General features: G+C 45.7%; 2 protein-coding genes across 4 annotated transcripts; one reads left to right on the top strand and one right to left on the bottom strand.

The window, feature by feature from the left end:
* The first annotated feature begins 23,740 nt into the window (after window positions 1-23,740).
* DAAM2 (dishevelled associated activator of morphogenesis 2) lies at window positions 23,741-74,587 on the top strand. 2 transcript variants are annotated; one of them, XM_047102879.1, is made up of 24 exons: window positions 23,741-23,908; window positions 29,334-29,423; window positions 32,719-32,793; window positions 33,535-33,629; window positions 36,509-36,842; window positions 37,710-37,820; window positions 39,014-39,117; window positions 40,232-40,298; window positions 41,756-41,873; window positions 43,874-44,012; window positions 47,434-47,492; window positions 47,628-47,812; window positions 48,411-48,710; window positions 53,546-53,653; window positions 57,025-57,131; window positions 58,320-58,404; window positions 59,969-60,075; window positions 60,191-60,279; window positions 70,204-70,372; window positions 70,558-70,665; window positions 71,622-71,682; window positions 72,881-73,009; window positions 74,069-74,239; window positions 74,366-74,587. In XM_047102879.1, the coding sequence occupies exons 1-24, from the start codon at window positions 23,741-23,743 to the stop codon at window positions 74,585-74,587; spliced, it is 3,201 nt and encodes a 1,066-aa protein (XP_046958835.1). The 2 variants fall into 2 exon arrangements, with proteins under 2 accessions (XP_046958835.1, XP_046958834.1); XM_047102878.1 differs by having other exon boundaries at window positions 72,878-73,009.
* A 3,430-nt stretch (window positions 74,588-78,017) lies between these two features.
* Window positions 78,018-115,176, bottom strand: MOCS1 (molybdenum cofactor synthesis 1). Of its 2 annotated transcripts, XM_047103205.1 has the most exons (11): window positions 115,047-115,176; window positions 107,546-107,672; window positions 105,977-106,144; window positions 88,324-88,488; window positions 86,097-86,158; window positions 85,640-85,751; window positions 85,107-85,219; window positions 84,541-84,651; window positions 82,207-82,327; window positions 81,666-81,713; window positions 78,018-79,638 (listed from the first exon to the last, which is right to left on the bottom strand). In XM_047103205.1, the coding sequence occupies exons 1-11, from the start codon at window positions 115,167-115,169 to the stop codon at window positions 78,878-78,880; spliced, it is 1,911 nt and encodes a 636-aa protein (XP_046959161.1). In that variant the 5' UTR covers window positions 115,170-115,176; the 3' UTR covers window positions 78,018-78,877. The 2 variants fall into 2 exon arrangements, with proteins under 2 accessions (XP_046959161.1, XP_046959160.1); XM_047103204.1 differs by lacking the exon at window positions 81,666-81,713.
* Between the last annotated feature and the right edge of the window lie 29,003 nt (window positions 115,177-144,179).

Here is a 144,179-nt window from a genome sequence, read left to right as displayed (position 1 = left end):
TGTCTCCCTCCTCAGCCCCCAGGTGGGGAAGGGAGTGAAATCCTGGCCATTTACTTCATTTCCCTCCTAGTCCTAGAAAGGCTTTTTCTTTATTCCTGACTGGAGAAAACAGCGTTACCTCTTTGCGGCCGTTCCCAACTCTGTTGACCTTTGTGTTCCGGGGGTGGGGGTGGGGGGGTCCTCGGTGTTATTTGCCTGGGGAAAATAATGTCATGGCTTTGTTCTGATATTAGAAGGTTCGAGAGAAAGGAAAGGGAAAAAAAAATGAAGCACTTGGATTTCCCAGGGGCAAAATATATTACGAGATATTTTAAATATATTCCTTGTACAATACCCTGTTATCAGACATACGGTATTATTCCTGAATTATCACTTACTCCTCATGACTCCATGATGGGGTATGCCCTGTCATATTCTCTTTGTACAGACGAGAAAGGTGAGGTTCAAAGAAGGTAACTTTCCCAAGGTCCTATAGTGAGTCAGAGGCAGAGCCAAGTTCAGAAGCTAAACTTCTAGAGTCTCAACCCCATCCTCTCCCTGAGGTCTTTGCTTCTTCTCAGAAAGGAGTCTCGGGGCCAGGGTTCTTGAGCTAGCACTCAGCGAAATAAAATGTAGCCCCTTGAAGAATTCATCAAATCTCCAGAGAAAGCGGGGTTGGCTTCAGTTGGTTCAACCAGGCGTAAATATCAGGGCAGACTGCTCATGGCAGAGGAAATCTCAGGTCACATTAGCAAGGGCTGGTAGGGTTTCCAGCTCTCCCCAGCTCCTGTGCACGTGAAAACCTGCATCTTTCTCTTCGCCTTCAGTCTTGACCTGAACAATGATTTTCACGAGCTGTTTGGATGAGCGTGCCGGATGAAAGCATAGTGTGACAACCTCGTCCCCACCCTGCTTCCCGAGGCCCTTGACTCGCAGCTAGGTGCCTTCTTCCGCCTTCTTCGCAGAGCCCGGTGCAGCTCTGACTCTCTGCTCTCCAGTCTGCTGAAGCCCTGCCCTCTTTGGGGTGCCAGGAGCTATTTTTTCAGCTACCAAGGAGTGGTGGTGCTGCATTTGAAAACTCCACTCTGGCCTTCGTTTGTGGTGGAGTCGAAAGGCCAAGGCGGGTATCTGGGCACCAGCTAAAAATAGCCAGGGGAAATAGCTTCTCGCTTTATAAATTTAGCTTTTATTACATAAGTAGTTATTGGTATTATAACGTTAACTCTAAATAAAGGTAGGGGGAAAAATCCACCTACAGTCACACCACATGCACATGGATTCATTTTTCCAAAAGCCCCAATGTCCTGGGCATTCTGAGATGGAGGGGCAAGGGAGGGAAAGGAGCAAGTCAGCAGGAAGTGATTAAGGTGACCTGGAATGGTAGGCACTAAGCCAACGCACAGGCTCCACTTCAGACTTACTGCTTCTCTTCATTGCCTTCTCCAGGAAGCCTCCCCTGGTATCCTCCTTGTCAACGACTGGGACATATGAGATGCCGCTTTCTGCTCACATCACGATGTCTGGCTTGTGTGTCCCATATTGTATTATGATTACCTGGTTAAGTGCCTGGCTCTCCCACTAGACTCGGATCTCCAGGATTTAGCAGGAATATCTTATTCTTCTCTGTATCTCCAGTGCCTGGGAGATCCAAGCAAGTCAAAGTTAAGATGCCAAATAGAGAGGGGCTCCTGGGTGGCTCAGTTGGTTAAACTTCCGACCTCGGCTCAGGTCATGGTCTTGCAGTTTGTGGGTTCGGGTCCTGCATCGGGCTCTGTGCTGACAGCTCAGTGCCTGGAGCCTGCTTTGGATTCTGTGTGTCTCTCTCTCTCTGCCTCTCCCCTACTTGTGCTCTGTCTCTGTCTCTCAAAAATAAATGTAAAAAAAATTTTTTTAAAAAAGATGTCCGATAGAGGGGTCAAGACAGTCACTGAAGAAGACGTGCGTGCTGACACTCAAATTCTAAAATCTGGGGGCGCCTGGGTGGCGCAGTCGGTTAAGCATCCGACTTCAGCCAGGTCACGATCTCGCGGTCCGTGAGTTCGAGCCCCGCGTCGGGCTCTGGGGCTGATGGCTCGGAGCCTAGAGCCTGTTTCCGATTCTGTGTCTCCCTCTCCCTCTGCCCCTCCCCCGTTCATGCTCTGTCTCTCTCTCTGTCCCAAAAATAAATAAACGTTGAAAAAAAAATTAAAAAAAAATTCTAAAATCTGCAGAATGGCAAGCGACATGGAACCATGGAGTGTGTTACCTGCGTCTGATATGGACATGTTTTCTTTGGTGTGTTTTGTGCATGTGCGAGGGAGAGAGAGAAGGAAGATCTGGTGTATCCCACCAGTGGCTGTGAGGTCTCTTCTCACATTAGAAGAGGGGGTTAAAGAGCATGAGCCAGAACTTGAAGAGCATGACAAGGGGCCTCGTGTTCTCCTTTGCACAGTATGAGCTCCAGATCCTGTGCTTCTTCCTTAGCTCACAGGGGGGGTCAGGGGCTGTGCCTTCTTCATGCTGCAAACCCTGCTGTCTGGCACAGTGCCTAGGCACGGAGTAGGTATGTGGTGAAGGCTCGCGGGATGGATGGATGGATGGATGGATGGATGGATGGGTGTGCACATGGGGGGAGAAACTCTTGTAATCAAGGGAAGTTTAGTTCAGGGAGATGAGCACTGAGTCTAGTTAGGAAACAGGGAAGGGGCCTGGGTTGGCAGAGACAGCAGCTTTGTCGTTGGATGAGGGGAAGCGGGCTGTTGGTGTCCCTGTTGGTTTGGATACTTCTAACCAGATGCTGACTCGGAATGGCCATCTTGTGGGGGAGAGGAGGACCAGGGGGGCTGTGGGAAGTCATGCAAAGACACAGGCATAGAGAGAGCATTTTCCCCCTTTAATTTTGCTTCTTTTCCTCCAGCACAAGAATTGGACACATTGCTCAGATTCCTTGAGTCCCTAGGGCAGGGGTGGGGGTGCCTTGAGGGGGGGCAGTTCTAACAAATGAGCCCGGACAGAGGCATGTGGAATATGGCCCAGAGAGAAGGGGGGGCAGGCAGAGTGAGTTGTGAACTTGGGGAGGAGGAAGTTCTATTTTGGGTGCCTTTGAATCCCAGCCCCTCTCTCAGCCAGATCTGCAACAGACCCCCACCCTCTGCCACTTGTGTGCACTGGCTTATGCTCTGTTTCTGGCTCCCCTCCCTGCCTCCTTTAAGGCTTGGCTCATTCTCTCCTTGGTGTTCTGCCTCTGGGTATTCTTGCCTGAATCCAAAACCTCTTCCCAGTCTTTTCAAAGGAGCCATCCCTAGCTAGCAATATCTACAAATGATAATTAACATAGTTTATCCCCATTCCTCTTGTGTGCCACGCACCGCACTAGGAGCTTCGTGTGTCCCCGTCCAGGTCATCCGAAACACATGAGTCATTCCTCCTGTGATCTGGATTTGACAAACAAAGAAGCTGAGCCTCAGAGAGGGTGAGTGAGCCAGGCAAGGTTATCCTGCTAGTAGGTCGCAAAGCCGTGGCTAGAAACCAAATTGGCCTGTCTTCTCTTCCCATGGCTACCCAGCCCTCCCTCTGAATCAGAAACTCTGGGGGTGGGGCTCAGTGAGCCGCATTTCAACAAGCCCCCCGCCCAGGAGACTCTAGGACTGCTGCTTTCGCCGATCTGGCTCCAAGCTGGCTGACAACCCACAAGTCCACCAATATTTGGAGAGAGCTGGTCCATTCGCGGCCATTCCTCATCCTTACAAGTCTGTCTGCTGGCTCTGGCCCTGGGGCGAGGTGTTCCTGAGCGCTTGTTTCCCTGCTTGTGAGATAGGAACACTCCAACCCTTAGGGAGGACATCCCTGCCATCCCGTTTTCAGGAGAGGATCTCCCAAGGGTGGTTACTTGATACTGATGGCACCTTAGCATCACTTGGGGAACTTGGACAAAACATCAGTCAGTGTCTGGCTCCCTCCCCAGACCAGGCCAGTGTCGCTGGGGGTGGGGCGAGGCCATGAGTGGCTCTAACATGCGTGGGGAGAAGGTGGGGGACAGCCCAGGCTGTTCACTCTCAGGCCTCATCCTCTCCATCACTTCCTCAAGGGAAGAGGCGAGGCATCTCTAAGCAGTAATTCTAGGAGAAGTAATGAGCTGGGCCTGCCAATACTTCCTCCCCTTTCTGGGATCTGTTGCCTGCAGGGTGGCTGCTTCCGGCCAGTTCTGGGAGATGAGGTCAGGAGCCCACTCCTGTGGGAGGTCCACAGTCACCCTCCTAGGCTGGTGATTAGACACGTGGGCGGGCCTCACTGAATGGAATATGAAGCAGTCCGTTTGGCCAGAGACATAAAGCCACGCACTTGGACAGCTTTATCAGAGCGGGGCTGATATTGTGACCTCCATCTGTCAGCTTCATGCATCAGTTCCTCAAATGGTCCTGAGCTCGAGCAGGTCGAGGCAGGTTTTCCCCGACACCATGTGCTTGACAGAGTTAGTATTGAATTTAATGAGCTGGCATGAACAAGCCAGCTGGTTAGTTAGTGGTCAGTAAACATTTGTCGCATCTGCATGAACGCCAAGGCCCCCTCTGATCACCACTACACCTCCCTGGGGTCTGACCTCCCAGCCTCAAACCACCTCCACCACCAAGCCCTTGGTATCTGACAGTTAACTCCTTAAACCCTTCTTTACTGGAAACAGTGCCACTCGCTCTTAGTAGGGGTTTGCCAAGGATCTAGCTGTAGTTGAGAGAAGAGCAAATGATTTAGAATTGGCTCCGCCTTTTTATGAACAAGTTCCCAGGTAATGCTGATTGTGCTGGGCTAGGGACACTTTCTGAGATCACCTGACTTAAATGAAAACAAAAGGCAGGTGAACTCTGGCTTTAGGGATTGCCCCGGGGCAGTTGGCTGAAGTGGGAGAGAGAGTTCTTGACCTGGATGTGGTCCAGTGTTTTGCAAGTCTGGCTGCAAATTTGAATCACCTGAGACTATGAACTCCTGCTATTTGCAACAACGTGGATGGAACTAGAGGGTATTATGCTAAGCGAGATAAGTCAGAGAAAGAGATCATCTGATTTTACTCATGTGGAATTTGAGAAACTCAACAGATGAACATGGGGGAAGGGAAGAAAAATAATATCAAAGCAGAGAGAGAGGCAAACTCTTAAATACAGAGAACAAATTGAGGGTTGCTGGAGGGAGGTAAGTGGGGGGATGGGTTAAACGGGTGATGGGCAGTAAGGAGGGCACTTTTAGGGATGAGCACTGGGTGTTATATGTAAGAGATGAATCACTGGGTTCTACTCTTGAAGCCAAGACTGTATGTTATGTTATGTTAACTGTATATTAACTGTATGTTAACTAACTTGAACTAAAAACAAAAAAGAATCACCTGCTGAAACTTAACAACTACCAGAGCCCAACAGGCTCAATACTGGCCCAGGTTTCCCAGGACGGAGAGGTCCCCTGCGATGTGGGACTTTCAGTACTAAAACCAGGACAATCTCGGGCAAACCCGGAAGAGCAGCTCGCCCTGCTGTCTCCCCCACACTCACCCGGTGATTCTGGTTTCCTTGGTTCTCGCTGGGATTCAGGCATCGACATTTTCCACTGTGCCCTGCACTTCTGCTGTGCGGTGAGGTGTGAGATCCTGAAGGACTTGATCGGGAAAGATGGGGTGAATTGTGAAGAAGCATTTCACAGTGTTCTGTGAAATGAGGGAGCACTGGTTAAAGGCAGAGGGGACAGGATGGAAGGAGGGGATACCCAGAAAGTGCAGTTCCAGGGGGAGGTGGATAATGGGCCTCCATTACTGGGCCCTGAGGGACGGACGAGGTGCCCTGCTGGGTCGGTAAAGCCGCTTTGGTGGAGAGAATTGGGGCAGAGTTTGCAGGGATGTCGGAGTCAAAGAAAGGTGGTTTAGCAATGGAGAGTCCACACAGAGACTGCTCCCAGGGCTTGTAGCTGGTGGCAGCACGGCCTGGCTTCTGTAGCCTGAAGTCCTGGAGCCAGGGCCTGGACTCCCTTGGAGGAAACATCCCCTTTCTCGAAGCGCAGAGAGGAAAGCTGTCTCTTACACGGTTTATGCGAGATGCCTTTCGCTTGCAGGAAAGAGGGGAGAAAATAGACCCAAACAGAGATGGAGATGTCCTGTGTTTTGTCTGGGAATGCCGCGATCTGACTGAACTGTGCAGGTTTATAAAGGAGCATGCCTTTCTTTGCCTCTCGCTGAATGTCACTTGAGACACCTCTTGAGGGTGTCTGGCCAAGGTCTGGATGCCTTTGACCTCCAGTGGATTCCAGAAGAGAAAAGGTCTAAGTACTTACGTTTTTTGGGTTTGCCATGAAGATTTACTTCTGGGCGATTAATAACTTTCTCCTCTTTTTCTACCCCACCTCCACCCACTGCCATGAGATGTCTTTCGATCGGGAAGTGAGCTTGCAGTATGCGAGGCACTGTGCCATGAACCACTCCTCTGGGGCTCAGAGTCTAGAGAAAGAAAAAAGTGCATTGGTGTGAAAAATATAAATTAATGCAAGAAATGAAATAGCATGGGGTGCCACAAAGTGGTCTCTGATGAAGTGTCCTGTAGACAGAGCGGACAGAGTGCTCGGAGTGTATTTTGGAGAATTCAGGTGGGTTGGGATGGTCAGGAAGGCTGCCCGGGGAAGGTAGGATCTGCGGAGGGGTAGAGGGAGGGAGAGGAGGCAGAGGTGGGCATGGGGGAAATAATGTGAGCCCAAAGGTGGAACAAGCAGAGTGGGTCTTCACTGTATTTCAAAGATAACACAGTGTCTCGAGTTTGGTACTTATCCAGTCGCAGGATCAACCGTCTTTGCGTACGTGTAATGTAATAGCACACTGATATGTTTTATGATAGGGCCAAGAATTCAGGAAATACTACAATGTATTTAAATTCTGCTGCTCTTAGCAAGTTCCTGCTGTGCGTGCTGAAGGAGCCCCATGAGGGGACTTGGGGGTACAAGCGGAAATGTCCGTGTCCTCTGGGAATTTCAATCCCACGAGTGATGTGCATTTAGGGAGGAGGAAGACAATGAGGTTGGAAACCAGGGGACGTGGTGGAGTGGAGGGGTGAGGTGGGATACAGAGGAGAGACGGGGCGGAGAGCAGTCTAGCAGTTACTGAGTTGCCCATCAAGGCCATTTGGGCAGGAAGCCACCCCAGATTAAAGTAACTTGTCTCTGTTCCGTCCTGACCATTCAGGGACTGTGGGTAACATTTTTGGAAACATGCAGGGAGTGGCTGGCTGGGCTGCTCTTCCTGGGAAAGACTCCCTGAGCTGGCTGCCCTAGAAGACGGGCAGGACCAGCTGCATGATTTGCGGGACCCTGTGCAAAATGGAAAAGCAAGGCTCCTTGTTCAAAAATTAGGAAAGATTCAGGACAACGACAGGAGAGCCTTAAGGCAAGCAGAGCTGAGAGTGCCCAGCTCACATGCCCAAGAGGCTGGTCCAGAGGAGGGAACAGCCCGGACCTCTCTGTGACTCTGTGTGTGTGGTAAGATGATGGGCTGGGTTGCTGTCTGTGGTTGGGGTCAAGGTTTCTCTGTACTAGTGCTGGGTTCTCCCCTAAGAGTGGCATGGGTGATGGGGGAAGGGACGGGGTACCACAGGAGGCTGCTGTGGCTGTGGGGCACTGACCGTTTTACACGATGCTGCCGTTGACACCCTGCCATCTCTATGCAGCGGGAAGGCTACGTCTGAGCTTTAGAATTGGCCAAACTGAGACTCACATGTTTTATGAACACGGTATTAACTTGGGCAACTTGCTTACATTCTCTAAGCCTTAACTTCCCTATATATAAAAATTCAGATCATAAAATCACAAATGGATGTTAAAGTTTGAGCCCAGCCCAGTTTATAGTAAACGTTAGTATCCTTTCTAGAAATGTATTGAGTATCTATCTTGTAAAAGTGTGGAGCACGCAGAGGTTTAGGGACACATTTCAGATAGCAGAGGGAGAGGGAGTGTATGCCCTATTATAATATATCCCCAGAGGAAACCCAGTTATATCTGCTGGGCATGCATGTATACACAGAGGAACACACACACACACGTACACGTGTACACACACATCTGGGGCTGAATTGAAACTGGGTTGGAATGAGGTGGTTTGTATAATAGGAAAGAGCCCCCGTTTGGGTATCCTCCCCTCTTGGCTTTGAACCTCGGCATCCTCCTCAGTCAAAAATCGTGATCTCACTGAGTTGTCTTGAGATTAAATGAGATGATGAATGGGAATGTCCCGTCTCTGGTCCATGGCAGGTGCGAGCATCTTTTGAATGGGTCTCTCCTGCTGGGCCATAAGGTGGTGCTGAAGACAAGACACAGAATTCCCCACAGTAACATTTCCTGACTATTAAGCTCAGGTAGCTCCTTACAAACTAAGGGGGCTGATTTTCAGTGACATTCCTGTTTCCTCTGCTTATGTACTTTGGGAGGCGAACTGGGTCTTCTCTCTGCTAAGACTTGAAAGTCAGTAGAATCCTGTGTATTTGCCGACACATATACACACACCAGAAATACACATACACAGATAAAGACACACTATACATATCACACATAACCATCCCACACATCTACCTCTGCATCACAGAGTCAAACCCTCTCACGCATTCATTTCTTCTCTTTCTTCTTCGGTCAGTTCTGAGCCTTTCCTATACTTGTTTGTGTAGTGTACAAGGTCAGGTACCCCCCCCCCCCCGCCCAACTTCCTATCCTGCCCAATTCACATCCCTCCTTATGCCTTGTCCTGAAAACTCCTTGTCATAGCCACTGTTCTCAGCCCCCCTCCCCATCTCTTCTGCCTCTGACAAATTCCAGGACTGTAACCCAGGCTTAGAGAGCCCTATTTTTATCTACCCAGAAGCCCTGGGCTGCTGTCACCCCGGCCCTACCCCCAGAGACTTCCAGATGGAACCAGGTTTGTGACTGTTTATGTTTCACTGGGCTTCCAACCCCCTCCTTACTCTGCTCCTGGCAGCCTCTTAGCTTCTCCCACTTTCGTGGGCTGAGCTCTGAACCTTAGCCACCACTATGAGGAGTCTGGAGCCTGGAGAGGAGGAGGGAATGGAGTTTGAGGGCCTGTGATGTGCTCAGTGCTGTGCTGGCCACCTGATAATGTGCTCACAGTAGCCCTGGGAGGTGGGCTTGGTCATCTGTGTGTCCACAAAGGAAATGAGGCTCTTAGATACTAAATAACCTAGCCACAGGCTAATAAAAACATGTATTCTTTCAGTGTACCAGGAACCTGCCTCCTGGAAGATGAGGCCAGATCAGCTGATTCTTGCCAGGTTTGGGCCCTGGGCCCAGGTAGGAGGGGTAATTCCTTATTCCCATTCCCTACTTCTCAGGTTTTTCCTGGAATCTCTATAGTATTATAATATAATGTAATGTAGGTAATATTATTTATAATAATTGGTAACCTTCTAGAGAGTAACCAGCTGCAGTGGCCAGAGTGGCCACTCTCTAATGGCCTTGACGGTTTGATAGTGTGAGGCTATAAATAGACCTGTTTTGTTTTTTTGCTACATTATTGAAGTATAATTGATGTGCAATAAACCATATGTAATTAAGGTACTTGGCTTGATACATTTTAACATAGGTATACACCTCTGAATCCCTACCCCAATCAAGATTGTGAACATGTCCATTATCCCCAAAGTTCCCTTATGTCCTTTCAAAATCCACCCCCTCCCTGCCTACCCTCCCCTGCCTCCACAGGCAACCACCCACCTGGTTTTAATCACTATAGGTTAGTTTCATTTTCTCAAGCTTCAGATAAACAGAATTGTACCATACTAATCATTTTTGCCTCTGGAGTTTTTTTTTCTTTAGCATAATCATTTTGAGCTCTGTCCACATGTAGCATGTATTGATAGATAGTTCATTCCTTTTTATTGCTGAATAGTATTCTACTCTGTGGATAACTATACAATTAGATTATTGATTCACCTGTTGATGGGCGTTTGGGTTGCCTCTAGTTTGGAGCTACTCCAGATCAAGCTTCTGTGAACATTCAGGAATAGGACTCTGTATGGGCATGTGCTGGCATTTCTCTTGGATAAATACCTAGGATTGGAACAACCGGATCATACGGAGGTGTGTGTTTAACTTTCTAAGCAATGGCCAAACTGTTTTCCATATTGGAGATGCCATTTTGTGTTCCCAGGAGTGCCATTTCTTCCAGGTCCTCACTGGCGTGTAGGATGTAGATCTGATTTCAAGGCTTGGCTGGTATGGAATTTGCGAGCTCCACCAAATGGCCAAACCGAACAATTAAAGCAGGTGGCTCTCCATTGGGACTGGGGACTCTGAGGGATGCAGAACTGAGGGATGCAGAATCACGTGCTCCTAGAGAAATGAGTCAAAAACTGCAGGATGCTGAGAACAGGGAGAAATGAGGGGTCAGCGCTGGTCCCATCATGAGACTGTGTGGGGTTGGACCAGGTCTGGAGCATGGGGTTTGGGAATGAAACCCACACACCCGAGGCATTTTGGAAAAGTGGTGGCAAGAATTGGTAACAGGATAGGGCATTCGGAATGGAAGAAAAAAGAGCAGTGGAAAGAGACCCTGAGCTTTGGGGACCTAGCTGTGTGAGGGCAGGAGCTGCGCCTGTTCAGTTAGTTGCCTCTATGTTCCCAGCACCAAGAGCAGTGCCAGGCACAGAGGGAGTGCTAACAACAGTGGTGGTTGAATGAATGAGCAAATGAGTGAATGATGAACTAATGGGAGCCCAGGGGATAGGATCCAGTCAACCCGCATCATTTAGCACTTCATGTAGTCTGGCACAGAGCCTAGTGTCAGGGGCGGGAGAAGCTCTGGAGAGCCTGTGGTTCGCCCTGCTCATTTACCGACAAGGTTCAAAGAAATTATCCTCTCTTGTCCCAGGTAGCCTGCAAAGGTAGAGATGGGATTCAATCCTAAGCATCCTCATTTGTAGCCTAAAGTTCATCTTCTTTTAAAAATAACATTGGGGCTCCTGCATAGCTCAGTCGGTTAAGTGTTTGACTCTTGGTTTTGGCTCAGGTCATGATCTCACAGTTCGTGGGTTTGAGCCCCGGGCTCTGCACTGACAGCTGAAAACCTGCTTAGGATTCTTCTCTCCCTCTCTCTCTGCCCCTCCCCTGCGTGTGTTTTCTCCACACCCCCCCCAAATAAATAAACTTTAAAAACAACCTTATTTTTTTCTGATGAAAATAATAAATGCTTGTAATGGGAAATTTGGAAAAATCTAGAAAAGTAAGAAAAATAACCCCAAACTCCAACACAAATAAAATTACTTTAGCCTGCCGTGTGTGTGTGTGTGTGTGTGTGTGTGTGTGTGTGTATGTGTGTGCGCGTGCGTGCTCTTGTGTTTATATATGTTTAATCAATACCTTACATTTTAGTATTTTGGGTGTTTTGGGTCTTTTATTATATCGTGAACCCTGGGATGGACGTCTGGTCCTGGATCTTGGATGGCTGATTATTCCCAGTGCTTATTGTAATATATAGGATGTGCCCACTAGACCATGTGTATGAACAGGGTGGAAGAGGACCCCCATTGGGATGGAGCTCCACAAACGTTCCTCACACCCAAACATTTGTACTTCCGTCCTAACTATGTCCACACTTCATTATGTTTATTGGCTTGATTCTTTCCCTTCCGCCACCAAACCGAGCTCTTGTTTTCTATGGTATTTTTCCAGCCCTTAGTGTGGTACCTAGGTGCGCCATAAGCATCTGTTAGAATGAAGGAACAGTGAAGAGTGAGGGGCAGGTGAGGGGTCACCTGGGCCTACGTTTCAACCACATTTGCCATCGAGGGGTCTGCTCAGTTCCCCTTCTCCCCTCCCCCAGTCGGTGTCCCCCTGCCACCTGCCCTGGAGAGACGGAATGTGCCTGTGGTCCAGGATTTATGTCCAGCGAAGAAGCCCTGAGGCACAGGCAGGGCCTTTCCTGGTGTGAATGCAGGAGTCCGAGAGGGCCTAGCAGGATGGGAAGGAGGGCACCGCGTCTGAGGAAGGCTCTGCCCGGGGTCCAGAGTGTGACCGTGTGCCCAGCCCAGCTGGGGCTCCAGGGCTGGTGGCCCCTACGGCACCCGGGGTTCTGCCCTCATGAGTGACAGAATGCTTTTGTCCTGGGGACCCAGGAGAAGAGGAGCAGGAGGAGTGGTCAGCAAGGGCGCTTCCCCCCAGCCCTGGGCTGCCCAGAAGGGTGTGTGCTCTTAGCACGTTGGGCTGCTCTGGAGCGCACGGGAAGAAGCCATAGGCCGTTTTCCGGGCACCCTTTCAGTAAAGACAGCGTCATCTGTGTTCTGTGTGACCTGGGGGAGGGGCTTGGCTTCCCGGAAGCGGGAGGGGGTGAGGCGCCCCATGTCACGTGTAGGGTGGTTTCCCTTTGGCGCGGAGCCCCAGACCTCTGGCTCTAATGGGTAGCAGAGACTTGGGTGTTGAAATTCCTTCTTCTCTTTTACTTCACAGCTGTTGCCCAAAGAGCTCCCCGCCACTCCCACTCGATCTCTGCCCAAGCCCTTGTTTTCTGTGCCCAGTACATGTGTTGCCAAAGCCCCCTTGCCGGCTCACACACGTGCTGGCGTGCACACCCCTCCGTGACATCTCTGGCATCCATCTCCCTCGTCTCCATTCTTGGGAGTTCAGGGCCTCATTAACTCTTACTCGGAGAGCTGCTGCCTAGATCTTCCCTCTTCTTTCCCTGTCCCCTGTCATTCCCTCCACCATCAGGGCCACCAGAATTGCCTGTCTAAATCCCAGCTCCGATCCAAATCTCATCTCAGACTCTCCTCACTATAAGCCAGCCACCTATCCTTCAGCAGATTCCTCTTCTTTAACCTGGCATTCAAAACCTTCCTTTATCTGGCCCCAATCTTGTTTCCCACTGCACCTCTTTAAGTCCTATATTTCGGCCTGGTAATTATAGTTAACCTTGAAACAACATGCGTCAGAACAGTTCAGGTCTGTTTATAGGTGGATGTTTTTCAATAAATATGTTGGAGGGGCACCTGGGTGGCTCAGTCGGTGAAGTGAGGGACTTCCACTCAGGTCATGATCTCGCAGTTAGTGAGTTCGAGCCCTGCGTAGGGCTCTGTGCTGACAGCTCAGGGCCTGGAGCCTGCTTCAGATTCTGTGTTGCCCTCTCTCTCTGCCCCTCCCCCGCTCACACTCTGTCTCTCTCTCTCAAAAATAAATAACATATATATACGTACATATACGTATGTATATGTATATACACATATATATGTATGTACATTTATGTATATATATGTATGTACATTTATGTATGTATGTGTATATATGTATATATACATATATAAGTATATACATATGTGTATATACATATATACATATATATGTACATGTACATATGTATATATACATGTATATATGTATGTATGTATACATGGAAATGTTTTGGAGATTTGCAGCAATTTGAAAATAAACGCACATGAACTACATAGTTCACGTATGGAAGTATTGAAAAAATTAAAAAGGTATGTCACAAAGGCACAAAAGTTTTGTAGACGCTAGTCTATTTTATCATACGCTACCATGAAATGTAGCAAATGTATCATAAAAAGTTAAAATTTCTCAAAGCTTGCACCAGCACAGATCATACATTGTGCCATTCGCAATTGAGAGAGAAGTAAACAAACATAAAGATGCCGTATTAAATCACAAGTGCCTCACATTCACTGTAGCATGTGTTGTGCTGCTGTGATCATTTCCGAGCCATCTCTTGTTGCTGTTGGGGTGAGCTCCAGTGTTGTATCCGCTTCAAACACCCTGTGACACTAATCATCTCCGCGTGAACAGTTTGCCTCTTCAGTAAATTGTGAACAGCAGGAAAAAGTGATCTTGTGGTTCTCACTATTAGTGATTAGGTTCTGGGGAGCCAAAAGTTCTACGTGGATTTTCTACTGGTGGGGGGGGTGGTCTGTGTCCCTAACACCTGTGTTGTTCAAAGGTCTGCTTCTCCAAGGTACTTCTCTTCGCCTCTTGCTCACCTTGGGGTGTTTCTGGACACCAGGTCCTCACTCTGGTACACCTTTCGTTGTGAAGGATTTCTTGGACGCCCGTGACATGTGCCAAGCAACATCTTTCCTCCCTCCAAGACTCAGCTTCAGTGCTACTTCCTGTGGTGAATATTGCAGATTACCCCAGCTGCAAGTCACTTTTCCCTCCCTCCTGTCCCAGGGCCGGCACCTTCTCCCCTCCCGTGTATCCTGGGTGCTTAAGCACGAGCCTGTTTATGCCTGTACCTTCCCAGCAAGACTGTAAGTGCTGTGAGGCTAGGATTTGATGCTTGGTTCATCTTAAACACCCAGAAAATTGCTTTATCCGTGACAGTTGCTCAGGGCATAGATGGACGAATAAATGAATGCATGCTTGACTATGATGTTAGGAGAGCTATTATCTCCTTGGTTTCTACCCCCAGGGACACAAAGAAACCTATGTTCTCTTTATCATTTCTCAAAATGAGAAAAAGCTGATTGGAAATTCCGCAACTGCCCCACAACACCCCCAAGTCAGAGAAATGTCCCTTTGGGGAATTTTCAGTTTCACTTTCCCAGAAAGACCCCTCTTTCTCCCCTTCCCCTTTTCCCCTGTGTCTGTATCTCCCACCCCTCAGCCTGGGGCTAAGACAATTTACTTTTGCTTTCTTTGCCTTTCCCAGAGCAGAGGGGGAAACCGTAATTTAGGAGGCTGCTAAAAATAGCTCCCCCAGTCCTGGAAAGAGAGCTTGCTTATTTTTGAAAGTGCTCCCCGCCCCCTCCCCAGCCTTGCCTGAGGCTCACACTATAAGTCAGACTGTTCTGTGGGCTGTCCTGAGGCTGGCAGGAAAGTCGCAGGACTGGGGCCCCTTCAGTCCTATAGCCCCGAGCACTGTCTGAGAGATGGACCAGCAGAGGAGTGGGGAGATGAGGGGTCTTCATGTTCTCCATTTTCTGTCCTAATCAGATGGGTCTCACTCCCAGCAGCCTCTCAGGGAGCACCATGCGGGGACATTGTACCAGAAGCGGGGTCTGGAGACCTGGGCTTGGTGTTTTTCATCAAGTCCTAGGCTTGGTGCTTTTCATCTTTCCAAGCCTCAGATTTCCTCATCTATATGGGAGGTGGTGGTGGTGGTGGTCATATTTACCTTGCAGGGGTGTGGTGAAAATCCGAGGTAAACCTTGAACATGGTAGGTCCTCAATAGATGATGACTCTAACTTTGTCATGATTAGAATCACTGGATTTAGAGCGCAGCCCTCTGTGTTAATGGGCAAGGCAGCAGGACATGTGATAAGCCTGTACCATCCACTAACTTGAACCGTGTGAAATTGATGATTTTGTAGATGACATAATTGAATGCTGTCACTTGTACACGATTCAGCCTAATAACACAGAAATCAAATTTTCTGTCAAGGACCAGGTGGTAAATATTTTTGGCTTTGTGGGTCACAGGGTCTCAGTTTCGTACACAACATTTAAATGAATGGGTGTAGCTGTGTTCCAATAAAACCATTATTTACAAAAAATGGGCGAATTTGGCCCCTGTAATATTTGCCAACTCCTGTATTAATGTGTCAGACTCATTCTTACACAGAGTGAACTTTTTTGATTCATGCAATCAGTATTCAGCCATCTTCCTAATTATAGCAGCAACTTATCTGTAGAGTTATTGATGGTGGTTATTATTACTAGACCCTGTTCTTTTTTTTAAAAGTTTGTTTGTTTGTTTAGAGAGAAAGAGAGGCAAGGGGCAGAGAGAGAGGGAGAGAGAAGAATCCTAAGCAGGTTCCACGCTCCACGCTGGGCCTGATGTGGGGCTTGATCTCACTATTGTGAGATCATGACCTGAGCCAAAATCAAGAGTCAGACACTTAACTGACTGAGCCACCCAGGCACCCCTACTAGACCCTGTTCTAAAATTTTAGAAATTTTACTAATTTAATCCTTGTGACAGCCCTCTGCTGTTACTGTTGCCTCATTTTATGGATGAGGAAACTGAGGCTCAGAGAGCGTAAGTAACTTGTGTGAAGTCCCAGAATTAGAGTAGATAGTAACTGAACAAACCCAACTGAGTGTGTAGGGTCAAGTCCGGTGTCAGTAGTTCAGGCGGCTTCAGGTTGGAAGCGGGTGTAGATAGGGTTATCAGGGACTCCAAGCCTGTTTGCTGCCCACAGAGTATGAGGGGATGGTCTTCAGAGCCTTAAAGTGGCAGCAGGCATGCTAGAGGTGGGCATTGAGGAGATGGGTGGGCAGAGGGCCTGAGATGGAAAAGCACAGACTCTTCTTTGGGGAGCGAGGCCCTGGGTCATGGCCCTGTGTCTGGGGCCGTTTCCTAGGTGACCCCTAGTGACACGTGAAGGGTCAGTATATAGGGAGGAATCTCTGGCCGCGGAGCAGGAAATTGTTTACATTCCTTATGTTCCATGCAGCATCTCTGGGGAGTTCTGGGCCCCATTCCCAGACCTGGGCCCCAGGGGACTTGGTAGAGAAAGGAGGGCAAAGGGGCCGGCTCCCCAGGATGCCTGAGCTCTGCCATCAGACCAAGGTCATTGTATACCTTGTTGATTCCCTTTGCCTGTTAATTTAGCCACTAATTAATATACCACTGGTCAGGACTCTGGCCTCATGCACACCAGGTTTTCTCCTTATGCTGATCCCCTTGCCTGGATAGCCTTTCCTGACCTCTTGTACCTTTCCTTACTTCTCTCACCTCCTTCAATACTGGCTCAGTGTCACCTCCTGGAAGCCTTTTCTGACTTTCATTTCACACCTCAGGCTATGCTAGGTCCCCCTTCCTAGAGCTGCCAAAGTACCTGTCTCCCTAACCCTTCTGGCTTCCCCACCAAAAGGGCACCTCCTCAAGGGAAGGGACCATGCCTTGTTTGCTCTTGTGTCCTCACCACCAAGGTGACCCCCAGTGTCCAGCATGGCTTCCAGGGGCTAGAAAGTGGTTAAAAGCATGTTGTTTGACTGTGACATCGCTGTCCTCAAAGGCATGCCTCTTCCTCTACAAGACGTGACCCTTGGGCAAGTTGCCTGTATTTTGGGAGTCTTAATGTGATCATCAGTAAGAAGGGACAGTGATGTGATTGGAGGGGTAGGGCAAATAAATGAGCTAAAGCAGAAAGTTGCCAGCAGAGTGACTGGCTCTTAGGAAGCACTTTGGAAGTGGCCATACCATATCCTTGCCCTGTGCCCCCCATGCGGAGAGGGAAGGGAAAGGGATAGGAGAAGGCAGTTTGAACATTCCAAAGCCACAGCATTGGCCCCAAGGGCTAAAGGTGGGGTTTATGACTCAGCTTTGCTTCTGCAACAAGAGAACTGAGCTTGGGGTCCGTATTTAGTTGTGAGTTCCAGCTCTGCCTCTTAGCAGCAAGGGGCATCATTGACAAACCATGTAACAGCTGTTAAGATTGTTATAAACCTCAATGTTATTATCTGTAAAGGGGATAATAATAATGACCTCACAAAGTCCTTGTGAGGCTGACATGAGATTGCAGAGCTATGAAAACACTTGGCTCAGCTCCCAGGGAATGCTTGATCATGAATTATGGAGTCTGAATCTATAGAACGCTTGAGAAAGCTCTGAGCAGGGCTCAACTTAGGGTGTTCCTTGGGCATACAGTGTATGGCTCAGTGGTTTACAGCTTTTGAGTCACGCAGTCATGGGTTTGAATCCTAGCTATGCTACTAACCAGCTGTGTGTCCATAGGCAAGTTACTTAACCTTTCTGAACCACAGTTTGTTTTTTTTAGTAACTTCTTTAAAATGATGCTGCCTCTGGGGGGCGCCTGGGTGGCTCAGTCGGTTAAGCGTCCGACCTCGGCTCAGGTCATGATCTCATGGTCCGTGAGTTCGAGCCCCGCGTCGGGCTCTGTGCTGACAGCTCAGAGCCTGGAGCCTGCTTCAGATTCTGTGTCTCCCTCTCTCTCTGACCCTCCCCCGTTCATGCTCTGTCTCAAAAATAAATAAACATTAAAAAAAATTAAAATGATGCCGCCTATCTCAGAGAGTTGTTATGGGGATGAAATGTGGCTAGAGCTTGGTCTCTCAAGTATTAATATTATTCTGCCTTTACTTATGACTTAGGAACAAGCACTGTTTGATGTAGGGCTTTTGAAGTCCTAGTTAGTATAAAAACTGGTGTATATAGAGGGCCATGGTTTGGGGCTAAGGACTAGGGTTTCCATCTTTGCAAACCAAAGGGGAGTGCTGCACTCAAGTGATAGGAAGTACTTCTTGGCTTGGGGTGAAATGTGGGAGGAAAACTGAGCACAGATGAGGAGAGTCCTTGGAAAATCTTTGGGAACAGGATGGAGCTAAATAGTATGGCTGACCAGGCCCTTGGATTTTCAGTCAGATCCTGCCATCGCACAGAGAGGAAATCAAGTCTCAGAGATGCTAATACCATGGCCTTTTGACCCATACCTGCAGAGCTGTGATTAGTCTCCTGAGTTAGTTATGTTTTCTCCACTATGTGGAAGGATAGGACAATAAGGAGGAGGCAGAGAATGGGAACCAGGAGCCAGAGGGCTGTAAGAGACCCATGAGGGGTGCCTTACAGGAGGGCTAGTTCATCATGCTCTGATGGTTTGCTCTTTTAGGCCAGTCGGTCTGTGTTTAGGGACCCAGAGGCATGGGAAGACCTTGACTCCACAGGGAGTAGAGGAGGGGGCAAGGAGACAGGATGTGGAGGGTGTGGAGGTGTTGGTGTTGGACGAATTTCCATGGAGAGAAAGGTGGGTAGTGGTAGGGCAGGTTAAATCCCTCTGCCAGAGTTCAAGTCCATTGGGTTCTGTTCTGTTCTTGTTTCTCCTTTTTCCATATTGTTCTTCAATTTGTCCTCTGAGATGGGCACCTCCATTGCTCTTTGTGAAGTGGTCTTGCGGAAAAGAACACTCTGGCCCCCCTCACCTTTCCATTCCCTGCCCAGGCTCAGGGATGAGAGTTTTCCTGTCCAACTAGAGCTATTTTAGAGTATGGAAAAGCCCAGCTCCTCTGGTCCAGACTTCCTAGTGGCCAAAGGCAGTGCTAGGTGGGTTCTTAAATCAGGCTGGGCAGATTCCTACAATGCCAGGCGTTGGTGGTCCTGGCTGTGGCTGAATAGGGCTTGTGGTTGCAGGCTCTGGGCAGGGCAAGTGTTGCCTTGCTGGCAACAATGATAACGAAGCCACAGCAGCAGTGCTGGCCTTCTTAGAGAGTGCCCAGTGTGGTCCAGGCATTGTATCTACATCACTGCATTGTGTCTTCACCAAAACCCATTGAGGAAGGTGCTGTGATTATCTTGGTGTTACAGAACCTGAGCTCTGAGAGAGTAAGACCTTATGAAACATGCTTAGGATCATCCAGCTGGGAAGGCAAAGCCAAGAGTCAAATCCCAGTCATGTCACTTGGAAGATTGCTGGAGTGAAGGAAACCTTAGAGTGGGGGAGGGGGGCAAGATGGGGGCAGTGGGAGGTGGGGGATCAGATGGAAGCCTCAGGACTTCTTGTAACCCTCTTCTGGCAAAGACATCTTCGGGGCTGGAGCTACTTCTAAATGCAGCTGCAGACATTGGTCTTCTCTGGTGGAGAGAAGTTATCTGGGAGCTGGGGCAAGATGGGGAAAGGGGCCACTGAGGTGGGAAGATGAGCTCTGTAGACCGCAGCTTGACCGCTGGTATCTTGGGTTTCAGTCTGAGTTCTGTCTCTAGCTGTGTGACCTCAGATAAGACATTTCCTCTTTTTTTTTCTTTTTTTAAATTAATGTTTATTTACTTTTGAGAGAGAGAAAGAGAGACAGAGTGTGAACAGGGGAGGGGCAGAGAGAGGGAGACACAGAATCCAAAGCAGGCTCCAGGCTCTGAGCTGTCAGCACAGAGCCCGATGTGGGGCTCGAACTCATGAATCATGAGATCGTGACCTGAGCCAAAGCCAGATGCTTAACCAACTGAGCCACCCAGGCAACCTAAGACATTTACTTTTTTGACCTCAGTTTTCTGATCTGTACTGGAAAGCTACATGCATTTCAGCTGAGAGCCTCTGGTTTTAGTCTTGGATGTTCAAGTGGGGACCTGACAGACCTAAGGGGGGGTCATTGGGAGGGGGGCATCCTCAGGAGTATCAGCATAGTATCAAACAGGCTGCCCCTTAAAAGGGCAAATATGTAGGACTCCCTGGTGCTCACCCCCTTCTCTGTGGGGACAGTACTTCCTGTTTGGAAGGTCATTGTCTCCATCTCCCATCTTCCTCCTGAGGCCATGCTACCTCACTCTCCATACTCAGGGAAACTGTTAAAATATGTATAATGACAAGTATGGCATGACACTGACCAATCAGAGCAGTCATGGCTGTAGATAGCTGGTGTGAGACTATAAAGGGTGTGCCAACTGTATGCCAATCCTGCCCCTACTCCTGATTGTTTCTGTGAAAGTCTGGCTCAGGAGCTGAAGAGCAAAGATAGATAAAGAGGGAGACTCAGGAGCAAACAGTTGAGGCGGTGAAGTCAGGAAGCGAGTTCACAGGTTTCCTAAACATCACCCTATCCCTCCCTCAAACCCCATCATGCCATCCCCTCAGCCTCACTGTGGCCTCTGGGAATGTCCTTCTCATGCTTTGTGCCCTGAAAGAACAGCTTTCCACCACCTGCAGCTGCATATTGGAGGCTGATGAAACAAAGGGGCCCTGGTCTGTATTCTGCAGCATTATATCAAGCTTGACAGTGGTCAGGTGATCCCCCGGGTGGTTGACCCCAATCTGCCTGCAGAATTGGTGCTTTACTAAGCCTGACAGAGATCAGGACTTGGTCTTACCCAGTCTTGAGTACTGTCTGCCAAGTCCCATGGAAAACCCCAAAGCCTCCTTTCCTCTTCTGTTTTTCTCAGATGCCAGCTGATTTTGGGTCTTTGCCATCATGTACTATTATTGCTGAGTTATCCCACTGGCTTATTCCCCTATCCCTAGCCTCAGGATTGTCCCCTTATTCCCTATAAGGTTCCTGATTGCTTATCAACTGCTAGGAGTCAGAGATTTCAATTTATAGTTCTTGGCTATTGATGAGGTCCTGTCTTTTCTATGAGGATAGGCCATTTCCCAACTGACCAAGAAATATTTATTGAGCACCACCGAGTGCAAGGCATTTTATTAGCTATAGAAATGGGGTTATCAAAAGGCAGGAAGCGTGTCTCCTGCCCTTAAGGAGTCTTCACTATAACTGTGGAGAGCCAGTATGTAAACACAGAAAAGATAACCAGTAATACAAGGTAACCTCAGTGTGTTATTTGAGGCTCTCCTGGGTCTGTTGAAAAGCCTGTCACAAAGTTTACAAAGAAAGATAAAACAGCTGGTAAAAAGTTCTAGAATGACAATTAAAATACATCATGATTTACAGGCGAGGCTTGATCAGATTAGGCTGTTACTAGCTAGATTGTTAGGGTTTAGAAAATAAAGCAATGTTCTCCAGAATTTACCTTGGATTCACTACAAACAAGTTATGACACATTTATCTTTTTTCTGATAAGGTTCTAGAACTTCATTCTAAGGAATGCCTTAGATTTGGCATATCTTGAGTTCCACAAGACCTTAGGAAAAATCTCGTATGGTATCTTTATAGAAAAGAGGGCTAGATAAGATATGGGTTCATGGATTCCGAGCTGGTTGAAGGACTGTCCTCTAAGAGTGTTGATGACTAGTTCTTTGGCATTCCCAGCTGATGTAGGTCTGTCTACATATTTGTTGTGATCAACATTTTTAGCAGTGGTATGGGTAAAGACCATGAGGATATTCTGATCATTCTGTTGATGACCAAATTGAGGAGAAACAGCTTAATGTCAAGACCCAAAACTATCTTGACCTCTTGTAGGTATGTACTCCAAAGCACTGAAAGCAGGGACATAAACAGATATTTGTACACTCATGTTCACGGTGGCATTGTTCATAATAACCCAGAGGGGTAAGCAACCCACATGTCCATTGACAGGTAAATAAATCAAATGTGGTCTATACATACAGAGGAATGATATTCAGCCTTAAAAAGAAAGCACATTCTGACACATGCTATAGCATGTATGTACCTTGAAGCCATTATTCTAAGTGAAATAAGCCAGTCACAAAAGGACAAATTCTGCATGATTCTACTACTATGGTTCTACTCATACTGCTACTTAGAGTAGTCACATTCATAGAGACAGAAAGTAAAGTGGTGGTCGCAAGGGTCTTGGGGGAGAGGGAAATGAGAAGTTCATGGGGTACAAACTTTCTGTTTTGCAAGATGAAAAATGCGTGGAGATGGTTGCACAACAATGTGAATGAATGCATTTAATACCACTGAATTGTACACATAAAAATGGTTAAAATGATAAACTTTGTGTTATGTATATTTTGTAAACAAATCCTGCCCCCAGACCTGTAATAACAATAGGAAAAAAGGCAGACACCTTTTTATATTAAAAAAAAAAGATATACAAATATTGGATGAGAACATGGCTGGACAGCAGTGTGGTGGGTAAGCTCTCCTGAACCCATCCACGTTATCTGAAAGCGTGTTGAGGAACCAGTAGTGGTCAAGGGTGGTTTTAACCCTTTTGGGAACCCTACATGCAGCTAGTTGGGCTTAATCTATCTGGAAGCTGTATGGCATCAATGACTAGGGCCAGTGTTTCTCCTCAAGCTGGGGTGCCTATGAACTAGGCTTTCCCAGTGGCAGGGTAAAGACTTAACCCTTTCTGTTACAAACACCGCTCCACTGTTGGTTGTTTATAAGTTTGGGTTTCTGGCCAAAGTGGTGTCTTCTATTCTTGGTTGGTATGGAAAACAGATCTGGCCAGATTTCCTTCAGTATCGGCTGAACACCATTCTGATGATCAGCCCCGTTTCCTTACTCCCTGAGTCCCCCAGGTTACCTCTCCTTCTGGATAGATGGATGAACCCATGCCCTGTTGATATTTCACATTTATTAAAATTTTTTTTTTCAACTTTTATTTTTGGGACAGAGAGAGACAGAGCATGAACGGGGGAGGGGCAGAGAGAGAGGAAGACACAGAATCGGAAACAGGCTCCAGGCTCTGAGCCATCAGCCCAGAGCCCGACGCGGGGCTCGAACTCCCGGACCGCGAGATCGTGACCTGGCTGAAGTCGGACGCTTAACCGACTGCGCCACCCAGGCGCCCCGATATTTCACATTTATTAAAACATGACTGGGTACAACAGACTGGGCAGAAAACCCCACAAGTCTCTTAAGCCTTCTATCCCCTACTCCCCAGGGGCCATGCCATATAATTAGCTTTCTTTCTTCCTTGCCAGCCTTCTTGAACCTTTCCCTCCCCACTGGATGAAACCTTTAAACCAGGAATCTGAACACCTTAAAATGAATCTAGTGAGTGAATGAGCTCTGCTAAAAATGGCTCTGCCAAAGGACAGGGAATAGGATACCCATCTGCACAATCACATAGAGGGCAGAATTCGTGTTCTGTGACTACAGCCCTCCTCTGTTCTCTGGGGGCACGGAAGGAGAATCTGAAAGTGTTTGTGGCAGAAAACACTGGAGACCATGATGGGGAGGAAATGCCTCCAGGTGGAAGGAGCTGGAGGGAACAGAAAGAAGCTCTGAGAGAAGGGAGGAAGGCTTGGTTATTGGGTTGAGGGCTTCTAACAGTTGGGCAAAGAAGTTGTGGTGGCACAGCGATCACTGTCCCTGCCTACCTGGCTGCTGTTACCTGACCACTTTGTGGTGTCTGTTCTCCTACCCAGATCACGATGAGGACCTAGGGCATCTGCCTGCTGACTATACCCCCGGCCTGTAGTGACCATGGCCCCCCGCAAGAGGAGTCGCCATGGCCTGGGCTTCCTGTGCTGCTTTGGGGGCAGCGGCCTCCCTGAGATCAACCTCCGAGACAACCACCCTCTGCAGTACATGGAGTTCTCAAGTCCTATCCCGAACCCAGAGGAGCTTAACGTCCGCTTTGCAGAGCTGGTGGTCAGTGAGGGGACAGGGAAGGGAGGGTGTTTACAATGGAGAGGGGCACTCTGGAGCAGACAGAGGGTGGGGGCCCATGTGCTGGGATCTCTAACTATGAAACTCTGCTTGGGGTTGGGGTGGGCCCCCTAGGACACCTCAGCTAGGGAGAAACGAGTCACTGCCTAGTGTGGATACCGTGAACTATGTCCCTGGAAGAATGGACCTACCTCGTATCTCCAAGGGATTCTAGACCTCATGGTACAGCAGTTAGGCTACCATGAAAGGAGCAGGTCCAGGGTTTTGTGAAATAAGGCAGTGAGGAGCTTCAAAGAATACCAGAACACTTGACACCTTTCTTTCTCTTGGTCTCTGAAACTTCCCTGAGATCCTTTCAACTCAGATACAGGAACAAGGGACAGAGTGGGATAAAGCAGGGGATCCCCCTCAAAGCAGGGGATGGTTGACTAGAAATATGAAGTTAGTGATGCCTATCTTGCACCCGGTTCAGACCTGGTTCGGGGCTAGGTGATTCTAACCCATGTCTGGCCTATGGCAGGTGGAGGCTCTGGCTTTCACACTAGTGGTAGCTCTTTCTGACTCTGTGCTACCCGTTCAGACTAGAGCAGCAGTACACCTTTGGGTGAACCACTCACGAAGTGGGTTTGCGAAAATTTATATTCTGACCTCAAAGAGACAGAACAGGAAAAGAAGCATGATTCCTCTTCTTGGAGGTCCAGTGGTGAGATAAAGCCAAGGAGATGCCAAGATCAGGGATGCAGGAGCCATGTCCAAGACTCAGGCCTGAACCCTGTCAGAGAGCAATAAACACATGCTCATCTACCATTAGCTCTTGGTCATTCATTCTTGTGGTTGGCCAGTAGTCAAGCCAGTAGAGAAACAATGCTATGTTATTTGAAGTGGGATTTCATAATTGGATTTGATAATAGGTGTATCTGATTAAGGCAATCTAGGTCTTCAAATAACTGGACCACTATAAGATAAGAATATGCAGGTTACACGAAAAAGTTATCCACCCTCCTCATCAGATCAGAGTCAAGGAAACTCATTGTTGTCCTCATGTATGGCTTTCCTCAGGATGGAGCATAGATGGGAAAGAACAAAGCGTTTACTAGAATAGAATGACATTTGGAATCCGATCAGTGTTAGTACTACTAAGATCTGTTTTTGCTTTTGTTTTTGTTTTTTTAACTCAGAATACTGCTGACACCAAATGTGTGGGTTTTCCACACCAGGCAATTCCCTAACTCATTGTGGACACCAACTGGTGTCTACAACTTAACTCCATGCTGACACTAACTACCCAGAGTTAACACAGACCTCACAGATGAAGGGCTCAGATCCACCAGACAGCCCCCCACCCAGACACCAGTTACAATTAATAGATCCCCATGTTACCCACACTTCTGAGGGACTTGGCTATAAGTTGGAAGTTCCCATGATGCTCTCCTCAGGTTCTATAATTTGCTAGAAGGGCTCACAAAATGCAGGGAAACACTTCACTTACTACTACCAGTTGATTATAAAGGATATTATGAAGAATACAGATGAATAGCCAGATGGAGGGGGTATATCAGGTAAGGCCCAGAAGGGTAAGGAGGGTAAGGCTCCTGTCTGGAGCACAGGTGCATCTGTCTTTGTAGAGTTTGAGTGCACTATCCCTCCAGCATGCGAATGTGGTCACCAGCCCAGAGGCCCTCTGAGCCTCATCATTTAGAAGCTTTAATGGTGGTTTCGTCATGTAGGTCTGATAGGTTTCTAACTTTGCCTTCAGTCTCCCTTCTCTCTCCAGAGTTTGAGAAGTGGGCCGAAAATTATAGGTTTCTAATCAAGGCTTGATCTTTCTGGTGACCATCCCCTTGAAGGTCTTTAGGGTCCCATCAAGAGTTGCTCCACTAGAAAAACAGAGGTCCCTGCCACCCAGGAAATTCCAAGGGATTTAGGAGTTCTGTGTTAGGAACAAAAGATGCTCATATCAGTTGTATCACTCATAAAATTCCAAGGGGATTTGGGAACTTTATGCTATGAACTGGAACAAAGATAAATATATTTCTTACATTATCACAGCAGGGGCATTTTCCTGAACAGAGCACATGAATTTTGAAAGAAGGATGGGATGAGAGATGTTCATTTCTTTGGCCCTTTTATTCAGCAAGTATTTATTGAGCATCTTCAGCGGGCAGGACTCCTTACAAAGTACTTTGACAAAAGCAAGGATGAGTCATCCAAGTCTTGTCTGCAAGGAGGCTAGCATCAGCAACAAACTGAGCAAACTAGCGTTGAACCAGTTTTGAGTGCTGAGCTAGCATTGAGACTAGCATTGAGCAAACAAATGAAAAATGTTCCTTGAGAGCCTGCTGTGTGCTGGGCCCTATGAAGGCCCCAAGGATTTAGTGATGAACCAGCAGGTACAGTCCCTGCCTCCAAAAAAAATGGGGAAGACTGATCTTGAATAGTAATGGCAAGTGTGGTGAGTGTTTAGAAGGGGAATGTTCATGGGCCCACGGCAATGTCTAGTAGGGAGTTTAATTCTCAACAGGGGGTCACGATGGTCCCCTGAAGCAATGACAGTTACACTGAGATCTGAAAGCAGAGTGATGGCTAGAGAAGTGAATGGGGGTTGCAGAGCAATGACAGAGGGTCATCCCCAACAGAAGAAGCAGCATATGTGAGAATCTCCAGTCAGAAAGGAGCTTGGTCCTTATAACAGGATTCTGAATAACAGGATTTCAGATTCAATCCTAAAGGTGTTAGAAAGCCACTGAGGCAGGATGGCCTTCTAAAAGACCAGAGTACTCTGTTGAGGAAAGGTTATATGGGCAGACCATTAGGAGGGCATTGATGCAATTCAAGCTAGGGAGAATGGTGGTTTAGACTAAAGTGTCATCAGTGAGGATAAAGAGCTATTTCGGAGGAAATATAATAGCACTTGTTGGGCTTGGGGAGTGAGTAGGAATCAGGGAACACCCAAGTTTCTGACATGAGGAACTGGGTGGATGTTGGGGCCCTGTAAAGGACAGGAGATGCCAGAGGAAACTCAAGTTTAGGGGACTGGGATGATGAACTCTGTGCATCAATTTTCCACATCTGTAAAATGGGTTGGTGTAAGTTAATGAGTAAACATTAAGCACTTAGAACAGTGTGTGACATGTAGTGACACTACATAAATGCATGAGGTGCTTGAGGGACATCAAAATAGGCACAGGAGGCAGTTGGGTCCCAGGGGCTGGAGCTCAGGAGACTAGTGGACTGTTTAAGAGAGTTTAGGGTAGTAACAGTCCTTGGGAATGACTGAGAAGTCATCACCTGGGGAAGCATATAGGAAGGAGACCCCAGGATCCAGGATGGTACCCTGAGGGAATTCAACGTTTGATGGCAGGAGAGAAGACAAGTCATCAAGGGAGCCCAAGACGAACATAGAGCAAAGCAGGAGGGATTGCCAGAGAGTGTGGCTGTCATTGCAGAAACCAGGGGAGATTCAATAAGGAATGAATGGTCTGTAGTCAGTCATAGGTTATCTGGGCTGAGCCAGATCGCCAAGAAATATCCATTGATTTAATTACAGAGACCACTGGCGAAAGAAGACAGGTGTATAAATAACTAGAATCCAAGGCTGAATGTAACTGTTCTGAAGTTCAGGAAGGGAGAGGTGGTCTTACCTGGGAATGGCCATGAAAGGATTGCTGGAAGAGGCTGACCATGAGCCTGGGTAGATTAGACCAGGTCCATGGGGTGGGTGGTCACTGTGTAAGCAAAAGAAGAAATGCAGTTTACACTGGGACGTGTAAGGTGCACATATCTTTACTTTTTCTTTGATTTCTGATTCTGACCATGGAAAGGAAATTCACCAGAAACTTTAAGCAGGACTCTGGGAATCTTGACGGATGTTACTGGGATATGTTGAGAATAATTCTAGAGAAGAACCTTTGTTTAGCATTAGATCTGCCAGAGTCTTTAGTTCCAAAGGCAGGTGAACTGATGGACATTGTCTCAAATTATCTTTGCATGTGCTGCCCAAGATGGCAGCCACTGGTCACTTGGGGCTGCTACGTACTTGAGATGTGGCTGGTCTGAACTGAGAGGATCTAGAATAATGAAATACACACCAGATTTTGATAACTTAGATACTTTATGTTCTTTTTTTTTCAAACTCACTGATCATTTTCTATTAATTACATGTTGAAATGATTATATTTTAGATATTTTGGATTAAATGAATTATAATTAAAATTTAACTTCACCTTTTATTTCTTTATCTTTACTGTGACTAGAAAATTTAAAAAATACATGTGGCTCACATTATAATTCTATTGCACAGTTCTGATCTATAGAAAGGAAAGTCTTCAATTGTCTCCCTTGAATAAAAGTATAGGGAAAAGAGATTTTTGATATTTTAGACTTTCATACCTTCTTAGATATTACTTTCACTATTTATGATTTTTGAAAGTATAAAGATTATTAATAGTGTGCTTTATTGTCTTAATGCAAGAATTGCTTTTGATTAAAAAAAAAAACCTCACAATAATTGAGTTGAAAAGCACACTATGTTCCCCATGGACCATTAACTGTTTCTTTGATGAGCTTTGGCATAGCTCATGAATCACAGGAGAAAAATCTTCAATAAGAGAGCTTTTTAGAGGCCCTCTAGCACAACCAAATCTATGGTGTCCCTCTGAAGTACCTATAGAATTGGATGGCATCACCCAAATTTGATGACATCAGAAACTACCCAATTCTACTTCTCAAAAAGTGTGGGCTAGCCTGGCAGAGCTCCCAGCCTTATGTGGGTGGATGGGCTGCCTCTGATAAGCACATGTCCACAGGAAGCAGATCAGTGCCTCCCTGGCCATGGCAAAGTCTTACTGCCAGGAGAATTGGTCAGCTTCTTGTCGTCACCAGCTCTCCTCAGCCTGTGCTGGGACCATGCTGAAGTTTGGAGAGCCAGAGAATTTCTGGGGGAGAAACTCAAAGGCCTGAGAGACTTGCAGGATGGGGGCAAAACCCAGACATGTAGACTGACTGCTTTCTTTGTCAGGCTTTGACTTATGATGTTGACAAGTTTAAGAAGGACAAGAGAAGGAAGACCAGACACCTGGGGCAAGAGGGTCAGGAGCAAGCAGAGCAATGCAGAAAGGAGATGGCAGGGAGCAGGGGGCCTGGAGGAGGAGGACATATTTGTAGAGACAAGTGGGAGTGGACAGGAAGTAAGGGAAAAGTGGATAGCAGCAGCCCAGCCTTGGTTGGGTGCAAGGGAATGGGAATGGGGTAGGGCTACAATTCTAGCAGAAGAATTGCCCTATCATACTTTTGCTGTTCTCTGGAGGAAGGTAGTAGGCTGAGGGATAGGTTTGGGGGGAATTGCGATTTCCTGTAGCACTGCATATTCTAATGTCAGCCATCTCAGACCTCTCTCTTGTCTTTTCAGGATGAATTGGATCTCACAGACAAAAACCGGGAGGCTGTGTTCGCACTGCCTCCGGAGAAGAAATGGCAGATCTACTGCAGCAAGAAGAAGGTGCCATGGCTGACCCCTTCTGCTGCCACATCAGGGTCCCCAGCACGGGGCAGCTCTTGCCCCCATGCTTTGCTCGCTCATTCAACAGATATTATACCCCGGCACCATTCTAGGTGTTGGAGGAACAACCATGAATAAATCAGGATAAAAAATTCCCTGCTCTTATGGAGCTTATACTCAGGGAAATGGGATTCTGTTTTTCAAAAACCCTTGATGCAGGTGCCTACTGGGTTCCAGGAGTGGGGCTGGGTCAAGGAGATGACAGTCTCAGAGATGACAGTCTCACTCCCTTCCCACGCCCGCTTGGAGGGCGTGCTGCCTTGTGCCATACCCGAGGGACACTTTGTTGTAAGGACTGAGTTGGAGGTGAGGGTGGCCTCTTCTGGATCTTTGCCCCCCCACCCTGTCCCAGGCTCAGCCTCACAGGGTCACACATCAGTCCCCATTCTCCCCCACCCTCTCCTTGCTCTCTTCTCCTTCACTAAAAGGTGCCATTGGTCTCCTGAGTAAGGAGTGCCAGGCTCCAGTCTGGCTTCTTTAGCTCTTATCTCCTCCCCTCTGCTTCCCAGCAGTGGTGCTTTTTTCTCTCTTGGTCTTCCTCCATTTCTCTCTCTTGCTCATCTCTTTCTCTCTCTATCCCTCTTGCCCCCTTTCTATTTTAGTCTTTTTCTTTCATTCTGTTTTTCTTGGCCCATCTTCTTCATCTCCCCTCCACCCTCCCATTTTTCAGACTTGCAGTTGTTCCTTTGATGTCAGAGTATAGGAATTTGGGAGTTAGGACCCAGTTATTCCTGTGCCTGAAGCACAGACCTGCTCCCTCCTGGGAGAAAACAGGCAGGTCTAGGGCAGTTCTGAGCTATTGCCCCTTCGTGTTCCCTGAGCCCATTTGTTCATGGCTCTTATTCTCTTGCCCACGATATTTGTCCCATCTGAGGCTCCATGACCTTATAAAATTGGAGGAATTAGAATGCTACACCATCCTGGAATTGAAAGGAGGTCAGAAACAATTCAGTCTAGTCCTTTCTTCTGCATATGAAGAAAGGACAGCCTAGGGAGGCTGCGTATGAAGAAGGGACAGCCTAGGGAGGCAGTGGACTTGCCCAAAGGTCCCAGCCAGTTATGGCCAGTGGTTGCACCATTGCTAAAATCCAGACTGGCTGGAGTCCAAGAGCCTGTGGCAAGATGTAGAGGCTGTGCACACAGCAGTCTATTATACTTGATGCACATTTATTAGGCACCTGGACAATACCATATGCTGTGTCCAGGAATCTCATTGTGAGAAAGAAGGTCTTAAAAAAACTCAAGTCATGGGAGGGAAGGAGGGATGGAGGAGAAAATTAACTTCAGGAGTAGCTAATCATGTCTGGTGCTTCTCCACTCTCCAAATTGATTTACCATGAAGTTCCTGTCAGTTGATCTCTTACACAACTAAAATTTAAAAAAAAAAATTACCGAAATGTAAGGACCTCTTGTTCTACCTTCCAAACCAAATTACAAGTAATCTTCCCCCACACTTTCACACACCCCTGAAGTGACACTTCCTCTGTCTGTAATACCCTCCCCACCTGCCCTAGGTTTAGTAATCTTTAATAACTCTGTCCTTTTAGAGTCCCCTTCATGAGCCTTCTGTGTTAGATGTCCCCAACCTGGGTTTCCACGACCCACTATAGACAGTTCTACCATAGAGCATTTATCACTCTGCCTCTGGCACTAGACTGACATATGGAGGGCAGGGACTGACATTTTGCTCAGTACTTTAAGGGCTCAGTACAGTGATTGGCATGTAGTAGGTGTTCATTTAATGCATATGGAAGGGTTACATGATGAGCTGGCAAGGGCAAGAAAGTATGTTTTTATGGTACATTTGTTTTTGTTTCTGTGATCCCCTCCCCAAGGTCAGAAGATAGAATTTGGGGGCTTCAGGCATGAAGAGTTAACACATAGCCATGTGAAGTCACAAAGACCAAATCAAGGCAGCTTTCTCACTGGTCTGTAACTTGGATTTTATGAGAGAAAATTGTAAAGCCTGAGTAGATGTAGCTGAGGATGCATGGTAAAGTCCAGGTCAGCTGGCAGACAGGTGGTATATCAGAGAGGTTTTGGAGGAGGAGGTAAGTTTTGGTGCAGATTTGAAAGCAGGGAATTAGCAGAAGGCATGTGAGGGGGAACGTCCAAATGGGATGGGGATAGGAAGGAGCAGGGTGTGTGTAATGCCCAGAAGCAGATTCTTTGGATAGAGGAGAGGGCTAGATTTTCAATGAGCATTAATATTTATTTAGCTTTCATTGTTCTTTCCCATCCTTGGAGAGGAGTTGAGGCTTTCCCTTGGAACCTGAGGGCTGGGCCAAAGGCCTCTGCCCTGGGTTCTGCCTCACAGCTACACTGACCCTTCCTGAGTCTCTCCCAAACCCAGGGCCTTGGAAACCTCTTTCCTTCTTTTCCTAAACTTGCTATTTACTTAGCACCTACCATGTGCCAGGCACTGCACCAAATGCTTTGTATCTGTGCTTCTCCAATGATCTCAGAGAAAGACCAAGTTTTTAAATTTCCAAATTGTCACAAACCAATACTTTTGTAAAATACAGTAAGAATGATCTTATTAGAACAGTAAAATTTGAAAACCCAGATGTACAAGCTATAAGCACAGATTTTTATTCGGTTCAACAGACATAAAATTATATTTTATTAAAAAGAGATAGGGGCACATGGGTGGCTCAGTTGGTTAAACGTCCGACTTCGGCTCAGGTCATGATCTCATGGTTTATGAGTTTGAGCCTCACGTTGGGCTCTGTGCTGACAGCTCAGAACCTGGAGCCTGCTTTGGATTCTGTGTCTCCCTCTTTCTCTGCCCCTCCCCTGCTCATGCTCTGTCTCTCAAAAATAAATAAATGTTAAAAAAATAAAAAGATCACATTTAAAAAGAGAACCAATATAATAAAAAAAGAATGTATTTTTAATTTATATATATACACATATATGTGTGTGTGTGTGTATGTATATATATATATATATATATATATACACACACATACATACATACATATGTTGTTCATTGAAAGTATATACACCTGTGTGGTTTATGCCCATGTCTTTGGCTGGTCACTCCATTCAGTGTTAATTATCTGCACTCTACCAAGGAAGAAATGGAAGCCTGGAGAGATTTTGTAACTTCCTCAAACTTCTCTGCATCTAGGTGGCACTGAAAAATGAATCTGCTGACAGGGAATGAAACTCAGGAACTCAGGCCATGGGCCTGTCTTGCCAGTTGGTCAGACAGTCTTTCTTCTTGTTCCAGGAACAGGAGGACCCCAACAAGCTGGCGACCAGCTGGCCTGACTATTACATCGACCGCATCAACTCCATGGCTGCGGTGAGCAATGGCTCCTCCCTTGCCCTGGACCCCCCCTGGAAAAGCTATGGAGGAGAGTGATCTTCCCAGTTTTCTCCCTGCGCTTCACACCCCACTCACTGAGGATCAGCAGCTTTCCAGTTATTCCCGAGATTTTATCATAATCCCTCCCTCTCTTTTGTGACTCTAGAGCCCCCCAACCATTTAAACACCCATTAACCAGGGTGCCAGGATGGCTCAGTCAGTTAAGTGTATGACTCTTGGTTTCAGCTCAGGTCATGATCTCATGGTTTGTGAGATCGAGCCCCACATCAGGCTCTGTGCTGACAGCACAGAGCCTGCTTGGGATTCTCTCTCTCTCCCCCCCATCCCTGCTCTGTCTCTCTCTGTCTCTCTCTGTCTGTCTGTCTCTCTCTCTCTCTCACACACACACACACACTCTCTCTCTCTCTCTTTCTCTCAAAATAAATAAACATTAAAACAAAAACATCTATTAACCATTTGTATTTCACACAGTCTTGGGAAACAAGCTGAGCCAATAATTCTCCCTATCTCACAGAGGAGGAAAGTGAAGTCTAGGACTGGAGCTTGGCTCTTCTCAGAGTCTGCTGTTCTTAGTGAACGAACCGTTCCTGGAGGCCTTGCCCTTCCTGAGGCGAGGGTGGCTCCTGTGTCACACCTGGGTGTGGGGGGGTGGGGTGGTTCAGGGAGCTGGGGCTCAGGCAGCTCAGCAGGACCTCTGCCCCCTTCCACCTGCCTCAGATGCAGAGTCTGTACGCTTTTGATGAGGAGGAGACAGAGATGAGGAACCAAGTTGTGGAAGACCTGAAGACGGCTCTCCGGACACAGCCCATGAGGTGACCCATTGTGTTTCCTCTTCCTACTTCCTTTGGTGGTTCCCTTCCCTTGGTGGTTCCCCTCAATTTCCTGAAGCTTCACCCAATGCTCTGCTCCCAACTCAGTCCCCTTACAGGCTCCACCCCTGGGCATCGCCTAGAGTTCCCCCCACTCAGCTGTACTTGCAACCTCCCACTCTTCCTCCCTCTGAGGAGCTGGGAAGCTGCCAGAGGACAGGCATGCGGGGAGCCAGGGCAAAGAGCATGTGAATGTGGCATAAACTTAGGTCCTGAAGAGCTATCTGAGCAGAAACTTAGGGCAGGTGCTTTTTTGTCTTGGAAAAACAGAATGGGACATAGGGTGGTGGCCTTATGGACAAGGTGTAGAAGAAAGAGCTCTGCGCATGAGTGCCCCAACCTAGGGGGAGATGTGGTGTCTGTGGACAAGAATCCGCCATGTAGAGGAGGTGTGATACAGTCCAGGAAAAGGGAATGATTTCTCAAATGCTAAGAAGAAGGACCCTTCCCCTTTCCAGGACCACACTGTGTAAAGGTCCAAAGTGGGCAAAGAGCCATAGATTCTCTTTGTGCCTGGGAGCTGGCTTGCATCTGCTTGTGGGAGCTGACTGTTAAATTTTCAGCAGTTTTGCAAGCTGTTTGTTAAACGTAACTATAGTTAGAATATAACATATAAACTTACAACTAAATAAATAATATCAAAAACAAAAGTAATTAAGTACTTGAAACTTATTACTCTGTAATTACCCAGTGATCGTACTACAGTTTAGTTTTATGTATGCTCTTTACTCTTGTATATACTCTTGAGTTTATACCCATTGTATAAGCATGGTTCTGGAAATACTGTTGACCCTGAACAAGGCAGGTGTTAGGGGCGCTGACTCCCACACAGTCAAAAATCCACATATAAATTTTGACTCTCACCAAACTCAACTACTAATAGTCTACCATTGACCAGCAGCCTTACCAATAACATAAACAGTTGATCAACACATATTTATAAGTTATATGTATTATATACAGTATTCTTATAATAAGGTAAGCTAGAGAGAAGAAAATGTTAAGAAAATCTTAAGAAAAATACATTTATAGTATTGTACTGTGTTTGTTGAAAAAAATTCCCCGTAAAAGTGGACCTATACCATTCAAACCCGTGTTACTCAAGGGTCAACGGTACAATAAACATCTCTTGGAAGGCAGGCATCTCTTTCCAACTTCCCAACTCCACATTCAAAGATGTCACATTGATATCTTTGAAATCAGCTATGCTAGCAGTATTTATACCATGGAAATTGGAAAACACTACAATCGGGCCTTTTCTTCCTTTCTTCAGAGAGCCAGTTGTCAAATGTTTACCAGTGGGTCTGCCTCAGTGAGTGAGTGAGTGAGTGAGTGAGTGAGTGAGTGAGTGAGTGAGTGGTCTGGGCTGAGCTTCCTACTTCCGGAGCCTGAAACTAAAGCCTCAGGAGAATGGGAGTGCCTTAATCTTTCTGGCTGCTCAGGTGTGGGTGGGAGGCTGGTATGGGAAGGGGACGCAGGAAGGATGAGGACATGGGGAAGGAGAGCGGTTGAGAGAAGGCTTCCAGGTTTGTCTTCCACTTCAATTTATTTTTCTTTCCTTTAATAAAATTCTGATTAAGTTACACACAGTCATGGTGGAAATTCTGTGGTATACAGAAAACATATAATAGAAACAAATATACCCATTTTAACAACTTATTTTGAGAGTATATTCTATTTTGTAGGCATATCTATATAATAATATGGAAGTACAACAAATACACTTGGGATCAAACATATTAATTAGATAAAACGTCTCCCTCAGTTCCATTTATGACCTTTCCTTAGATCATTATTCTTCCACTAAATCAAGTGTTCAAAGCCTCTTGTGTATGTGTGCGTGTGCACACGTGTGCCACGAATGGCTCTGGCACTGGATGAAACCTAATGACTGCTTATCAGAATGATGTTTTTAAATAATAAAGTAGATAAAAATAGATAAGATTAAAAATAAACCAATTAAATGGAAACACAGTTAACCAAATATTAAACATTTGTGAGGTAGTGATATATGTGCTGCTTTATGCCTTAAAGAGCAAGAACTAGCAGCTGCCATAATTTCGAAGTGCTGATACGTATAACAATTATAATTTGATATGAAAATAGCTGATTTCTTTGAGTGACAAAGTCACAGATTCTGATAATACCACAGTGTATTGCCTGCATTCATCAGCAAAGGAAATGGTACATTTCACATAGAGGTTACCAAAAATAAAAGTCTAACTTTTTTTTTCTCCATCCAAGTTCATAGACCCCTGCATGTTAGCCATAGACCCCTTAGGAGGACACAGACTCCAGGTTAAGAACCCCTGAACTAAATGGTTTTTAATGCTTTCTGTTACCATTCAAGATAACTTAGCTATTTTCTTAAGGACCTCTTGAAGAGCACCTTTCTTAGCCTCGGTCCTGTGACTCAGTGACTCTGATGCATCCCCCACCTGCCCCCGTCTGGAAGTCCTCTTTGTCTTCTGACTGTATTTGTGTTAATTCCCATCCTCACTGGAGATGAATTTTCAGGTTTAACAGCTATGATAATTACAGTGATAATTACTACGGTCATTCCCTTCACGTATACCCCATCGTAGCTATGCAACTGTCAGTTAATGACCTGCAAATTCATGGTATTTAAGGTGCAAATAAGGCATGAGTCTGCTGTGAGGGTGATAGAATTTCAGTGCTTTAGGAAAACTCTATAAATGAACCAAGTGGCTACTGTAGGTAGGACACTGTGGTCGCAGGTAACAGGGTAACTATTGGCAAATGTTACAGAATAATATGCAAATTCAGGATATCGGTTGTGCTGATGGCTCTGGCCTGGACAGGTTTGTGACACGCTTCATTGAACTGGAGGGTTTGACTTGTCTGCTGAATTTCCTCCGGAGCATGGATCACGCTACTTGTGAAAGTCGCATCCACACCTCCCTCATCGGTTGCATCAAGGCTCTGATGAACAACTCCCAGGGGCGGGCACATGTGCTGGCGCAGCCAGAGGCCATCAGCACCATTGCACAGAGCCTGCGCACAGAGAACAGCAAGACCAAGGTGGCCGTGCTGGAGATCCTGGGTGCTGTGTGCTTGGTGCCTGGAGGCCACAAGAAGGTGCTTCAGGCCATGCTACACTACCAGGTGTATGCAGCTGAGCGGACACGCTTTCAGGTGAGGGGCTAGCCCCTAGTGGGGGCTTCCTTAGAAAGACTTAAGGGCCCCTAAGAGATATAGGTTTGGCTGAGAAAATGGACTCCTCACTGGACTGTGGGTTCTTTGAGGCTGGACTATTGGTCTGTGGCTCTACATCTCTGAGCCCCGTGCCTGGCTAATCATAGAGGCTCATCAAAGTTGAACCGAATGCAGTTACAGGGGCTAAGATTTTAGGTCCTCTGCCTGGGCCAGTGCTTACTGTGGGCACCCCAGGAAGAGTGCTAGAAGCTCATGCCGTGCTTTTTTCTTCTCCCTGGCCTGCCCCAGAAAACTAATGAGATAGTAAGTATAAAGTGTCTTATGTAGACTAAGTATCAACAGGTCTGAAATGTAACTGTAGTACAAACTCCATGGTTTATCTACCAGTATAGGCTATTTGTTTATTCTGTCATCAAACATTTTTAAGCACCTACTTTGTGCAGAAATTGGGCCCTGACCTTTTGCAGAAGATGCCGAAGAGGTAAAAGGCAGTGTCCGTGCTGTCACGAAGCTGGGCAGGAAGATTTATGAACCATAAACAGCTAAAGCTGTAAACAGCTGTAAAGTGCCAAGGCAGCACTTCGGCACTGCCCCCACAATATAAACTAAGCCACGGAGGTGAGTAGAGAGGAGGCAAGGCAGAACTGAGACAGAGGTGTGGAGAGGCAAAGGATGGTTCTTGGAAAAGCTGAGCTTTTGGGAAGGTCCGAGGTAAGCTGGATAGATGGGGTAGAGAGAGTGTAGGGGGTATGCTAGGCAGCTAGAATGGCGGGGGTGCACATGCAGAGGCAGGACTTGTAAGATCCTGAGCCTGCCTTTCCTCTTCGGTCCTGCCTTTCCATCCAGACACTGCTGAATGAGCTAGACCGAAGTTTGGGCCGGTACCGGGATGAAGTGAATCTGAAAACAGCCATCATGTCCTTCATCAACGCTGTCCTCAATGCTGGAGCTGGAGAGGTGAGGCATCTCTTGCCCTTACTGTTTGTGGACTTTCTGGATCCCGGGGTAGTATGTGCAAGTGCCTCCTGGACAAGTGGCAGAGAAAAGGGGCCAAGACCGCTGGTTGGTGTGGTTTCTACTATCAGCATTGTCTTCAGATTATCTTTATCAACTCTTGCCTCCTTCACTTGGGGCTGAGAAAGAATAGCTTGTCACGTACCTTACTGTCATGAGGGGTTCTTGGGGAGATTCTTACATGGGTAACATCATGCATTATGTGTAGTCTGGACAAACCTCAAGCTTGGCTGGCTGATGCTGGCTTCTCATTTATGGAAGGAGGGCAAGTGTTGGTTCTTCTTTCTAGAGCTTTCTAAAGACCTACTTCTGGACTCTTTTCCGAGTTGGCTTGTCATGCCCTCTGGCACCTTCTTTTAGGGGGTATGGCTCCTGATTTTCCTTCCTTTGGGGTCAGAATGGGATTCTCAGGCCATAAAAACAGCAACAGTTGAAGAAGACCTTGAAAAGCAGGTGAACTCCCCAAATGCTAAGGGGATCAGATACACTGATCAAAGTCAGTTTGTTGAAGGACAAAAAGGGGTAACTTAATGATCTCTACTTTTCCCTCTTTTTTGCTAGCATGCTTTTCTTGCATCCAGTCCTGATGAGCTGAGTTAGGTGAGGTGGGTTGGGGGAATAATCTGTCCCTAAGATGCTGATATCACCTTGGTCAATACTAGCTGTTACGACTAACATTTGTTCTGATTAGTTGGTGACCATACTTCATTAGGTAATTTTTAATGAATATCACCCCTGTAGGTAAGTAGTATCATTCCCATTTTAAAGATGAGGAAACTAAGGCTCTCCCAAAGTCACAAAACTAGTGAGTGTCAGAGCAGGGATTTAAACCAAGATTTATCTGATGTCAAAGTTTATATTCTACATCACTCTACAGTGATGCTCTTTGATGCCAAAGGCTGGGAAAATTGGTAAGAGATTTACAGAAGTGAAGCAGGAAACCTAATGGGAGTAAATAACAAGGTCAAAGGTGTCTCCTCCCGCCCTTTCTTGAAACTCTGGGACTAGAAGTAGTACCAGATGGGTTGTTGCAGGTGGTGTGGGATGATGACTGGAGTAGTGATGAGGGGGCCACTGGGGACTCTTGTGGAAGAAACACAAGCTGATGAGTCTGTTCCTCCCTTGGGGACCCCCAGGATAATCTGGAGTTCCGCCTACATCTACGGTACGAGTTCCTGATGCTGGGAATCCAGCCTGTGATTGACAAACTCCGGCAGCACGAGAATGCCATCCTGGACAAGTAAGGCTCAGCCACCTGTCCCCACTGCAGATGTATGGGAACAGTACCTCAGTTGGGGATGATCAGGACTTTCAAGGAGGCTGACCTTCCCACTGGAGACCACCTGCCATACCCAGTATCAATGCAGAATCAGCTCTGTGGTGGGGAGGGGGGAGGAGGTGGACAGCAATGCCACCTCCTTGTCCCAGATCTTACCTGTGTCCCTGCCTCCTCTCTTTGCTGACCCTCTTTCTCAGCTCTGATGTTATAGGCAGGTGAACCCAGTAGTCCTCAACCATGGCAGTACCTCCCTCCCAGGGGGCATTTGGAAACGTGGGGGTGTTCTTTGGTTTTAAGACTGGCTGGTTGGGAGATACTAACTGGTATTGGCTGTTGGAAACCAGGAGTGCTAAACATCCTGTAGAGCACTCCTGCTTAGCAAGGAAATGCCCCAGCCCAAATAAAAGTCCAGATAAAGGTCCTTATTGATGAAAGGGTGCAATTAAATTCCTATATGTTCCCAGTGAACTCTGTCCCCTCTGGTTCTGTCCCATTGATATAGACTATTTTGTTGTCCTGGGTCTTAAGGGAAACAGGATAGATCCTTTTGAATTGGAGTTAGGGAGTGGTTGGGGTAGAAAATGAGAGAGTTTGGCTTTGAGAGCTCATGGGGACAGTATGAGAACACTGGTGATGGCAGGGCAGTGGTCCTTGACTAGGGGCAATTTTACTCCCAGAGGACATTTGGCTATGCCTGGAGACATTTTTGAAGGTGAGGGCTGCTACTGGCGTCTAGGGGGTAGAGATCAGAAATGCTGTTGAACCTTCTACATCTCACAAATAAGCTTCCCACAACCAAGGATAATCTAGCCGCAGATGTCAATAGTGCCCAAACTGAGCAAGATTGATCCTAGGGTAATGGGACCCTGGGCTGGCCTCCCTGAGGAAGGGACATGGGATTCTATTAAAGAGGAGAGTGTTGGCCTACAGAAAGGTGGCTTCTGTCTGGTTTTTCCTTGTCCTCACTGAATGAAGCTTTCAGATTTACTTGGTTGGGGGCTCAATGGGACTTAACCCTCAACCACGGATGTCATGGAGGTAATATCTAGTCTCTCTATCCCCCCATCCTATCTAGGCATTTAGACTTCTTCGAGATGGTCCGGAATGAGGATGACTTGGAACTAGCCAGGAGGTTTGACATGGTGAGGAGCCTGAAGGGATGGGGTGACTGCAGGGTGGGGGGTCCCAGATGACCCCACAAGCATCTTCTCTGGACCCTGTGCTGTGATAGGTCCAGTGTTGGCTGGCTTCCCTGGTGAGTGGCCCCCATGGCTAAGTCCTACTTCTGGAGCCCAGCAGTGTGTTGGCTCTGTGGGGCCTCACCTGGTAGGGCATCTCCCCTGCTGGGAGATCGCAACCCCCAAAGGAAAGAGAGCCAGTTCCTACGCATGATTAGTCTCAAATGCCTCTCCTGGGCTTTTCTCCCTGCCTTCCAGCAACTTCCCTGAGTCACCTTTCCCCATCACTAACCAGATCATGCTTCACCAACCAAATTGACTTTTTATTTAGGCCTCAGTAATCCTGAAAATACACAGTTTGGCTGCTTAAATAATGTATTAGAAAAGCTCTACCCAAATAGAAACCTACTTCTGGTGGTGCAGCAGTCACCAGGCCCCATCCCGTTATATTGTCACAAAAGCCCTGATTCACAGATAAGCAGACTGAGATTAGCTTGCCTGCTGCCACACAGTGAGAGAGTAGATCTTGGATCTGAACCCCAGTTGTGTGCAGCTATTCTACATGGTTCTTGAGTTGTGTATGCCCATTTCTCTTAGTTTAACTAATAGTTCTCAGCCAGGAGTGACTTTGCTCCCTCCTCCCCCTGTGGACATTGGCAACGTCTGGAGACATTTTTCGTTATCGCGACTGGTGTGAGGTGGATGCCGCTGGCATTTGATAGGTTTTGGCCAAGAATGTTGCAGAACAGCCTACAGGGAACAGGACAGCTCCCTACAACAAAGAATGATCCAGTTCAAGATGCCAATAGTGCTGAGGTTGAGAAATCCTGCTTCATATAATTAGGACACCTTCCTCCTCCTTTTCGCTGAATCTCTCTCTCTCTCTCTCTTTAATATTTATTTATTTTTGAGAAAGAGAGAGAGAGAGAGAGCAGGAGTGAGCAGAGAGAGAGGGAGACACAGAATCTGAAGCAGGCTCCAGGCTCTGAGCTGTCAGCACAGAGCCTGACACAGGGCTCGAACTCACAAACCATGAGATCGTGACCTGAGCCAAAGTGGGACACTTAACCAACTGAGACACCCAGGTACCCCAGTCTCTCGATTTTTTTTTAAGTTTATTTATTTTTGAGAGAGGGGAGCGGGGGGGGGGTGGGCAATCCCAAGTAGGCTCCATGCTACCAGCACAGAGTCTGACAGGGGGCTTGAACCCATGAACCGTGAGATCATGACTTGAGCCAAAATCAAGAGTTGGACACCTGAGCCACCCAGGCACCTCTCTATGCGTCTCTTTTTAAGCCTGGGCCAGAAGCAGGAGAAGCAGCATTGTCCTGGGGAATGGGGTGCAGTGGATAGAAGCAGGGTTTTCTCCCCTCTTCTGCTGCTTGCCCCCTCCCCATTCACTGTTCCCTCCACTCCCTCAGGTCCACATCGACACCAAGAGTGCTTCTCAAATGTTCGAGCTGATCCACAAGAAGCTAAAGCACACGGAGGCCTATCCCTGCTTGCTGTCTGTCCTGCACCACTGCCTGCAGATGCCCTGTGAGTAGCCCACACTTGCCACTTCCTCAGCCAGCCTGAGCCTTGGCCGGGGACAGGTTGAGACAGGGTGTCAGGACCTCCTTGGCTTGGTGAGTCTGCCTGGGTCTCCCTCCGCACATGCCCCTGGGAGGCTTGGCCACAGGACTCAGGCCCTTTCTCTTGCCTCCCTCTTTGAGGTCAGGACATCCTCTGTCACCCAGGGGAGATGCTGGGGTCTGGCCCTGAGCAATGCTAACGTCCTGGTCTAGCAAGCAGTAGCTTGATCGTTGCAAAATCAAATAGCTCTGGCTGTTAGCTAACGGCAGGTGAGCGGTCAGTCCTTTTGGGGAGCTCCAAAAAAGAAGTGTTGTGGTTGGGGGAGTAACACAGATATACACTGAGCATGCCTGTTTTCAGGGTTTTATCAGCTCCTCCATCTAGGCGTTGTGAGCTCCACTTTACCACACTTGTCCCTGCTTCTCTTTACAAATATCAAATGTCAGCATCTAAGCTTAGCAGATCCTAAGCTCTTAAGATCCAGGGGTGCACAGTGACTTAATAAATCACACACAATCACTAATAGCCACCCCAGCATGAAATTTGAAATGAGCTATAACTGTACCATTTGGTATTTAAGCTCTTCACAAAATTGAATATTTGGAAGGCTAGCGTGGCCAAACTTCATGATCTAGGCTGACTCTCCAGTGCTGATGATGCTGGCATTGGTATTCATGGTGATGGTGGCAATAACTACAGCTTACTAAGTGCCACCTCTGGGCCATGTGTGATGCGAGGTTCTCTGGCACAGTGTCTCTAAGCATCAAAACGATTTAAGGAGTGTACATTATTATATCCGATCCACGGTGTATGAACTTGAGGCTGGGTGAGTCTGTGCATATGACAGAATTTTTGTTTCTTTGGGGTCATAGCTTTAGATGAAACATGTTCTACTTCTCTGAGCCAGTAACCTGGCTTTACCCTGCTTTCCTGGGTGAAAGGCCAATGTAAAACTATACCACTTTGCAATTCCTGTGGCAGTGAAGTGATGGAAAGGAAAATGGCCACAGTGGCCTAGACCAGGGAGCTATCCATTGTCCAAAGCTCAGTCGAGAGATCTTTGTGGAAGACACAGGAAGTCCCTGAGAAACCCAACTTCTCCTCACGAGTTTTTGTGTGTGGTGTTCCATGGGCAATGCAGAGGGTCTCTTTTGCCTCCAAATGGGGCTTTGCAGACATGACCTTCTAACTCGTAAGCTTGTGGTTTGACTTTGAGGTCAGGATCATGCTGGTTGATCTCCCTTGGTGGTCAGTTGAGACAAAATACTTGGGCTCAAGAACTGAGGAAGAGAGGCTTGTGGCTAGCGCATGAAAAGAAAGGCCATGTCCCACCAGATCATGATGACAGGGGATAGGAGTGGGGCCCTGTGAGATCAGGCACCATGTGCAAGCCTTTGCCTTCATAGTTCAGGGTCACCTTCACCAAGAAATCTGCCTGGATTCCATTAGCACTGTTCCAACCCACTCTGTCTCTCAGTGCATGCCTGTAATTAGTTTCCATTCATCTTTCACTGTAGAACAACAGCACAGATAATCCTAAAACCTTTTCTTTTTTTAAATTTCCCTGGAGACTTCATTATTTAGCAGGTAATATTTTGGAGCAGATTTACTTTCTGAAAGGTGCTTTTTTAAGATAATGTAAAAGGCAATTTGCATTCCCAAGGCATAAGCTACTCAGGGTACCTACAGGGAAGGAAGGCAGCCAGGTAGCACTTCAGGGAGTAGAAAAATATGTCTAGAGCATTGACACTTTTATAGTCAGTTGCAGATCATCAAGAAACGACCAGATTTGTGAGTCTCCATCATCAGCATCAGCAGCATCAGTGCCTCCCCCATCAGACTGGGAGCTTGCCAAGGGAGGGAGAGGGCATGCCTCACCAGCCCGGGCCCAGGCAGTGACTCTGGGGCCTGGCCTCAGGGGAGCTCCCAGGCTCAGTAAAGATATGATGCCTATTGTTCCTCAGACAAGCGGAATGGTGGCTACTTCCAGCAGTGGCAGCTCCTGGACCGCATCCTTCAGCAGATTGTCCTCCAGGATGAGAGGGGTGTGGACCCTGACCTGGCTCCCTTGGAGAACTTCAACGTCAAGAACATCGTCAACATGTGAGCAGTAACCAGCTCCTACCTGTCTTCCTCCTCCTTCCCCATCTCTCTCCTGCTTGGAGTCTCACCAGTGAAACCTCTACTCCCTCTCTCAAACCACATACCTCCAAATGCTCCTTAAGCAGCATTGTCCAACAGAACTCTCTGAGATAATGGAAATGTTCTATATCGGCACTGTGCAAACATGGCCACTGAGTACTTGCCATGTGGATAGTGTGGCTGAGGAACTGAATTAAAATTTTTATTTCGGTTTAATTAAATTCGGATAGCCATATGACATGGTTAGACTATCACATTGAATAGCACAGATTTATAAGGGGTGTGCTCAACTTTTAATGATCCATTGCATGGAGTGGATAGAGGAAGAATTTAAACATATAAACTATGGGGCGCCTGGGTGGCTCAGTCAGTTAGGCGTCCAGCTTCGGCTGAGGTCATGATCTCATGGCTTGTGGGTTTGAATCCTACGTTGGGCCCTGTGCTGACAGCGTGGAGCTTGGAGCCTGCCTCAGATTCTGTGTCTCCTTCTCTGCCTGTCCATCCCCCACTTGTACTCTGTGTCTCTGTCTTTCAAAAATTAATAAACATTAAAAATTTTTAATAAACAACCATATTAACTATGGCCTATGGGCTAACTCCAATCCTCCTGCTTCCTTCAGTATGACCCATGAGCTAAGAATGGTTTTTACATTTTAAAAGTTTTTAAAAACAAACAAGAATATGTGACAGAGACTGTACCTGGTATACAAAACCTAAAATATTTATTCTGATCCTTTAGAGAAAGTTTGCTGACCACTAAGAGCATGGCAATTTAACTAAGGCTATTGGACAAGGATGTCAGAGCCTAAGGTCATCTGGCTTATCTTTGACACTGTGTATAGATAAACACAGAGAACCAAGTTTAAAGTCACATCAATTAATGACAGATGTGATGTTAACACAGTTTTTTTCATTTTAAACTTTTACTTTCTTTTTTCAAGTGTTTATTTTAATTTCCAGTTAACCTGCAGTGTAATATTCGTTTCAGGTGTGCAATGTAGTGATTCAACACTTCCATACATCACCTGGTGCTTCTCATGACAGGTGAGACAGGTGAGGAGTGACAGGTGCACTCCTTAATCCCCATCACCTGTTTCACACATGCGCCCACCCATCTCCCCTCTGGTAACCATCAGTTTGTACTCTATAGTTAAGAGTCTCTCTTAACTCTTTGTTTTACCTTTTGCTCATTTGCTTTGTTTTTAAAATTTCATATATGAGTGAAATCATCTGGTATTTGTCTTTCTCTGACTTATTTCCTTAGCATGATACTGTCTACCTCCATCCATGTCATTGCAAATGGGAAGATTTCATTCATTTTATGGCTAAGTTGTACAATGGAACATGTGTGTGCATACATATACATATATATCTCACATCTTTATCCGTTCATCAATCGATGGACCTGGGCTGCTTCTATATCTTGGCTACTGTAGATAATGCTGCTGTAAATGAAAGTCTGAGCCAGTTGCCCTTTAAAGAGATAAACCGGCTCTCAAGGATTCATTATATCACATTCCAAGGCCAGGTGGAAAATGATTTTTGAACTATTCATGCTACTGTTTTCTTTTGTACAAGTAGTTGGATATTGATGTGGTTAATCCTACCTGGTATGCTGGACAAATGCAACTAGCAAAGTAATCAAAATGTAGCTTCATTCTTATTTTTGTTTTTGTTTTCTATTAATTCTTTACACTATTTAGTGGGGGAAGCTTTTCCTCTGCCAGAGGATGAAAATGCCTCAGCTCCAATAAAGTTTTTGCTTCTTCTTGGGCAGTGGAAGTCCTAAGATCATTTTAAGCCACCAATATAGTCTCCAATCTGCACCTAGAAGAACTGGTCCCAGATGTGAAGAACCATGTGAATTCTAGATTTGATTTAGCCTTTAGCCTTAAACCTCTCTCTTCCTCTCTCTTCCTTCCAGCTGGGGCTGGAAGCTGCAGTGGAAAGGATATGTGTGATGATTGGCTTTCTTTCTCTGTTTCTCTTCTAATAACCCTTTCCACACACCACTTTTCTGTTAGCTAACTAGTTTCTAACCTCGATAAAGCAGTGTGGGGGCAGGAAGCAGAAGGGCACAAGGTCTTTCTTGATCAGGTAACTAAGTGAACAGGCTTTCTATTCTCTGGCCTTAGAACATGGGTAAAGACATGAATTATTTCTGGATCTTCTACTTCTTTGCTGCATGCCTCTCACTATAAAACCCTGGTCACTGGCCATTTAAGGTTTTTTGTTTCTTTCTTTTTGCCCCCTGGGGCTGGTTGGTACCATCCCTTCAGTCACCTCCTGATTCACTGGCAATCCAATGCACAATGGCACAGTGTTGAAGTATCCAATTTTCTGCTATATGGACATCTTGGACAGGACTTAAAATGACATCAGCCCAGTTTCCCCATGATGCTCACATTTGGTCCTTGAGGAACCCTCATGCAATCTCTGTACCAAAAAACTCTAGGAGTGCTGGCTGGTCCCAGCACAGCACCACTCTCCTGGTTAATGTTTCCTCATTCTTTGGACCTGCCTGGCACCAAGTCATACCCAAGTCTACCATACCTGCCTCCCAACGTCAGGGAATGTGAGCCCAAACTCTCTGAGTGGGTCCAAAAAAGCCACCGGATGGTGGTGAAGGAGGTAGCACCCCCAAGAAAGACAGCAATGGCTTTTTCCAAAGACATCTCTTCACAAATTATGTCCCTTTTCATACTCTGCCCCCTCTTAGATCTTGATCTGGTGAAGAAAGCCAAGATTCATGATTTTCATATTTTCAGAGTTACAAAAAAAATGATTATTGGTATCTCACCTCTACTACACTTTGGTGTCCAGGTAATAGCTTTAACCCCCGTTACAAGAATTTGACATGAGTGAGGAGCATCTGTGATTTCGATACATCCCTCTTCACCCTCAGCATATACATCCTGTGTTGCTGGGATGGGCAATTTCTCTTGTTCTTACAGGTTGGTCTTTGGAAGTCTGGAGCATGGTAAGGCTAACATTTTTATCTATCTCAGTGCAAAAAAATTATTTTTACAAAGAGATACAAGTCATTAGAAAACTAAAGGAAGCCTGAGATTTAGTCCCAGTTCTACCATTAGTCAAGCTATTGTCTTCATATCTGGTCTCAAGAGCTTCAACTGTATCATGAAGTGGTTGAATCATAAGTTATCTAAGGGGCCTTTCAGTTTTCACAATCCATGGAGAAACACATGAGCACTGGGAAAGCTGGGGACCTGGAGAAACATCTGGAGATTCAAAATCCTAGCTTCCTTGATGTGGCTGGACAGACTGGAGATCAGGGAACCAGTGTGGGCAATAGGAAGATGGTATGTCTTCTGGGAACTTGTGAGCCAACAGTCAACAGACCCTTCCCTGTACTCCCCACCAGGCTCATCAATGAGAATGAAGTGAAACAGTGGCGAGATCAGGCAGAAAAGTTCCGGAAAGGTAAGGGGCTCTGCCTAAAGCCACTGCACGCTCCACTGAAACTCTTCCCTGCCCAGCCCAGGAGCTGTTAGAGGCAGACACGCACATATGCATATTCTCTCTTCCGTTTCCTCTCTGGTTCCACCCCCATCCCAGAACACATGGAGCTGGTGAGCAGGCTGGAGAGAAAGGAGCGAGAATGTGAGACAAAGACATTGGAGAAGGAAGAGATGATGCGGACACTGAACAAGATGAAGGACAAACTGGCCCGAGAGTCCCAGGAGCTGCGCCAGGCTCGAGGACAAGTGGCAGAGCTGGTGGCCCAACTCAGTGAAATCTCAGTATGTAGACATCCTCCTCTCCTTTTACATATTGAGCTGAGGACTTCAGGATGTTGTGGGAAGAGCAGGTGTGAGGAAGGGCCAAGGATCCCATTATGAAGAAGTGAGAGGAGGACCCTGGGTCAGGACAGAGTAGATCTCTGAGGCTATAAGGGTGGCTACTTGCGTTAATTAGAAAAAAAATGCTTTATCCCCTGGGTGAAAAGAGCATTTCCCCTTTCCTTGTCCCAGGAAGTAGAACGCATAGTGCAGGTACTATTTTGCCCCCACCCCCAACCCGTGCAGCTGGATGCCCCTGTGCAGGCAATAGCCTACACAACTATATGCATTATTCTTGCTGTTGCATTGTGATAACTGTGACTTTTTCCAGTGTCATGTATATGTGTTTTACCTATGTGTGTGTGTCTGTATTTGTGATGTGTGTGTTGGATGTTTGGGTCACAGAGAGGAAATGGGGGAGGGAAAAATGTGTGTGGGAGGTGAGAGCAGGATTGGGGTCTCCTATAGATGAAGAATAAGGAGAGGAATAGTGTGGTGGGGACCTGAAAGGCATCATTGCTGATGAATGTGTCCTTTTTATTTTTCTGTTTCCCCACAGACAGGACCTGTATCTTCCCCACCACCCCCTGGGGGTCCACTTACCTTGTCTTCCTCGATGACAACCAGTGACCTGCCTCCACCCCCGCCCCCTCTACCTTTCGCCTGCTGCCCCCCACCGCCACCACCACCTCTTCCACCTGGTGGGCCTCCCACTCCCCCTGGTGCCCCGCCTTGCTTCAGCATGGGCCTGCCTCTCCCTCCGGACCCCTGCCCCAGCAGTGATATCCCACTCAGGAAGAAGTGTGTCCCCCAGCCTTCTCATCCACTGAAGTCCTTCAACTGGGTCAAGCTTAATGAGGTAAACAACAAAGAAGAGATCAGTAGGCCCATTCTCCCATGGCCAATGCCAGTCAGCCCCATGGATTGCCTTCCCGTTGTTTGTAGATCCCCTGTCCTGGGTTCATTTTTTTGGTGGGGATAAGGGGATAGTGGATGCAGAAGATGGGATTGCTGATGGCAGTCAGCTTACCATCCACTGGAAAGAACATCTACACTGGTATGAGGAGGCATGAATGTGCTAAGGCTCAGGTTGGTAAAGCCATCTACAGATGGAATTTGTGTGTGCTGAGGGTTAATGGAGTGATATAGATACCAGAGCATGGGCCAACCAGGGTTGCTTTCTAGACAACACAATGGCTGGGCTAGAGTTTTAAGGATAGGGTCTATTTGAGGAAAAGGGTGGAAAGATCTTGGGCCAAGGTCTAGAGATGGTAAAGATCAGGGCAGTGTGTTCAAAGGACTGAAACTGTGAGGCCATGGCAGGGGAAGTGATAGCTCCCTTGCCATGAACAGTTTGATGTCAAGATGTAGCCATTTTGGCATCCTCCTGGGAGAAGGTAAACATACTGAGTACTTTTATAGACTTCTAAGTAGTGAGAGACCCTCATGAATATTATCCACCAATAATCACCAATCCCAGATCACGTGTGGGAGTTGATTCCTCTGTTGGACTCACATGAGCATGGAGGAGAGGTGCCCTGGTTGCATTAGACAGTTAGTAATTTAAGGCCAGTTCCAGCCTGGGTCAAGCCCTGCCTCTGGTTCTATACTAAGTGCTATTAAGAGGACCTGTGGCTTTGTCCATGAGGTGTAACTGGGCTCAGTTAGCCTGACTCATATGCATACTTCGGCAGCAGCCATGCAGACATCATTTTAGAGCTGGGACAAGTGTATGCCCTCTAGCCTTGTTGTCTCAGCCTTTTGGTCTAACTCTTGGAGAATTCATAACTGTACCTTCCTATGCAAGCTTAAATGAGCTCAGATGGAGACTCAAGTGGGAAGAGATGTGAGATTGTGAAGTAGGTGGCCAGCTATTTGTTAGCTGACTCTCCTAACGGTAGACCAGCTAGCCAGTCAGTCTGAGGACTGCTTTGTGTAAAGCTTTTTGCAGGGGGCTATGATGGATAATAATAAAAGGTGAGAAAAAACACTGCCCTGTAAGAGCTTTGGACCTGGAAAAGTAGGAATTTTGTTTAAAGAAACACCTAGAGATCCCAGAGAGGGATTGAAGGGGAGGTTCTAACCTCTAAACCAAGTGTGGCTCTAACTAACTGCGACCGGTGTAAATCACTCACTTTGTACCTCAGTTTTGCTCGTCTGTGAGATTTCTAGGATTCCTTTTACCTCTGGTTTTATAATGGAGGTGGAAAGACAAAGCATGAATATAGCCCATTCATAGTCTCCTGGGCCTCTGATAACATCTCCAGTCTAAGCTGGTAAAATTTTAGAGACACCTGTTAGAGTTTTGAAGCCACATGGTTGACGTTTGTGACAACTGTACCGCACAGCTGTGCCCTGTGGGCACTTCTCCATGGTCATGAGGCAGACAAACAGCTCTGAAGAACCAAAGACCATACACAGGTTGTGTGGAAATGTTCAGTGTTCATGAACAGAAATAATATATATACTTTTTGGGGGGGTAAAAAAATATTTTTTTTTGTTGTTTCCTGTACTTAGAATTATAATTTGAAGGGTTTTTTTTTTTTTGGCTTCCTTAAAAAAAACCTTTTAAATGTTTTAACTGAAGTATAGTTGACACACAATATTACATTAGTTTCAGGTGTCCAACGTAGTGGTTTGACAACTCTGTCCATTATGCTATGGTATGATATATCTATTTTCAATGTTCTCAGGAACCTCCGTACTGGTTCCCACAGTGGCTGTGCCAGTTTGCATTCCCACCAACAGTGCAAGACGGTTCCTTTTTCTCTGCATCCTCACCAACCCTTGCTTCTTCTTGTCTTTCTGATTCTAACCATTCTGACAGGTGTGAGGTGATATCTCATTGTAGTTTTGATTTGTATTTCCCTGATGATCAGTGGGTTTGAGCATCTTTCCATGTGTCTGTTGACCATCTACAGGTCTTCTTTGGAAAAATGTCCATTCAGGTCCTCTGCCCATTTTTTAGTTGTATTACTTGTGGAGTTTTTTTGGTGTTGAGTTGTATAGGTTCTTTATATATTTTAGATATTAACCCTTTATTGAATGTATCATTTGCAAATATCTTTTCCCATTCTGTAGGTTCCCTTTTGGTATAATTTTAAAATTTTAGATAAGATTTTATAAGATTATAAATATCTTATAAATAAGATAATTATAAGATTTTAAAAAGGTAATGAAAAGTTGATTAGGCACCTCAGCCATTAAGGAAGACAGACAAGGCAACTAATATTTTTGCAACATTTTCATCAAGTAGAGCTTTGCACTTAGGATTTTCTCTGGGGTCCAGTAATAATAAAGTCTATATAAATTCCTCAGGGGCCCCAAGTAGTCCAGAGTTTTATTCCTAGACTGGAAAGTACAAGTCTGATGGAATAAGGAATAGAAAGGATTTGCAGGAGTTGTCAACATTTCTCAGCAGGGGTGACTGGAGGGGCATTGAACAGTATCTGTGAACCTATTATCCCAGTTCCAAGCTTTTAATCATGTGACCAGGAGTTATTTCATCATTTTGGCTTCAGGTTCCTAATCTGTAAAATGGGAGTAATTATGACATCTATATCAAAGGATTGTTATGAGGATCAATTGATATATAAAGTACTTGGAACAGTGACACATAGAAATTCATAATAATAAAAATAATCTTAGGTTATGAGTGGCACTACCATGCATGCTTTAAGTGTGTTATCTCACTTAATCCTTACTTCAACTCAGTCAGCAAGCATCATTGAGACTGTACTTCCTTTTATGTGAAATAAAAAGAGAATAGTACCCCTCTACTTTCCAACACTCCTGCATAGCGGTGAGGCTGGGAGTGCAAGCTGGCTTGGTCTGTCTGACCCCAGATGCTCAGTGAGAGAAACACCCTGAAAAGTGTTTTGGAGAAAGATTTCCCTGGCATATAAAGGATGTCTCTAGAAGGGCAGAAGCCCCAGGAACTAGACTGGAAATGATGAGGTCTTGGCCACAGTGATGCAAAAATTAAAGTCAGGCATTATTCTATACAGTGGGCACATCAGGGCGACTTGGTAAAATGCAGCATGTAGAGAATACTAGGAATTGAGGGACCTCTGTCTGGCTCCAGAGCTCAGCTACCCCTCCATGATGAGCTGCATATGGAGATGGGATGGCATGTGGCAAGAAAGGTGGGAGAGCTGGGTGCTTAGCCTGTTCTCTTAGGGGAAGCTCTTTCCGGGGTTGACCATCCAGCTCTCTCACTCCAGCTGGTTCTTCTTGCCATGGCCTCACCAGGAATAAAGATCAATGGCAAGTTTTACCTGTGTGGGCTTTCCCATGGAGCCCACCCACCTCTACTCCAGGCCTAGATTCAGATGGGGAACCAGTTAGAGGTTTCCCTTCCTTGCTTTCTTGGTTCAATTTCCCCTCCCATCTTCTCTCTGCCTCCCATCTACCCCATTCTGGGGGCCTGGCTCCTTTCCCCAGTCCCCTTCCCTTACCCCACGCATGCTCCTGTGCACGCACACGTGTACACACACACACACACACACACACACACACACACACACACACGCAGTGGTTGTTTCTGCCATGAAAAGAATGTGTCTGTGTTGGGTTTGGCCAGTTGCCTGTATCCCTTGCTGCTCCGAGCTTCCCAGCCCGGCATTCCACAAGAGGGTCCCTGGCCTTAGGAAGGCCACAGGAATGTCCCCACCCCCCTGCTCTGGCCTAGCCTCCCCTTTCCAGAGTTTAAGAAAATAAAAGTGAGTGAAAGGTATGTTTCTCTCTCTAAGCCTTGCTGAGGGGGAGATGGAGGGAGGAGGCAGCAGTGGCCTTAGAAAGGTTCCCCAGCTGCCTTCCAGGCAGAGGAAGGTGGGAGATTCCATTTTAAAGGACAGCAAAGCTCGGGATGAGGCGAAGATCCCTGGGAGGACAGAGTCAGAGCACCCTGGGAGGGGCTGTGCTCTCTGCCCTCTGAGCCATTGTCAGGACCACTGGGGCCCTCTCATCTTGGCTGATGGGGCCTCCCCCCAGGGAAGGGATTCAATGCCAGGGTTCTACACAGAAGTGGGACATTTCCTAGGTGGAGAGACCTTGGAATGTAAACCCTTGGATGCATTCCAACTGTGAGGGATAGACCACTTTCCTGGGTCTGACCAACAGGAAGTTGTGGCAGAGTCTTGCTGGCCTGAACAGTCACTATAGGGGCCAGGATATCTCAGGCTTTGGCATTTGTCCACTTCCTGGGAATCTGGGAAAGTGGGAAGAAGACCCCTGGGAGAGAAAATGACCATCTCAGTTACGAGAAATATAGTGGGCACTGAGGATTTGAGGATCTCAAATATGTGTGGGCACTATTCCGTCCAGTGACTCCAGCCGACACTGACCTTTAGGGAGTGTGTCCTGAGAACACTGGTTTAGTTTGGTTTTTCTGGAAAGAGTTTCATACCCTCTTTCATATTTGCCCACCCATCACTCCACTCCGTTTGATTTCTGGAACATACTTACATGTGGTCCCACAAGAAAAGGAGGACGAGGGGGTTGGCTCTGGCCTCTGCTTTGGAGCAGAGTATTTAAGATTTGGGGGAAGATGAATCAACCCCCTTCTGAAGGCCCGAAAGCCTGGCTATTGTATTTTGTGCAGCTGGGAACAGGGAGGGTTAGGGAGACATTGGACCTCTTCATAATGAAGGAGTTGAGTCAACCACTGGGTCTTCTCCCTGTGCTGAATCTTAGGAACGTGTCCCTGGCACCGTATGGAATGAGGTTGATGACATGCGGGTATTTCGGATTCTGGATCTAGAGGACTTTGAAAAAATGTTTTCAGCTTATCAGAGGCACCAGGTAAGACCCTGCCCTGCCCCCTCAGCTGCTTGGGTCTAGCCTTCCAGTGTTGACTTCACCTATGCCTCTTGAACCCAACCCTCGACCCCTCCTCTCTCCCTCCCTTCCTCTCATGTATACTGAATGATTTTACTCCTGATTAGGTACCATTCTTTGCTGGGGGACATGGATCCGAATTAGAGATGTGAAGTCCAGCAGGGAGAAACATCCCATTGTATTACAGTTCTGACACACAGTTGTGTGTATTTACACATCAAGTGCTGGAATCATATTTTGTCTGTTTCTCTCTTTCATCTTGGAGCACTGGAGATGGAGTCACAGGCCCTGACCACTTTTGACCCCTGTTCTTTCTTTGGCCCCAGGATCTAGACACTATACGTAGCAGGCATGATAACTTTCAAATCATTTTCTCCACCGTACTCTCCCAACACCCACCCCCACGAGTCAGTTAGCCACGGGTGTCAGTGTTTCAAGGAAGATGGAGCTTCTCCAGGTCACATTAGGGGGTTAGGGTGGGTCTGGGCAGGGCTGGAGGAGCCCTGCAGACACTGCTTACAGATGGCTGGTCAGTCCGCCTGCTCTTCTAGCAGCAGTAAGAGGGTGGGAGGGTGGATGAATGCAGAGCATCCCTGAGGCAGTGCCAGTTCTCAGACCTTGTCCTCACAGGAATGTGAGTCAGGAGGTGTGTCTGGGCCCAGGAATCTGCACTGTAGCTGGCACATCTGGGGGCCCTTCCCCCAAGCCCAGTTTGGATATTCCCAGCCTCAAGGCTTTAGAGTGTGTTCTCTCTGGCCTCCCTTTGAAGGTTGTTGCCTCTCTGTGCTGTGCCACTTTCTCCTGTCTCCTCTGCTGAGCCCAGGGTGCCAGCCCTGAGGACACCCCAGGTGCCAGCGAGTGGGATCTGTGCCCTCCTGGGCCCTGGGGAGCAGCTGCATGTTGTGGCCGGGCTCCCCAGTGCTTTCTGCCAAGTTCAGACCTGTGGACAACCCTTCCTGAGGGCACACAAGACTCCTCTTAGGGGCCTAGCCAAAGGGATGGAGTAGGGGTGGGGCTCTGGCCTTGACTTGGGGTTCTGGAAAAACCAGATAGTTGGTATTTAATTTAAATGTATGTGCTCAAGGCGTCTGATTCTTTACCCTAATTCCAGGCAGAATTTTTAGCCCCTACCCATATCAGGCTGGCATGGCCTCAGGCAGCAGCTGTGGCTTAGCAGGAGGGGGAAGGGGTTCCTCTGAGCACTTGTGGATTGGTGCTCCTGAGTGGAACAGAGGGAGCATGTGCAAGGGGTGTATCAGGCATGGTCAATCACACAACTCCCCCTAACTGGAGAGTCTTCCTGGTGTCCAGGATTCCATCCTGGCCCATCCGGTTTCCAGGGCCCCTGAGGTCAGGCTAGGATGGGGACCAGTGGAGAGAGAGAGAGACTATGGGAATTAGAAACAACCTGCGTCTGGGGCCTCCCAGTTTGGTGACTGGAGAAGAGTTGTCTTCTGTTTCTTCTCTGAATCCCCTATTTCAGGACTGACCTCACCCAGAGGTTGCCCAGACTTGGGGTGAATTGTCACTTGGTGGTTGCCCAGACTTGGGGTGAATTCACAGCAGCAGAGCTGGAGAGATCCCAGAGGATGCATGGCCCTGGTCCCTAGTGGCCTCCTTTCCCTGTCTTGGGGTCCAGGATGCATGGGCTTGTTGGGGAAGGAGGTCCTATGAGCTGTGGGGTCTTCCCTCTGTGTCTTATGCAGGTCCTGAATTAGTGACTTAAACTCCATCAGGGTCAGTAAGGGAGAACCGGGTGTGGGCCATGTCCCCTCAGCTCCCTTAGAGATCAAAAGACAGACAAAGGGCAAGAGGCAAAATTCAGGGACACCTGCTTTCCTCTGCCTCAATGAATACAACTTTCACATGTTTCTTGCCCCTTCTGGTTGTATCTCCTCTCCTGTTTAGAAAGATGAAGTCATCCAGCAGTGGAGGAATGCTTTCTGCCCTCTGGGCAATGTCCCAGCAGAGGAGAGGAAAAAATAGCAGCCAAGGCCTGGGTTGGGGAGCTTGAGAGCTTGGCCTGGCCTGACTAGGGAGTGGTGGTGCCACTGGGCCCAGAGCAGGCAGGAGACCTGCTCCCCACTTTGTGGCTTCTCTGTGAGTGCATGTCTGCTAGAATCACCTCCTGTCCACAGCTATTTGCCAGTCTCTATCTCCAGCCATATGGGTCACCTTGGGATTGGGAGGACGGAGTGGATGCTGAGGGGTTCCCATGTCTCTCCTACTGTCCCTGGGTCCCTGAACCTCTTGGCTAACATTGTGCATGTTTAATTCTCTGTTGGCTGTGGCTGCTACCTGCCTAGGAGCTGATAACTAATCCTCAGCAGGTGAGTCACTCTCGGGGCTCTGGACACTCTAACTTCTAACCACTGTCCTGGGCTGCTGGCCTGTACTGGCCCAAACAGAGGGCTTATTCATTCTACCTTCTACCTTTATTACCCATCCCAACAGGGAAACATGGGAAAGGGCCCCCAAAGAGAAAGCAGAAATGTAGGGGAGGGAAGTAATTCAAGCAGATTCCTACCAGCAATGGAGATGAATGTCTACTGTAGTAAGGAGAAAACTTCCAGGTCTATTGTATTACCCACCTGGCCCAAGGCGAGGCTATCCTGAAGACTGCACAGGCTGGGCACTGTACAATCCCAAAGCCACAATTCACAAAGATAAAGATGTGAGTAGGGGCCCTTGGAATTATACAACATGAAGCATGTGCTTGGAACAACCTCCCAGAATAAGAACTAGTTTCCTATCTACGTCACCAAGGGCCCAAGAGAAGGAAGGGAATCTGTTTTGGGGTGAGTCTGCCTGCTGGAACTCCAGTGAAGAGAATTCTTCATGGGATTCTGCCTCAGTTTCCCCACCTGTGAACTCGAAACATCCTCTACTCTGGGCACACTGGGCTGTGCTTGAAGTCTTCAGGAGTCTAGGAACTGTGGCCTGATGGGAACTTGGAACCAGCTTCTCATCATAAGCTTGGGGAAACTGTCTGGGTGGGGTGGTAGAGTAGGGCTGATTCTCTGGGATGCTGTGGATCATATCACATTGCCCAAAGCCGTAGGGGTCCGTCTGGGCTCTAGTTTGCCAGAGAGGGCAATCTCTAAAAAGGAGGGGGGTCTTCATTGCCCCCAACCCATTCTAACCCATGGTAAAGTCCCAGTCTACTTGATTATTAACTACCCTTGTCTCTCTCTCCTGTCTTTTTCTTTCCGTTTTTCTTCCCTTCACACCAGGAGTATCCCCTGGTTGGTGTGGGAGTGGTTCCCGGGGGTGGGCAAGGCAAGGATTGGGGAACATACATACCTCAACCTTTCTACTTGGCTTGTCGGTTTCAGAAAGAGCTGGGCTCCACAGAGGACATCTACCTGGCCTCCCGCAAGGTCAAAGAGTTGTCGGTCATTGACGGCCGGCGGGCACAGAACTGCATCATCCTTCTCTCTAAGTATGTGCTTGCATAGCCTGTTCAGCCCTTGGTGGGAGGGATGAGACCCCAGGAGGCAGGGCCTTGAGAGGGCTAGAGCAAAAGCCGACAGTGGAACTGAATGCCTGGGGACAGGAGCGACAGAGGAATGGTGTGACAGCAGTCTCTGCGCTCCCCTTGCCCCCCGCAGTCCCCTGGGAATGGTAGGGGACCACTGATCTAGAACCTTCCCTGGGAGGGTTCTAGGGAGCCTTTGGGAGCTCATGTTCTGCAGCAGTGTGGGGCTCTGAAGACAGGAAACTGTCCCTGGTCAGCATCTGGCAGCAGAGTTGCTCTAAGCCCATGGAGGGCCCCGCTAGGCTTAGGCCACAGAGCAGCATGATCTCAGCCCCCAAGCATTTCCCGTGGCTACAGAACAAACAAGGCAGTATCTGCACTAACAGCACAGCTTCTGTGCGGGGCCTCCTGCCTGAGCCAGGGTCAGAGGGCACTGCCTCCCATACTATTCTTAGCCCTGCCCCAGCCATCTCTAGGGCATCCATCCCCCTTTCTTCTCATAGACCCCAGGCCTCAGTTTCTCCCTCTTGATGGTGGAGGAGAGTTCTCTATCCCCAGGATTCCCAATGGTATGCATCTGGAAGGATAGGGAAGGGCTGTGTGTGTGTGTGTGTGTGTGTGTGTGTGTGTGTGTGGAGGGGGGTGGCTTGTCCCTCACCCAGACAGCAAGACGTATGGGAGCAGCTGTGTGGGAGCTGAGGCGCTGTCAGAAGACTGAGGGCTCTTCTGTCTTCCGACACTGAAGGAAGCAGGAAACAGCCCCCTTTGTGGCCTGCTGATATTCCCATCCTCCCATGGAGATGCACTAGATATTTTAGGAAGGAGAAGGATCAGAAACCTTTTTTTCCTGTCTCTCTGTCTACACTAAAGATGGCCCCTTTTACTCCCAAATGTCCCTATCACTTATGACAGACACTGAAGCAAGACTCAAGTCTATGCTTTGACTAAAACATATCATTATTGAGTTTATAGAGTGAACCATATCAGTTTAGTTAGAGAAGGCTTTGCAAAGGTGGTAAAGAGGGAGCACTGTGGAATATACTCCCATGTTGACATGAGGGAGAGAGAGAGAGCAGGAGAGGAGAAGGGCTGGGGTCTGCCCTGAGCATAGGGGCCCGGCCAGGCTTCTCAAGGGGCAGGGTTTCCCTTCAGGCTGAAGCTTTCTAACGAAGAGATCCGGCAGGCCGTCTTGAAGATGGACGAGCAGGAGGACCTCGCAAAGGACATGCTGGAGCAGGTGAGGCCTCTAGTGGGGAGGGGATGGGAGCTGAAACTAGGGGGCAGCTGGCCCCCAGAGAGGCCAACACTTTTAGTTAAAGGGGAAATCAGGCTGGAGGACGGAGGATTGGGGGGAGGTTTATAGACACTCCCTAGACCAGCCTTTCTGAGAGGAGGCCAGGAAAGGCAGCATCTTTTCTAGCGGATTGAGGCCCTGAAAGGAGATATGAGGTATGATCCCCCCTGGGCCCAAGACAAAGTCAGAGTGACCTATAGTCATATCTTCCCCAAATCTCTTCTACCTCAATTTATTGGGTCCTTCAAAAGAAACCTAGAAAGCACCAAACAAAACCACCATCAGTTGGACCTCATTAGAATGAAGAACTCTGTTCATCAAAAGGCACCATTGCTAGAGGGAAAAGACAAGCCAGACCTTAGAAGACATTTGCTTTATGGACATCTAGCAAAGATCTCATATTCAGAATAAAGAACTCTACCGATCAGTGAGAAAATAACAAACAGCTCCACTTGAAAATGAGCAGAAGACTTGAACAGGTACTTCAATGAAAGAGAATTTCCGAGTGGCTCAACAGTTGTAGGCATCCAAGAAACACAGTAAACCACAGTGAGGCAGCACCACACCCCCCTACTGGAATAGCTAAAATTGAAAAGATACTGACAATGCCAAATGTTGACAAGGATGTGAAGCGACTGGGATTCCCACTGGCTACAATAATTTGGGGAACAATTTGGCAGTCCATGCAAAGGCTAAATCTATCCTACTGCCCAGCAATCCTGTGGCTAGATGCAGAGAAATGAGTGCAAACATTGACTCTACGAGATAGACGCAAGAATATTTATAACACTTTTATTCATGAAACCCCCAAGCTGTCTACAATCCAACTGTCCATCAATGAGAAATTGCATAAATATACTGTGGTATATTCCTACAATAGAATACTGTCCAACACGTATAAAAAGCAAACTACCAATACTTACAGCATGGATGAGTCTCAGACATTGTGTTATGCAAATGAAGCCAGACACCAAAGAAAACACATAGCATGAGTCCATTTATACGAAGTTCAAGACTAGGTAAATGTAATCTAAGGTGATAGAATTCAGTTGAGAGGCTATAAGGTGGAGGTGTGGCTTACTGAAGTGATACGAAAGAACTTTCTGGGGGATGGAAATCTTCTGTATCTTAATCTAGATGGGAGTTCAGTGGGTGGTTTTGTCAAAATTCATTGAACTGAACATTTAAGATAGATGCATTTTATGTAAATTATACCTCAATAAACTTGGGTTTAAAAGAAAAAAATCATTGAGCTGTGTACTTAAGAATAGTGTACTTTATATAAATTACATCTCAGTTTTAAAAAGTGAAAAAAGAAAAGTCTAGAGCTGGGTGTCCTGTGGTCCCCTTTGGGCAGATGAAGCGTAAACCTACCATATGAAGATGCCTCTCTCTTTTAAGGACCCCTCCCCATCTTGAGCCTGGGCAGTGTATGGGCATCCACGCATAGCACCCTCATATTAGTTTCTCAGCAGTTTCCTGTGTGACCTCCATCTGCTCTTTGCAGCTCCTCAAGTTCATCCCAGAGAAGAGCGACATTGACCTCCTCGAGGAGCACAAGCATGAGATCGAGCGGATGGCCCGGGCTGACCGCTTCCTCTATGAAATGAGCAGGTCAGGGCAGTGGGCATGGAGGGGGGGCGCTGGGGGTGCACAGGCAAAAGAGGGTCTGGATCTGGCTCCTGGAGCTGGAGGGGCTGCCTCATGATGTGGCTCGCCCCATCCACAGGATCGACCACTACCAGCAGCGACTACAGGCCCTGTTCTTCAAAAAGAAGTTCCAGGAGCGTCTGGCTGAGGCCAAACCCAAAGTGGAAGGTATGTTTGAGGGCATGGGGAGGCCTAGAGTGGAGAGGCATCTGGGAGGGCCAATGGGCAGGAATCCGTGAACTGGGACTGAGGAAAACTTTCTCATTTTCAATCTGCCCCTTCCCCCCACCAAAAAAACCCAAAGCCAAGGACAAAATTTAAAACTACGGTTACTGTAAATATATACGCTTGTTTATATCAGCACATGTGCCAGACATGTGACACATTTCCTGTGCCTCAGCCTGCAAACTCTCCAAGGTGAGGGATCTGTTGATATCTGCGCCAGCTGGGCCAGAAATGCTGACCAATGATAATAGCAAGCACCTAGAACAGGGCCTGGCATGTATTGAGCTCATCAGTCTTTAGCCTCCTCGAGAGCTACTAGGTTCATAGAAGACCTCTGGCACATTATTTTAAGCGTGCCCTGTTCAGAAAAGTAGGAAACTGGTTGGGTAATCCTTGGAGGCATCTAGGTTTTCTAGGTTAGGGAATCCCCCCCTACACAGGCCTTGTCCAGATGGGCACTTTGTAATTCAATGGGAACCATGTAGCATGCATTGCATGAAACATTCCTTGTGGATGGCTTCATTGGTCCTCACAATCACTATGGGTACATCCATTCTCTCATGTCTAAAATGGGGACATGCTGCCTGAGGCCATGTTACCAGTGAGTGGTGGAGCCAGGATTGGAACACAGATGTTCTTCAGAATTCATCTTCACTCTTGTTGGGTAGTACTTCACAGACAATGGCAGAGGATTGTGGCGGGGAGGAGGGGGGGACGGGGAGGGGCAGAGAGTTTGGGGAAAAAGTCAGGATGGCCCATGCAGACCCACCAGTGGAGAAGCAGGTGAGGCTGTGAGGCCTACCTGGGGGAAGGACAGGACAGCAGAGTGGAACAGGAGAGCCTGAGTCCAGGATGCTGAGGGGGGGGGGGGTAGGCTGGGGCAGAGCAGAGAGAGCATGGGCCCCCTCTGCTGGACACCAAGGCTGGCAAGCATTCCCCTGATGATGCCGAGTCCAGAGAATGGCCTTTCCTGGAGCTGCGTCAGGGATGTTTGGGGGTGGGGGTAGGTGGGTGTGACAGAGCTAGAGGCATAGACCTTCTGCAATCTGCCCCCTACCATACACACACACACACACACACACACGTGTGCATTCACACACACAAGGGAACTGCAGGCTGGCTGTAATCATAAATAATCATTCTGAGGGAGAAGGATTGAGATCAGCAGTGATTCTGTAGGTCTAAGGTCTGGCAGTCCCTCCTGCCCTGGTGATGAGTAAATCCTTACCTTCAGACTGCCTTCTTTGTCCTGCTGCAGACTGCCTTTGGGGCATGAGGCACAGATAAGGGAATCAGTCCAAGACCTATGCTCAACCATTTGTGTGTCTTGGGTCAGTGGAGCAAATGTGAGCAATTACCGTTTAGACTTGTGGAACCAGAGTTATTTAGCCACTGGGTAGGATTAATCTCAGATAATCTCAGAGCCCACTCCTAAGAGTTAGTCATTGAATGCTCAGGAGAGTCTCCCTTTAATATTAAGCCAAGCTGAGTAAGACATGTTTTGGATGGCAAAACCTGCTGGCAAAGGTAATAATCGCTCTGCGATAGCAATGGCTGCTATTCTAGAATGGTCTGGAGGTCTCTTCCCTGAGAGTTGGGAAGAGGTGGCTGAAGTTGTAGCTTACAGAATCAGGTCAGTGGCTTCACTAGGAATGGAGACAAGAGGATTGTGCAGGAGTTGGGATTCATATTTTTCCTTCCAGTTCTAGGAAGTATTCCTGGAAAAGCTAAGATTTGGCCAATCCCAGCTGGTGATGAGCTATTGACACCCTACCCACCACTTCCCAACAAGGCCTCTGGGTCAATTTGCCAAAAGCCAATTCACCAAATTTGACAGATTTACCAATTCTTCTATGAATATATTCATGAAACATACTTTTCTTGAATGTATTCTTATGAATATGTTCATTGCTGAATATACCAAAGTTACCGATTCTCATTTTGAATACATTTACTGAATATAGTCAAGATGAATATGGTTTCAAATTTAAACATTCTTATGAATATAGTCACGGATATATTATTCTTATGAATATATCTAAAATGTCTGCATTGCAATGGATGTTTCCTCATTTACACTGATTGTCTTTGAACTCTTGTCAATTTCTGTTTTGCCAACATTTTAGCATTTTTAGAATTCCTTTGCAAATTTCTCAAATAGTGTATCAGCCCTAGGAAAACTATCCCAACCAATATAAATTGCTAAAAACTTTTATAAGTAGTTTTTTAAAGTAAACTTTTTATTCAAATATGGATACAGAAAAGTACACAAATCATAAGAGTCTGACTTGATGAATTATCATAAAATGAAGTAACCTGTGAAATCAACATCCGTGTTGAGAAATGGAATGTTGCCAGCCCCAAACAGCCCTGCCTCATGTCGCCCTCCCAAACATTACCCCCTGCAACCATTACGCTGTCTTCTCTAAAGGTTTTATCTTTCTTAACTTTAGGTGGATGGTATAATATAATGTGAATAATTTTATGCTGGTCTCTTTTGCTCAGTACTGTGGTTGTAAGTTACTCTGTTGTTACATGTAGCAGTGAGTTATTCATTTTCAGTGCTGCATTTTATTCCATTGTATGAATATCATAATTTGTTTAACCAGTCTATTTGTTAAGAATTAAAAAAAAAACAACAACTAGAAACCACTCTAATACCCATCAAGAGTAATGCTGCTATTAGGTCATAGAATATGAACATGTTCAAAGCTAGAAGCTACTGACAAACCTTAGTATTCACTTTTATAGCTTTTTTTTCAATTTAAAGTTATACTTTTGTTGCTAACTTCATGATGTGTGTGCACATAAAGTATAGTTGACACACGTTACATTAGTTTCAGATGTACAATAGAGGTTGGACAAGTGTAGCTACACTGTGTAATGCTATTATACCATTGGCTATATACACTATGCTGTACATTTTATCTCCACGATTTATTCCATTACAGGAAGCCTGTATGTACCATTTCCCTTCACCCACTTTGCCTAACCCCCTACCCTTCTCCCTTCTGGCAGCCATCAGTTCTCTGTATTTATGGGTCTGTGTCTGGTTTTTGTGTATTTTTTAGATTCTACATATAAGTAAAATTACATGGTATTTGTCTTTCTCTAACTTATTTCACTTAGCATAATACCTTTAGGTCCATCCATGTTGTCACATTCTTTTTATGGCTGAATAATATTCCATTGTGTGTATCTTCTTTCTTTGTTGGTGTTTTGAGAATTTTCCCCAGCTTTATTGAGGTATGATTAACAAAAATTGTGTATATTTAAGGTGTACAAGTGTATATACTTAAGATTCACAATTGTATATATTTTTATTTTTTAAATTCCAGTATAATTAACATACAGTATTATATTAAGTTTTAGGTGTACAATATAGGGATTCAATAATTCTATAATTATGTACATTCATAATGCTCATTATAATAAGTATACTATTAATCCCCTTCACCTATTTCACCCATTCCCCCACCCACCTTTTGTTCTTTATATTTAAGAGGGTTTTTTTTTGTTTTTTTTTTTGGTCTCTTTTTTTCCTTTGTTGTATGGTACTGACACATAAACAGACACGTAGATCAATGGAACAGAATAGAGAGCCCAGAAATAAATCTATACTTGTATGGTCAATTAACCTACACAAGGGGGGGCAAGAATATACAATGGAGAAAAGATAATCTCTTCAACAAATGGTGCTGGAAAAACTGGACAGCTACATGCAAAAGAATGAAACTTAGCCACTTTCTTACACCATACACAAAAATAAACTCAAAATATATTAAAGACTTAAATGTGAAACATGACACCATAAAAGTCCTAGAAGAAAACTTAGGCAGTAATGTCTTTGACATCAATCTTAGCAACATTTTTCTGCATAGATCTTCTTGGACGAGGGGATCAAAAGCAAAAATAAACCTTGCGACTACACCAAAATAAAAAGCTTTTGCACAACCATATCTTCTTTATCCATTCATCCATCAGTAGAAACAGGTTACTTCCATATCTTGGCTGTTGTAAATAATGTTGCAGTAAACATAGGGGCACAGATATCTTTTTGAATTCATGTTTCATTTTCTTTGGGTAAATACACAGCAGTGGAATTATTGGATCATGTGGTGTTTCTATTTTTAGTTTTTGAAGGACCTCCATACTGTTTTCCGCAGTGGCTGCAGCAATTTCCATTCTACCAACAGTGCACAAGAGTTCCCTTTTTTTTTTTTTTTCCAGTTCCTCATCAACACTGCTATCTCTTGTGTTTTTGATTCTAGCCACTCTGAGAGGTGTGAGGTTATCCCTCACTGTGGTTTTGATTTGCATTTCCCTGATGATCACTGATGTTAAGCATGTTTTTCATGTGTCTGTTGGCTATCTGTATGTCTTCTTTGGAAAAATGTCTAGTCAGATCCTCTGCCCATTTTTAAATTGGATTGTTTGGGTTTTGTTGGTGTTGAGTTATATAAGTTCTTTATGTATTTTGGATATTAACCCCTTATCAGATCATTTGCAAATATCTTCTCCCATTCAGTAGGTTGCCCAGTTGTTTTATTGGTTTCTTTTGCTGTGCAAAAGCTTTTTATTTTGGTGTTGTCCCAGTAGTTTATTTTTGCTTTTGTTTCCCTGGCCCGAGGAGACATATGTAGAGAAAAATATTGCTAAGGTCAGTGTCAAAGAGATTACTGCCCATGTTTTCTTCTAGGAGTTTTATGGTTTCAGGTCTCATATTTAGGTCTTTAATCCATTTTGAGTTTATTTTTGTGTATGGTGTAAGGAAGTCATCCAGCTTCTCCAGAACCATTTATTGAAGAAACTTTCTTCTCCCCATTGTAAATTCTTGCCTCCTTTGTCATTGATTAATTGACTATATAATGGTCATCTATTAATGGCCATCTATAATGGCCATCTTTAAACTATGTGCCAGTACCATTGATTACTACAGTTTTAGAGTATATTTTGAAATCTGGGTATCTGATATTTCCATCTATGTTCTTCTCAAGATTGTTTTGGCTATTTGGGGTCTTTTGTGGTTCCATTCAAATTTTAGGGTTATTCATTCTAGTTCTGTGAAAAATGCTGATGGTATTTTCATAGGGGCAATCTGTATATTGCTTTGGGTAGTATGGAAATTTTAATAATTTTAATTCTTCTAATCCTTGAGTGTGGAATATCTTCCCATTGATTTTATTTTCAATTTCTTTCATCAGTGTTTTCTAATTTTCAGAGTTTATTCCTCGGTATTTTATTCTTTTTGGTACAATTATAAATGGAATTATTTTCTTAATTTCTCTTTCTGCTTCATTGTTAGTGTATAGAAAAGCAACCAACTTCTGTGTATTTTGTATCCTGAGCCTTTACTGAATTCATTTACTCTAATAGAATTTTATTGTAGTCTTTAGGGTTTCTCTGTATAGTGTCATGTCATCTGCAAGTAGTGACAGTTTAACTTCTTCCTTATCAATTTGGTTACCTCTTCTTTCTTGTCTGCAGTGATTAGGACTTCCACTACTATGTTGAATAAAAGTATTGAGAGTGGACATCCTTGTCTGTTCTTGATCTTAAAGGAAAAACTTTGTTTTTCACCACTGAGTATGATGATAGTTGTGGGTTTTTCATGATATTTATTGTGTTCAAGCATGTTCCCTCTAAATCTACTTGGTTGAGAGTTTTATCAAGAACAGATGTTGAATTTTGTCAAATGCTTTTTCTGCATGTATTGAAATGGTCCTATGATTTTTATCCTTTCTCTTGCTGATGTGAGGTATCATGTTGATTTGCAAATATTGAACCATCCTTGCATCTCTGAAATGAATCCCACTTGATTGCATTCAATGATACATTAAAAAAATCATCACCGTTTGCTATTATTTTGTTGAGAAGTTTTGCGTCTATGTTCATCAGGGATATTGGCCTGTAGGTTTTGGGTTGTTTATTCTGTAGTGTCTTTGGTTTTGGTATCAGAATAATTCTGTCTTCATAGAATGTATTTGGAAGCTTTCCTCTCTATTCTACTTTATGAAGTAACTTGAGAATAGGTATTAACCCTTTTTTAAATGGTTAGTAGAATTCACCTGTAAATCTATCTGCTCCTGGGCTTTTGTTTGTTGAGGAGTTTTTGGATTATTTATGCAGTTTTATTAGTAGTAGTTGGTCTGTTTGTATTTTCTATTTCTTTCTGATTCAATTTTGGAAGATTGTATGTTTCTAGGGATTTATCCATTTATTTTAGGTTGTCCATTTTTGTTGGCACATAGTTTTTCATAGTAGTCTCATATGCCTTTGTATTTCTGTAGCGACTGTTGTCTCTTCTCTTTCCTTTCTGATTTTATTCACTTTTGCCTCCTTTTTTTTTTTCTTGATGAATATGGCTAAAGGCTTATTGTCTATCTTTTCAAATAACCAGCTCTTGATTTCATTGATTTTTTCCATTGTTTCTTTTAGGCTCGATTTCATTTATTTCTACTTTGACTTTCAATTCCTTCCTTCTATTCACCTTTGGCTTTTTTTCCCCCACTAGTTCTTTAGGTATAATGTTAGATTGAGATTTTTCTTATTTCTTGAGGTAGACCTGTATTGCTATAAATTCCCTCTTTGGACTGCTTTTGCTGAGTCCCAAAGATTTTGGATGATTGTGTTTTCATTTTCACTTGTTTCTATTTTTTTAATGTCATCTCATTTCGTATTGGTCTACTGGCTGTTTGGTACATGTTGTTGGCCTTCACATGTTTATGTTTTTTCCAGTTTTTTTCCTTGCGATTGATTTCTAGTTTCATACCATTGTGTTCATAAAAGATGCATGGTATGATTTCAGTCTTCCTGAGTTTGAGACTGTTTTGTGGCCTAACATGTGTTCTATCCTGGAGACTTTTGCACTGTATCATGTGCACTTGTAAAGTGTATTCTGTTGTTTTTGGATAGAATATTCTGTATATATCTGTCAATATTTATGATGTATCATTGAAAGACACGGTTTCCTTATTGATTTTCTGCCTCACTTATCTATTCATTGATGTAAGTGGGATGTTAAAGTCCCTTGCTATTATTGTATTACTATCAATTTCTCCCCCTTATGTCTGTTGATATTTGCTATGTGTGTTTAGGTGATCCAATGTTGGGTACATAGATATTTGCAATTGTTATATCATCTTGTTGGATTATCATTATGTAATGCCTTTGTCTCTTGTTGCAGTCTTTGTTTTTTAAGGTCATTTCGTCTAAGTATTGCTACCCTGTTTTTTTTCCTTCTATTTGCATGGACTATCTTTTTTTTTTTTTTTTATCTTTTCACTTTTAGTCTGTACGCGTCTTAAGGTCTAAAGTGAATCTTTTATAGGTAGCATATAGATGAGCCTTTCTTTTTAATCCATCATGCCACTCTATGTCTTTTGATTGGAGCATTTAGACCATTAGCAATTAAAGTAATTGTTGATAGGTATGTACTTATTGCCATTTTGTTCATTGTTTTCTGGTTGTTTTTGTAGTTCTTCTCTGTTTCTTTCTTCTATTGCTCTCATTCCTTGTGATCAGTGACTTTCTTTAGTGTTATGCTTGGCTTTATCTTTATTTTTTGTGTATCTGTTAAAGGTTTTGGGTTTATAGTTACTATGGGGTTCATATATAACATCCTAAGTATATGGATTTCTATATTAAATTAATGTTCACTTAAGTTTGAACACATTCTAAAAGAACTTTTTTTGCTCCACCCTCCACATTTTATGTATATAGTGTCATATTTTACATCTTTTAGTCATAATTTTTTTTACTTCTAATTAAAGCCTTTTCTTTTCTACTTAAAGAAGTCCCTTTAACATTTCTTCTAAGAATGGTTTAGTGGTGATGAACTCTTTTACCTTTTGTTTGCCTGGGAAACTCTTATCTCTCCCTCAATCCTGAGTGATGGCCTTGCTGGGTAAAGTATTCTTAGTTGTAGATTTTTTTTCCTTTCAGCACTTTGAATATATCCTGCCATTCTCTTCTGGCCTGCAAAGTTGCTGCTGAAAAATCATCTGACAGTCTTATGGCAGGGGGTTCCCATGTATGTAATTTTCCTTCTTTCTTGGTGCTTTTAAAATTCTCTATCTTTAATTTTTGACATTTTAGTTATTATATGTTACGGTGTAGACCTCCATGGGTTCATCTTATTTGGAACTCTCTGTGCTTCCTGAACCTGGATGTCTGTTTCCTTCTCCAGATTAGGCAAGTTTTCAACTATTATTTCTTCAAGTAAGTTTTGTGCACCCCTTTTTTCTTTTTCTGAGACCCCTATATATGAACATTTTTTCACTTTATGCTATGCAAAAGATCCCTTAACCTGCCCTCATTTAAAAGCTTTTTCTTTTTGCTGTTCAGCTTGGGTGTTTTCCATTACTCCGTATTCCAAATTGTTGTTCTGTTCCTCTTCACCTGCTAATATGTTTATTCCCACTAGTGTAGATATATTCTTCAACTCTGACTTTTTTCATATTTTCTCTTTGTTGACGTTCTTACTGAGTACTTCCACTCTTCATTCCAGTCTGGTGAGCAACTTTATGATCATTACCTTAAACGCTTCATCAGGCATATTGCTTATCTCCATTTCATTTGGTTCTTTTTCTGAGTTGTTTTGTTTTGTTTGGAGCATATTCCTCTGTCTCCCCATTTTGCTTGACTTTCAGTCTTTATTTCTATGAATAGGCAGAAAAGATACTTCTCTTAAACTTGAAGGAATGGTCTTATGGTCATTCCTTGTGTAGGCTATGCGTGTCTGGTGACTTTGGCTGGCTGGAGCTGTGGCTGATATGGGCTGAGGATCCCAGAGTGCTCTATACTAGGGTTGCCCTGGTGGGATGGCTAGGCCTGAAGCGGGAGTGGGCCCAGGTGGTGTCCAGGACACAGAAAGTGTCCTGGAAGGAAGCTGAAGTGGGTACAAGCTGGGAGGTCCTGGGGAATCTCCACAGCTTCTTTTTTACAATTACTTATTTTTAACTGCTTTTGAGGATTTCTGCAGACTTTTAGTCAGATGGTTCTCATTTTATCTCCATAGCAGCATCTTTAGGAATGTTCAATTTGGCATAAGCTGAAGATCACGTGATGGTTTGGTGTTCCTATCACCACACTTAATAATCAAAAAGCATATTCCATAACTAGTAGCCAACATTTCAGTGTAGGATTCGTATCCCAGTTTTGCACATCTGCCATAAGTGCATAATAGCTGAGGGTGGGCTAGAGCATCCACATTGGAATGAAATACTGAAGTTTTGGTTACTGTTAACCTTAGTTTGTATTTCTAGGAAATGTATCTTTTAAGGAATTGGGGAGAAATTGTTAAAATGCCTAAAAGTTGGAAAAAATTTCAAATGATATTCAACAAGATGTTAAGTAAACTATTAAATCAAAGACACCACCAACTACAAAGCATATAGAACAAAAATATGGGAATATTATTGGTGACATGTTATAATTTGACAGGGATCCCCCCACCCCTAAAAAACCTCCAGCATTTCAAAAGCGGCAGAAACAGTCCCATAATATGTAAAATGCTGAAATTTAAAAGTTTAATCACTAAGTTTAAAAAAGTAAAAGTATTATATTCTTGTGTGTAACCATAGAAAGAATATATTACTAATCTTTAAACATATACAAGAAAAGATAGTCTTAAATATATTAAGAGTTAGCACATTCTGAGAATGGGCTATTTGTTGAAGTCGCTTTTGGCAAATTTACCTGCTTCCCTTGGAAGTGGGCAGGTGGGGAGTAGATCAATCTGTTGTGGTATGGGTATAGCCTCTGCCCCTCTGAGAGTTGAAGACTGGACTTTGTGGTGGCATCATCCTGTGGTTCAAGGGGGCTGCCCAGTCTCTGCAGGACTCTGACCTGTCCCTCCTCCCCCAGCCATCCTGCTGGCCTCCCGGGAGCTGATCCGCAGCAAGCGTCTAATGCGGATGCTAGAGGTCGTCCTGGCCATTGGCAACTTCATGAACAAAGGGCAGCGTGGGGGTGCCTATGGGTTCCGGGTGGCCAGCCTCAACAAGATTGCAGACACCAAGTCCAGCATTGACAGGTGGGACTCTATCTGCTTCCTTATCTTCCATCTCACCACTTTGGCCTTTCTCCACCTCCTCCTCCCATTTCCAACCCAAATTTCTTGCCTTTTGTCCCTGACCTCCCAGCCACCCCCCCCCACCCCCGGCCCCATCTAGTTTCTTCCTGGTGCTCATTCCTTTACCCCTGATCTTTTATCCACAGAAATATCTCTCTGCTCCATTACCTGATCATGATCCTGGAGAAGCACTTCCCGGACATCCTGAACATGCCCTCAGAGCTACAGCATCTTCCAGAAGCCGCCAAAGTCAAGTGAGGGGCCCTTCCAAGGCTTCTTTCTCCCTGTGATCTTAACACTCTTATCTAAATTTCCTTTCATTGCTGCTCTGGGCTGACTAGGAATGGGCAGTGTCTCAGGGTCTGCTTTTAGGAGAACCAAATGAAGACTGGCTACTTGCTCTCAAATCCTTATTTCAGAGATGCTCCTAGGAAACACAGTGGGGAAGTGAGCCTGGGATGGGATGAATACCAATAATGGAAGTATTATTAAGCCAGTTACCCCTGGGGCAATTGGAGCTTAATCCCTCCAGAGAAGTCTAGGAGACATAATAGGATACTTACTCTACTTATCCCACCCCAAATGGTGAGGGAGCTAGGATATTATACCCCATCTCCTGTCAGTCACTGGCTGATGGTCTCTGGGCAGGTCATAACTCTGGCCACATGTATAGGCAGAGGGAGCTCCGGTCCCCAGAGAAAGCACTCACATCATTGGAAGTCAGGATTGTACACTACAAATGGATGGTTCAAGGGGATATGGATGTGGCATCAATGTTATCTGATATAGGCAAGAAGTCAGACCTGAACAGCCATAGACTGACAGGAGTGTCTCAACAGAAGCAGAAATGCAGTGAAAAATGACTAATATGCATCAAATGCTTACTGCATGCAAGATACCATGTTAAGAGCTTATAAGTATTAGCTGGTGGTGTTAAAAATAATTCAAGCCAGAGGCCATGTGTTGGAAACCTTCTAATTTCAGCATAGTATTTCTGATCTGGAAGGATCTTTAGAACATAAGTTTTGACCACTGTTATTTTGTAGAAGCACAGACAGAGCACAGAGGGGAGGTGGTTTGTCAGGGCCACATGTTAGTGGCCAAAGCAGGGCCTGGAGCATGGGTCTACTGATTCCAAGGCCATCATGCTTTGCACTGCTATCTCTCTGACCCATCCTCAGCTCTTCTTCCTTCCTGTGTCTCCCTACAGCCTGGCAGAGTTGGAGAAGGAGGTGGGTAACCTCAGGAGGGGCCTCAGAGCGGTTGAGGTGGTAAGTACATCATCTATGCCTGCCTGGGTTTGAGGGGGTGTTTTCAGAGGCAGATCTGCACCGGCTGCCTGTGTCTGTGCTGGAGGCTGTACCTTGTGCCAGTTCCCAGGCAGGAACTTTGGGACACGAAATGCACCAGAGCCTACTGTCTGGGGGTCTACTGCCTGCGGGGGGGGGTCCATCATGTGATCAAGTAATAGGCAGCAAAAGAGCTAGCCCTCAGGAAAGGATGACTGGATGACTTAAATTTAGACTCTCAAAGAGGGACATCAGACTAGCCATATCATGCCCAGCATATCTATTGGGCAGTGGAGTAGAAAGAACCATAAGTAGGCACTTGCTTAAGTCTGATTCAAGTGGATGTGAAAAACTATCTGTATCCCTGGGAAGCCAATTAGGGACAGTAGCACATAGTGTGACACCAGGCACAGCAGTCCCCAGAAGTTCCTGCCTTCTGTCTCTTCTCCCTGGGCCAGTAGAGGACACAGGGCCTGCATTCCTTTCTGGAGACTCAGGTATCTAATTATCACCATTCATGCTCTGATGGCTTCTCAGATGATATCATCTCTGGCCCTAGGCTAGGCTGGCCCCATATGGCAATGTCCCCAGTCCTATGTCTTCCACATTTGGGAACTGGAGACCCTATCTTTACTGGGGGAAGGGGTAGTAGGCAGATAAGGGGAGAATGAGCTTAGAGAATGAGAAAGAACTTTTCATTGCTGCTATGGTGGGGACAGGGGCGATTTCCAATTCATAGCCCTTGATAGTGCTACTCAAAGCGTGGCCCATAACCAGCAGCATTCACATCAGCTAGGAGATTTAGAAACACATCTCATACTTGAATCTGCACATGCATCATCTGAGAGTCTTGTTAAAATTCAGATTCTGATTCCATAGGTCTAGGGTAGAGCCTGAGAGTCTGTATTTCCTAAAATTTCTCAGGTGATGGTGCTACTAGTCCCAGACCACATTGGATAGCAAGGATCTAGAGAAACAAAGATGGCAGTAGTGCGTGAGGGAGAACTCTCACAACCTTTGCCACCCTTAGAATTGTGAGACTCGGGGTGTTCCCTCTTCCAAAGGCAGGACCCAGTGGTCCCGTGATTGGAAGAAGGATGGGAGATGTGGTGACCCCCAGAATTCTTGACTTTTATGCTGGCACTTATGTAACCAGCACTTCACTCTCCCTCTTCAGGAGCTAGAATATCAGAAGCGTCAGGCACGGGAACCAAATGACAAGTTTGTTCCAGTCATGAGTGACTTCATCACGGTCTCCAGCTTTAGTTTCTCAGAGCTGGAAGACCAGCTCAATGAGGCCAGGGACAAGGTAAGTGTGCCCCAAGTCCCAGTCTGACTCCCACCCCACCCCCACTTCTTACCCATTCCTACCACCCATGGCACAGAAGGGACAAACCCAGAGTCAAGAGTTTTCAGGAAAAATAATTTCCTCACTCCTGTAAGAAAAGCAATAGCATCTTTGTTGCAAAGATGATCCATTCAGCAGGTATGGATACCATCTTGTTTTACATGATTTGTCTCATGACCTACCATATGGGCTTGTGGAAAGGTCATTAGCCCATCAGACAAGCATGTACACTGACGTCCAGAGAGGTTAAGGAACTTGTCCAAGGTTTCCCAGCAGTAATGCACAGAGCTGGGTTAGAATCCTAACTCCAGAGCTCAGCTTTGGTCATAGTTGCTATGCCTCTTCCCGGCTTCTCACACTAACATCCACATGGACCCTATCTATGAAGGGTCCTGTTAATAGTGGGCCCTCACTCAGGAGGTCTGGGATGGGCCTGAGATGCCCATGCTGGCCCATGGAGCATACTCTGGTTTGAATTAGAGATGGTAGCTGTCAATAAATATCAGAATCAGAGCCTGATACGTATAATTACAGTTAATGCTTTATACCTATTAACTCGCCTCCCCCTCACAACATTATGAAGTAGGGTCTATTGCCCCCATTTTATACATGAGGAAACTGGGACACAAAGGGGTTAAATTAGCCCAGTAACTCTATGATCTCTGAGGTCCTTTTGAGTTCTGACCAGGCAATTTGTGACCTTAGGAGGTACTTCCCAAGATCTGCAGCTCCTGATCTCATACCTATACCATAAGAGACCCAGTGGTGGCTCTGGGCAGGTGTCAGCCAGCCTGGATCCCCCACCACCCCATGGTGTCAGCCTCAGGCTTTTCCTTCGGCCTTGTCCCTGCCCTGATGATAGAGGGTGTCTCCCCACGCTGTAGCCCTGCTCCTCTGTGTCAAACGTCCCCAGCCTTGGGCTGGGCTCCACTCTGGCCTCTGGCAGGAGCCCAGCTTACCATGTGGGCTGAGCCCACCATGCTTGGGAGAGACTCTCACCACCCCTTCTCCCCCTGACAGTTCTCCAAGGCTCTGATGCACTTTGGGGAGCAGGACAGCAAGATGCAGCCGGACGAATTCTTTGGAATCTTTGACACCTTCCTGCAGGCCTTCTCGGAGGCCCGGCAGGACCTGGAGACCATGCGGAGGAGGAAGGAGGAGGAGGAGCGGCGGGCGCGCATGGAAGCCATGGTGAGAGGGCTGGGCTGAGTGGGGTGCTGCTGGGGAGGGCAGAGGGAGGGAGGGAGGTGTCAGGAGGGGGCCGGTGAGGCGCACAGCCACCTGTTTGACGGCCCCTCGCTCTTCCTCATCCTCCAGCTGAAGGAGCAGAGGGAGCGGGAGCGGTGGCAGCGGCAGCGGAAGGTCCACGCGGGCAGCACGCTGGAGGAAGGAGGCGAGTTTGACGACCTGGTGTCCGCCCTGCGCTCGGGGGAAGTTTTTGACAAGGACTTATGCAAGCTCAAGCGCAGCCGCAAGCGGTCGGGGAGCCAGGCCCCGGAAGTCACCCGGGAACGGGCGATCAGCAGGCTAAATTATTGACCCGGGGGACTGGCCACCGCAGGAGGCGGGAGACAGGGACGGACCAAGGGGCTGAGGGCATGCGGCCGTGATCCTTAAACAATTTGGTGCTCGGTTTGAACGAGCCCTGGGCTGGGTCCTGGGGTGGGGGGCGGTGTGTGTGGCAGGACCAGGTGTCCCCGCACTTACCTGAAGGGGCTCCTCTCCTGTTCCATTATTCTTTCTGCATCCCGGCCCCCAGGGTCCCTCGGAGGTGGACCTGGACATCCCTGGCAGGCCGGCCTGAAGGAGGCTTGCCCCCCTGTCCCCCAGGAAGGGCACCCACGTGTTGGCACACAAGTGTTCTAGATCTAGACTGGACAGATCCATGGGCCTTGTCCAGATGTCATGTGAGGTAGGGAGTTAATGGACGGGGGGGTGCCCTGAGAGCCAGAGTGAGAGAATGCAGGCCCCCATTCCCCAAGGGGAGGCTTCATGGAATCTTGATCTGGGGGAAAAATTTCCTCTTGGATGGAAAAGGAAGAGGCATTATGTAATCTACCTAGGTATGTTTCACAAAAAGTGTGGGGAGTGTGATGCAGGGACCAAGTCCTCAGGACACAGAGTAGCAGTGCCTGTTGCCTACATCACAAGTCCTTTGGCCCCTCTCTTGCATGTCTTAAGTCTCTCTCCCTTCCTTCCTACTGCAACCTCCATCCTATCTACTAATCTTGAATCTCAGAACCTTTGGGTTCCCATGACTATGGCTATCAGACGCTTGATGAATCTGGTAAGGGAAGGGGTTCAAGAAAGATCCCGCTCATCACCATGCCTCGTGCCTTGGGCATAGGGACCCTGGAACAAAACTCTCCTCACACCTCCTCTGCACAACCCAACCATTGTCTTGAAGTGAAGTGGGACCACACATGGTGTTGGCTGGGAATTCTGATAGCCTCTCACTAGAGGGCAGCACTTGAACACCAAGCTCCACTCTAGTGCTCCCTGGTCTACCACTTAACTGTTCATCAGATCCCAAACTCTTTGTCTAATGTCTGCCTCAGGGCAGAAGCCATGGTGACCCCCCCCCCCCCGCCCCCACTCCTCTGACCTGTGAAAGACCACTCCAAACCATGTATAGCTGGCTAAGGCTGGCCCTGGGGTGTCTTGTTTCTGAGAAGGTCCGCAGGGCCAGAGCTGCCCTCTGCATTTACCTGTGAGCTCCGAAGCATTCAGACTGGGAGCCAGAGCAGGCAGAGGAAGCTAGGGAGACGGGATATGGAGGAGAAAGGCCAACTTCTCTGGGGGTGTGCTGCCTGAACGAGCCAAGTTTGGAAGGCTGGGTACCAGAGATGCTGGATGGGACCAACCTCTCAATTTAGTTCTTCAGCCTGACTTCAGAGGTCCATACTGGTCCTCCCATCCACTTCCGCCTTCCATTCTGTCCATCTTGAGCTGTCCTGGAGGTGGGGGGCAATTGCTGTGTCGAAACAAAACTTCTGACTTCTAAAAGAAGGGAGGAGAGATCAGCCCCATCAAGGCTTTTATTTCCCATACATTTCTTCCTCCTAGAGTTGAGAGCCTCTGAGACCCTCCATCAACCAGCTCCTTGCCTTTCTATCTTCCTGCCCTTCCCTTTGTTCTCACCTTCCAACCTACTCCTCCAGCTCAGGGTTATTGCCTGGTGGGCTAGGCCCACTCTTCAGCTGCTTATCTTAGCTTTTCCCTACATCAGATTCCTGGGGCAGGGCCAGAGTAGCTGTCGGCAGGGGGAAGAAACATAGGGTTGGTGAGCCCAGCATGTGTGTTGGTTTGAGGGGAAGGGATCTGAGCAAATGCAAGCCTGGCCAGGACAGACTGGAAGAGGCCATCCTGGAGTCCAGGTGAAGGCAAGATGAAGGCTTCCAGGAAGAGCAGCTGCAGAGGGCTTTGCTAAACCCATCTGTATACCCGGCAGCCCCCCGCCACAAGCAGCTGGCCTTGGCACGATGGGAAGGTTGTGGGCACAGTCTCTGAAGGTCCTCTCCCAAACTGGGCTGAGATCAACCTACCCTGCAGGAACAGGGAACAAGGGAGGGCTCCACTTCTATCCAACGGCATGTCCACATTGTGGCATTCCCACTCACCATGGAAGACTGGATACACACCAGGAAAGACAATACAGGAGCGGTTCAAGACATTGGAGCCACAGAAAAGCACACTTTGGTTTAACTGTTTACAGAGGACACATACCTTGTTCTAGGGCTCAGGCTTCTCACCCCAAAAGAATTTTCCTTCTCTATTTATTATTTTCTAGCTCTGGCCAGTAGAGTAGCCAGATCTCCAACAGTGCCTTGGACCACAGACCATCATAGTTGACTCAGCAAGAAGGGGCTGGTGCCCCATGGAGACGGTTGAGTTGGTCCTTGATATGCTCAACGTTTACGCCTATTTGTTCCTTGGTCTTTCCCCAGTGTCCTTCTCACCCCTCCTGCCACCTTCAGGTACATTTCTCCAGCTGTCTAATTTTGTGTCCAATATAAAATTCAGTTAACCGAATGCAACCTGTCCCCTTCTCAGCAGTAGCACCAGCTCTTCCTCCCCGGTGAGGGAGGTCAGGTGTGCTTAGGGCAGCAGGAGGAAAAAATTCTCCAGGTGGATGGGGAAGGGTCTGGTCCAGGCTCTCCCCACCCCCATCCCATTTTTACCAACTGGGGCACCATGACTGTTCCTCCAGCCTCTACCAGGGATGCCTCCAAGCCACGGCTGCTTTCACCAAGCCGTCTCAGACGACGAGCGAGGCTAATGTACAAAATCAGCATCCTTTTTACCTGCACCATTTTTATAAGAATATATTGTAATACTAAAAAATATTAAATCCATACCATCCCCATCCAGGCTGCCTTGACACTTGGGCCTTCTTCCGGTGCGGGGACTTGAGGTGTGCGGGAGAGCAGTCGTAGCCAGTGGGGTGTTGGAACCGGAGTGAATCAGCTCTGAGAGCACCAACTGTTATATTTTCAAAAGTTTGGCAAGTCAGTTCACATTGTACAGTAGCTTGAGATCAGCCACGGTCTTTGGCTTTTTCTCTTCCCAAGAGCTGGTTGTCAAACATTCGCCAGCACACCTGAGTGTAGGGTAGAGGGGAGGCAGGCGGGGTGGGGGGGCACTGAGGACAGACCCAAAAATGCCTATCTGCATAGGCAAACCCAGCCAACAGTGTTTGGGAATGTGCATACCAGGAACCACGAAGTGTACCCCCTTGATCTCAAATAGCTGCCAAAGCCAGCGATGTGCTTTGGACCACCCCCACCCCACCTGACACCGCAGGGTGTGCAGCTCATGCCGCCCACTCCACTCCTACCTTCTCTCACAGGGAAGACAGAGGCTATACAGAGAACGTGCCCCTTTGGCTTTTCTAACATCCCTCCTGCTCCTCTTCCCTGCTGCCCGGGGTGGGCTTTGGGACAGGGCTGAGGGGGTGGGCATGGATTCCTAACAGCTGGGTACCCCCTGCACAGATACTCATTCTCGCACCTCCAAAGTTGGCATCGTGGCTTTATTTTGTGCGCTGTGAGGGTGAAGGCAATCTTCAACTCTCTTCTTTCCCTGATATGTTCCAGAATAAAGGGGTGTGGGTGGTGGGTGGAACAGCAGTGTGCAGGGCCAGGTGTGGGATGTGTGCTCGGTCAGGAGTCCTCAGGGCTGCTGCCCATGTGGGTCCTGTTCTAGGGGGAAGGGGCCCAGGAAAGGGAGCTGGCAGGTCAAGTGCAATTGTTAAGCCCAAACCCTGCAAGTTTGATGGGACAAAGACTGGGGTAAAAGGAGGTGCTAACTGGGCCTTTCAGAGGGGTGACAGGCAAGAAAGGGTGGGGCTGTGGCTCCACAAACTCTGGAAGGCAGAGCTGCTTTGGAGGAGCTGTGGAACATTCTTAATGCAAACTGCACTTTTCCCTCCTCAAAGCGGGTTCCCTCTACTTCGTGAGCCCTTATTCTCTCCCCAAGGAAGAAGAAGAGAAAACCCAAAATGAGAAGCGGAAGTCATGGACGGGACTGTCTGAACCTAGATGTGTTATCTGGGGACTATTTCAGATGACGTGATTTTTCTGTTCGTTGGCACTGCTCGTGGTGACCCCCTCCCATGACTGTAGTGTCCAGGAAGGCTGACGGGCCTGCTGGTTTCCTCTCTGAACGTAGAAAACCTTGCAGGTCACTACCGATCATGTAGCAGTAGAGGGGGTAGGCTGACCTCGAGTTCCTACTGGTGAAGGTCAACAGCGACAGGGTTGCAGGATTTGCCCGGAACTGCATCCCATCTCGACCTGGCTGGGCCCGGGGGGGAGGGGCAAGAGCTCTCTAAGTCCGATGGAAGTCCCCCCGCTGCCCCCCAGTCTTGCTAATAAGCTTGATTTCTCCCAACACAATGTCTCTGCTGACAGCCTTACACATGTCGTACAGGGTGAGGGCGGCCACAGCAGCCGCGGTCAAGGCTTCCATCTCCACCCCAGTGGGGCCCCGAGCCCGGCAAGACGCCTGGATCCCCACGGCATGGCGTGTGCTGTCCAGCTCCAGTTGTACCTCGACGTGGCTCAGGGCCACGTGGTGGCACAGAGGAATCAGCTGGCTGGTCTGCTTGGCGGCCTGGACTCCGGCCAGCTGGGCCACCACCAGGGCATCTCCCTTCTTTAGCTGGTTCTTCTGGACAAGCTTGAAAGCCACGGGCCCCAGAAGGACCACAGCCGAGGCCACAGCCACCCGCTCCGTGTCCGGCTTCCCGCCCACATCTACCATAGCTGCCCGTCCTTCTGCGTCCACATGGGTTAGTTGGTCCGAGGTTGGCGGGGGTCCTGAGGGGGTGGCAGGAGCCCGGGACACTGCACTAAGGCACTTGGGGTTGGTATCTGAGTCTAGGCGGGAACTGCAGTGTCTCTGAGGGGGGCCGGACCCCAGCCACCGCTGGGCAAGGAGAGAGGTCCGGGGGCCCCGGCATCCTTTCCACAAAGTCGCCATCTGGTTGGAGAAACTCACTCTGTGTCCTATACCCTGAACACGAAAGGGGTCCTGGGAGGAAATGCTTGGAATGGCTGGTGGGGAATCTTGGAGCATCAAAAGTAACTCTGGAAAGCAAGAAGGAAAGAGAAGAGAGACTAAGTCCAGAAGGGAAATTTTCTTTTCCCACCTCTTCTCCCAAACCCTGCCCTGCCCCACCTTGAGTTCTCACTTCCACACTGGGAGAGAGAGGTGAAGAGCAAAGAGCACAGTGAGAAAAGGGAAAGCGGGACGTACGCAGACAGAGGGTCCTGGAATATAGGTCTGCAGCCCCTCTCAGCAGGCAGCATGCAGGGTGCAGCCCTCCCCAAAGTCTACAGGCCCACGGTGGTGGTGTGGGCATTCCTGGGCTCCCTTCCACACCAACACTTCCTCATCGCTCAAGTTCTATTCTGAAACACAAAGTCATGGGGTGCCTGGGTGGCTCAGTTGGTTAAGCATCTGACTCTTGATTTTGGCTCAGGTCATGATCCCAGGGTTGTGGGATTGAGCCCCACATCAGGCTCTGCACTAAGCGTAGAGCCTGATTAACATATATTCTCTCTCTCTCTCTCTCTCTCTCTCTCTCTCCTTCTGCCCCTCTCCCCCATTCATACTCTAAAAAAAAAAAAAAAAAAAGAAACACCTAAGATCTGAAGACTACAGCCTATCACATGACCTCTCCATGTCCCTGCATTTTCTAAAAACTACAGCAAGGTTTCAGCCTGAATTACCAACCACAGTTACTCTCATCTTTCCATTCTCTATGAAGAGTTGATTGTAATTATAGAGTTTACACAGGCAAGATACCAAGGGAAATATTTTATCTATTTAAACAATGTCTTTTAAGCCCCCTCAAGGACACCGGAAGTACCCACAAAGTGACAGGGTAATCCAAGTGGTGCCAAGGGCCCTGGGAGCCTTGCAGGCTCTTGTGACTTAAAGCGTGGTCCAGGGAAGAACTCCAGCCCCGACCTCCCAAATCCAAATCTGAAATGACAAGATCCCCAAGTGGTTCGTGTGCATGAAAGTCAGAGGCCCTATTCTAGGCAACTCTTGGTTTTGTAGAAACCAGACCAGCTTATTTCTCCATGTCCTTGAGAGGAATAATACACTTTATGAAGCAAATGGGCCTCCCAACTTCCAGCTTCCCATCATGTTCTGGGCCCCCACCTTGCCAATGCCCTAGGGAGGCCACCAAGGCATCCCCCACTCCTTGCCATCAAGGTGGTCACCATGGGTCAAAGCCCAACTGTACAACTATGATGCTGGCAGTGAGGAAAGAAGAGAGATGGTCAAGTTCTCTTCCCAGTGGAGCACTTTGGCGAGCTGCCCTTCTTTGAGTGGCTGGTAGGGGAGGTCGTCCTTGGGCTGTCTCTGGGCCCTCCAGCCTGCCTTCCTCTGGGCCCCTGCACTCATTCGGCTCCAATCTCTAGAGAAAAGAATCCCTTCCCCTAGTTCTCACTGCTTCCTCTTGCCTAGCAGTACGATTCAGAAGCCCAGGTCTGGCTGTGGCCAAGGGGGCAAGGCCTCCCCTGATCTCGGCTGGGCATTTGCCAGAGGGGTAGCAGCCTCTCTAAAGCTCCTCACAGACCAGCCAGAGAACACATATGACTTTATAAAAACTGGAACTGTCTTGTGCACACAAGTTTCCAGGAGTTAAGGAACTAGGCAGTTGAGATCCTGCTTGCCCCCTCCCTGAAAAGATCAATAGCATTCTTAGCTTGCTGCCTCAAGATCTGCCCAGGTGCCTGTGATGGTATCTAGCTGGGGGATTCTAGAGCCAAGGACAAGGTCTCTGTCTTAGCCAGGAGCTCCATTTTCGGGGGACAAATAACTTAGTGATCATAAGTCTAGAGGACCCCCGCCCCAATTTCTGGTGAGACAGTGATGATCTCTGTGGCATGTAGAGGGAGTGGGAGCAATGGACGAGGAAGAGACGACCCAGTAAAGCTTGAGGGGTGAGAAAAGATGGAGGTCGAGCAGGAGAAAAACAAGGATGAGAACATCAGGATGAAATGCAGGACCTGGGGGTGCCTTCTGTATGGCAGGGGCCCCACCCCACAGGATCCCCCAGTGACAAGGGTGAGCAGTTACGTACTGATGGGTCACCCACCGATGAGGATCATGGGCCGGTTCTTCATCTGGGCAATACTGAACATGCCTGGGGTAAGGGAAAGATGGGGAGGGAGAGGAGAGCAGGAAAGGGGGAGGGGAAGGGCGGGGAAAGGAGAGTTCACTGAAACCAAAAGTGGACATAGTGGTAGGACACCCCGGGGTCATGCACTCACCTAGGCATACCCTGACAAACAGCCCCCGCTGCACGCTGCAAGGTCACCCATGACAGAGCCAGAGTAGTCTGTGGATGCCGGACCCCGCCCTCCAGAGAGGTACAGTGACACCCCTCTTCCCCCTTGCCCAACAAGATGGCCCAAGAGAATTCAGGGTCTCCTCTGCTGCACAGGCTCTGCTGTGCCAGTGCCCCCGAGGGAGGGGAACCATCACCACACCCCCAGTCTACAGGTGCCACAGGAGGGACTGGAGGCCAGGACAGCACAGAGTCCTGCCGGCTCCCTGCCAAGCTCTGCTCTGTCCTCTCAGCCCCCGTCCTGGCCCACTCAGCAGCCAGCCTGGCCTTCTCCGTGCCCACCCCTCACCTGCATGCTGCCGCTTCTTCCTGCCCACAGCGGCCCCGATGATTTGCAGCAACTCTTCCTCGGAGGCCCCTGCCCGCAGGTGATCCCGTAGAGACACCTCCGAGTTCCCGAAGAGGCAGACCTGTGGGCAGTCACCATGGGGGTAAGAGAACATGCCTCCCTGGTCCTGGGGCCTCAGCCCCCATCCCTAGAGTCCCCCATGGGCCGAGCGTCAGCACCCAGGCCTCCTGTGGCTGGGTCATACTCCAGGCAGGACTTCTGCAACGAAGGACAGAAGGTGCTGGATGGTGAAGTCAGAGAGGCTGGAAGGGCAGGAAGTCAGATACCCCAAGGCCTGTACCTGATTGACGGCCATGTTACTTTCAGCTTGTAGAGCGTACTAAAAAAAATTAAACAGTGACCAGAGATGGCACACAAAAATGTGACCCAATGTGACCCATACCTTCTCCTGAGATGTTCCATACAATAGCCTCTTCGTTGCCTTGAGAATGGATGCCAATCAGCTAGAGAAGAGTCCTGCCAGTTACCCTGGACGTGGCATGCACATCCCATTTCACCCCTGTCCCTTCCTGGTCCCCAAAGTCACAGACACTACCTGCCTGCCCCTGTGTCCACTCCAGGTTGTGATCCTGACTGATGGCTGAATAGCACGGGCCTGGCGGAGGTGGCATCCTGAGCCCATTCAGACTCGATACTCCCCAGCTCCTGAGGGAGGCTGGGTGCTCTGGGGGCTTGGGATGGACGAGGCAGTCCCACAAAGTGAGATGCCTACCACCCTCCCACAAAACCATATCAAGCACCTAATGTTTGCCGGCTCTGTAGAAAGTGGCACCGTGGACACTGAGGAATGTCCAAGAAGCCTCAGAGGGCGCTGGAGAAGATACAAACAAATTCTAAGTGTAAGGTGCACCCAATTCACCGGGCTGTTCTCATTTCCCACCCCTCGGTCCCCCCACCAGGCCTCAGGTTCCACTCTGAGCTGCCCTCCAGCTGGCTTCCACCTGGGTTGGCCCGTGGGACACTGGAAAGACTGGGCACTTCTTCCCGGCTCTGCCATGTCGGGCAGTGACTGCTCCCCTCTACCAGGCCGCAGCTCTGCCTGGGCCCCCATGACACGGCTTCCTCCCCGGGGTGGGAGCAGCTGTTTGCTGACATCTCTGCCAAGCCCCCCTCACCCTGAACCAGGAATAGCCTCTCCATTACATTCTCTTCAGAACCGCACCTCCCATCTCCGGCAGGGGCCCTGACTATACAGATGCAGGTCCATACTTGATGGCCATTCCACATCTCCAGCCCAGAAAAAGAAAAACCCTAACTTTTGAACAAGCACTGGATGGTCCCTTTAGGATGTCAAACTCAGTGCACCTAAACCACCCTCACCCTCCTCCCCAGTGCTAACCAGGTCCCACAGCTGACCTGGCCCCTGGACGCCCTCCTCTTGGCCCTCCGCGTGCGTTACCAAGTTCCTTCATTCTCCCTTCCTGTGCTCACCTCACACTCTTACCTACACCGAGAGTGAAGCGGCCATCTGACTAGTCTCCCTATTTCCAAATTCAACCAGCGGGTGATTCTTCCACAAACATGAATGGGAGTCACGTACCCCCTTGTCCAGAAGCTGCACAGCACTCCACTGTCAACAGAACACACACTGCACCTCTTTCCCCGGGCATTCGAGCCCTCTACCGTGCAGTGTCTCTCTTCCTGGCATGAATCTGCCCCTGCCATGTTAGCATGAACCCCAGACAAGTGTTCTCCCTCACCCTCACTTCATCCTTCGAGGCTCACCAGCGTCCATAAGGTGCCTCCTCAAGGTCCACCACCCTACGGCCTGTGTGACTGCTCATTTGACAAAGAATTACACATTGCCACACATCAGCTCTTTGTTTGCTCTGAGACTTTACCTCTAAAGAGAATGGGTATGTCTATGCCTCTCTGACATTCCCCAGGGCTGAAGGTACAGATGTACTGACTGGATATGAGTAACAGATGATGGTTTTGGAGCTGAGCCCCGGGCCCAGAAAGGGGCCAGTCAGGGTGGGGGGCCGGGGCCCAGTGCACACTGACTCTTCACCTCTCCCCCGTCCACCCCGGTAACACAGAGGCCTGGAAAGTGGCTCCCAATCAACCCAAAGCTACTTTGGGGACCCTAGGAAGGAAGGTCATGAGTTCACTTTCACCTTCTGCCTCCAGGAGCCCCCCCACCATATCTTACACTATTTCCCCAACCACCCCTCGTGCCCTGCTAGTCTCCTCTCCAAATGGGGGCACCAGTGGGAAGCGATATTCACCACACAGAAATGGCAAGGGGCTCTCGTGGGGGAGGGGGACACTTACCTTGAGGTTCCCGTCTGCTGTGATTCGCAGCCGGTTGCAGGTTCCACAGAAATGCTCAGACATGGACGTGATGAAGCTGACCTGGCCTCGGAAACCAGGGACTTTAAAGGCCTGGGGTGAGGAGGGAAAGAAGGGCAGAGGAGGGGACAAGGATGGATGGGCTGAGGAGGGCCGGGTCTCACTCCCTGGCACCAGAGCCCCCACTCCACAGCCCTCTCCGGAGGTGCCCCAGGAAAGGAGTACCCAAGGCCCCCAGCGGGCAGAAGACTCTGACAGGACAGACGACCCATGAGCTCTTTGCTTGCACCGGGCCTGCCTGAGAGCACACTGCTATGGATTTAGAGGCCTGTGGGCAGCACGGCCAGAGCCCCTCTCCACCACATTAATGGCATGCGGCCTGAGACAAGGTACTGTGGCCACCCCATGCCCAGCCTGCTGCTTTGTCCATGAGGAGGGAGGAGGCTAGGAGGTAATGCCTCCCGCTACGCGGTACCACCCCCACTGCTGCATTCTGACCTGAGGGCTACCTCTCCCTCCCTACCCTGCCCCACCCTCCTGCCCCCAACCTTGGCTGTGCTGGATTCCTCCTCGGGCAGCTTCTCCAGCTCTGGCCACTGCTGCCGGAGGGTGTCCAGCATCTCCTTGTAGCTGACCATCTTCTTGAAGTTCCACTTGTTGCCTGTATTGGGGTTGGAAGCCATGGAGTCACAGGGTTGTGGGGACCCGGGGTCTTCAGGTCCTTCCTTCCACATCACCCGGGAATTAGTTCTGCCTCTTGGGTGGGAGGTCAGGAGGCCCTGCCTAAAACAGGTGGGTCAAATCAAACCCACCCTTGACTCTGTGAGATCTCCGATGCCTCCATCATAGCCCTAGCCCTGGCACCTGCCCAGGCCCCACCCCATCATCCCTGGAGAAATTCCTACACACAGAGCAGGACCCGGGATCAGCAGCACCCACATGGCCGACCAGATCTTGGCCATCCCACTCAACCCTTGCCAGGGTCATCAGTATCCCCCTCCCCCATCTCTCAGCATGGGGCTGGTCCAGCTCTGCCCCCCAGGCCCAACATCCTCCTCCCTCCCTACCACAGGTCACTGACCATCGAAGGGCATGTACTCTATGAAGCGCACGTCCAGGGGGAGGCCCTCGGTCAGGGCCACAAAGTCCAGGAGCTCATCCTCATTTAGGCCTCGCATCACCACACAGTTCACCTGGCCAGGGACAAGGGGACCACAGGGCTGTTTCCCCTGCATTCCATCTCAGGGATGACCTTTGGGGGTCTGGCATCTGCCCAGGCTCTCCACTGGGGGGCCCATTCCTTGTCTCCCCACCCCAGGCCTCAAGTTGGGAATTCCAAGGGGGTCACTGGCTTTCTCCCCTCCCTTGTAGGGGGTCAGGGACAGGCTGGATGCAGCGGGCAAGGAAGTGGTGGGGGACACAGGATAGCTGCACTGGCCACGCCAGAGAGCTGCTAGGGGCCCAGATGCTGGCAGTGGAAGGCCAAGCCAGGGTAGAGGGGCAGATGTCAGAGGTCAAGAGCAGCAGCGGACCCTCACCTTCACAGGGCTGTAGCCCAGCTCGATGGCCTTGTGGATGCCCTCCATGACTTTGTGGAAACCTGCAAGGAGGGAGAGAAGGATCCAGGAACTTTCTCCCTCTCCCCTGCCCCCTTTACACCCATGGGGAAGCACCAGAGCTGTAAGGAGCCTCAGGGACCACCGAGCCAGGGACCACATAGTAAATGTTTTAGGATCCAAAGGCTGAGAGATAAAATTGAGGATATTCTTAGGTATAGCTATAAAGACAGTATTGACTAATACAGTCCAACAGCTGAGCACAATTTTTTTGTAACACAGCTCGACAAATATAATGGAGAAATAGAAGTCGTTTTGCTGGGATAATATTTTGCTTAACTGGGGGGGGGTTCACAGTTCATGTTCCCTATCATTAAGTTGATTACAAACATTATCTGTAAAATCCACTCTTGGCTCCCAGGCTATAAAACAAACAAGCAGGGGGCTGGATTTGGCTGGTGAGCTGTAGTGTGCCAACCCTGATCTTAGGTGACCCCTCTCATTGTCTAGATGGGGAAACTGAGGCCCTAAGAGGAGGCAGTGCCCTAAGAGGCAGGCCTCACACTGCAGGCTGCAGAATGCAGGTCTCCGGACTCCCTTGTCAGTGTCAGTCTCCCTTGACAGACAACAGTCTGTCCATTCATTCACTGTGTGTATTCTTGCTGAGCACCTACCACACGCAGACGCTGTGCCAGGGCCGGTGAGCGATTGCTGGGTGTGTAGCCTGTGATCCCAGGCTGGCTTCTCCTCCCTGCCCAGCTCACTCGTGCCCCCACACATTTGAGCGCCTACTGCATGCTGGCCCCTCCCCCACCCCGCCCAGCCAGGTGATGTGATTCACAGCTGGGCTATCACCCTGGGGAAGGGTAGCCTGGTGATGACCTCCACGGTTTCCCTGCAGCATTTCTGGATGGCCCAGTGAGGGAGGGAATAGGGAAGAAAGTACAACTTCCATACAAAATGCCATTACGATAATCTAGAAGTTTCTTCTGTAAAGCACTGTAGCTCCAAAAGGAGGTGGTGGACACAGGAGTATGAATGGGAAGGCAGATCTGATGTCAGGATCTACTGTCTCCGATCCTCATCCTGGGAAAGGAGATCAGGCGGCAGGGGATACATAGATGTCGGGAAAACCCACAAATACACTTTCCACTTTCCCACCTCAGAGCTCTTGCAGGTTCCCGACTGAGGTTCCCCTTCAGAGTAAGCTCCCTTGATCCAACTCCACCCCCCCACCCCCTATTCCTCAAGGCCCAGAGTAAAGGCCTCCTCCATGGAGCCCTCCAGGTCTTCCCTGCTAGGAATTTCCTCTCCTCCTCTGGTAACAATTTAATCGACTCCACAAGACAAGCAAAGGTAGTCTAGTGGCATCACACATTTTGGCCCTCAGCGGCCTGTGAGGCACAGCAATGTCCTGTGTGTCTCAGTCCCCTCCACAGCACCTGAGCAGCTCTTTACAGAGGGCAAGGACTCCACGAGCACTTCCTCAGCAGATGGATGGTGTAAACAGGGAGTCAGGTGCAGCAGGGGAAAGAGAGGGTGGGGCTGGGAGCTGGAAGCTGTTTCCAGAGAAGGGGAAGCACAGCTGTGTCTCTGATTGTGCAGAGAAGTCTCGGTTACGTGCCACCCTCTCAAATCAAACGGCATCCAACGCTGGGTACCTCCCATCCCAAACTGAAGCCCATGGCCCAAGAGACATCGGGTGTCGGCCTAATGAGACCTGGGGCACAGGACTGCTCTACCTCCTCCGCCCTCCCTGATGAAGCCTGGTGGGGGGCGGGGGAGGGGCATGGGTGCGCTTCTGCAGGACCCCCACCTGGCAGTGCTGGCCTTGACTCTGGCGGCCCAGGGCAGCTGCTTCTACCCTGGGCTGTCCCACATTTTCCCTCGAGCTCATCACAAGGTAACCAACTTGTCCCGGTCTACCAGGGACTATCTTGGTTTTAAAAATGGAAAGGCCTCACACTAGCAACCTTCTTAGTCCTAGGCAAACTGAGGACAGGGCAGGGGGGAGACGGGTCACCACAGATCCTAACACCTGATCCCCCAAATTTCCCAAGGGTGCGGCTACAGAGACAGAGGACATTTGGTAAGGGTGGGGGATGAAGAATAAAGGAGCAACCAGGCCCCTTGCCTGGCACCAGCCACAGTTCCTCAGCTATGTGGGCCCTGGGAAGGTTACCCTCAACTGCAAACCACACCTGCTCACCTTTCCTGCGGACGATGAACTCAAACTTGGCTGGCACCAGGGTATCCAGGCTGATGTTGATGGCACTGAGCCCAGCTTTCTGAAGTTGAGGCAGCAGCCGGGCAAGGTTGATACCATTGGTGGTGATGCCAATGGTCCTCAGCCCTTCCAGCCGGTGGAGCTGAGCTGCAGAGAGAACGGGAGGGGGCATCAGCCCCCTCATTCCTGGTGAGGCTGGGCAAAAGCCTGGAAGAAGAAACTCTGGGTCCAAATAAGATGGATGGAAAAGGGGTTCGCTGCACTCCTCTATTAACTAGGCTTAGCTTAATAAGAAACAAAAATTAAAACCTTTACAAAAATAACCAAAAGATTAAACACTGAGTGTTCACTCTGCTAGAGGCTCTGCTGAGGACTTGGCATGCCTTAGCTCATTGAAGCCCCACAACAAGGATGATCCCCATTTAACAGATAATCTCTCTAAGCCTCTCTTTCCTTAAGAAAATTGCTCAAAGTCACACAGCTAGTAAGAGCAGTGGAGATTCAAATCCCTGTGTACTTGACTCAAAGACTATGTGAGTTAACCAACTTACAGGTCCTAATGCTCTCGATAAGAGAAACAAAGAAGTGTTTGGATGATGTGTTAAACTGCCTCTTCCATTCCACCCAAAATCCCTAGAAATAATAGAAGGATGAAAAAGAGTCCACAATAACACTGGAAGGCAAGAAAGAATGCTTTTAATGGTCCAGAGAAGTGGAGAAATACTGAAAGACAGAAAGCAGATGAGATTACATGGATTGAGGAAACCACAGCCCCAAGCATATATAGAAGGTTCTGTACAAAGTAGGAGGGGGATTGGGTACCCCAAGCTCAGCACTCACCTACACAGGGAGCAGGAAGGTCACTGGGCATGTCAAGGAGGTGGCTGGTCTAGGGAACTGTATTTGCATGAGCTGGATAAGCTTTCTCCTTCCATCCCTGTGAGCAAGGGGAAGGCTGCAGCTTTTACCCCAAGGCTAGAGTACTGAGGCTAGCTGAAGGGGGTGGGGGCAACCAGCATAAATAGAAACAGCATTGACAGCCAGGTCAACAGAAGCCTTGAGCACCGGGATGAGTACCGAGCCAAGAGTCAGCACACATTTAAGGAGAATGCTGCAAAAGAAAGATGAATTTCACAAATAGAAGGATGAAAGAGGAAGGAAAAATGACAGAGATAACAGAGAATGATTCTTTAAAAAAAATCAAAGTTAGATGAACATAGACGCAAAAAGCCCTCAATAAAATATTACCGAACCACACTCGACAATATATCAAAAGGATTATACATCAATGATCACCTGAAATTCATTCCAGGGATGCAAGGATGGTTCAACATTCACAAAATCTATATGATACAGACCACAAAAACAAAATGAAAGATAAAAATCATATGGCCATCTCAACAGATGCAGGAAAAACATCTGGCAAAATTCAACATCCATTCATGACAAAAACTCTTTTAAAAAAGTGGGTACAGAAGGAACATTCCTTAACATAATAGAAGCCATACAACAAGCCTACAACTCACATCTTAGTCAATGGTGAAAAGCTAAAAGCTTTTCATCTAAGAACAGGAACAAGGCAAGGATATCTGTTCCTGCCACTTTTATTCAACATGGTATTAGAAGTCTTAGCCAGACCTTAGTGGCGACGGGGGAGGGGAGAGAGAGAAGGCATCAGATTAGAAGGGAAAAAGTAAAACTGTCACTATTTGCAGATGACATATTTTATATATAGAAAACCACAAAGAATCTACTAAAAAACCGTTAGAATAAACAAATTCAGTATAGTTACAAGATACAAAATCAATATATTAGAAATGTGTTGCATTTCTATATAGTAATAACAAATTATCAGAAAGAGAAATAAAGAAAACAATCCCGTTTATAAGTGTATCAAAAAGAATAAAATACCTAGGAGTTAATTTAGCCAAGGAGGTACAAGACCTATACACTGAAAACTCTAAGACAGTAATAAAAGAAATTGAATAAGAGACAAATAAATGGAAAGACAGTGTTCAATTAATGTTGTTAAAATGTTCATACTACCCAAAGCAATCTATAGATTCAGTGTAATCTCTATCAAAATTCCAACAGCATTTTTCACAGAAATAGAACAATCCTGAAATATGTATAGAACCACAAAAGGCTCTAAACAGACAAAGCAATCTTGAGAAAAAAAGAGCAAAGTTGAAGGCATCATACTCCCTGATTTCAAACTATCTTACAAAGCTATGGTAATCAAAACACTATGATACTGGATAAAAACAGACACATAGATCAATGGAACTGAATAGAGAGCCCATAAGTAAACCCAAGCACACATGGCCAATCAATTTATGACAAAGGAGCCAAGAATATACGGGCAGTCTTTTCAATAAATGGTATTGGGAAAATTGGACAGCCACATGCAAAAGAATGAAAATGGATCACTATCTTACACCATGCACAAAAATTAACTCAAAATGGGTTAAAGACTTGATCTAAAACTACAAAACACCTAGAAGAAAACAGAGGTGGTAAGCTTCTTGACATAAATACTGGTGATGGTTTTTTAGAGCTGACACCAAAAGCAAAGGCAAAACTAAACATTTAAGTAGGAAAACATCAAACTAAAAAGCTTCTGCACCAAACAAACAAACAAACAAACCTTCTGCACTAAAAGGTAAACCATCAACAAAATAAAAAGGCAATATCCTGAATGGGAGAAGATATCTGTAAATCATATAAAGAACTTACACAACTTGACAGCAAAAACCCAACAATCCAATTAAAAAATGGGCAGATGGGGGCAGCTGGGTGGCTCAGTCACTTAAGTGTCAGACTTCACCTCAGGTCATGATATCGTGGTCTGGGAGTTCAAGCCCCACATTGGGCTCCTCGCTGGTGTGGAGCTTGCTTGGGATTCTCTCTCTCCCTCTGTCTCTACCCCTCCCCCACTCTCTCACTCTCTCTCAAATAAACTTTAAAAACATTGAATAAAAAATGGGCAGAGAATCTGAACAGATATATTTCCAAAAAAGATATACAAGATGGCCAACAGGTATATATCAACATCACTAATCATCAGGGAAATGCAAATCAAAACCACAGTGAGATATCACACCACACCTTTTAGAATGCCTATGATCAAAATGACAAAAAATAACAAGTGTTGGTGAGGATGTAGAGAAAAGAGAACCCTTGTACAATATTGGTGGAGATGTAAATATATATAGCCACTTTCCTCAAGTGGTACACTTTCCTCATAAACTTAAAATTAGGACTACCATATGATTCAACAATTCCACTTCTGGGCATTTATCTGGAAAAAAAAAAAACCCACACCAAAACACTAACTTCAAAAGACAGATGCATCTCCATTGTTCACTGCAACATTATTTACAAAATCCAAGACATGGAAACAACTGAAGTGTCCACCGATGATGAATGGTTAAAAAGTAATGTGGTGTATATATACAATGGAATATTATTTAGCCATAAAAAAGCAAGTCTTACCATCTGTAACAACATGGATAGACCTTGAAGGCATTATGCTACATGGAATAAGTCAAATAGAGAAAGACAAATACCATATGATCTCACTTATGTGTGCAATCTAAAACAACAGAAAACGAAATTTACAGATGAAGAAAACAGACTGATGGTTGCCAGAGGTGAGGGATAGGGAGTGAGCAAAATGGGCAATGGTGGTCAAAAGGTACACACATCAATTATAAAATAAATAAGTCATGGGGGTGGCATGCACAGCATGGTCACTATAGTTGATAATACCATATTGTAGGGGCGCCTGGGTGGTTCAGTTGGTTAAGCCTCCGACTTCGGCTCAGGTCATGATCTCACGGTTTGTGGGTTCAAGCCCCGCATCAGGCTCTGTGCTGACAGCTCGGGGCCTGGAGCCTGCTTCAGATTCTGTGTCTCCCTCTCTGCCCCTACCCCACTTATGCTCTGTCTCTGTCTCTCAAAAATAAACATTAAAAAAAATAATAATAATACCATATTGTATATATGAAACTTGCTAAGACAGATCACAAAGGTTCTCATAACAAGGAAAATAATTATAATTATGTGTAGTGATGGATGTTAACCAGATTTATTGTGGTATTCATATTATAATACATACAAATTTTGTATAATTGTGTTATACACCTGAAACTAACAAGATTATATGTGAATTATATGTAAAAAAAAAAAATCAGAGTTAGTATCTTCAGGGACATAAATATTACATCCTGAAAACAAGAAAAAGAATTAATTAGAACTCCTGAAAAAAAAAAGTATAGTTACAGAAAGAAATTAGATGGCAAAATGGAATGGACACCTAGGAAGAGTAAACACTGAATTGAGTAAAAGAGTTCTCCAAGAATTGTATACAAAATAACAAAGGAATGGGACTTATAAAAAAACAAAACAAAACAAAAAACAAAAAAAAAACCCAACCACCTTCTTACATTTAAATCTAGAGAACCGATACTGTGTAAAAAATGTCTACAGTAGTTATCTTTGATCAGGAGGATTATGGGTGATTTTTATATTCACTTATCTAGAGGTAAAATTTCAAACTACCTGAATGCATGAATCTTGGTGAATAATCTGCTCAGCTCTACATGAGTGCAGAAAGCAGAAGTAAATTGCCCAAGTGAAGCTGGATTGAGAAAAAGGTAACAGAAAATCACAAAATTAACACCCAGCTTAGGTAGGGATGTGCGGAAATATACATGTTGATGATGTGAGACTATCATTATATAACTTTTCTGGAGATGAGCTCTGTATCTGGGGATAAGAAGTATGTGGAACTTTATAAAGCCTGTGACCTGAAATTTCCCTTTTAAGAATTTAACCTATGGAGGGGTGCCTGGGTGCCTCAGTCATACAAACAGCCAACTCTTGGTTTCAGCGCAGGTCATAATCTCATGGTTTGTGAGACTGAGCCCTGCACTGGGCTCCATGCTGACAGCGCTGAGCCTGCTTGGGATACTCTCTCCCCCTCTCTCTGCCCCTCCTCTGCCCAGGCACACATGCGTGTGCTCTCTTTCTCTCTCTCAAAATAAATAAAACTTAAAAAATAAAAAAAGAATTTAACCTAAGTAAATAATTAAGGACATGAATAATATTTTATCTACAAGAATGTTTATTAGAGAGCAACACATAATAAAGAAAAGAGGGAAATCATTCAGATAGTCAACAACAGAAAACTGGCTAAATTATGCTTTGTCTGGATGGTGGAGTATTATGCAACCAAAAATGACTGTAAAATAATATGATACGGATGTTGGGAAATATACTAAGGTTATATTAAGTCAAGGTTGAAAATAGTAGTCAGAAACTAGATACAAAGAAAAAAACAGGTCACCAAACCAAAATGGTGACACTTGTTGCAAATGGGCAGTAATGATATTCCTTCTGCTTCTTTGAAATAAACATGTATTATTCTCGTAACAAGAAAATAAAAGTTTAATTTTCACACTTTTCCAAACAACAACTTTTATTTTTAATCATGGGCAACCCCACTCACATGAAGGTGGGAGGTTTCTGGCAGGGGGGAATTCTCTCTACCACTCAGTCACTTCCAGCTTCCCAACTGGAAGAAGGGACTTGACACTAGCCCTTGGACCAGTTGGAGAAAGACACACTTTCCTTATCCCTCTGGCAACAGCTCAGCCAATGAGAAGCCATTATACCTAACTCCCTGTTTACTCCAATGGACTCTTCCTTTATAGCAGCCTTCCTGACTTACCCTTTTCTCCATAAAAAGCTTACCTCTCCCTTTTGTTCTCCAGACTGGCCTCCGGTTTGCCACAACTTGTCTGTCCCAGATTGCAATTCTCTTTTATTCCTGAATAAACCCATTTCTGCTGGTAAAATAACTTGGTCGTTTTTATTTTCAAGGTTAACAAAACAGCTTTACTGTGGGAAAGTAAAACATGGAAATTTAGCAGTAGTTGTTGGCTCCCTCCACCAAATCAACTCTGAAGAAACAAAGAATCCAGAACCTTATGAAATGAAAATCTCAAGGAACAACACTGGAAGAAGCAGAGTTCTTTTGAACTGGTGTTGGGAGGGAGTTTGTAGCCTGGGGTTGAAGGCGACTGGCAGAGAAGGTGAGCAGTTAAAGGGAAACAAGGTAGTTCAAGCTCGAATCTTGCCCTCATCCACTGATGCCTCAGAACAACCATCGTTTGTCCCCTTACTGAAGAAACCAGTAACCCCAGAGCACTAGCTGGGGAATCCACCAGAGGTGAACTCAGGGAATCCACCATAGCCCTGCCGGAAGAGGGGTTGAAGACAACAGCCTTAGACATTCATTCCTCCATCCACCCCCTCCAAAGCCCCAGAACTGGTGGGTTAAAATCAAAGGTAACTGCCTCCTTTCAAATCTTCTTGTCCCTCATGGTTTGAAGGTGAAGACCTGTAAGGTTGCCATATTACATAATGGTAGGAGGTGCCATTCTCCACATAATCTAAATGAATACCACCTCCTGGAGTTGTGTGGTATACAACTCATGCATGGTGAGGCTGGGTGTTTGGTGGGAAGGTTATAAACATGAGTGAACAACTGTGATATTATCAGCTCGTGAGCCCCCAGGGCCTATCAAAGACTAAGATCTGGCCTTAAATCCTTTCCTAGTAAACAGTCCCATACAGAAGAGCTAATATCCTCAGGGGAACAAATTTACCAGCTAAATTAAGGAGACCCTTGAGGAAGACAACTAGAGCTCCCTGCCCACCCCGCCCCACCAAAAAACCCCAAAAATAAAAAACCCGGTAAAATATATACCAAGAGAAGGAAAATGATTAAAACAGACCAATGTAAGATAAACATGATAAATACAGTAAAAGAAATAACGAAGGATATTAAAAACATGAAAGAAAAATTTTCATTATAAAAAAGAACAAGGGGTAAGACATAGGTAGTAAGTAAAAGCATAAAACACAAGAAAGAAGACATATAGTAACATGGTTAAGTTCGAAGATAAGATTTAGGGCTCTCCCAGGAAAAAGAGGAAGAGAGTAAGAAATCAAAATGTAATTTAAAAACTGTGGAGGCTCTAAGTAGAAGGGGCAACACCCAGATAAGAGGTCTCAGGAAAAAAATTAAACTGGCGAGAAGGAACTATCTGAAGAAATAATGGAGAGAATTTTTCCCAAATTTAAAACAAATGGCTTCATACTGAAAGGGCAATTTCACTGAATGTCAACAGGACAAAGGAGGAAAAGTCTCCTGGGGATATTACAGTAAAATTTAAGAAAATCAGCAGCAAAGCAAACACTCTAATAACTTCCAGAGAGAAAGAATGTATCATCTACCAACAGCAAGAACCAGACTGATACCAGACTTTTTTCCAACAGCAAACTGGCCATAAGCAGACAATGTAGGGACATTTTTAACAGAATTAAGGAATGGACCTTGAATTTAAAGTTTTATATGCATTCAAATAACATTAAAACTACCATTCTACTACTTTAAAACATTATAAAAACTACCTGCCAGATTTAATTAGATTCACCATTAGACACACATCAAACAACTTTTAGAATACTCAAAATGAGAAAAAAAACTCAGGAGGTGCAACAAGAATTATGAGAATACGGGGTGATCAAATACCTTGGTGAAGTTTGTTGTTATCTTAAAAGACAGGGAGTGCTTACAAGAGACACAGAGGGGTAGAGTAGTTCTAGTAACCCAGAAATACAATGCTAGAAAATACTAACAATACAGAGCACCTGGGAGGGTCAGTCAGTTAAACATCCAACTTCAGCTCAGGACACGGTCTCTCGATTCGTGGGTTCGAGCCCCGTGTCAGGTTCTGTGCTGACAGCTCGGAGCCTGGAACCTGATTCAGATTCTGTGTCTCCCTCTCTCTCTGTAATCCCCTTACGCTCTGTATCTCTCATTCTCAAAAATAAACAAACAAACAAAAAACCCAATAATGGTGGGGGGAGGGTTGAGAAAATCAAGGGCCTACAAGTATGCTCAAGTTCTTGTCTCTTGTTAGAAGAAGGAGGGATCATTTATTTAAAAAGCCAACAGAGAGGAAAAGGAAAAATAAAAAGTAGGACAAAGGATTACAGAAACAAGTGCAAATATTTCAATAATTAAAATAAAGATACCTAGAATAAACTCAGTAGTTAAGTCAGACTGTCAAATTTGATGAGAAAGAAAAGTTCACAGCTATGTGCTGTTATAACAGACATATCTAAAGTATAAGAACATAAAAAGATTTAAAATAAAAAGGTGCAACCAGATACAATGGTCTTACTAAAGCCAAAAGCAAGCTGTTATAATTTTAGTTAAAATACATAGAGCTTAAAGACCCCAAGTATCATTATGGAGAGAGCCACTACATAGTGATAAGAGATCCAATTTATGAGGAAGACGTAACAATTCTGATCACATATGAACCTAATAAAATCACCTCAGCTATATATAAAATAAAATAAAAAAATAGGACCTCTGGGAGAAATTAACAAATCTACCCACTTATTTATTATTGGCAGGCCAAACAGATAGAAAGCCAGCAAATGGAGATAACCAAAGGTTTGAAAAAGAAAATTAACAAGCTGGATCCAATGAACAAATATAAATGTCTCCATCCAATAATTAAATAACCATTCTCTGCAAGCACACATAGAACATTTATAAAAACTGCCAATATACTAGGTCATAAAGCATGCTTCAGTAAATTTTAACGAATAATTATCATGTAGTTAAGATTCTCTGACCACTATATAACTAAATTATAATAAAATATGAATGCAAAATCCTTATATTTAGAAATTAAAAACAGTACATAAATATTTCATAGATAAAAGAACAAAGCAAAATGAAAATTAACAAATACTTATTATAACTAAATTTATGAAAGCAATAAGCTACACCAGGATGGAAGCAGAATAAAATACAGTAAGATTCAACAAATCCAAAAGTCGGTTTCTTGAAGACACAATTGACAAACTTCTGGCAAGATTTATCAAGGAAAAAAGTTGATGATGTAGAAATAAAACAGTCAGATTTAAAATAAAATAAAATTGCAGATAAAATGGATTAAAAAGAAAATATTACCGACAATTTCAAAGCAATAAATTTAAAATCAGAAATAATGACAAATGTCTTAAAAAAAAAAAAAAGAACTATCAAAACTGACTCTAAAAGAAGTCAAGATTTTGAATAGTGCAATAACACAAAGGAACTGAAGATTCAGTTAAAAATCTCTGTGCAAAGAATGTACCAGGCACAATTTTTCAGGTGAGATCTATCAAATTTTCAAAGAAGTTATTACCACAGATTAACACAAACTCGCGCACATGAAAGAATAAGAGGGAACACTGTGTGCTACAGTCAAATGTTTGTGCCCTGCCTCACTCAAATTCACATGTTGAATCCTAACACTCAATATTGGAAGGTGTATCCTTTGGGAAGTGATTAGGTCTTGAGGGTGGAGGGATTTGTGCTCTGATAAAAGAGATCCCTCAGAGCTACTTCTGTTATGTGAAGATACAATGAGAAGTCTGTGACGCAGAAGAGAGACCTCACCTGACTATGCTGGCACCTTGATTTTGGATTTTCAGCCTACACAACTGTGAAATGTTTGTTGTTTATAAGCTACCTAACCTATTGTTAGAGCAGCCTGAATGGACTAATACACTACTTCGAAATTTGATATCACAATCAGTTAAGGCAGGCACAAGGATGGCAAATTACATGCCCATTTCACTCATGACTATAAATGCAAAAGGCTAAAATATTAATTGACTGAACCTAACAGTAGATAAAAGCATAGTGTACCATGACGACGTTGGGTGTATTACAGGATTAATGTAAGAAAAGCCATATTGTCATTCAGAGTAATAGCATTCAAAAAAAAATCATAAATCATCCTAACATACATAAAAAAGTATATAACTTAAATTTAACAAAAAACTTTAGTAAGGAAACTTCATTACTTGATAAAGCTACTTGTGAAAAAAATTATAAGAAATATTCTAAATGGAGAAACATCAGGAACATTATCCTATTACTACTACTATTCCAAATTATACTTGAGGTCTTAGATATTGCAATAGAACAAGAAAAGGAAATTAAAGGCAATAGATAAGTAAAAAAAAAAAAAATTCCCTTAGTTGCAGATGATATGGTTGCTGGCATAGAAAATTCTAAAGAATCTAAACATATTCTCCTAATCAGTGCTATAATATACCAAAAACAATTAGAAAATGTAATTTAAAAAATGACACTATCACTAAGGAGCCTAGCATACAATAAAATTAATTCTGTTGGTTAAAATAAAAGACTTTAGTGAAAGGACTACTTGCAAAGATATGGGTAGAATTAAGGGCTCCAACAATGAATAACACAGCAACATAGCACTCAGACTAGCACCACTGGGGAGCCATTACCATGCATAGGGCCAAAGGCAAATGGAGAGAAAATTAAGTTAGGTATCCAACTAAGTCACCATGGAGGAGAGGATGCCCTGGGGAGAGGGGGGGGGGTGGTGCTTAGTCCTGGAGGGAATTCAGTTGCTGTCAAGAACCCAGTGCAGAAACCCAACAGGCAAGAGACCCTGGGTGACCCTAAGGGTCAGCCACCTAGAGCACAGAGAAGGGAAAAGAAAGGAGATGGCTGTGGGAAGATGGGAATATAAATAAAAGTTATGTCAATTCTCCCCAATTTGATATATAGATTTAATGAGATTAAAATCCCAACAGATACACAAACAAGGAGCCCTATGAAAAGAAAATTATAAAAATAATTCCATTTATAATATCAAAAAGGATAAAAAAAAAAAACCCAAACTTAGGAATTAACCAAGGAGGGAAAGACTTGTACAATGACAACTATAAAACATTGCTGAAAGAAATGAAAGATAAATGGAAACACACCATGGATTGGGAGATATAATACTGTTAACATGACAATACTACCCAAAGAAATCTATACATGCAATGCACTCTCTGTCAAAATCCAATGACATGTTTTGTAGAAATAGAAAACCCCACCCTAAAATTCACATGGAATCTCAGGGAATCCCAAATAGCCAAACAATTTTGAAAAAGAGGAACAAATGGAGGATTCACACTTGTTTGAATTCACACCTGGTTTCAAAACCTATTATTATGAAGCTACAGTAATCAAAACAGGGTGGTATTGGCATAGACACATACACCAATGGAAGAGTCCAGAAATAAACCCCTGCATATATGGCCAAATGATTTTAAGGGTGCCTAGAGCATTTAATAGGGGAGACGCAGTCTTTTCAGCAAATGGTGCTAAGAAAATTGGATATTTATACGCAAAAGAATGAAGTTGGACACTTACCAAATACCATGTACAAAAATTAACTTGAAATGGCTTAAGGACCTAAATATAGGCCCTAAAACAATAAAACTTTTAGAAAAAATCATAGCATAAAAGATTTGTGACACTGGATTTGGCATTGGTTTCTTGGATATGACACCAAAGGCATGGGCAACAAAAGAAAAATAGACAAACTGGACGTCGGGAACATTTAAAAGTTTTGTGCATCAAAAGACACTACCTAGGGGCGCCTGGGTGGCGCAGTCGGTTAAGCGTCCGACTTCAGCCAGGTCACGATCTCGCGGTCTGTGAGTTCGAGCCCCGCGTCAGGCTCTGGGCTGATGGCTCAGAGCCTGGAGCCTGTTTCCGATTCTGTGTCTCCCTCTCTCTCTGCCCTTCCCCCGTTCATGCTCTGTCTCTCTCTGTCCCAAAAATAAATAAACGTTGAAAAAAAAAAAATTCAAAAGACACTATCTACAGAGTAAAAAGGCAAGCCACATAATGTGAGAAAATGTTTCTAAATCGTGTATCTGATAAAGGGTTAATATCCAGAATATTAGAGGATTCCTATAGTTTAGCAACAATAAAACAACCCAATTCAATAATGGGTAAAGGATTTGAATAGACATTTCTTCAAAGCAGATATATGAATGGCCAATAAGCACCTGAAAAGATGCTCAACATCACTAATCCTCAGGGAAATGCAAATCGAAATCACAATGATATGACCTCACACATTAGGATGGCTACTATCAAAAAAACAAAAACAAAAAACCAGAAACAAGTGTTGGAGGGGATATGGAGAAAGTAGAACCCTGTACACCACTGGTGGGAATGTGAAATGGTATCGCTTCTGTGGAAAACAGTATGGGGATTCCCCCCAAAATTAAAAATATAATTACCAGGATGCCTGGGTGGCTCAGTTGGTTGAGTTTCTGACTCTTGATTTCAGTTCAGATCATGATCTCGCAATTCATGGAATCAAGCCCCATGTGAGGCTCTGTGCTGACAGGGCAGAGCCTGCTTGGGATTCTCTCTCCTGCTGTCTTTGCCCCTCCCTCTGCACACACTCACGCTCTCTCTCTCTCTCTTAAAATAAATAAATACAAACATTAAAAAATATAGAATTACCATATGACCCAGCAATTCCACTTCCACTATCTTATTAAAAGCAGAGTTTCAAAGAGATATTTCTACACCCACGTTCATAGCAGCATTACGGTGGAAACAAACCAAGTTGACCAATGAATGGATTACCAAAACATGGTATATAACATATGTGAAATATTATTCAACTTTAAAAAGAAATTCTGCAGGCTGCCTGGGTAGCTCAGTCAATTGAACATCCGACTCTTGGTTTTGGCTCAGGTCATGATCTCAGGGTTGTGGGATCGAGCCCCACATTGGGCTCCATGTTGAGCGTGGAGCCTGCTTAAGATTCTCTCTCCCCCCCCCTCTCTCTCCCCCCTCTGCCCCTCTCCCAACTCACTCATTCTCTAAAATAAAAAGAAATTCTGCAAGATGCTATAACACAGATGAACCTTGAGGGGCATTATGCTAAATGAAATAAGCCAGACACACAAAAAGACAAATACGGCATGATCCCACTTAAATGAAGTTCTTAGGGTAGCCTGGATCATAAAGACAAAGTATAATGGTGGTTGCCAAGGGCTGAGAGGAGTGGAGAAGAGAGAGTTATTGTTTAATGGATACCAAGTTTCAGACTTACAAGATGAAAGAGTTCTGGAGATGAATGGTGGGGATGGTGCAGAACAGTGTGAATGTACTTAATGCCATTGAACTGTCCACTTAAAAACGGTTATGATAATACATTTTATGTTATGTGTATTTTCACACACAAAAAAGGGAAAAAAAAATCCCAACAGAATTCTCCATGGAATTTGCTGAGCTGATTCTAAAATTTCCACGGACAGAAGCATAGCTGAAGCACTGCTGCAGAAAAAAAAAAAAAAAAAAACAAAACTTTCTCTACCAGATAATGGATGTATTAAGAAGCTACAGTGATTAAGACTGTATGATACTGGCATAAAGGTAGAGATCCTAACCAACAGAACAGCACCCAAAACACACCAGGACGCACATGCTAGATTTATAGAGGAAGCAGAGGCTTCAACAAAAAAGAACAAGAGAGAATGGTTATCACATGGGAAAAAAATGAAATTGGTTTCCCAAAAATCAACCACAGATGAACTTAGGACTTAAATGCAAAAGACAAAACTTCAACTGTTTTAGTGGAAACAAAGGTATAATTTTTCTGACCTCGGTCAAGGTGTTTTATTAAAAAGACCTAAAAAAAGCGCTAACCATAAAGGACAACACTGATCCATTTAGGAACCCCGATTGATCAACAGAACTGTCACACAAAAAATGTTGCTTATTTTTTCAAGCTGGAAGAAGACATTTGGCAACATCTGTAATGAACTTTTACCAAACCAATATGAAAAGAACAAACAACCAGACAGAAATATGGGCAGAAGACAAGATGTGGTATTACACAAAAGATATTTTTGGCTGATAAACATATGAAGAGATGCCTGACCTCATTCTTAAACAGGGAAATACAAACGGAGACCAAATAAAATACCATTTCATCCTCATTCAACTGGCAAAAATTCAGAATAGGCACACTGAGTGCCGAGGAGGATGTGGTTCAAAAGCCTCTCTTAGGTCGAGAGGAAACTGGCATATAATTACTTTGAAAGGTAAGAACAAATTGCTTTCCAAAGTTAACCATTTACCCATTCTACAAGGCTGCAATCCCACTCCTACAGGAAATACATACCGGGACGTGTGAACAAGAATAAAAATATTTAAAGTAGCACTGTTTAGAACACCAAAACCCTGGAGACAGCCCAAATGCTTACTAACCGGATAAAGTGTGCTATATTCACACAATGGAACAGCAGAGAATAGGAACAAACTGCAACTCAGGATGATGATGTGTATGAAGTGTGGTTTGCACTGAAAGAGTGTGACCTGAAAGGCATGATCTGCAGGATCCTTATCAAGTCCAAAAACACTGTATCTCATTTAGGTGGGATGCCTGGTGGCTCAGCTGGATGAGCGTCTGACTCTTGCTTTGGGCTCAGGTCATGATCTTGAGGTTCGTGATCAAGCCCTGTGTCAGGCTGCGCAGAGCCTGCTTGAGATTCTTCCTCTCTCTCTGCCCCTCCCCTGCTCATGCACTCATTCTCTCTCTCTCTCTCTCCTAAATAACTAAACAAACTGAAAACAAAATGAGATAGGGAATGATAGATACAAAAATCCCCAACCCATGCACTCATTCTCTCTCTCTCTCCTAAATAACTAAACAAACTGAAAACAAAATGAGATAGGGAATGATAGATACAAAAATCCCCAACCTTCGCTTTGACATGGTAGCTGCTGGCCACGAGTGGCTATTTCAACTACTTAAAGTGTAATAAAGTTACCAATTCAGTTTCTGAGTCACAAGAGCTTCACGCCAAGGGCCCAAGGCTCCGTGTGAGTACTAGCTACCGCATCACACAACTCTGATCGATATATAACACTTGCATCGTCTGGAGAAGTTCTGTTGGGCAGTACTGCTCACAACAGCTCAGCTGCAAAGAAAGCGTGCGGAACTCATTCCCACACAAGCCGGGTGGGAGAAGTACCCGGCAGTCCGGGGCTGGCACTGGGGGATCACGGCAATCGCAAATGGGGAGCCGGAGCGGGCTGGGCGGTCTCCCCATGGGGAGTTCTGCAGCACCAGGCCCAGGGCAGGGGTCTGAAGTGGTCAGGACAGCAGCAGGCTCTGACAAACCGGCGACCACTTTCACTCTGCGCCCCTTGATATTCTCGCCTGGTAGCGTGGGGACAAGTGTTGGTGAGCAACCCTGCTCTGATTGCTCTTCCCTCCCCTCCTACAGCCCTGCTTCCCCACCAGCACCCAGTGCTCTGAGGAAGTACCTCTGGGGAAGACTGAAGGAGCTTGGCTGAGAGATGTCAAAGTGTTACCAAGTGCAGCACCAGAGCAATCCGAGGCCTTGCAGCTGCCATATTTTGGAGCACTGTGGGGGGTAAGGAGAGAGCTGTCTTTCCCCGGCCACCCATACCCTTGGGGGTGGGAGGTAAATCCTCCTCAGCAGGGCACTGCAGCCAGGGCTTGTCCTACCTAGCGTCCATGTGCTGATCAACTCTTACCCACCCCATGCAGGACCAATAACCACGGGCCATTATAGCAGGAAAGACCCCTGAAGTGGTCAGTGCACAGATAAGGACACTGAGGCCCAGGGTGGGGAAGGAATCTGCATGAGTTCACAAGGCTGGGCAGTGGCAGAGTGGGAGCAGGGCTTTCAACTTTCCTGGCTTCCATTCTTCCCTCCACGCAGGTCAGCGGCTTCCATGGAAGGACCTGTGTCCCCATGTCTGTACTCAGTCATCCCTCTCCAACCCGCAGGGATCCCCACCCCCTCTGCTCTCCCACAGGCCCTGGCACGGAACACAGGGGTTTAAGATGGAACCCGTGCCAGAGGGCAGATGATGTGGCCCGAATGAGGGGGCTGGGCCTGGCAGTCAGCTGGGTTCAGCAGGTTCAGTCCTTTCCTGGAACCCAGTCTGTTTTCAGCTCTGAGGAGCCACCTGGAACAGGGGGTCAGCTTCCCTGGGCCAGCTCATCCAGCAGAGGAATGATGGCAGGATCCCAGGTCACGCGACCAGTACAGGCTGAAGTCAACTGGCCATGGGGAAGGAGGGAAGAAAAGGCTGACAGGGGCACCTCCTTTGGGCTTCCACAACTCCTGGGCTCCCCTTGCTCTGTCCTTCTCGGAAAGTTGGCCCCAGTGGCTGTTTCCACCAACGGGTTGTGGGTCCTCAGTGGCAGGGCCTGCAGTTCATTCACCTTTGTGCCCCCAGCACAGTATCGGGCACATAAGGCTCCAGAGAACAGTCACTGAACCAGTGAATAAGGCAGAGAACGGAGGCCTGGGAGACCCGATCCAGAGCAGCAAGAGTGGGGGTGCGGCAATCAAGAACACAGAACCTCATTTTCCTCTGATTTGGTCATCTAGAAGCACATAAGCAAAGATCTCTCTCTGCCTGATGCCGGGGCTTAGAAGTAGCACATGGCAAGAGGGCCTCCAGTGTGACCCCTTTCAGAGTACTTGCCACGCGCTGGGCATTTCCTGCTCACTTCCTCCTCAGGTCAACCTCATCCCCGCCTGGAGGCTTCGAATGGATTTTACAAGCTGCCCAAAGCTATGCTGCTAGTAAGAGGCACAGCCAGCACTTACACGCAGGTATGTCCTACTTCAGAGATCATACTCCAAACCAAAAAGCACCGGCCAGCACCAGCTACATGTCAGGCACGTTCCCAGGTGCTAGGCATAAAACCTGCCTCAGTTCCCTGAGAGCTCTCATGTCGGTTAAAGGGAGGGCGAGCCAATACAAAGGAGACACAAACAGACAACCAAGTAACATAACACTGGATGAGACAAATGCTAAGAAAAAATAAGGTAGGATGAGGGGATCGAGTAGGTGTTGCCACACTTTTTCTGCAAAAGGCCTGACAGTAAATATTTCTGGCTTTGCTGGCCACCTGGTCTTCTGTAGCACCTATTCAACTCTGCAAAAGCAGCCCTGGGAGATATGTAAATGAGCAGCTATGTCCCAATAAAACTTTATTAACAAACAGTGAATTTATGATTTCATGTAATTTCCATGTGTCACAAAACGCTATTCTGCTTTTGACTTTTTTTCAAGCACTCAAATATAAAACCTCACTCTCAGCCTGCAGGCCATACATAAACAGGCGGTAGCCCAGATTAGGCCTGTGGGCTCTAGCTTACTGACTTCTGGGACAGAGGGTAGCTGGGGTGTGTATGTGGGGACATACTTTAGAGACAGTGGTCAAGGAGTCCTCTCCAAGGAGATCCTATGTGAGCAGAGACATGAATGAGGCAAGCAGTGAACGCTGTGCTCCCAAAAAAGAGCAAGGACAAAGGCCCAGTGGTGGGAATAGAGGCCGAGGGGTGAGCAAGAAGTCTCAGAGGTCAGCCGGAGCCAGACCACATGGGCCTCAGGGCCCTGGTGAGGACTTCAGTCTAAATGTGACAGCAAGTCACTGGTTCTGGCACTTATCCACTTGGTAACACTGAGCAAATACTGGACTTCTGTGCCTGGACTTCTGTGCCTCATTTTCCAAGAAAATAGGAATCATAAAGGTAGCCATCTCAGAAGGTGGTAGGGCTCAGTGAGCATTATGCTTTGAATGGATGTCAGCTGCCGATTATGAATACTGAAGTCCAGCAAGATGAGGCAAGCGTTGCAAGAAGTGGTCACAGCTTTGGAAAAACTCACCCACAATGTCCACCACATCCGGCCGAATGAGCGGCTCTCCCCCAGTAAGCCGGATCTTGTCTACGCCTTCTTTCACAAAGAGCCGGGCAAGGGTCAGGATCTCCTCTGTGGTCAGCAGGTCAGCCTTGGGGGTCAGTGGGACGCCCTCCTCAGGCATGCAGTACTGACCTGAGGGGAACGGAGGGGACGTGGAGGTAGGATGTGACCACAGAGGTTGGGCCCACGGTGCCTCCAGACCCCTACTCCATGACCAGGCCAGAAGTCACTCCTGGATGGTGAGGAGCAACCTTGCCAAATATGAGCTAGTACAGACCCTACAGACTCTCTCTGGGCCTCATGTTTCTTATCTGTAACATGTCAACACCCCCTCTTCCCTCAGAGGAGAAGCTGAGGGTATGGATTAAAGAGGATGAAGCAGGCAGAGAGCAGAGCCCGGCCTGAAGTGGGGGACGACAAGATGACGATTCTCTCAGTGCATGAGGTGGCTGGGCAGGGTCTGCCTGGAAGGCCAGGGCCCTGGGCCCATTCCTTCTGGTGCTGTTCACCCTGTTTCATTTCATCTGGTTGGGCAGTTACCCCTTCATGTTTGGGTCACGAGGTGAAACAGGCTGGGAGGTACTCTCTGACCTGTTAGAAGTCACTCTCCTCTACAGTGACAGGCATTCGCATATCCAGCTTATCTATTTCAGGTTATCAGCCCCATTACACAGGTTGGAAAACTGAGGTACTACTTGTTCAGGGTGAGGTAGCAGGGGCAGGTAAGGGTGCATCATCCCCCATCAGCTCCTGTGGGAGTTTTGTCAAGGATTGGGTCAAGAGCTGTCACAGAATTATTTAGTCAAATTAGTGAAGGGTCCAGAATTGGTCTTTTAAGATAGAACAGAACAGGTAAAGAATATCAGAACATCAAGACTGCATGCAGTGAGTATTGTTTGGTTAAACGTTTACTATACACGTATACACATGTATTTATTGGGCCATGAAATAAAAACATTGGTATTGGGAGCTACCATGGAAAGCAGGAGGGGGGAGAGAGGGAGGGAAGGACAAACAAACTTTGGAAGTCCCCCCAGCAGTGGCCACACCCCCAGAGCACTCCGCAAACAATTATGAAATGAATACTCTGTGTATCTGCCTGGCCCCAGACAACTTCTGTCATGGGACTGGGGTGTCTCTATAGCTGGCAGTGCTGGCCATGGGCACTGCTGTGTACCTCACGTGTTTATGGTGTCCAGGAGCCCCACGCCTGCCCCTGGCCACGTCCTGAACTTCAGGAACATGTGAAACAGGAGGGAAGGGGAAAGAGTCCTGAAGAGTGAGATTTAGGTCCAATCTCAATTATAATTCTGTTCTCAAGTCCAGTCCCAAATAGAAGCCAGCTCCCAGGATCATAAAACTCAACCTTGACCCGACCCCCATATTGTCCCGCAACCCCACCTAGCAAGCAGGGAAGGAGGGTGGGCGGAGAGGCTGCTAAGAGGAATGGGGAGGGTTGAGGAGGATTCTTGGGCCTGGGGAGAGTTCAGAAGCTGCCTCAGCAGGGGACAGGAGCCCAGGAAGATGACTCACATCTGAGGTTGCACTTCTCGGTGAGGGAGATTCGCAGGTAGCTGTGTTGCCGGCCAAAGCTGTCAGTGAGGAAGGCGGAGAAGGGGGCCGCGTGCTCTCTCAGGAACTGTCTCCGTCTGGACAGCTCCTGCAATGCCCGACCAGAGGAAATGTGGGCCTCTGACCGGGCTAGGGGAGAGGGGAGAGGAGAGCCCGCCTGGGGACAGAAGCCCCCCTCCTATCAGCCATTCCCTCCCCCACCCTCATCTCTGACATCTGTGTGGGTCCTGCAGTCCTGGGGGCGTGGGGTTTCTCCCCCTCACTCACAGATTGGGAAACAGGCCTGCAGGGAAGGACCTGTCCCCCAGGCTCCAACTCAGCCCTAGGGCACAGGAACTCTATAGGGACAAAACTGCCCTGCCCCCTTTCTCTCCCTGTCACCACCTTACAGCCCATGCCCTCCTTCAAAGGAGGCCTGTCCAGGAACAAACATCCCCAGTATTTCCTGGACAAGCCAGCGGGAGAGAATGAGCCACTCAGTATCCGGCAACTATGCCAACTGGCAAGCATGTGCAGAACGGAGGAGAAGAGGTGGGGAACCAGGAGGGATGGTGGCCTGGGCTGCTGCCACTGCACCGCCTGGGACATGGGGAGCCACTTCTGCAACCCAGACCTCCTATTCCTTACCTCTGCAATGGGAGACAGAAGGAGCTCAAAGCAAACTCATTAACTCTGAGGGGTGGGTGTCACACGAGTTGCTTCTCCATAACCACTCCCCTGTCGGCTGGGCTCCCTGGGGCCTGCCACTGCCCAGGAGGGCCCAACAGGCCAAGCCACCGGGAGCAGCTGAGGACTACAGACAGCTGGAGAGGGGAGGTCTCCCCTCATGCAGAAGGCTTTTGGGGCAAAGACAGAACAACCAAGGAGGCCTGCAGAAGCAATGAGGCCACCAGCCTCTAGGAAGGCACAATGGAGGGGCTGGGATGATCACCCACTAACCCCCTGCAGAGATTACTCCAGTCTTCATCCTCTACCCCACCCACTGCTGGGAGGAACCACTATGCACCCACCGGCTCGGAACTAAGAGGGAGGAGATTGCTAGATGCTCCCTGCAAGGCCCAAATCCTCCTGGAGAGAGAAAAGGAGGCAGCCAACCTCACTCTTTTCCCAAGCCTGATTTGGTCTTATCTCCTGCGTTGAAAGCACGACCCTAGGTCATGACAGATGCTGATGAGATAGCTGCTCCATAGAAGGAACATTTACAAATGATCTCAAAGTGTCCAAAGAACTCTCTCTGCTCAATTCCCACACCTACCCCCACAAGGGATTACTACAACTGAAGCTGGGATGGAGTTCAAGAATAGCATTGGCAGGCCCAGGATTCAAATCCAGGTCGTTTGAGTCCAAGTTCTCAATTCTTCCCTCTGAGTGCAAAAGGCGAATCTGGGAAGGCACACAGGACGGTGCACAGGGTGGGGAAAAGTTCTTTCTTTAGAATCTTTACAACAAGGAAATCATGACCCTGGTGGTCGTTCATGAGGTCTGTGGACAGGGATCTGCACTGGGGAGCAAGCACCCCTGGTTTCTGGGCCAGGTGTGACCTGACACCCTGAGAAAGCTCCCTAACTTCTCCAAGCCTGTTTTCCCAGTTGTAAAATAAGAACACAGCTATGTGCTCAGGTAAGCGAAGGGAGGGGGGTCAGGTAGCTGACAGATAAATGCCTAGGATTATCACGATCTTGTAACCTAAGACAGCAGAAGGCCTCAGGCCCCCCTGAGGCCCAGGGTAACCATTCGCCGGCACCCAGCAAGAAGGAACATTTACTTCAGTGACCTTCTGGGCCCTGGCTGCACGTTAGAACCACCTGGCAGCTTAAGAAAAAACTTCCACTGGAGACCAACTGAATTTGGATCTCTGAGCACTTGTTTTTAGTCTCTCTAGGTGGTTCTAACATATAGCCAGGGTCAAGGGCCACCAATTCAGGAGATAGAAGGTCAAGGACCACTGACTCACATACTTACACCTGAGTGAAAGTATGTGAGGGCGCTTCCAGGACATTCCTGGGTCTGTAAAAGTGACCTCACTCTGCCCACCCCAAGGCCAGTGTCTCTCCCCCCACCCCCCTGCCGCCCATCCTCCAAGAAACCCTGCTCATGGTCCCATGACAAGCAAGTAATAGTCACTTCTCTGAACTGCTGTCTGCTACAATCCTAACAAGACTTCCTACCTTCCTATTCACCTACTCACTTCCTACTCACCTGCCTTTCCACCAGTAGCCTTGGGGGTGGAGCAGAGGCCACTACAAAGTCAAGAGCCCCAGAGGCCTTGAGTCTAAGAGATCAGATGCCTGGAAGTCTGGCACCCAATTCTTCATCAACAGCTATTTGCAATTCAGAAATCTGTTCGTCAACCCAGAAGCCACCCCCTCCCTAGTCACCCTCACCCTAATCTTAACATATTGGGGGTTGGTGGCTGGGTGAGGGAAGGAATTGGGAAGCAAGTGAGAGGACCAAGGAGCGTGACTCAGCGGAAACTGGGGAGCAAGCAGAGTCAAGGAGCAGTGGAGAATGGAATCAGGCACTCTGTTGTGGCCCTGGGAGGGGCAGCCAAATTTCACTGCTGAGACCTGGGGTGACTTTATCTAGATTCATTCAGACTCTGTACTGCCAGTACCAACCTCCCTCCCCCCCCCCACACTGCCCCCCACAGTCTCTCACCCAGCCAGGCTTGCAAACTCTTTTCTTTGATGTTAACAAGCCCCATCCCTGCCTCTTCTCTCCTGCAACACTGCATGTCCTACTTTCAATCTTCTGTTTTTCCCTTTCCTTTAAACCCCCTGGAGGAAAAAACATCAGCACCACTCAGAGGAGCCCTGGACCCAGAGGGCATTATCAGGCAGGGCGGACAGCGATGCCTCTCCCCCAGGACAAGTGAGAAGGAGCAGAAGGCCCTTAGCTGCTCATCTTCTCAGGACCCCAGCCTGGACCAGGTTGCTTCCCCAGTGTGGGAAGCCCTCCTGCCTGATTCAGTATCCCAGCGTCTATACAGTAAGCCACTGTGTCGATGAACAAATAGGCTGGTGCTTAATCAGAAGAGAAAGGTGGTGTATGTGAAGCCGGTCACGCTGGGGTCATTGATTTCCAGGCTGGTCTCTACTGTCAAAATGGTTTTTGCCAAGTACAGCGGCTCTCAACTCTGCACATCTAAACAGCCAGGAGTGCTTCTAAGAAGCACGGATGCCAGAGCCCCACTCCAAAGATCCCGACTCAATTGCTCGGAGATGGGGCCCTGGCTTTTCATTTTTTTTCATGTGTCAGCTCTTTGCTCTGTAGTTTGGCTGAGAACCACTGGCCCAGCAACACCAGGATGGAGAGCTATTTTAATCCAGGGGTACTTGCTGGTTCTGAGCAGAGGCTCTGGGAGTAGATAAACCTGAATTACAAGACTGGCTTTATTACTAACGAGCCATAGAGCAAATCACTGAAATTCTTTAGGCCTTACTTTCCTCTCCCATCAAGGGTGCAAAATAATTCTACCTAACTCAGTTGCAGGAGTTCCTGGCACACAGCAGGTATTCAATAAGCGATCGCTACCATTTTCTTAATATAATTCCTACTTACATATATTGACCCATGAAACAAATATTTGTGGAGAAGCACCAGCTGTGTGTGCTGGGACTAGTTTTCTTGCTCTTGTCAGCTTCCCTGGTCCTGCAAGGGTCCACCCTACTTAATGGCAGATGGGCCAAAGCTGGGGTTTCAGACCTGTTGTTCCATCATCCAAAGCAAGGCAAGTGGGGTCTAGGCTCCTCCAGGACCACGGATACAAGTGCAGGTGACCACGCACCAGGCAGCCTGCCATAGGTTGTATCTTGTCCACCTACCCTCTGCAGATTGGGGTGGGGTGGGGTGGGGTGGAGAAGGATGGTACAAAGGAGTTAGTTAAGGGACAGAGGCTGCCCTCGAGGTAGTCACTAACTTTGGGCATTTGGTTTGAATGATAAAGGCCAGACCCCAAATAGCTCTAGAATATAATATGCAGGGTTATTCAGGAGAAAAAGAACTCAAATATCAGTGGCGCTGATTTGGGATCCCTGCTATTTGGGATGATGCATACCAGGGGTGCCTCAAAATTAATCTCTATTAAACAGGAAAACCTAGGGGCATCTGGGAGGGGCTCAGTCAGTTAAGCATCCAATTCTCGGTTTCGGCTCAGGTCATGATCTCACGGTTTTGTGGGTTCGAGCCCCAGTAGGGCTCTGTACTGACAGTAGTACGGAGCCTGCTTGGGATTCTCTGGCTCCCTCTCTCTGCCCCTCCCCCACTCACACTGTCTCTGTCTCTCCCAAAATAAACTTAAAAAATTTTTTTCAAAAAAAAAAAAAAAACCCCAAAAAACAAAGAAACAAACAAACAACCAAACTCAACCCCAAACCAAAACCAAAAGACAAGAAGACCTAGCAAGGTGCCTAGTCCCAGGTCTGGATCCTCCCCCCTCCCTCCATCTCCCCCTTAAGTGTGAGGATTTTACACCTATGGCTCCTGGCTCAGATAGTCACACTTCATTGAAACAAAGTTTCCGAAGGAAAGACTGGAACTCAAGATAACCCCTTAAAGTTCTTTCCCTTCGTGTGCCACTGCCCCAGGCCCTGCTGTCCCCTTCTATCTTCTCTACACCCACTTCCTTCCTGCACAACACCCTCTCCAACATTTGGTCTTTTTTGGCCCTCTGAAAAGCGGGGTGCCTCTGCCTTGCTTCACCCTCTGCCCTGCTTCTGCCCCAAGGCAGCAGGCCCAGGACCTGAGGCGAGCTCCCTGTGGCCCCAACGTCTGCAAGGAGCCTGGGAGGAAGAAAGAGGGGTGGAGTGCTTCCAGGCCAGGGTAAGCCCTGTAGAGAAGGTGGTCTGGGCCACCCCAATCAGGACAGCAGGTAGCTGTGTCTCCCCTACCCACCTGCCCACTTTACCCACACTCCACCATCTCCCCTTTCCACCTGTAGATGCTGTTCAATTGACTGTCCTGGGACTAAGATGAAGGCCCACTTTCTGCTGTCCTCCCAGCCAGCTCCCACTGCACACCTCACCCCTCTCTCACACCCACATCCTGGCACACAGCACTCAGTGGCCTTTCCCTCTGTCTTTCCCGGCACCGGTCAGGGTACAGGGAAAGGTGCCCTGCAGGAAGGGACGCAGGGACAGGGATTCCCAATGCCCCACTCCTACTCTTGCCAACTGGCAAGCTCTGTGAATAGTCTGATGGTATGTATCTCCAGACTTGCCTCACCTCTGAGATTTTCTTAAAGACATTCTGTACCCTTCCCCACTGCGTAAAGATGGGCTGCTCCAACCCTGTTTTTCTTTCTTTTTTTTTTTTTTAATGTTTATTTATTTATTTAGAGAGAGACATACAGAGAGAATCCCAAGCAGGCTCCACGCTGTCAGTGCAGAGCCCGACATTGGCTCAATCCCATGACTGTGAGATCATGGCCTGAGCCAAAATCAAGAGTCGAATGCTTAACTGCCTGAGCCACCCAGGTGCCCCAATGCTCTGGCTTTAAAGACGTGTAGAGAGGGGAAAGGACAGCCCCAGAAGCCAAGTGAAATTGGAGGCAGAGTGAAGGTGAAAACCTGGGGCTCCCTGTCCAGTGTTCTACTATTCCACATGTCCCCTCACTAGCTGGGTTTCAAACAGCCAAAAATATCTGACTCTACTGCCTGCAGACTACTGGGTTAAGCACCATGCAGAAAGGCAGGGGAGCACCCAACATTTGAGGAGCGACCTGCCTGCTGAGAATAACCCTAGTGGGGAATGTCCAGCATAGGAGGTCTACGACCAAGTAGTGGACAGAATGGCCACCCTGAGTGTCCAGTGGGAGGGGACTAATGGGACACAGCATGAGCCAATGGCAGCAAGGTTAACAATAATTAAAACAAATACGTACCTAACACAACACTTAGGTGTGTCAGGCTTTGTTCTAAGTACACATATTAACTTTTTTAACTATAACCACCCTAGGAAGTAGACCCTTATTCCCATTTTACAAATGATAAGGCTGAGACACTGAGAGGTGAAAGGACCTGCTGAAGTTCAGATACCTACTAAGGGGTAGAGCTGGGATTCCTTCCAGCCCTGGCATTCTGCTCCAGAGTCCGTGTTCTTAACCTGCTAATTCTACCTCCCCTTATAGGGCAGAGGAAAGGGCGGGAGAGCCTCTCACCCTCCCCTCCCTGCAAGGAAGAGGCAAGGGCACAGGTGCTAGAGTTTGAGTTCCTGCCCCCTTACTTTTCAGCTCTGTGACTCCAGGGAAGTTAACTTCAGGGAGCCCTCACCTGAAAATGCAAACTCCTGACCTCACATGGTTTACCGAGAGGACTAAAAGAGACCAAGTATGAAGTCACTTAGCATGGGTCCTCTTCTGAGGGGCACCAAGGAAATTAAGGGCAAGAAGGAGAAGAAACTTCCCTTTTCCTGAATTCTTAAAAGGTTTCTCAGCAATCTTTGCTTTCCTCTTCTTCCCTCAGGGAAGCTGGGAGTTCAAGGATACTGAAAAACTTCACTTCCCAGCAAGGAGCCCTGATTATTTGAGGATTCCAGGAGGGCTCAGACTTGGGGGAAAGCAAGTTAGGCTGGGGCGCTCCCCCTCATTAAGCCACAGGGGCAGTGGTGTGGAGGGACATGAGCTGATGATTCCCAGGACATGAAGCCTCCCGCTAGGGGATGGGAAAAGAATGACTGGATGAGTCCAGAAAAGAGGTTTCACCAAATGAAAAAGACCTGCTTCTCTCCAAAGTATTCCCCGAGCACATGGGCAAAAAAACAACACCGGACTTAAAACTTGTTAGGACATGAATCATTCTGTGGGGTGATGTGAATGACTGCAGGGGCCGCTCCCAAACCTTAAGGAAAACTGGGATTCTCAGCCTGGAAGAGGATCTCGCTCCATTCGGCTCCAAAACGAGGCTGAGCCCTCCTAAGGGACAGGAGGATGAAACTGAAAGAGTCAGTGAAGGACAAGTCACAGAGCCCTGTGACTACAGAAGTGACAACTGACTACTGGTGGCACCAAGGTGACATTTTTAGCCAGTGTCACACTATGAAGCAGGGTGTCACACAAGAACACCTGAGCGCACGCAGACAACCCCCACTGAGGGGAAGCGAGCAAAACGTTCAAAAAACAGGGTGGGTGAGGCAGGGCTGAGAAGGGCACTCATAACAACTCAGTGGACGCAGAGCCCTAACTGCCTGCTCCCTCATCTCTGGCTTACCTGGAAGGGGGTTCCATGGCTAGATGGGCAGGGAGGTGGTTAAACAGCACTCCAAGGAGCGCCCCCACCCTGGGGTAGCCGGTGAGACTAGGCAGTTCAGAGAGCATTCCTCCGCTCCTCTCCCCACCCCCAATTAAGCGTTGAGGGGGGTCCCTCCCAGAAGCGGCCTCTGCGGCCCAGCCTGGGTGTTTCTCGGGCTAAGGGACAGCTGGCCGGGGCGCCCTCCGCGGGGAAGGTGTGGATGCGGGCGGGCTCACCTCCACCGCAGTTTGGGAGGGCTCCCCCGGGCGGTGCTGCGTCACTGGAGCCCCCGAGCTGCAGCTCCGGACGCTGGACCTCAGCACCCGCTGCAGCATCCGGGACACTGGCCTCGCCGCCATGAAGCCTGTCGGCCGGGCGAGTCTCCACTGGGTAGCAGGCTTCAGAGCGCACTAGCCCTGGGCTGGCTGCCGGGGTCCTCGAGGCAGGGGCGGAGCGGGGGCGGGGCCCACGCAGCCAATCGGCCGAGGGCGCCGCACCGCGCGGCCTCCTGGGAGTTGTAGTCCACTCCTGCGCACCTTTCCTGGCCTGTGCAAGCCTTCTAGGGCTTGGAAAGCGCTAGTTCAAAGTCAGCAGAAGTTCCCCGGGTCTTTCTACAGGCTTCTTGGCCTGCGCCAGCCAGTCCAGGACCTAAGTGGCGGTGTGACTAGCACAAACTGCTGTAGGCAGGGCAGGACTAGGGCCAGATGAATGAAGCATTGCCTTGGGCACAAAATGTAAGCACATGCCAAAAAAGTAAGTTATCAAGATAAATAGTATTTAATGCAGTATTTTTTAAAAGAATCAATGCTAAAAAAAAAAAAAAATTCCATGATGAACAAAATAATATTTTATATGAAAACAAGATCTGACCCTGCACATTTATGATTTATGACTTATCTCAGTCCCTTGAAGGTAGTCTAGGCCCTGGTTGAAGGCTGGTCTGCTCTCTTTAAAGATACACTTTTCCAGTTGTGCCCCCAAACGACATTAACAATCTTGGCCTCTCTGTTTAAAAAAAAAAAAAAAAAAAAAAAAAAAGGAGTATATGGGAAGAAGTCATAGAATGAGCGGACATCAATTTTGGAATGCTTCCTTACACACCATGCACTATTCCAGGCATCATTTAATACTTACAATAATCCTGCAATTAATAGAATGTGGATTTTGCAACTGAGGAAAGTGAGGCTTAGAGAGGTTAATTTTCCCAAAGGCACACAGTTGATAGGTGGAAAAACTGGGGTTTGAGCCCAGCACAGTCTCATTCTGAAAGTCAAGATACAATGTACATCAGGAATGGGGTGAGTTGTGGGGGAACCTCTTTCTCTCTCAAAAAACAAAGAGCTATAGTCTTAAAAGATTTTGCATGGTAACACACTCAACAATGAACATATATACTGAGAATGATTATGTTCAAACTAGCCTATCTGTTGTATCCAAAACCCCATGGCTGTGGAATTATAAGAATCAAACAGCGACTGGAACATTCTAGCTGCCAAGTATATATTAGAAAATGAGGGTCTTAGTCTCCTGGTCTTGAAGAATTGACTGTTACTGATTTGCACAAATGCATCAAGACTATCAGAAAAGCTGGGATGATTTTAGCCTCAGGCTCAGGGTGAGTTTCGTATGTTATTCAGAATTCAGACAATACATTGCAGGGCTGAGGGGGTGTCTGGGTGTGTTTGAAAGAGACCTGACAGAAGTCTATTTTGCAAAGGGCCTGAGGCCCACAGAGGACTATTCAAGTTCTGTCCCCTGCTAAATTTGATGTGTGTCTTTGTCAGGGGAACTGGGTGTGGAGGTGAGGATGACACTTCCCCCACCCTCTACCTGTATGAGGCCTGAAAGAACTTCCAGGCGAGGAGGACTCAACCTTGGGCAAGAGGTCATCTGACATAATGAACTTGATCCAGTAGCAAGTCCTCAGAATTTGGAGGAAGCAGAGATTCTATGTGTTAGCTCTTAATCAGCTCTGTCCCCAGCTTTATTAGTTTCTTATGACTGCTTTGACAAACTACCACATACTTGGTAGCTTAAAGCAAAATCTATTCTCTTATAGTTCTAGATGCCAGTCACTCTCCCTATGGAGGCTCTAGGAATGAATCTGTTCCCTTTGTCTTTTCCAGCATCTAGACCAGTATTTCTTGGCTCATAGTCCATTTCTTTATCTTCAAAGCCAGCAGCATAGCATCCTCTCTGTGACTCTGCTTCCATGCCATGGCCTGTTTCTCTTCTGCCTTAAATTTCCCTCTGCCTCAAATTTCCCTCTGCCTCCTTCTTAGAAGGACATGTAGAAGTCACCTGGATAATCCATATGAGTGTTTCATTGTGGGTCCTTCTTGGGGCGGGGGAGGGAGTGAGGGACAGAAGACAAGTGGAGAGAGAAGGCTGGTAGGACAGGCAGAGAAGTGTTTAGCAGTTGGCTAGAGGTAATTAAATTGAAGGATTTTAAATCTTTTAAGTGAGCCACGAAATATCATCTTGTGTCCTCATACAGTAATCCTACTCTTTCAGCCCATCTGAACTGCCACCAGTTGCATGAAACTTTTCTGGATTTTGCCCTCTTCATCCAAATTGTAGATGACTGTTCCTGTGCTTGGGCCTGGTCACTCTTTATAGAACCTTGGAACTCCAGCACTGTGCAAGATCTTATGGCTTATTCAGTTTAGCCTGCACACTGAAGTCTTCTCTACATAATCAGCAATCTACATGGATACTTCTGCTGGGAAACTTTGTGATTTCCTGACTTTGCCTATTTCCCTTAAGAGCCTCTTTGCCTATTAAAATTCTTACTTGTATTGAGCAGAAATGTGCCTCTTTCTGTCGATATACTGTGATGAAGTGTCATCCAGGCCACACACACTGCTACTCACTGTGGATAAGGAAATACCTCCAGGAGCTCACAGCCTAGAGTATGGCTCTGATCTGGAGAGTCCATGGATGGATTTGGGAGGGACCTCTGAACTTGAGTGTATCATATGGTACATGTGCATATTTTTCTAGGGAGAGGTGGCTTTCATCATGTGCTTAAAGAGACCCGTGACACTAGAAAGATGGAGAATACATGTTTTGAAATCACCCTTCTGGAGATATCTTCCTATTGGCCCTATTTTTAGCCCCTGGGGCTATGCATCTACCCTCTCATTTGAGAGCCTTAACTCAAGTTATCCCCTCTTCCAGGTAAACAGCAGCAGTTACTGCCAACCTTTGTGTACAACATCATGTGAGTCATTGTGCAATTTTTAGTTTGTCTTCCCAAATACGATTTGGTTTGTCCAAGTGCTGTCCAATGGCAGATTGTATCTTTGAAAGATAGCTATGATAACATCTCCTGTCTCACATGTTTGTCCACAGCAGTGCTGTCCAATAGGACCTTCTGTAATGATGGAAACATTTCAGGTCCTCACATGGCTATTGAGAACTTGAAATGTGGGTAGAACTTCATTTCTAATTTTAGTTTTCATTAATTTAAGTGTAAACAGCCACGTGTGACTAGTGGCTGCTGTGTTGCTCAGTGTCGTTCTAGAACTTTGCTTTGCTCATCAGGAAGTGGAATTAATTCTCTGCTTGCATCTGGGTAGGTTTGTAATGGTCTTACAACCAATATGGCAGAAGTGATGCCACATGACTTTTTAGGCTAAGTTTGAAAAATAAGATGCAACATCCATTTACAATTTACCTCTAGTGATCAGCTCTCTGCCTGGCTGGGCGATACTTCTTCCCAGCTCCTCTCCTCCTCTCTCCCCACCTGTCTTCCACCCCCCCAGCCCCCCATAGAGATGCAAGACAAAACACGGAAGCAACCAATAAGTCCCTCAGGAGATGAATTGATAAATAAACTGTGGTACATCCAGAGAACGGCATATTATTCAGCACAAAAAAGAAATGAGCTATCAAGCCATGAAAAGACATGGAGGAAACTTAAATGCCTATTACCCTAGTGAAAGAAGCCAATCTGAAAAGGCAACACACTGTGTGATTCCAACTACATGACTTTCTGGAAAAGACAAAATTATGGAGACAGTAAAGAGATCAGTGTGCCAGGGGTTAGGGGCAGGAGGCATGAAAAGGCAGAGTGCAGAAGATGTTTAGGCCAGTGAAACTATTCTGCATGGTGTTATAATGATGGATACACGTCATTATACATTAGAATGAATCATGTTGTAAACTATAGACTTTGGGTGATTATGTGTCAGGTTCATCAGTTGTAACAAGTGTACCACTCTGCTGGAGGATGCTGATTATGGAGAAGGCTTGCATATGTGGGGGCAGGAAGTATGTGGAAAATCTCTATACCTTCCTGTTTATTTAAGAGCAGTTTTAGGTTCACAGAAAAAATAAGTTTTATTTAACAAAAAATCCAAGATGGGATTTCTTGGCCATATGTCCATTGCCTGTCTCATAAAAGGAGTCTCAAGTATCCAGCCCTCTATACTCCTTCAAATCCCTCCCCTATCCCATCAGTAGCTATGGACCCGCCTTGCTATAGACATTTTAATTAAGCAATGAAATTAAAAGTTTGAGAAAGTGTTGTCTAAATGATTGTTACACTTCTCTGGGGGGGGGGGTTCTTGTTCAGGATATTCTCCATTTGCTTCTCCAGACGCACTCCCTGACACTCCCCATGCTGCTCTGACTACTAGGAGACTGTCCTCTACCTACTGCTTTGATAGCATCACCCACATACCCTTGTCTCTGGTTTCCAGAAGTATCTGTAGGAGGTACAGGCAGGTTGAAGAGCATAAGGAGAGAGGTCAGAGTATTTATTCCTATTTGCTGTCTTTCTGGCTGGCGTCATACAGCCCCTATGCCATGAGTCCAGCTCTCACCAGGCCCAGTAACATCATTTCTAACCCTTGTTCCTTCAGGCTTGGTGGTGGAGGGCTGGCTTTATTGTTGATGGTCATGGATGCTCAACATCTCTGTTGGCCACTTTAACCCTACACATATCTAACAAATGGTCTCTTTGGTTAAATGTTCCTTCATAAATTCCAGCTAAGTATGCTGCTTCTTGCTGATTCCATGACTTATTCAGGATTCAAGGACTTCTCTTTACCAAAGTACCCTAGATTCACCTTTGTTAACAGTGGCAATTACGGTGGAGTGGCATAGTTTACTTATATCCCTTCTGCACTATGAGCCCTTTGACGGCTGGTGCCAAATTTAAATCAGCCGTAATCAAAGTACCTGGCATAGTGTTTAATGCACAGAAAACTCCCAATAAATTAGCACTAAATGGTACATTCCATATCTTTGACTTGCTTTTCAAGTGAAGTAGCTGTATCAGTCATGATGGGCTAGATTGTGCTGTTATAACAAACAACCCAAACATCTCAGTAGCTGAAAACCACAAATGTTCCTCATTTGCGCTACATGTCCGGCAAGGGCTAGCTGGAGATTGTTCCTCATCAGTACCGTCCTCACCCTTGGCTCTAGGCTTATGGGGCAGATAATATTCACACATAACACTGGTGATTACCAAGAGGGAAAGAGGGTGGTAAAGGGAACACTCCTACCATTAGAGCTTCTGCCTGGAAATGCCACACATCACTCTGCTTCAAGCAAGTCATGTGGCCACATCTAATTTCAAAGGGAAAAGAAGTTTATCCATCTCACAGAGAACAGTAAAAATCTTACCAAGGAACAAAATTCCCTTGTGCCCTAATGTATCATCCAGGCTTTTCCATTCCTCCTGACAACTCTTCCCTTTATTCATCCCTGTCACTTCCGTTGTATACTGAAGACAGCCATGGTGGCTTTATGTGTCTGCACATGTCATAGTCCCAGAGCCATGAAGTGCTGACTCCAGCACTGTCTTGTTTAGAGCCTGCCATCAACAAAATTAAGAAGAGAAGAATCTGGGGGCGCCTGGGTGGCTCAGTTGGTTGAGCGTCCAACTTCAGCTCAGGTCATGATCTCGCAGCTCGTGAGTTCGAGCCCCGCGTCGGGCTCTGTGCTAACAGCTCAGAGCCTGGAGCCTGTTTCAGATTCTGTGCCTCCCTCTCTCTCTGTCCCAACCCACTCACATTCTGTCTCTGTCTCTCTCAAAAATAAATACACATTAAAAAAATTAAAAAAAAAGAATTTGTAATAACTTAAAATTTTTTAAATGTTTATTTATTTTTGAGATACAGAGAGACACAGAGGGGCAGAGAGAGAGAGAAAGACACAGAATCTGAAGAGGCTCCAGGCTCTGAGCTGTCAGCACAGAGCCCAACGTGGGGCTCGAACTCACAAGCCATGAGATCATGACCTGAGCCCAAGTCGGACGCCTAACCGACTGAGCCACCCAGGAGCCCCAGTAATAACTCTTTAATTCAATGGTTCTCAAAGTATGGATTTCTGAGGTCAGCTATTTTCATAATACTACTAAGATATTATCTGCCATTTCCATTCATTCCATTTGCATTTCTATACCCTATCTGATTGTGATTTCAAATCAGATTGAATACAAAAACAGGAGAATCCTGCATTCTGCTAAGCCCAACATTAAAGAGGTTTACAAAAATGCAACACCATGCCACTTTTCTCCCTAACGTTTTTGAAAATGATTTTATTAAAAACGTTATACTAGTCTATAATACATATTACTGATTTTAAATGAGTTAAATATTTAAAATTTTTGTTTTAATTTCTAATGATAAATATAAATTAAATAAATTGACATGGTGAATATATATTGAAGAGGTATAACATATATAAGTAAAAATTCTTTGGGGTCTTTGATACTTTTTAAGAGTTTAAGTAGTTCCTGGCAAGAAGTCTCAGAATTGCTGCCTTAATATATACTCCCTCATCTTTTGCAGACCCAGAGTCATCCTGGTAGTGCTTTATAATTGCTCTGTGGTCACATCATCTTCCCTAGACCATTGAAAGTAAAATAAACTCATGCCAACTCCCTTATTTCCCTGGGCTCCTAGAATGGGCTACGTGTCTTGCTAAGGGGATAGTGGCAGGATGATGCCTTCAGGGGTCCTAACAGAACAGGTTCAAGGCAGGAGCCCCATGCTGAGAATCAACTCCATGCTTCATGTTTAACCTCTGCCATCTGGTCACTTTCTCTCTGCTGGTTTAGGTTCCTTGTCACTTAGTGATCATAAACTTGTCTTCATTTTTGTTGGGATAATTAAGTCACGTAACATGTAAGCAAGTGCTCTGTTATAATATTGTTTGGGAGCAAGGAGCGTCTTACTAGTGTCACTGAAACCATCCTTTCCCCACATGAAACACATTGTAGAGATTGATTCCTTTAGGTTTATTAAGCCTCCAGGGGAGTGTTTATTAGAATGAGGTAGACCTTGTAAGGGATTTGTAGGTCCATTATAAGCCATGAATACCTCAGGTCAATTTAGTTTAACTATTTTCCAAGAATGGGTAACCAAGAGCAATTAAAGGAAATGGAGTAGGTATAATAATGAGTTGGGAAGATTGAGAAGGCACAGGGATCGCCAAGAATGATGGATCCTGGCAGGGCCCCAACTCCTAGGGAGCCTGAGACCTCTGGGGTGTGGGGGAAGAGGAGGGCTGGGAGGGCATCGAGAGCTTTCTTCTGAGATCTTCCCAGATCTTCTGTACATGGTCCCTAATCCCTATTCTCCTCTAATCTCCTTCTATCTTCCATCTGAGTGTATGGTGATTTTAAATAGGCCCATAAATTCTTAAATACTCCACACTTCAAAAGACGGAGGCTAGTTCCCTACCCCTTAACTGTGGGCTGAACTTAAAACTCTAGCAAAGGGAATGTGGCAAAAGTGATGGTATGAGCCTTCTTAGGGTAATCAAAGACAATGTGGTTCCCTCCTTGCTTTCTCTCTTGACTCACTCACTCTCAGAGAAGCCAGTTGCCATGTTCTGAACAGCCCATGTGACCCGCAACTGAAACATACCTCTGATAACCATGAGGAACTAAGGCCTCCAGCCAACAGCCCTGTGAGGGAGCCATCCTGAAGACAGGCCCCCCCCAATCCCAAGAGAAGCTTCAAATGACTGCACTGTCATGATACCTAAGCCAGAGCTGCCCAGTTGGCCACGGCCAGATTCCTGACCCTCAAAACTGTGTGAGATAATGGATATTCATTGTTTTAAGCCACGATATTTGAGGTAGCTTGTTACACAGTTATGGATAATTCAAACAGTGTGTGAATTCTTCCTATAATTTATTATTTCTTTAAAGATATTGCCTGTCCCCATTACAGGAAAGGGATGCCCTTTGATATCTGGGTTTGTGGAATTCTGGGTTGCTTGTTGTCCATTTGCCCCACTCTTGCTTGGGATCATTTTTCACTTCTCTCTGTCCCACTCTCTGTTCTAAGAGGTTGATTCCATGGCCTCCCTTGCCCTCAGGCTTCCAATCGGTTTCCATCTATGGAAAGCACAGTAGGGGAGCAGAGAGCAGGATGAGAGAGAGAGGTCTGGACATCTACTCCTTTGACTCTCCTTTCCTTCCCACCAGGCCTAGGGAGGCAAAAGATGATCTTACACCTGACTTTATTTTACTCACACCTGTGGAGTTAAAGTTTGCTGTGTTAAGGCCCATGCATTTAGAAGAAAAGCAACTTGCTCTTCGTTCCTCCTTTAAACTAGAAAATAGCCTCTAATTCCCCTAAGACAATCAAATCCACTTATTCAGGCCTGATCCCTCTGCAAGCAAAGTCAAGTTGCACTGTCTGGATTATGTAATTGCTATTTGTTAAATCATCAGGGTGGAGATGTAAAACAAAGAGTATCAACAGCTAACATTTCTGGAAATATCTCAGACGTTTTTCCTGCTTGAGAATTGGCTGGCCAAGAACACTGTGTGACATGTTCCCCTCCTGCAGGGGTCAGGCAGGGGCAAGCCTCTGTGAATGAGGCAGGTGACAAATTGGAAAGAACCCTAGCTTGACATTGGGGAGGAGATCTGACTGGCAGTCCTCACTTGCCTCAAGTTCACTCCCTGACCTTGGGTATATTACTTAAATTCTCTGGTATCCCCACATGGCAAAGGAAACACTTCACATGATGGTGATTGTGAAAAATCATTTTAATAGGATTTGGCTATATTATTAAAATAGAAGATGAAGCACAAAGAGGTTGAGTGGCAAGCCCAAGGGCACATGACAGGTAAGGGGTGAAGCTGAGATTTGTACTCAGGGAGTCTGACTCTAGAATCTGTGCTGTTAAGTACTAACTTCATTAGTGCCCTTGATGTTGACTAACGGTCCTCAGTCTATTCAGTAAATTCTCTGAGCATCCCTCTAGCTTCTCCTCTCCATCCTGCTATGATTCTGTACCATAGTCTACTGTCTTCCAAAGTTTTATGTAACATTCAAAAAGGGCAGGGAGATAAACTAATTTTGAGTTAAAAGAACTTTATATCAAAGTCCAAGTAAGGAAAGTCTATTAATTATAAATGAAGAATATAAAATTCCCTCTCTCTTTTCCAAAGAATATTATGGAGCTAAAGTAAATGAGAACACAAGTCCAGGATCTTTCATCTGAAGACCCAGGGGCCAGACAGATTTTGGAATTTAGAAATGTTTCAGAGTTTTGAAGTCATAGACTATATATAAATTATATACACTGTATGTGTATATAAAAGTTTATGGGTATGTTACATAATACAGGATCTAGGGAAGCCTTTAGTAATCAAACAATTGTCCTGCAAGAAAACAGACATTCCTGCTAAGAGGAATAATGGTTATAAAGAGTTCATGTCAGGGGCGCCTGGGTGGCGCAGTCGGTTAAGCGTCCGACTTCAGCCAGGTCACGATCTCGCGGTCCGTGAGTTCGAGCCCCGCGTCGGGCTCTGGGCTGATGGCTCAGAGCCTGGAGCCTGTTTCCGATTCTGTGTCTCCCTCTCTCTCTGCCCCTCCCCCGTTCATGCTCTGTCTCTCTCTGTCCCAAAAATAAATAAACGTTGAAAAAAAAAAAAAAAAAGAGTTCATGTCAGTGGGTTGTGTTTTGCTGACAAAGTATGAAAAAAAAAAAAACCCGTAGTTTCCAGATGTGGTTTGGATTTTGGAACTATGGATAATGAATTGTGGACATGAGGTAATACAGAATTGGGACAAGAGTAACTTAATTATCTTAATAATCTTTCTTCAGAGAGAAGAGTACACACTTTCCCCTTCTAATTCTAGTTCCCTCCTTGGGGAAGAGGATAGAGTGCTGTAGCTCCCTTTGTCAAGATCAAATATATTATTTTTTTCCCCCTTGAGGTTTGGTTGACTGGAGAAGTCCATGTTAATGTAATACTGACCGTAAGAAAGAAATGAGAGTTTTTGCTTTGGCTGCGGGATACCTCCTTTTTGCACCACCAAACCCCCTTTTCCATCTTCTCCACCTTGCTCTGGGCCTCAGAAGGCTGCTCTATGGAGGTGACACTCACCCTCTGGCATCTGACTGGGTTTGTCCAGTAGGAAGCCCTGGCAGGAGATCTTAGTGGGGAGAAGAATGGAGTCTATTAGTCCCTCAGCTCCTTCCTATGTGACTATCCCCGGAGAATAAATTGACTTCACGCATGGTCTGTTTTTAATTTTTTAATGGCAAAGTATTTTTATTTTGTTATTTTTTAAAAATAAGTTATTGTCACGTTGGCCAACATATAGCGTATACAATGTAGTCTTGGCTTAGGGAGTAGATTCCTGTGACTCATCACTTACAGACCATACCCAGTGCTCATCCCAAAAAGGGCCCATCTTAATGCCCATCTCCCATTTTCCCCACCCCTCCAACCCCCTACTCCCCATCAACCCTCAGTTTGTTCTCTGTATCTAAGAGTCTCTTATGGTTTGCGTCCCTCTTGTAACTTATTTTTCCTTCCCTTCCCCTATGGTCTTCTGTTAAGTTTTTCAAATTCCACATATGAATGAAAACATGTGATACCTGTCTTTTTCTCACTGGCATATTTCACTTAGCATGATACCCTCTGATTCTATCCACATTGCTGCAAATGGCAAGATTTCATTCTTTTTCAGTTTTAAATCCTTTTGGTACAAGGTAGGATAGAGGCATGATGTACAATGAGCCCTACTGTGGTTTAAGGGCTTGTTGGTGGCTCTGGAGACATCTGGGAAACTGACCCTTGTTCTGCTTCAAAAGTTCTTACTGCAGGAAAGTAGTGCTTGGACCAGGCTGTACTGTCATACAGAGCCTGAGTATGGTGCCTTATCTGTACAGTGTCCTTAATAATCATACATACTTTATATCATCCCAAGAAAAATAAGGCACACTTGGCCAGGAGAGGAGGTCTCTAACACATGTACAGATTATAAGTGTGTAAGGGCTAACCTGACCTGGTGTGTGTAAGACTGGCCCTTAGAAGGAACAATTTATTTTTCTAGAAGATCTGAGAATGCCCTTATTCTTGGCAAGGCTTTGTAGGGACAGGGAGCTTGAGACCCTTCCAAGGTAGAAAGGCAAGGATTATGAGCATGGGCTCTGGAGCCAGGGTGCCTGGGTCAGATCTTGTTCCTACTGCTTACCAGTTGACTTTGAGCAAATTAGTGGTATATATCTCCATTTCTTCATAATTAGAAGCAAACAACAGGATGGACCTTCTCTGGGATGTGTGAAGGTCCAATGATTCAATACAGAGAGCTTAGGCTTAGAGGCACTTTGGACACTTAGGATTGTTAGCTACTTTATTGGAATTGGTTGCTGACCTCTCTGGCATATTTTGGCTGCTAGCTCCTTCTAAATTCCCTAAGTAAGTGCTTCTGAGGGTGACCTTTCAGCTACTCCTTTCAGCTATACTTCGTGATATCTGTACAACATGCAGCAAATACATAAGCAGGCTAGTCAGCTGCTTGAGGAAGAGCCCTGAAATTTGTTCCCTGTAGTTATAAAAATGGGCATCTCCCATGTGGGATGCACAAACCAGAAAGAATATTAAAAAAATAACAATATAGGGGCACCGGGGTGGCTCATTTGGTTAAGTGTCTGACTTTGGCTCAGGTCATGATCCCACAGTTCGTGGGTTTGAGCCCCGCATTGGACTCTGTGCTCACAGCTTGGAGCCTGGAGCCTGCTTCAGATTCTGTGTCTCCCTCTCTCTCTGCGCCTCCCCGATTGTGCTCTCTCACTCTCTCTCAAAAATAAACATTAAAAATAATAATATAGAGACCTCAAAAGAACTTGCAGGGAGGGTAGAGACTGTTCTTCAGTTCTGAAGGACAATGAGTGGAGAGAAGCAACAATGAATTTGCTCTTTACCAACACACAGTTCCCACATTCCTGTCTCATTTTGCTGGCTCATTAAAGAAAATTTCAGAGCTGAGATTTGAGTTTCTTCATGAAGACAGGCAGAGAGCTTGGAAAACTAGAGGGAACAGACACCGTGAGCCTAAACTGAGACTGGAAAAGCTGCAAAGTCAATACCTGAGCAAATGGGCAGGGCTGCTCCCTGGAGAAAGAAAGGTGAGCCAGAAGGGGGCTTCAACCAGAAGCTTAAGGAAGGAGAGGAGTATGTCCTAGAGCAGCGAGTGGTGCCATCCCAGTCATGGGTGTGAGAGTGTGACAATAAGCAAAATGTCTCCAACTCAAACCATGGAACTTAGTCCTGGCATAATCTTCCACTTTTAAAACAAGTCCACTGTTCAGGAGTCCTAAATGCCCGTGATTCCCCTTTCCTGTTTCCCAGCATGTAAAACTTTGTAAATATGCATGCTTCTTCCCCATGTGTTGTTATCCATGGGGTCTTTTTTTTTTCCAGACACAAGAAGAATCCCAGAAATGTGTGAGGGGCAAAGCCACCAAAGGTGATGTCATCCAGAGAAGACCCAAGATTACAGGCGTTCAGTTGTTCAGTTCTTTCCCTTTGGCCAACACGGGGATCACTCTTCCTAAGAGTTTACCCCTAGGTCACCTGGATTTTTATTCTTTGGCTGTTTCCTCTCCCTCCAGGCTGCAGATTCAGGAGGCATGGATGTACCCTCACAATTCTGCCTCTATAATACAATAGAAGGGAGACTTAACACTGTGTAGTTGGAGATTGTTCATGGTGCCCACAACTCTACCAAGCTTTAGCTCAGCTTTAAGCGCTGCCAGTCTCTTCTAGCCCGCTCAGTTTTATTCTTTCCCCAGAACACCTTGCTTTTCTTCCACCCTTTACCTTTGGAGAAAGGGCTAAGAGTGGAGAGGGAGTGGAGTGGGAGTAGTCTTCGCCTGCTGGTTCATCTTACGTCCATTCTTGTTTTGAGACTGCATGGTCACAGTCCTGTAGCCAGCCATTTGTTGGCTCAGTCTAAGGTTCATTGCTCACCTTTAAGGCAAACTGTTTCCCCAGGTCCTACCTAGCATATGGTGCATGGTCAGTAATTGTTGAGGAACAATGATGGTACAGATACATGCAAGAAGAGAAAGATCAAGTCATTGGGCTTTCTATTTTAATATAGAGCTCAGTCACAGAGGAACAATGTAGTAAGATGACCTGACCAGGGGTTGGCTATGTCCCTTCCCACCTTTCTACAACAAAGAATCCAAGGGCAGAAGAACACTGTGATACCATCTCTACCTCTCCCTACTCCTTCCCCTAATTCTGGCCCACATTTCAATAACAGAGCATGGGGCTGAGAAACGTTTTTATCTATAACTCAATCAGACCTCTCAAACCTCTGCAAAGAGTAATATCCTGCTGGCATAGTGAATTTCTCATCTTCTCTGTTAGGCTAAGTCTCAACCTCATGCCTTCCTTGAGTTACATTTCAAAAGGCCCCTTTTATTACCTTAGTTAGGTGACTTGGCAAAGGGGTCATGGGTGGGGTTGGTATGGCAGACGATGGGCTGATGTCCCACCCTGCACTCCCTGGACCCTTCAGTGTTCACAGCAGCTGTGGTTTTCAGGTCCAGCACAGTGAATTCTTCCCACCTGGAGCTGGAGGGTTTTCTCAGATGCCACAAGAACTCACTTGGCAAGTGTGAGGGTCTGAGTGTTGGTAGGGAAGAGGCCTCCAGAGGCATTCCTAACAGGGCATGGGAGTCAGTGGATACATGTTCAGGGGAACCATCCTGAGGCCTGGTGCACAGCCTTGCCCAATAGTGCCACATTTCCTGCCTTTTCTCCTTTCCTTGTCTCTTTTCCCTTACTTCACTGCACTTGCAGAGTTAATATCCCATGTATGCTATTTGTGCTTAAATACTCATCCAGGGTCTGTTCTCGGAGAAATCTGAACTAAGGCAGTTGGAAAGGGGAAAAACATCATTTTTAGGTGTACTTTCCTCCTCTTACTTCTCATTTACTCTCCTGCCCAACTGAAAGCTGGTTTCTGTTCCTCCTGCCACTTTGAAACTCTAGATACTACCAAATCTGGTGATTCTGTCCTATCATATTTAACCTTTTGGTAGCAGTCAGCCAAAAATTTCTTCCTTGGAGCATGCTTCTCTATTGGCTTCTGGAAGCCTTCTCATTTTCCTCTTACCATTGAGCATTTACCATGGTCTCATTCAAAGATGGCTTTTCCCACTTCCTCCTTAAGCATCTGTGTCCCCCAAAGCTTTACTTTAATCCTCCTGTTCTTACCCCTCATACTCACTGGGAGATCCCAACAACTTCAGTGGCTTCCACTATAACAAAGGCCAGTGAGGCTCCAATCTAGGTCTGCCGCACAGCCCTCTGTGTTGAGCCACCTCTTTGTTCTATGCAAACCTGCCTACTAGGTGGGAACACTATCCCTATTTAGGCATGCTCCCAAATAGGAGTAAATTTCCCTGCCCGCCCAAGAAATTTGGCAGAGAAGGATAGAAGAGAGGCGGGACATGAAGAGGTGGGGTTGAGAAAGACTATGCCTGTTTTTACATTGGAAAGCACTCTAAACTGGAGGAAAGGCAAGCAGAAGGAACAAGTGGAAAGAAAGAAGGCAAAGATAAGGAGAAGCTGAGTTTCTGAGCAGGTGGAGGGAAACACTAGAAGGAAGGAGGACGGTACATTCAGATTCAGAAACGCTTGCAGGTGACAGGAAAAGAAGTTGATGGCCTTCCTGTGAGTTGGCTTCTGTTGTTTCCTTGAACCAGGAGGCAAGATTATTTGAAGTGAAATGGAGGAGATTTGAAGGTAAAGGTAAAATTTTGGAATGGGACATGAATTAGAAGGAAATAATGAAAAGCTCAACACAAACTGGCTTTAAAAACAATGAGGAGATTTACTGACCGATCGATATAACTTGAGTCTAAAGGCAGACCTGAATGCAGGCATAGTTTGATCCAGACACTCAGGATTCCATCTGGCTCCTGAGATCATCTTGTCTACCCTGCCCCTGTGTTTCAGAAGTTAGAGACACCATATCCACGCTACAACCCACAGACAGGGAAGGTCTCCTTCAGGGCTCCCGCAGAAGGCAGAGAAAGCTTATTTCCCAGAAGCCCCTATGATGGTCTCCTCATGGCCCGCTGGCCCACACTGGGTAGTGTGCTCATCTGTGATGAACCAATCACTCTGGAAGGAAGAATAGGAGAGCTGATTAGCTTAAGCTCATCAGAGCCCACTCCTAGAACTGGAAATGAAGTCAAACCACCCAAACAATATCATTGGGAATGGGGGTAGGGAATTCCCTCAAAGGAAAATCTGGGTGCTTTGGGGAGGAAAAGGGGGAGTGGATGCTGGGAAGTCAACCAATAAATATCCACCATAGTTTGTTTCTGAGGAAATGTGAGAAGCAGCTGTTGAAAGAAGGTATGTTTGTGCTGAGGTGGGATTCTAAGGAGTGTGGAGCAGAGAAATCTGTAGTGGCTTCAGACCTTGTGGTTTTATAATTGTCTGCAACAGCTCAGAGTAGGCTGTGGTAGGAGAGAGAGGAGAAAGTGAACAATGGGATTGATCCAAAATTGGATGCTTGCCAGGTACGTGTAAGGACAAGTGGGCAAGATCGGAGTTGAGGGTAATAGAGTGGTTGAAGTGATGGATGGGGAAAGAAGGGAATTTGGAAGGGAGCTGATAGATTAGGATAAAATGGAGTACTTCAGGGACTGAATGTTCAGATGAACTCAGAGGGGGAGGGATAGAAGAGTGGAGGGGGGGGCACAAACAGGAGACAGCAAGCAAGATATGTGAGCCAGAGATAGAAGATAATGAGAAAGGTTGAGGGTAAAATATTGACATTTAAAATTCAGAGGGAGAAAGTGATGCGAGGGGTTTCCTGGGTTCTATTTTCTAATTGAACACATCATAATACACATGTAACAAGTTATAGTGAGCTTGATGGCAACACAAGCTAAAAGCCCTCACTAGCCTCAGAAATCAGAAATGTCCTCGAGGTTTCATCTCGTTGGATGTCATGTTCCCTGTCAGCCCAGCTGGGCTCTTTGGGCAGAAGGACAACTGGGGGCTATTGGCCATCTCCTTTGCCTTCAAATCAGAGTCCATACAACTCTGAGACCACTTCACAGTTTTCCTTTAACCAGGGGCTCTGGAATATGGTTTGTTATTTTGTCTTTTATCTCCCAAAGATGGGTTAGGCCACCTTGGCTCTTGGGACAGATAGAATGGAAAGGGAGGATGCTAGGGATCCAGCATATTGTATGCCTTTTTTTTTTTTAAGTCAAACTCTCTGGATAAGGAGATCTGCACAGAATTTCTATAGAATGAACAAGCAAAAGGACACTTGGATGGAATCTGAAGTCCTAGTTGACCAATTGGCTCAACCATGGACATGTTTTGAATTAAATGGAATTAATTAAATATACAGACCCTCAGTTTCTACATATATACAATGAGTTTAATTATGGCTTCATACCAGGGATCAGCAAACTTTTTCTGTTAAGGGCCAGAGAATAACTATTTTAGGTTTGGTGAGTCATACAGTCTAATACAACTACTAACTCTACCATAGCATGAAAGCAGCTATAGAAAATATATCAATGAATAAGTGTCACTGTGTTTCAATACAAATTTATTTACAAAAACAGGTGGTCACACACTGAAGTTTAAAATATAAAACTAAACTCTAAAAGATAACATAGAACAAAACCTAGATGACCTTGGGTATGGCTAAGGTTGCCATGAGGACTTAGATACAACACCAAAGGCATGATCCATGAAGGAAATAATTGATGAGCTAGACTTCATTAAAATTTAAAAACTGCTGCTCTCTAAAAATCAATGTTAAAAGAATGAGAAGAAAAGCCATAGACTGGGAGAAAATATTTGCAAACGAAATATCTAATAAGGAACAGTCATCCAAAATATACAGAGAACTCTTAAAACTCAATTAGAAAACACACACTCCAATTTAAAAATGGCCAAAAATCTTAACAGACACATCCACAAAGAAGATACACAGATGGCAAATAAACATATGAAAGATGTTCCACATCTAACGTCATCAAAGAAGTGCAAATTAAAACTATAGTGAAATATCACTGCACATCTATTATAATGGCCAAAATTTAAAACACTGAACACCAAATGCTGGTGAGGATGTAGAGAAACAAACTCATTCATTGCTGGTAGGAATGCACGAAGATACAGCCACTTTAGAAGGCCATTTGGTAGTTTCTTACAAAACTAAACATATTCTTCCTGCACAACCCAGCCATCATGTTCCTTATCTTACCCAAAGGGGTTGAAAACCTATTTCTACACAAAAACCTGAACGTGAATGTTTATGGCAGCTTTATTCATAATTGTCAAAGCTTAGAAGCAACCAAAAATTTTCAGTATGTGCATGGGTAAACTGTGGTATATCCATGCAATGGATTATTATTCACTGCTAAAAATAAATGCATTATCATGCCATGAAAAGATATAGAGGAACCCTAAATAAGTACTATTAAATGAAAGAAGCTCATCTGAGAAGGCTACATATAGTATAATTCTAACTATATGATGTTCTGAAAAAAATCAAAACCATGGGGACAGGAAAAAGATCAGTGGTTGCCAGGAGTTGGGGGAGAGGCAGAGAAGGAGCTGGGGAGGGATGAATAGAGCACAAAAAATTTTAAAGCAGTGAAAATACTCTGTAGGATACCATAATAATGGATACATATCATTATACATTTGTCCAAATCCATGTAATGTACAACACCAAGAGCGGGCCATAACTTAAACGATGGACTTGGGGTAATTATGATGTGCCCATGTAGGTTCATCAATTATAACAAATGTGCCTCCCTGATGGGAGATGGAAATAGGGAAAGTTGCAGGGGGCATATGGGAAATCTTTGTACCTTCCCTTGCATTGTGCTGTGAACTAAAGCTGCTCTTTAAAAAGGAATCTTAAAACAGGTAGGCAGGATTTGACCTCTGAAGTTTAAAAAGGGCTGTGAAGAAGAACATGTAGCCTGTGTTCCTTGAGTCCCTTTTACCACTAATGGGGACTTGTCACCTCTGAACCAGCCTCCCACTTAGCTATTTCTGGGAGGCCCAATGGATATCACAAAGATGCTAATAAATGCAGCAGACACTAATTTTCCCCTGATCATCTCCCCAACTCCCACCTTCATGATGTTAGTAACCAAGACTGGCTCTGTGATGTGAAAGACCCTTTGCCCTTTAGATGTCCCTACCCTGGTACCCAGTACAACCCTGTACCACTGGACAGTGGTACCATGTGCTGCCCCAAATTACACAATAGCCAGCAGGGTTGAAAGCCTCTCTAATGTTGTTAACACTTAATAGAGGGCTATTTAAGAAATATCAGATAAATTAGTGCCCACTTAGTCCTGATGTGATGGGGAGGAATTTAAGTTGGGGGTGGCATGAAGGAAAGGATGATGTATTTAGCTAGAGTATGTATTGCTAGGTACGATAATTGATAAACTTCTGTTGTCAATCCACAAAAAAGTCACTGATTTTTCAGTTATGTCATAGTTTGATGCATATTGGAGCAGGAAGAAGAGAATCTCTGCTCTATGTAATTATTTGAGGACCCAAATGCCTCCCATTATGTGACTTCACCACCTTTCACCACCACCAGCATTAAATGCTGGAAGAGGGTGGGAAAAGAGGGGGCATAGAGAATTGTGTGGGGAGATTTTATGGGCCATGTCTGGAGATGGCAACATCATTTCCATCTATGTGTCATTGGCCACTCATTCATAGGGCCATACTTAACTGCAAAGCAAGTTGGGAAATGTAGTCTAACTGTAGGTCTAGACAAAGAAGAAAGGTTTGCTGAACATATGGGAAGCTAGGGACAAACACCTAGAGACAAACTAAGTGGAAGCATTACCCTCTACTCAAATACTTTTCCCAGTTGACAATTGAGACTGAATTACTGTTGGGACACAATTCTCTCTAGGTTGCGTCTTCTGAGCAGAGGCACTGATGACACTCTGAGCTATTTTCTCACTGGTGTCTTGCAAATATCCTTGGAAGAGGGGAATAGTATCTCCCTCCAGAGTAGAGCACACGTTTGTTTGGTGTCTAGGATAATAAAAATAATGTCTCCTTTTAAGGCAAAGATTCAACAATTTTGCTTGCAGCTGAAGTTGAAGACTGAAGTTCCCTAAGTTTGGGGTTTAATGGAGGTGGGAGGGTAACACAAATCTATTTTGGGCTCAGCATTCACCTGGGCCCAGCCCTGCATTGTCCCATGGCACTTGGTGGGCAAGGAGAACCAAGGCAAACACGGGGCTCTTGTGCTATGAGTAATAAAATCTCTTGTCCAAGAATTCTGTGCCTTCTGGAAGCATCCATCAAACTGTGCCAGACTAATTCGTTAGCTTGCAAGTAAGGTAAAATCTCAGACCCTTCACAGTTTTTGAGAGTTACCTGATCAAATGTATCACAGTTAACACCTAGTAGATGCATTCTGCTCATCAACCATCTGTAGCCTTAAGAAACACTAAGTAGTAGACCGGGCTCAGGCTTAAGATGAGCACCCTATTCTCAGTTAAATGAAATGGTATCAGAAGAATATAAACTATGAAGCCCCTAGGCACATGTAACCTAATATCAGGGCCTCAACATTGTGCAACTCCAAGGCACTATTCACATCATAGTCTATGAATATGCAATATGGCTGCTCTATTACAAAATTTCATTGTATCTAACATCATCTGTGGTAAGATACACCATCATATTAGGTGACATTGCACAGCAAAATGCTGCCAATTAAACCATGACAAAATGCTCTCATTTAAAATTTCCTACTGTATTTATCAAAAGAGCTTTTTTATACTTACATTTATCATCTATCAACCTTGTATATACATAGAGAGGAAAATCACTATTTCTATTCAACATTACACTGGAGGGTCTGGCCAGTGCAATAAGGCAAGAAAGAAACAAAAGATATAAAAATTAGAAAGGAAGAATTATAAGACTATTTGTAGACACCATTGTTGTTTATATAGAAAACCCCAAAGAATCTAAAAACAAGTTACAAGTGCATGTATCCTGGTTTGAAGATACAAAGTGAATACACAAAAATCAATTTTATTTCCATATACTACCATTGAACTAGAAATTTAAAAAGATGCCATTTATAATAGCACCAAAGAGACACCTGAGTGGCTCAGTCAGTTAAGCGTCTGACTTCAGCTCAGGTCATGATCTTGTGTTTGTGGGTTTGAGCCCCGCATCAGGTTCTGTGCTGACAGCACAGAGCCTAGAGCCTGCTTCAGATTCTGTGTCTCCCCCTCTCTCTCTGCCCCTAACCCACTCTCGCTCTCTCTCAAAAGTATATAAACCTTTAAAAATATTTATAATAGCACCAAAAACTCATGAAATATTTAGAGATAGATCAAATATATGCAAGGTTTATTCTTAAAACTATAAGACAGCAGGGAAAGAAATAAAAAGATGACCTAAATAAAATGGAGGGAAATACTGTGTTCATGGATTGGAAGATTATTGTTACAGATCAATTTGAGGAGAATTGATATCTTAAGTTCAACACAATTTCCCAATCCCAAAATTTTAGGTTTATTTTTATAGAAATTGAAATGCTGAGGCTACAATTTATAAAGAACAAAGTGACAGTAGCCAAAATAATTTTTGAAAAAAGAACAAAGGACTTAAAACATTTGATTTCAAGATTTACTATAAGCTACAACCATCAGGATAGTTTGGAATTGACAAAAGGATAGACAAATAAATCAGTGGAACCGAACAGAAAATAGACTCATACGTTCAATTTATTTTCAATAAAAGTTGAAAAGCAATTAAATGGAGAAAGTTTTTCTGGAAATATAATTAAACAATTGGGCATTAATCCATGCCTTGAACCATATACAAAAGCTAATCTGAAATAGATTATCTACTAGTAAAAATCTAAAACCTATAAAACTTCTACAGGAAAACAAGAGAAAATCTTTGTGACCTTGGGTTTGGCAAAGATTTCCTAGGATACAAAAAGCATGAGCCACAAAGGAAAAATACTTGACAAATTGGACTTCATAAATATTAAATAGTCTTCTCTTTGAAAGACACTGTAAGAAAATGAAAAGACAGGCCACGGACTAAGATGATATTTACAAAACACATATCTGATAAAGGGTGCCTAGAATACACAAAGGACACTCATAACCCAATAAGAATATGATCCAATTAAAATGATTTGAACAGGCATTTTTATCAAAGGAGATATATAGACAGCAAATAGGCCTATGAACGGATGCCCAACACCATTAGGGAAATGCAAATTAAAACCATAGTGAGAGACCACTACAAACTTATACAATGACTACAGTTTTAGACAGCTAATCATTCTAGGAGCTGGTGAGGTTGCAGTTTAACTAGCCCTTTGATTCACTGCTGGTGGGAATATATGTATAATGGTGCAGACATTTTGGAAAACAATTGATCAGCTTGTTATAAAGTTAAACATGTACTTACCAGATGACCAGCAACCCTACTCCTAAGGTTTTTACCTATGAGAGATGATACTACATATCCATACCAAAGCCGATACCTGAACATTTATAACTTTATTCATAATTGCCAAACACTAGAAACAATCCAGATATTCTTCTGTGAATGGATAAACTATGGTATAATCAGACAATGAAATACTTACTACCCAGTAATAAAAAGGAATCAACTACTGATAAATGCAAAAACAGTCATCTAAGTGAAAGAAGCCTCCAGGACTAGAGGTATGGGTGAAGGATTTACTATGAAGAGGCATAAGAAACTTTCAAAATTTTCTATCTCTTGATTTTAGTGGTAGTTATAGGACATACATTTTTAATCAATGCATAGAACTGTACACCTAAAAAGTGTAAATTTTGGGGTGCCTGGGTGGCTCAGTTGATTAAGCGTCTGACTTTGGCTCAGGTCATGGTCTTGTGGTCAGTGGGTTCGAGCCCCACATCGGGCTCTGTGCTAACTGCTCAGAGCCTGGAGCCTGTTTTTGGATTCTATGTCTCCCTCTCTCTTTGCCCCTCCTCCGCTCACACACTCTCTCTCTCAAAAATAAACATTAAAAAAATTCAAAAAGTTTAAATTTTACTGTATGTAAATTTTACCTCAATAAATCTGACAAAGTTTTAAAAATTGGGTAAAGTATCATTAAATTATATTTTCCCTAGAATCCAAGTCCTCTGAATTACTTTCAATGGAGAGTTGATGTCAGAGTTTTTCCACACTTTGTCAGCCACTGGGTGACCAGGAGCCTTAGTAATATTTTTAAGAGTGCTCCAGTATTGTCTCTGGGATTTTTTTCCCAAGTTGCTGGTGTTCATTCTGTGTTTTGATGCTGACATTTTTTTTTTTATCTTGCTGAAAGATGTCAACAAAAGGTTTGCGGAGAACAGGTCTCATTTTTGGTGGCATCTTGGACCACTGCAATGCTTCTCCATTTTAGTCAACAAACCATTTAATGACAATTTGAATGAGGGCTGACATCTAAGTTTGTGCATGGGCAGACAACAATGTCATGGCTGCCACCTGGATAACAGCAATTATAAGAATCTGTCAGCTTCAGAAGTATTAAAATGTGAAGAATGTTCATCTTCAAATTGGTAAGGCACATTATTACTGGAAAAAGTGTACATAGAGAAGTTGGACTCCAAAAGTCCTTTTGGTGGGAATGCAAACTGGTACAGCCACTCTGGAAGACAGTATAGAGGTTCCTCAAAAAATTAAAAATAGAACTACCCTACGGCCCCACAATTGCACTGCGAGGTATTTATCCAAGGGATACAGGAGTGGTGTTTCAAAGGGGCACATGCACCCCAATGTTTATAGCAGCGCTATCAATAATAGTCAAAGTATGGAAAAAGCCCAAGTGTCCATGGACTGATGAATGGATAAAGAAGATGTGGTTTATATATACAATGGAATACTACTTGGCAATGAGAAAGAATGAAATCTTGCCATTTGTAACAATATGAATGGAACTAGAGTATATTATGCTAAGTGAAATAAATCAGAAAAAGAAATCATATGACTTAACTCATATGTGGAATTTAAGATACAAAACAGATGAACATAACGGAGGGGAAGCAAAAATAATATAAAAAAGAGGGAGACAAACCATAAGAGACTCTTAAATACAGAGAATGAAATGAGGTTTGCTGGTGGGGTGTTGGGTGGGGGGAAGGGCTAAATGGGTGAGGGGCAGTAAGGAGGGCACTTGTTGGGATGAGCACTGGGTGTTATATGTAAGTGATGAATCACTATATTCCTGAAATCATTATTATGTTAACTAACTTGGATTTAAATTTAAAAAGAAAAAAAGTTTTCGAAAATCTTGTGGAGGACAGTGACATGATGGAATATTTTAAATTAATCTTTACTTTTTTTTCCCCAGAGAACCACACTCTGAGTTATATTATTGTGAACCACAATTACTTTAGGTAATGTGTATATAGGATACAAAATCCAAAATGCAAAACAGAATACAGTAAACAGTAAGTTTCCCTCCAATGTCTAGCCCTCAGACACCAAGTTCCCCACCTAAGAGAGAACCATTATTAGGGCCCCTTATGTCAGAACTATTTGAGGAAGGTCACTCTGGCAACAAGGCAGAGCCAGGAGAAGTAGGAGGAACAAAATGTCGTTTGTCAACTAAAATCAAGGACAATAGTCGAGGGTCAATAAAGTCATGTATTGAGTACATACCTATGAAGGTATATCATTGAGTATTGTATTTAGCTACAAATATAAGCAATCTGAAAAACAGTGACCTAAGACAAAGGTTTATATTTTTCTAATATAAAACAAGATCTGGGGTAGGCATTTCAGGGCTGATTGTAGTTGTTCCATGTTATTAATGCTCAGGCCTCTTCCATATTTCTGTCCTAGTATCCTTGGAAGGTTGCTTCTATCTTCAAGGTTGCTTTAAAGTTGCAAAATGGCCAGTGCTGCTCCAGCCATCACATGCATATACCAAAGGAGAAGAAAAAAGGAGGGGCAAAAGTGCATATGCTTGCTTTTGCCCATATATTCTAATTCATATCGACTCTCTGCTCTTCTCCTGCTTGATCTACTCTGTTTCAGCAGGCTGGCTTATGTGGTCTACGTCAGAGACCACCTTGTCCTTGGCTTCCTAAATGGGTCCAGCCAACAGAGATCCATGACAGGAGATAGAGTATGAGAAAAGAATGAGCTCAGGATATTTTCCTCTGATTCCCTTCCTACAGTCACATCTGGCTGGCTGTATCTCTCTACTTTAAGGTCATTGTTTTCAGGGAAGTCTGCCCTACCTCTCTCCTTACCAGTTCAGAGATGATAGCAGCTCAGTTTATTCTAATCTCATACTCCTATGCTGTTCTTCCTGATTTCCATACATTCTGCCAACACCTTTAGCAATAGTCCCGATCCATAGAAAACCTCCCCAAGTTATTCTAATTCCAGGATACCATCTGTTTCTTTGTTGGGACCCTGAATGATATAAATCACAGGTCAGCTGAGTTAGCCCCTTTTAAGAAGACTTCTTGAAAAGTTCACCCAACAATTTTTACTTACAATTAGAAATTAGTCAGATGGCCATAGTGACATAGGGAGGTAGGGATATACAGGTAGCTTACTGTTGGCTTGGGGGAGGGCAATAATTAGTAATGAAGAAGGAAGATTGGATACTGAGTAGGCAGCTAGAGGTCTCTGTCACAGGAGGAAATATAAGGAAAAATAAAGATGTCTTGTGAGAAACAATATTAATTTGTAACTAACCAGACTGAGGAGAGAAATATATCAACTGTCATTGGATTTCTAGGAATAGTCACATTTTAAATTTCACTGTCAAATTCATAAGCCTCTGCCTTTGAAGTTCCCAACTGCTGAAAGTTTTATTTTTGTTTTGTTTTGTTTTGAAAGAGTGAACACGTGAGCTGGGGAGAGGGGTAGAGGGAGAATATGTTAGGCAGGTTCCATGATCAGTGCAGAGCCTGATTTCACGACTGTGGGATCATGACCTGAGCTGAAAACAAGAGTCCGGCACCCAAATGACTGAGCCAACCAGGCACCCCTGAAGGTTTTTGTTTTATTTTTATTATTATTTTAGTTTAGTTTTTAAAATGTTTATTTTTGAAACAGAGAGTGAGCTGGGGAGGGGGCAGAGAGAGAGGAGATATAAAATCCTAAGCAGGCTCCACATTGTCAGCACAGAGCCCAATGCAGGGCTCAAACTCATAGACTGTGAGATCATGACCTGAGCCAAAATCAAGAGTCAGATACTTAACCAACTGAGCCACCCAGGTGCCCCTAAGTATGTTTCCAACCCATGTCATAGAGTCCCTTGTAGAATTTGATTAAAAACAGAACTTTTTCTCTGAAAATATGTGCATAAATTATAAGCACAATTATTTAACTTTTTTTTTCTGTATGTAGATCCCATGTAATAAACTCTTTCTTGCTCTACCCCTCTCTATATATGCAGCTTAGTCATGTCCTACAGCTAAACTCCCTAAGTTTGAATCCTGGTTCCACTATGTGCCAGCTGTGTGTCCTTGTGCAAGTTAGCTGTTAGCTAGTCTCTTTGTTTTCTCCTCCATAAAGAGGGTGTGGTGGTCATGAAAATACACCTGGCAGACCTTCTAGTCCCTGGAGTATGACTGGCTGAGGGCCCCAGCTGCTGCACTTTGGAATCTATCATGGCATCTGTTATAAGGCCATATCTCTCATGGCCTTCTCTCTAGCAATGACTGAAAAATGGCAGGAACAGTAAGTGGATCCATTCCTGGGAGATTTGGGACTTGTCAGCCAGTATCAGCTCAAAGACACCCCCAACAGCTTTGCTAAACCTTACAGACTTCTGTGAAGGCTAAGACCCTTTGGCCCACCTTCCCTCTTTCTTTTTCACCCAAGGTTAGACTTGGACTATGGTTTAACGACTCTCCCAGCCTTTACCAGCTCTATCCCACCCCACCCCTATTTTGTTTTACACAGGCATTTTCTTAAAAGAATTCTTTCACATTTATTCTGGTCCTGGCATCTTCTTCTTGGTGGACACAAACTGGGAAGAACAGTACCTACCTCATCTAGTTGTTGAGAAGATGAATAAGTTAATTCATTTAATGTGTTTATAACAGTGCTTGACAAATAGTAATAACTCACTGCATTTTAGTTACTATGTTAAAGACAGACCACACCTTACATTTCTAGCAGTATAGCAAATTAGTTAAGTCCCAAAAACCTTCCATTATAAAATCCCATAAAAGTATTATGAAATATAGAAAATAGTCTTCTAAATGCATAGCTGAGCTTATAATAATATAAACCCTAGGGGCAAAAATGAAGGAATGTAAACACCAGACCAGTGGCCTTGAGTTCACACTGCATCTGTCCCCAGAGGGCTTGATGAAGCTTTTGCATGTAAAGCTGAGAACTGTCAAAGAGCTACTAAACCTTCAGAAAAAGGATGGAAACTAAAAACAAAGTCAAACCATCAACAAAGAGGGATATCAAGGAAGCTTATCTGTCTTTGCTTGTATCTGGATAAGGGGGGAAAGATCTCCCAAGGCCCCTGCAATCCCTAACAGCAGAGTTGGCATTTATACGACCCTCATGACTGAGAACTCCCAACCTGATAATATCTGTGACAAAATTAATACAAGTCCTCTCCAGAGGGACAAACCCTCAGGTAAGGATTCTCAGGGTGCCGTTCAATATAGCCCTAAGATAAACTCACTATCCAAAAATCACAGAACAAACAAGGAAATAATCCACCATGAGTTGCAATATGAAGAGCAGAATTCTATTCAAAACAATTTAATACACTTATTTTAAACATATTTTATAATCTCTGGCTGTTAGATATATTAATAATAAAGAGACTTTTTAAAAGCATGAGGAAATATTGGGATTCTCGAAAAGAACCAAAAGTTTTAAAGATTCTCTTAGCTGAGGTTTTCTAGAAAGCAATACCTGAGGCAAGGATTTGGGTGCTGATACTGTACTTTGTCCAGGAGATAAAGCCCACTGAGGTGAAGGCAAGAAATAAAAGAGGAAGCAGGGTCAAGAAACATGTGAAGCAATGTGATATAATGCAGCACAGGGCTGCCACTGTTTTTTGAGAAGCCATGAAGAGACGGTCACTTGGCAGACGTTTTGCTGTGTATCCTTGTGCAAGGACTTTTCTGGAGAGTTTCCAAAAAGAAACACCACCTCAGGTTGGAAGGAAAGATTTTATCTGACCAGCTCCTTCCTGTTTCCTATTTCCCATTGCTCAAATTCCTCCCCACGGAGAGCTAACCCACAAGTGTTGCATCATTCATTCATTCTTTTTTTTTTAAGATTATATTTTTAAGCCATCTCTACACCCAACGTGGGGTTCAAACTCACAACCACAAGATCAAGAGTCACATGCTCCACTGACTGAACCAGCCAGGTGCACCAGAATTATTCATCCTTTGATGCCACTCAGGAAACTAGATCCTCTGTCTAGAAGTAGAGGGGCAACTTGGTGCAGATACCACTGGTATGTGCAACGTGAGGGACATGTAATCCCAAGCCTCTGGCCAGCCCAGGGAGTTTAGCAAAGGTAGCAGAATGCCTGTGCACTCCAGTGACTTACTGGTAGTTGGAAGAACTTTGAAAGCAAGTGAGGCAGTGCGACTCTAAGGTGGTTAACAAGGTTTGTGTCTGATGTGGAATGAGAAATAGAGTCATTGAAATTAAACACTTCCCAATGGATAAAGAGCATGCTAGATCCAGACGAAGCTAAAATTGTAGATTTTAGAAAGAGATAATCTAAAAAGTTACATTTGTGCTATATTCTGGATAAAGAAGCCAAAGAGATAGAGAAGGCGGGAAAGGGAGAGAGACTTGGAGGACAAAGTAAAAGGTCCGATTACTACCCAATAGGAATTTTGCAAGGTGCCATTAGAGAGAAGGAGCAAGGATTACATTAAGAAGGTGAATCCTTGCATTCAGTTTCAATGTGAGATTTTTGATGTCTAAGGATAGCTTTTACATACAGAAAAGGTTATTTTCATTTATTTGGGTTTGATTTTTAAAACCTATTAAAATTATAAATTTAAAAGCCTAGTTTGTCTAACCCCCTGAATTTAGCTTATACATTTTATTAAACTATTTTAAATCTGGTAAGCTTCATATAAAATAGAAGTACTTTTCATGGAAACTTGAACTTAAACTGGACAGAGTACTTAAGGGAACTTGATTTTGATTAATGTTAAATAAACTTGAGTTTAACAGACTGATTACCTTTAAATACTTTAAATAATATTTATAAATTTTATATGTTCATTTTCTTTAAGAACTTAGAATGCCTGCACTCAACAAACCCATGACCCACTAGGTTAATCTTTCCCACATTATTAAGCAACTCTTTAATACGTGTTCTCTTAACCACTCCACACTGTTTATAAATGGAGTCACTTCCTCTTATGCCATTCAACTTCAATCAAGCATTTAATTTGGAATCACAGGCCAATTTGTCATATACGTTAGCATGCCAGATTCAATTATAGTTTACAAGTATTTTAAATACCAGATTATTTTGTTGAAATGTAACACAAAATAATGCCATGAGTTTGATATACTTTATAGTTTCTATATTTATAATTTCTGCACATTTCTGGAGTTATGAGACACAATCCACTAAGCTTTACAGTGACTTTAGATTCATGATGAGAATAATGGTCACCTGAGGTAAGTTGGAGTTACTTATTGGACAGACACATTTGGTACAGGGATGCCACGCTTGGAGCTACCTATGTCCAGTGTGATTCTTCCTGCATCACAGATTGACATACTGAGTCCAGTTTTAGTAATCTTGAAATTAAAGGAGACCTTCAGTCTATATCCTTCAGGTTGGATTATTACCTCATGTTTCAAATACACAATCATACAACATTTTTTGTAAACTTTCTGTTTTAATTACCTGATTTGATCATCTAAATTCCAGAACCTCCAACCAGGCTGCAGATGATTTTGTTCACTCATCTCGTTACTATCTAACTAAACTCTGTATTTTCATTTTTTTTTTCCTATACCTTTGGGGCACAAGGTTTTGGTAGAGTCCAGGCATGTTCTGCTTATTTTATTT

This window comes from Lynx rufus, unplaced genomic scaffold (genome assembly GCF_022079265.1).
Source record: "Lynx rufus isolate CCGP_SWC_20201006 ecotype Redwood Valley unplaced genomic scaffold, mLynRuf1.p SCAF_6, whole genome shotgun sequence".
NCBI lineage: Eukaryota > Metazoa > Chordata > Mammalia > Carnivora > Felidae > Lynx > Lynx rufus.
This window is presented reverse-complemented; position numbering and strand designations above follow the sequence as displayed.

Bases quoted from the DNA above. Each gene is read 5' to 3' on its own strand.
- DAAM2 (XM_047102878.1), top strand. From the start codon at position 23,741: ATGGCCCCCCGCAAGAGGAGTCGCCATGGCCTGGGCTTCCTGTGCTGC. The intron at 44,013-47,433 runs GTGAGCAGTAAC...ACTCCCCACCAG, and splicing joins GTCAAGAACATCGTCAACAT to GCTCATCAATGAGAATGAAG. The intron at 47,493-47,627 runs GTAAGGGGCTCT...CCCCCATCCCAG, and splicing joins GGCAGAAAAGTTCCGGAAAG to AACACATGGAGCTGGTGAGC.
- MOCS1 (XM_047103205.1), bottom strand. From the start codon at position 115,169: ATGGCGGCGAGGCCAGTGTCCCGGATGCTGCAGCGGGTGCTGAGGTCC. The intron at 84,652-85,106 runs GTTGGGGGCAGG...TCCTCACCCCAG, and splicing joins AGGAATCCAGCACAGCCAAG to GCCTTTAAAGTCCCTGGTTT. The intron at 81,714-82,206 runs GTGAGGGGTGGG...CCCTTACCCCAG, and splicing joins GAAGAAGCGGCAGCATGCAG to GCATGTTCAGTATTGCCCAG.